Genomic DNA, 121,896 nt, shown 5'->3' on the forward strand with positions numbered 1-121,896 from the left:
CAGCAAGCGATCCCACCCCTGTTGCCCATTCCCAGCCCTGATAGAGAGTAGAGAGGCCAATGCTGCCCATCCTGGCTAATTACCATTAATGAACCTATCCTCCGTTAATTTATCTAACTTTTAAACTCCTGACCTTTACAACATCTTCTAGAAAGGAATTCCACAGGTTGACTGTGCATAGTGTGAAGGAATATTGCCTTGTTTGTTTGTTTTAAGCCTTCGCCTATCAATTTCATTTTGTGACCCCCTAGTTCATGTATTACAGGAAGAAGTAAATAACTTTTCCTTATTTACTTTCCCCACACCAATCATGATTTTATAGACCTCTGTCATATCCCTCCTTAGTCGTCTTTCAAGCTGAAAAGCCCAATTTATTAATCTTTCCTCAGCTGGCAACCATTCCATACATCTAATTATTTTTGTTGCCCTTTTCTGAACCTTTTCCAAGGCCAATATGTCTTTTTTGAGATGAGGTGGCCACATCTGCACACAGTATTCAAGATGAGGGCATATTGTGGATTTAAACAAGGCAATATATATATTTTTTTGTCTTATTAGGTAAACCATTCTTAATGATTCCCAACATTCTGTTCATTGTCTTGATTGTCTCTGCACATGGAGTGGATGTTTTCAAAGAACTCTCCACAAAGATTCCAACATCTCTTTCTTGAGTGGTAACTGCTAATTTAGACCCCAACATTTTATGTATATAATTACAATTATGTTTTCTATCGAGCATTACTTTGCAATTACTGATATTAAATTTAATCTGCAATTTTGTTGCCCAATCACCCAGTTTTGAAAGATCCTTTTGTAGCTCTTCACAATCTGCCTGGGACTTAACTACCTTGAGTTGTTCTGTATCATCTCCAAATTTTGCCACCTCACTCTCTACTCCTTTTTCCAAATTTTTTATGACTGTTGAATAGGAGTGGTCCCTACAGACCTCCTGGGGACACCTCTCCCCATTCAGAAAACTGACCATTTATACGTCTCCTTTGTTTTCTATATTTTAACCAGTTACCAGTCCATGAGAGGACCTTCTCTCTAAGTCCATGGCAGCTTACTTTGCTTAAGAGCCTATGGTGAGAGATTCTTTTAGAAAGGCCTTTCACAAGGTCTTAATACACTGTAGCCACTGGATCCTCTTATCCACGTGTTTGTTGACTGCCTCAAAAAATTCTAGTCAATGGGGGAGGCATGATTTCTCTTTACGAAAACCATGCTGACTTTCCCCTGCCTCGCATCTTCACATATGACATTTCTGTTCTTTACTATAGTTTCAACCAATTTGCTGGTGAGTGAAGTCAGGATTATTGGCCTGTATTTGTTGGGATCACTTCTGGAGCCATTTTTAAAAATTGGCATTACATGACCTATCTTCCAGTCATTTACTATAGAAGTTGATTTAAATGATAGGTTACGGACTACAGTTAGCAGTTCTGCAACTTCATATTTGAGTTCCTTCAGAACTCTTGGCTAGATAGCATCTGGTCCTGGTAACTCATTACTGATTCATTTATCAGATTGTTCCAAACCTCTTCTAACAACACCTCGATATGGGACAGTTCCTCATATTTGTAACCTAAAAAGAATGGCTCACGTTTGTCAATCTCCCTCACCTCCTCAGCCATGAAGAACAATGCAAAGATTTGGTTTAGTTTCTTTGCAATGGCTTGATTGTGGCCTTCAGTGCTTCTTAATCATGCCCGCCACCCTCACTCTTCATTGATTAGCAGGCTCCTGCTTGTGATGCACTTAAAAATTGCTATTACTTTTTGATTTTTGGCTAGTTGTTCTTTAAATTCCTTTTTGGCCTTCCTAATTATATTTTCACATGTTTAGTGCCAGAGTTTATGCTCCTTTCTATTTTTTATTATGATTTAACTTCTGCATTTTAAACAATGCCTTTTTGTCTGTCTCTGCATCTTTTAGTTTGATGTTTAGTCAGAGTGGCATTTTTTTGGCTCTCTTACTAATTTTTTTTTTTTAAAAACTTTGGAGTATACATGTAAGCTGAGCTTCGGTTATGGTATCTTTAAAAAGGTTCCCTGAAGCTGCCAAGGGTAAAAACCCTGAAAATGTGCCTTTTAATTTCTGTTTAAGAAGTTTCATTTTTTTAATCCCCCTTTCTGAAATTAAATGCTACAGCGTTGGGCTGCCATAGTGTTTTTGCCACTATAGACATGTGATGTTTTACATTATGGTCACTATTATAGGGGGTCAGCTACACCTCTGGGACCAGATCCTGTGCTCCACTTGGGAGATGAGGTACAAGGAAGCTCAGTTACTTGCCCAAGGTGACCCACTAAATTTGTGGAAGAGCTAGGAATAGACTCAAGGATTCAGTATTCTCAGTTATGCAGATGAAACAATTGTTCTTCCAGAATTCCCCCTAAACAGGTGACATGAAAAAAAACTCTCATGACAAGAAGAAGAACACAGTATCAGTCATGACTCCCTCCACCCCTGTACCTGGTCTGAAAAGAGGAATGAATGGTCAGATGAACAGTCAGAGAGCAGGCACTTTACACAATAGGATGTGAAGAATTTGGCAACAGGGAAGTTGGTTTGTGGATTCTCATCCCTGGGGGACTATGGGAATTCTCTTTTTACATCTTTAATCAAGGAAGTGAAATGTAAATAAGGCTCCTTACTAATACAGCTGGCATTTCTAAAATCGAGAGCTTAAGAAATTCAACAGCAAGATTCCCACAGTCACTCTAACTTCTCCATATTGCAAACAAATACAAAACCATAAAGACTAAACAATCCATTCAGGAATACACAAATAAATATTAAATTGTATTTGTGCAATGTGACTGAGTGGTTATTGCTGTACAAACCACACCTTTGAACTTCCTGATTTGTGTGTGTTTTAAACAGTCATATTGCGGAATTAAAAACCGGGATGGGGAGAGAAAATCATTTAATTTTCTCTTAACTTGAGCAAAAAAAATTGTGGGGCAAAATCCTGCAGGTTCCATCCAGCTTTGCCCTCCAATTTTTTCCATTTATGTGGAGAATAAATTTTGTGGTGCACACCAAGGGATGTGTGGAAGTGCACCACCAATACAAACACACGCTGCCCACTGTGGGTGACTGTGGGCACTCTGTTAATCAGCTGGGCACCCTGACTCTCTTCTTGGCTGCTGCCCAAGTGCTCCACTTAGAGGGAACACTGACTCCCTCCCACCCCCAACACACACCCCGTCCTTGGCCACAGAACTCCATGGAAGTACCACTGCAGTTCCACCATACAGAATGTGCGTTGCAAAATTTGGAGTGGGAGACAACACATACAGATTGTGGACTTTCTACAAGGATTCCACATAGGCCCCTGTGCAGCAGCGCACTGGAGGCAGAGAATCCATCACTGACAACTCAGCTGTCCTCTAGCATTGTTGAGAAGCTAAGGGTTGCAGAGTGTTACCACCTCAGTGGACTGAAGGGGCTTCAGTGTGGGATTTGTGTAACCACTCTGAAATCTGAGGGAGAAAACTCCTCTCCATTTTTGTGCATGGACACAGCACTCAGTCCAGTTACTCAGACTGGAAGCTAGGACACTTTGTTACCTGTTCATAGACACACTTTTTAAAATTTGCACCCATGGTTTACTTAGTGAGCACACATTTAAAAAACAAAAAACATCTGCACAGTTTATGGTGCAGGACATAACATCAGCTGCTCCTTTGCCTCTGTGGTGACTTCAGCGATCCTGAAAATTGAGTGTGAGGTAAGCCCTAAACCGGAGCTGGAATGAGTGATCCTTTGGGCATGGTGAAGCAGTCAATCCATGAGCAAAGATGGGGTCACATGAGCCCTAGGGACAGCCTTTTAATTTTTTTTTTGTTTGTTCTTAATCCAGTTGCCCTTTCCAAAGCATGCCCACCACCTTTTCTCCTCTTCTCCTTTTACGTCTCCTGCCCAGGTTGAACTGCTGACTACTGGCACTGTCCTTTCCCTTTTTTCATTAAAATCACGGAAAATAGGCGCCCAGTCTTAGCCAATCATCAATCTGTGATTACATTCTAAACAAAACAATGAGCAGCCTAGTGATTAAGGTGCTAACATAGGCTTGAAAGAGATGGGGTGCAACTCCCTGCTCTGCCTCCAACTTCCTTTGTGATCTTAGGCAGGTCACTTTGCCTTTTCCTGGGGCATGTCCCTATCTGTAGAATGGGGATAATAATACAGGTGGAACCTCTCTAATCTGGAGATCTCTCATCCAGTAACATCCATAATCTGGCATGATTTTAGTTAGCCAGATGACCACAGATTATCATGGGTGTGGTCAAGTTTCCGTGGTCCCATGAAGTTTGTTTACAGCCACCAGCCCTGGCTCTCAGTGGTCTGTGCTGTTATTTAGCTGTGACTTACCCCATATGTCTTCTAAGAGCCCAGTAAGCAGTGGAAGTATTGGTAATCTACGAGACAATATTGACTTCCTGTGGTGAGGCAAATTCTCTCATTTGGCACCAGTAAGGTCGTGAGGGGGCTGGATTAGAGAGGTTCTACCTGCACTGCCCTACCTCACAGAGGTGTTGGGAGGATAAACACACTTCAGATTGTGAAGCACTTTGAGCTCTATGAATTAATAGCAGTAAATAAGAGATAGGTATTATTAATAAGGCTTGGCACCTTCATTCTGGCCCTGGGCATCTTCGCTAATCAGGTAACAGGAGGAGTTTGTAAAGCAGAGAGAAGCTAGTAGAGACTGTCTGGGAGCAAGTGAAAGGAGTAAGTTACAGGACACCCTTGCTTCATCCAGTATTTCGGCAGATCTGGTTTTGGCTCAGAGCACTGCCCATAACTAATAGTTATGTGGGGGGAACAGCAGAAGGAAAATATTATATATTTTACACACATTTTGACCAACCATAATCAAATTGATTTAGAATAACCATCAAATGGCTGAGTGGTAATGAAATGATATGGAACACATTCACTGGAAATGTCCAGACAGCAACAAAACTCCGATACCAGGTTCTGTGAAAGGCTGCCCTTTCGAAGGGGAAATGAGGCAGTCTGAGAAACAAACTCCAGCCAGGAGCCAATCAAATGCGGATGATGAAATAAGTGGGAGGAAGAGGGGAAGTGAAAATGAGAATGTAACATAGCACTAGTACATCCAAGTGGTGACTGGAAGGTAGCAAAGGAGGGAATATGAACAAAGACGGAGGCTGGAGCAAGGAGAAAGAGCCGGTGGAGAAATATACATGAGTCTGGGGAAGAGCTTGAGTCTTGTAAAGAGAGGGTTTCAGCCTTCCCACAGAGGTGAGGAGGTCTATTGTGAAGACAGGACCTAGAGTAGAGAGGAGGTTTAAGACCTACAGGATTGAGGTATGTTCTCATGTAGGGAGAGGGGTCTGAGAGAAGAAAGAGAAGGACGCTGAAGGAGAAGAAGAAGTGGTGATGAGGGGAAACAGAAGGCCAGGAAACTTCTCCTTAGCCCTTGAGAGCCAACTGTCAGCTGGAGATGGAAAGGTTGGGGATGGACAGGCCATACACGTAGAGTACATTGATAAGCAGGTATGAATCAGAGCTCTTTTAATTAGAATTTTTACACTGTAATTCAGGAAAATTCTTAAGACTCTTCCAAATATGTTTAAGGTATGTAAAAGAAATGGCTGCCAGGCCAAGGTTTCAGGATCTTATCCATGCTCAAGGCCACCATTAGAAATGCACCCTTTTGGGGAGTGTTCTGGTTTGCGGCGAATCACTGAACACTCCTTATCACACTGGGTGGTGGGCAACTTTTTCAGCTCAGGCATGTTTCCTGCCTGGGATTGTTAACAAACGTGATCTGCTGTCCGTGCATTATCATAGAATCATAGGACACCAGAAGGGGCCTCAAAAAGTCATCAAGTCCAATACCCTGCCCTCACTGTCTAACCTGCTCTCAAATATCTCCAGTGGTGGAGATTCCACAGCTTCCCTAGACAATTTATTCCTGTGTTTATCCACCCTGACAAGAAGTTTTTCCTAATGACCAGTCTAAATCTCTCTTGCTGCAGTTTGAGCCCATTGCTCCTTGTCCTATCGTCAGCACCATCCAGAGCACGCTGTGCAGTGGCCAGCATACCAAGCCACCTTGAATCGCTGGGCCATGGGCAATTGCCCCTCCCACATCGGCATGCCTGACCCTTGGACATGAGTGCATGTGCTTGGTGGATTACTTTAAACCTAGTCCTAGAGAATCAGTGTCAATTAGAAGAGGTGACATGCAATTAAGAACTCCAGAGTTCTAAGCTGGCTCTGCCCATTGACTCACTGTGTGGCTTTGAGAAATTACTTAGACCGACATTTTTAAATAGGCTCAATTTGTGATGCCCAGCTTCAGATGTCTTGGGCCTCACTGCCCACACTCCGGCTGAACTAAATAAAAGATCCCAGTTATGCAAAATAACCTGGTGACCCCAAAGTGACCAGCCACACTTGGGCAAGTTAGGGTGAATTGCATGGGCACTTGAACAATGCGGTGAGGTACGTGGGATGCAGACAAGGTACAGAGACCCTTTTAAAATACTATAAAGAAATATGCCTCAGCACAAAATGGCTAAAACATTAACCCCAGGACAAGAATCGAGGAACCAAGTAAATTGGGCAAGTCTAAACCAGTTAGCACTGGAATTTACTGGACTGCATACAGCCTGCATTAATAGCAGTATGTAACTTCAGCAGTATCCACATCCTCTCAGCCTAAATTGAAAAACAGGAAAGACCACGGCCTCTGACCCATCAGCCCAGAGGAGCCAGCTGCATACTTTAACAAGGACAAAATAAGTATGAGATATATAGTTGTGTAAAATGGGGAAGGAGGCTGAGGGGGGCTGCAAGCAAAGAGAAGCAGAAGCAACGATGCTGTGATGTGTCAGGCCTCAGGTGGAGCCAGCAACAGCAGGATTAAAAAGAGGGGCTACAACGGAAGGAGGAAGAACTCCCGAATCCTGCAGAGACTGGACACTGTCTGCGACAAGGCCTGATCACCCTTTGCCGCTCCTCCCGCCTGCTCACGAGTTAGACAGAGTAGGGCACGAATACCTAACGGTACCACAAAAATCTGTTTTAGTAGTATGGCTAGCTGAAGTAACATGATGCAACGGTGCGTCTTTTTCCTGTATCTGCTTAATTATGTAAGTATATGTTCTCAGTAAATGTTCTCATTAACTCTATTTGTATTCTGTCTGTTTGTATCCCATCCTGTGGCAAGTCTGTCTATATGTTGATGTGTTTATGTTTTAGTTTCATGAGCCTGTAATGGTCACGTGTAAGGCTGAGGCAAAGACGCCCCAGAACTTCTGAAAGGGCTTTGACCCAATGACCGGGAAATTCTGAAAGCAAAGCTGCCTCAGCTGGGAAGCGTGATCCGCTGAGCCTCCGTGTTCTGCAGGACAGAGTGTCGTTTGTGTCTGTATGTCATACCCTTCTATTAACCCTTAAGTAGTCCCATCCCCTGAAACTCGAAACTCTCACTTCTTGGGGATAGGTAACAGCTCTTAGAAATTGGGATAGATAACAGCCAATGAATTCCACCAACCCGTGGGCTGTTTTAGATAACTACTGGGAGTTATAAAACCCCAGGGGGGCTTTTCTTTCTTTTGGGAGTAATCCTATTCCTCCTGTTAGTAGTGTAGTGTAAGCCACGGCTATAACTACACCAGTTTCATAATAGCAGAATCAATCTCAGTGGTGCAGGTCATCACCAAGAAGCAGCCCTCCTTTTTTCCCCAGTTCAACACTCCGCTCGCCTCCACCCTTATTTAGGATTTGGAGCACAGCTTATTTGCTCCTCACCAGTATGATAGAACTCAAAGTTACAAACACTAGAGTTATGAACTGACCAGTCAACTACATACCTCTTTTGGATCCAGAAGCTCACCATCAGCCAGCAGCAGAGACCAAGGCTTTGCTTACTCTGGAAATTGAGTGACAGAACTCTTGACCCTTGCGTCTATCTCCTGAGTGTGGACTCCAGCTCAGCCCTCAACTCTGGGGCACAGTTTTGGCCCTTGACTTTGGCTCCTGACAGCTGACTGCAGTGGTGACCCCTGACTTGAGGCCTGCTGCCTGTTCTGGCCACAAGACCAGACCACATTCTTCCTGGTCAGCTGACAGACTGACAGTTGACCATCTCTCATAAAGCAACCTACTGTTTATTCAGAACAAAAACATTCCAGAGAACTATATCTTCAAATAATAAACAGCTTATGTGCCTGTCTAACTTACCAGCTTTAAGGCCCAAGATTTGATCACACACACTCCCCAACCCCCACCCCCAACATCAAACCATTCTTCAGTGAAAAATCAGGAAGTTCACTACTAAAATATTTTTAAAAAGAATGTTCTACAACTCATAAAGCACCCCCAGCTCAGGAATGTCCCTAACAAGAGCTAACCATCACAGGTGTAAAACAGAAACACGAAGGAAGTGGCCTGTGTAGAAACGGCCTCAGGCACTGACAGATTAGGAAGGATACAGAAAGATGCTCAGTAAATGGTAAGATAAGTGCCAACCCGTGTATTCATGCCGACTATTTGCATAAATAGAAAAAGGTCATAACTAAGTTACAATTTGGTCATGAAAGACAAAATATATATAAAATATCTTGTCCAGGAAGGACACAGGTGGTAATAGGTAATCAGTTAAAATTTGAAGATGGTGTCTAGTTTTACCTATACAATGTAAATGAGAAAATGTTTTTTCAGAACCATTTCCAAGTCAGCATCAAGCTCCTGAAATGCTAAGCCCTCCGCACATCCATGATATGCAGAGGCATCATCAGGAAACCCCAGATGAATGGGTCCTGAGAGGCCATTAGGAGATGTTTGTCTGCATATTGGGTGTGGAGAATATAAGAGATTTGCTTGGTATGTAAATTCTCCCTGTGTTGCTAATAAATAGATGTTTAGAGCACAGCTATGTAAGGTTATTTCACTAGGAAAAGCTTCTTCTCTGGCCCATTGGGCAAGGGCGGGCACCTGAGCTGAACAGGTTTCTTTCTGAGCCCCATTGGTAAGGATAGGTGCCTTGTTCCATGAGCCCAGGGAAGGAAAAGGGTGGGGACCCCTAAACTGACAGAGTCTGACCTTAGGCCACAGATAGGGCATAGGCAGCATGCCCTAGATTTTTGTGGGTAGCAAGGTACACATGGTGACCCTAGCAGATTTAAAAAACTGATCCTCCGCAGGGTCAGCTCTTTGGTCATAGTATCAGGTCTGTCAGTTTTGGGACGGAGAATATACAAAACGTCAGCTTGTGACCTGGTGAGAAGGAAGACAGTTTTGAGTCCTTTGTCTCCGAAGGCTTTTCAACCAGGTCAAACTAGCCTGTGTGCATTTCCCCAGGGGGACGAAACTTTAAAGGACTTGTTACATGCCTTTGGTTCACCTCTGGGGATTTGCATTCATTATTCCTGTTCTGGATCTGGTTGGGCTGTCCCTGCTGACAACTCTGATGGGAGGGGATCCAGCCCTAGGCAATTCTTGGAGATCAGATCCTCTATCTAGCATCCTATCCTGAGACTAGATCCTAGGCCATGTTGTTTCCTGAATAACCCCACAATCAGAGCTGATTCCTCAGACTCCCCTATAGCTTGATCACGTGCTTCCCCAGCAAGCCTTCCAGTTTATTTCTTCAAGGGACCTTGTGGTAGGTGTAGCATATAGGCTGTGTCTACACTAGCAAATTCTTTCAAAAGAAGGGAGCTCTTTCAAAAGATTCCATGGAGTGTCTACACACATAAGAAAGTGTTCTTTTGAAAGTAAATTGAAAGAATGCAGCACCCCCTTCAAAATCACTCTTCCTTTCCTGTTTCAGGAAGAGCACCCCCTTTTGAAGAAAATGTGTGTAGATGCACTTTTTTTCCTGAAAGAGCAGTCTTCATAGGGCCTGGTTCTTCAATCCCTGGCCCACTCTTTCAAAAGAGCGGGGCTGTGTGGACGCTCTCTTTTGAAAGAGCGGATACTCTTTTAAACTGATTTTTTGTGTGCATGATGGTCTCTTTCAAAAGAAGCTCTTTTGAAAGGGCTTCCTTCGAAAGATCCCTGTAATGTAGATGTAGGCATAGAGACGCCTAGCACAGAAGTCTAACACATTACTGCTCTTTACTTAATCATGCAAGAAATATACAGAGCTATATGAAGTTAATACATGCTACATGGATTTCCTTGCCTCTGTTTCCTCACCACTCCTGGGCATTCTTTAGGCTGGGGTCCGAGTCCTCTGTGGGATCCAAGATCTCTCCTCTCCAGATGTATGACTTCTGAAACAGAGCACTCTCTCCCTATATCAGAGGAAAAAAGCTGACCTTAATCAGTCCATCATTTCCTATTCCCTTCCTTTCTCCTGTCCAAAATTTCTGTTGTGCTCCTCTGTAAGTCTTTTTATAACCTTTTGCTTTCGTCAGTTGTTTTAATCCTGTGTTGGTAACTTCCATTGTTCTCTACCTTCAGACAGAAGGAAAAAGTAACTTCTTCCACGTCAAGAAATTCCATGATATTTAGTCTTGAATATGCAACCATTGAGGTCTAATGTCTTACATTATCCCTGATAGGGCAGAGATGTAACGCCATGGGGCACTCTATATTCTGTGTTCATCACTTCTATATTGTGACAAATCCCTCATCAGTTCCTTAGGGGTTCTGCACTTCCAGGCAGCTCCTTGTATGCCTCAGAGACCCCTTTGTTACACTGGGTCTTCCCAAAGGCAAGGGTCTCTCTTTACCAAGCCATTTTCATCACAGGCAGTCCTAATAGGAGGTGGCATAGGTCCCTCTCCACCAGTCTCAAACTGCTCTGGTTTTGCCCTGGTTGGCCAGTACTCCAGGGGAAATGGTAGGGGAGGCTGGGAAGTCCAGTCCTGCCCACTGTCCTGGACTCCAGCCCAGGGACCCTAGGGAAGGAGGGAGCTGGTGGGGCTTTTGCCCCTGCTCCACAGCAGTGACCTTTCCCTCAGCCTCTTCACCCACCACTCCCCTTTGTATCTTGTTGCTGGTGTTGCCCTGCTTGGCTCTCAAAATTCCATCCTCCTTCTCTCTGGGTATTACTCCACACCCCCTTCTGCTGCTTGGAGAAGCCTTGTATTGGGAGCCTGGAGGCCTTAACTGGTCGCAGGTGCTTGATTACGGCCTGATGCTGGCTGACTCCTGACAAGCCCCAGCTACCTATCTGGCCTGCAGGACTGCACCCTCTGGGAACTTAGGAGGGGAACAGAAAGGAGTTCATCCTGCACTCAAACTGTTCACCCTCCATCAGGCACTTGTCTGCTGCAGTCTGTGATCTGTCACAATATGGTTAAAATATATTTTGTACAAAGTGTGCTTTGTGAGATAGCATTTGAAAACTCATAATCAGCTGAGCATTACTGTCATATTAATATGCACATAGCATAACTGCATGTAAAATTATAAGATTTTACTATACAGTTGTTACTGAAATATGTTGTAGTTCTGGGTAATGCCCACAAAGTAGTTTTTCAGAAATAAAGACACACTAGGTATCAACAAAATCACATAGTGACTTACTTAATCAGCCATTCCTCAGCAGTGGGAAAACAGAAAAAAAGAATTTACATTTCATCCCAGATACAGGGTGATTCTCCTGAATTTAGGTGATGGTTTTTCTACAGCCCAGCAGGGTGGGGGGAAGGGGAGTAATCCTCAAGGCAAGGAGATAAGGATAAAAATAAAGGGAAGTTACCTCTACAGGACTATCATTTTCCTCTCCACTTTATGCCTCTCTGTTCGTAACATCAATTAATGCCTGAAGAAGACTGAACTAAAAGAAAATCCAGATTATGCACTCTGAGCTCAGACTTACCTGCAGCATCTAGCATGGTGAGAATGATACTTGCTTCAAATCTTATTTAGCTTGGTAAAGTTGAGGAATTAGCTTGCAGTTTTAGCTTTCTAGTTCTGCTGAAAACAATTCTGACTTTCCGGCATCATCAGTTACAATCACTAAAAATCTTTCTACAGTTAATAAACTTGAACTGTTATTAGTGAGTTTAATTAAAGTTGTTGGGAAATTTTCACCTGAGACAACAAGGCTGGTACATATTCATTCACTACCTCATTGCTATTCCCTGATCTGGATCGTTTATGTGCCCCCTTTGAAAGAGGGGGGTAGCGTAGACAAGCCCAGAGTGTAGTATTATTTATGGCGGGAAATCTTTCTACATAGCCAAATTACAAAATAAAGTATGAAGAGTTTATATGCATCTGTTGACAGAAAGTAATAAAAAAAAAACTACTTGCCTTCATACCTGGCAATGATACTGTTAAAACAATTAATGTTCTAGATTCAAGATTTTAGAATTTTCTCTTGCTTGCTTTTCAAACACTCGTCTTTGTGTTTCTAAGCAAATGCTGTGCTAATTCACTGTAAGTAACTGGAACATTCTAAAAATTGAAATAATTAAATGCAAAATGTTGTTCTGAGGCTTAAAAAGGTCAACATGGCAATGTCCATGCTGAAGGATGAGGTGCTCAGATAGAATGGCGATATGAACACATAGGTAGGTATGAACACATAGGCAGAATGGGGAAGAAGATTCTTCAAAACAAAAACAGGTACTTTCCAGATTATCTGCTGCAACTTCTATTTCTTGTCACTGTTGTCTCACAACCCAGATTCTGAACCTCAGACACACCCTTTCAATTACATAGATCCCAGTGACTAGAGAAAGGAAGTGTGGCCCAGTGGTTGGGCTCTAGTTTGGGTCTACACAGACTCTTGTTTAATTTCCTGTTCCAGCACAGACTCTGCAACCTTGGGCAAATCACTGACCCTGAGTGTGTCGATCTTCCGGGGTAGTGTATTCACAGCCTATATCTCAGTTCACCATTGAAAAATGGGGATAATAGCACTGCCTTTTATTGTTCACAGTTGCTCAGCATCCCTTCCCCCCGTCCCTGTCTTGCTGCATGAATGACAAAGTTTTGCCAGGGCAAGTGAAAGTGTGAAGGCTGCTTTGTCTGCAGAAGTGCTCTGCTGCTGACAAAAGTGAAACCCTCATTGGGGAGGGAGGTACTTTGTTGACAAAAGTGCCAACCAACAGCATTCAGGCACAGCCTTGTCACCAAAAGCAGCATAGTGTAGACATGCCGTCAGATACTATGTTGATGGGCTCGAATAAGTACCTAGAGAGAGAGCTACAGTAGGGTTGCTTGGATACAGTGTACCTGGAGCAGCCCTAAACCTAATGAAGCAAAAAATTTCCTAAGACAAGCTTGAAAAGTGTTGGGACTGAGGAGTGGAGAAAAAGAGAAAACATTGAAAGGAAAATGCGAAACTGTCCTGATCAAAATCTGTAAGGCAGTAACTTTATCTTATTTTAAATCTCTTTTTAAAATTTACCTCTACTGTGATGGCTACAAATCACTATGGGCAAGCAAAGAGCTAAGACATATGTTTTCCTGCCAGACTTTCATCTTGTTACCTCATCTTTCACTGTATGACACACAGATTCCAAGCAATCTGGGACAGGGATTGTTCTCTTTACTATTTATCTCTGTTGTGCTGAACACAATGAGAACTGCTCCTTGATTGGTAGACACTACAGTATTACTACTAATAATAAGCTATATAAAAATTAAATGTATCCCATATTTAACACACAAGCGGCCAAAGCATGTCCAAAGTTCATATGTGTATTCTGAGATGATCTTCTAGAGATAGATAGATAGATAGATGATGCTGTGTAACATTGATACTCTGTCAAACATACCTGATGATATGCAGCTCAGAGGTACTGTGATGAACCTTGTACAAATGGCAGGCAAGTCACTATTGCATCCCTACTTTTTGGAACTCCTTACATCAAGGTCCTAAGCAGTGTTCCCTGCAAGCTGAGCACGTGGGTGGCTGCCCAGGAGAGATTCAGATGCTGCTCAGATGATTAGCAGAGCACCCACAGCCACCCACAGTCAGCAGCATGTTGGTAGACATAACAAAATGTATTCCATTCGGATGGAAAAGGTTAGAGGGACCACTGGTCCTGAGACTCAATGGTGATACATGACTCTCTGCTTTACTGATCAAGATTAAATTTTTCAGAATTATTTAAGTACGTAGGCTCGTAAGCCCAGTTGACTTTCAGTGGGACTTAAGCTCCTAAATTACTTTTGGAAAATGGCACTTGGGCACTTTTGAAAATTTTAGCTTCTCTGCATTCTGAACCTTATGTGTGTATTGGTAACATAAACTCTGCCGCTGCTATTAGGGCCACGTAGTTTAATTAGATGTTTTGGGATGCTGAGTGGAGTGGCGGTTGAAGGAAAGGGTCATCTGGCATAATAGCTAGGAGGCTGGATGGGAAGCTTGAGTGGAGCCAGATGAAGGATAAAAATAGTTGCTGCTAGTAAGGATAAAAGCATGAAGAAACAAATCTGAACAAAACAAACAGGAGCTTTGACAACGCCCCTTCTCCTTCTGCTCTCCTCCCAAATGACAACATCTATAGGAATCTCTCAAGAAATAACCACCTCTAACTCCCATACAGAACACATAACACTCTTACTTAATGGCTAGGTCTACGCTAGTCTTCGCCTTTCGAAAGCGGGATGCTAATGAGATACTTCAGGATATGCTAATGAGGCACTTCCATGAATATGCAGCATCTCATTAGCATAATGGTGGCTGCAGCGATTTGAAAGTGTCACTTTCAAATAGGAATAAGGGGCTTTGGAAGTCTGGCGGGGTGTCCTTTCAAAAGGCCCCTGTCTACACAGGTGGCATGCGATTCGAAAGCAGAACTTTAGAATCACTGCGGATGCTATTATGCTAATAAGGTGCTGCATATTCATGGTGGTGCCTCGTTAGCATATCCTGAAGTGTCTCATTAGCATCCCCATTTTGAAAGGTGGGGGCTAGTGTAGACATAACCAATATTTCCAGTGTTTCACAGTAAGACATTTTTCCACCACCTAGTTGTTGGTGTTGTTTCCAAAGAGATTTCTAATGATGTTCTCATGTAATTTCCATAAATAAAGTGTGCAGTTCTTCCTCCTTTTTCTTATGGTGATTTCATATTCACTAGAAGCCCAAAGCATATTTTTAAATCATGAAATAATAAAACTGGCATTTAGTTTGGGTTTTTCAATTTTTACGTTTGACAGAGAACCATATTGTTGAATCTTGTTTAAAATGAAAAAGTGACTAAATCCCTCAAAGCCCCAAAAAAGAATATAATTTATTGCAGTCTTCTAAACATCTTTATAAGCCTTGTGTATTATCTGGAAAGCTCCCTCAATAGAACAGCCACCAATTATTGTCTACCCACTCAGGCTAATGGTCTTATTTTTCCTTCCGTTAACTGCTGCAGGTCAAAAAACAGTTGGTTTTATGGCTAGTTATTCTTGGAATTCATTTACCTCCAGCTGTTCTACTACTGTATGTCAAACACTTCTGCTTTAAACTCAGTTGTATCCTTTTTAAGGGCTAAATCTAATTGCACCACTACTTTTAAATATTTGCATCATTTTTGTTAATATGCGCATGTTTTATATTTGTCCATTTTTTTTAAGCTCTGAAGAGGCTTCTGTACACAAGGTCTCAAATGTTATGCTGGCATCTTGTTTAAAAGGCACAAATAATATCCGTGTCAGCCCCTTAAGCTAACTTCTTTGTAACCTTAAAAATAGAATCTCACCTGAGATTTCAGCTGCCCAATGGATCTGTGAGAGGGGGTTCCGGATGGTGGGTAGCATGACAGTTGAAAAGAGGGGTCCTTGGGCGGAGCAGCCAGGAGGCAGGGTGGGAAGCCTGAGTGGGGCCAGGTGAAGTACAAAGCAGAAATTTTTGAGGCATGAGTGGATTGAAAGTTTGGGGTGGGAGGAAACGAAATGGCGTAAGAGGCTGATGATGTCAGAACCAGAGAGAAGAGCAAACCAAAGGAGAGGGTTGTGATGGCCAACAGACGTGTCTGCAGGGCACTAAGCTTTGGGAGGAGCTCTGAAGAGGAAGCATTGTGATATATGAGATAGCAGGAGCAAGCTGAACTGGATGGCATGGCGAGCTACCAGACAAAAGAGGCAAGATCAAAGGTTTACAAACCTGACAGGGGAACCCTAACAGAGAGGTAACTGTGTTAGTCTGTATTCGAACAAAACAAACCAGCAGTCATGTAGCACTCTAAGAACTAACAAAATAATTTATTAGGTGAAAGCTAGGGGCTAGGTTAGGGGGAACCCTGGCAATTAAGTGACTAATTAGTTTTTGTGATGCACCTGGTTACTCTCAGATGAAAGGCAGTCATATGGTACTGTACTATAAGGCACAAACCCTTGGGACTATGCCATTGTTCTTCTCTCTCAGACATCTCTCTTCCATTCAATGAGGTGCAATGGTAGATGTTATGCCCCTGTTGCAATAGCATTCTGTAACTGCATGTACTTGAGCAGAACAAACCAGCAGTCATGTAGCACTCTAAGGACTAACAAAATCATTTATTATGTGATGAGCTTTCATGGGGCAGACGCACTTCTTCAGATCTGGAGATATGCTATTTCCAGTACACCACTGACAGTTTTATAACACAGAGATCAAAAAAAAAATTTGAAATAAAAATCAGATCTATAGGACTGAAAGGGCTGGGGGGCAAAGGGTGGGGAGGACAGGAGCGAAATACTACATGTCTTGCCCAAGATCACTACGAATACCAAAGACAGGAAAGCTGTCTTTGTAATGCATGATCTAATTGCGATCTCTGTTAAGACCAAGCCCCAATGTATCGAATTTCAGCATCAACTGCAGTTCACACATTTCCCTTCATAATCTGCTGTTAAAGACTCTTTGGTGTAAGACACATATTCTCAGGTCTTTAACAGTATGGCCCACTCCACTGAAATACTCACTGACAGCTTTATGTGTACTAAAATTCCTAATGTCTGCTCTGTGTCCATTCATTCTTTGGCAAAGTAAGTGTCCAGTTTGTCCAATATACATGACAGAGGAGCATTGCTGGCACATGATGGCATATATAACGTTGGCTGAAGTACAGGATAATGAGTCCCTAATCCTGTAATTAATGTGGTTAGGTCCAGTGATGGTGTCTCCAGAATAAATATGTGGACAAAGCTGGCAACGGGGTTTGTTGCAAGGAAAAGTTCCAGGATTAGTATTACTGTGGTATGGCCTGTGGCTGCTAGTGAGAATTTTCCTGAGGTTAGGTGGTTGTCTCTAGGAGAGAACAGACCCCTCACCTCGGGCCTCTCAGAGTGTAGCATCCTGTTGCAGTATAGGTTGTGGGTTGTTGATGATGCGCTGCAGGGCTTTGAGCTGGGGGCAATAGGTAATGACAAGCAGTGCTCTGTTGTTGACCTTCCTGAGCCTATCATGACGTAGTTGGTTTCTGGGTATTCATCTGGCCCTGTCAATTTGTTTTTTTTACTTCTCCTGGTGGGCAATTCAGTTTTATGAATGCTCGGAAGAGATCTTGAAGTTTTTGGTCTCTGTCAGTAGGATTGGAGCAGATGAGATTGTACCTAAGGGCTTGACTATAAACTATGGACCGTGTGGTGCGTGCTGGATGGAAGCTGGAGGCATGTAGGTAAGTGTAGTAGTCAGTGTGTTACTGGCAGAGAGTAATGTTGATTTGGCCATCAGTGATTTGTACTGTGGTGTCCAGGAAATGGATCTCTTGTGTGGAATGGTCAAAGCTGAGATTGATGGTGGGGCGCAGGTTGTTAAAAATCTCTGTGGAATTCTTCCAGAGTTTCTTTATCATGGGTCCAAGTGATAAAGATGTCATCGATGTAGCGTAAGTAAAGGAGAGATAAAAGGGAACGAGAGCTGAGGAAACATTGTTCTAAGTCAGCCATAAAAATGTTTCAGCACACTGTGGGGCCATGAGGGTACACATAGCAGTCCTGCTGATCTGTAGGTAGAAATTGTCCCCAAACTGGAAATAATTGTGGATGAGAACAAAGTTACATATGTCAGCCACCAGATTGACTGTGCAACATCAGGGATAGTATTCCTAGGGATTTATTACCATGGCAAATCTGGTGGCTGGACATTTGCCTTGCATGTTTTTTCCAATAATATATTAATTGCTTGGTCTTCTTTGTAGACCACTGTACTGATTCTTGTTTTATTCTGTTTTTGCCCTTGTTTCATGTGTGGTGCATATCTTCCACTGTTTCTAATCCTTTCTATTTTTGTAATTGCTTCTTTGCTTGCTCACTGATGTTTGGCAACAACCTAATTAAGTTCCAACTGTGACTGTCACAGCATGTGCCCTGGCTTCAGTGGCTCAAGGAATAGCATCTCTACATTCAAACTGATGGCATTTCTCTGTTTGCCTGTGTCTGTCACAATGGATTTTAAAAACCCACATGCACACAAACACACCTACACATAAGGAGCCAAATCATATCCTTTGTATGTGATTATGCATCTCCCATTGATTTAAACAGGATCCACAAATATGCATCAAAGGAAGGAATTTGTCTTGTAGAATCTAAATATCTGTTTGTTCCGTATATAGAACCATTGTTACCAAAAGTGCTTTCCAACACCTTAGAAATACCAGGTCCCTGCCTGACATGCTGGTATTCTATCTTAAAGAGAGAGACAACCAAAACAATAAGGATCAGGCATGAGACTGAGAACAGGAAACTTCAGAATAGAGATCAGCATTGTAAAGTCAAGGGAGATGCATGTTGTTGGAAGGAGGAGGCAGCTTTGTAGTACCTAGCAAAAAAGCATGGGGTACAGAGAGAAGACAGGGAAAAGGAGAGGCAGGGATCAAACAGAGAGTATGGAAAGAGGGGAGCAGGGTAGGGTGTGGGTAAATCTTTCTTCTCTTCTTCTCCACTGAGATTATAGTTGAGTTTAGGACACTTTAGGGCATACTTCCACCATAGCTGCATACACACAGCTCATGTTCAAGTCAGTGAAGCTGCTGCTACACTACCATTGTCCCATTGGAGGGGGCATAGTAATGGGGCAATTCAAAGCAAGCTAATGAGGCACTGACATGCATATTCAGCACTTCATTAGCATAATGGCAGCCACGCGAACAGACTTCATATTTCAGATTGACAGTGAAGATGGGGGCAGCTTCGAATAAGCACCCCGCTTCGACATTCCCTTACTGGAATCTAGTTCTGTGGGAGTAAGGGAACGTCAAAGCAGAGCACTTATTTCAAAGCCGCCCCCATCTTCACTGTCAATCTGCATTCAAAGTTTGTTCACGTGGCTGACATTATGCTAATGAGGGGCTCTATATGCATGTCAGCGCCTTATTCGCCTGCTTCAAATTGCCTCATTACCATGCCCCCTCCAACGGGACAACGGTAGTGTAGCAGCAGCCTGAGTTCCACTTGCCCATGTATTCAAGAGGAAAATCAGACCTACAGCAGCATCAAAGTTTATATGGAGGGGGCAGGGAAGAAGACAAATGGAGAAATCATGGTGCTTGATTCAGCTTTAAGAGTTTTATAACCTACTTGGATCTGGAAAAACAAGTGGAAATTGCAGACATACATTTTGAATGAATTAAACCAAAAAACCAGCCCCACAGTTCTAAGGAGAAAATAATATTTGATTAAAAGACAAAACATGTATGGGGTACCTTTTTCATTTCCTGCTCATGATGAAGGTATTACTGACATTATTTAAGCTGGGTTAAGGACATATAACGAGAGGCTAAGCAGATATAAATGTTCATTTTGGAATGTTATTTATAGTTCTTAGGTACCTGATGCCAAACATGAATGAGGTTTATGAGAAGCCAGTGGAGACTGTAAATTGTTAGGCTTCTCATTTAAATCATGCTGTTGACTCCATTCATTTTACATGTTGAGCTGACATTCACAGATAAATCTAATAAAAAAAATCTCCAATTTGAAAGAAGGTTTGTTTTCTGTTAGTAGGAATCTATTAGAAAGACAAGGGGTGAAGAGGGAATAAAGTTATTGGAAACAAAGACACAGGTAGTAATATACTGTACTTGAATTAGTCCTTTTTATTTAAGTATTATAATAGTTGATAGATTGCTTATTCAGCCATTTCAATGACTCTTATGGAAAGTGTTTATTTGAAATCACCACTGTGTCAGAAGTGAAATGAACTGAGACTGAAATTTCATTAAGAAAGTCATATTTCACTGTTATAGCCCTGGCACTTACAACTCTGTATACATTAAATACATAAATTATTTCAGTAACATTAAATATGAGGCGCAAAATGGGTGCAAACCAGTCAGAAAATTCATTGTTAATGTGGAGACCCCACACTTTACTCATGCTGTTGTGGGAAGAATAGCAGAAAGATCATGTTGACCTTAACACTGACTTTGCTTTTGACCTGCCTATTTTAAATCACACCCTTAATGGTCTTTGAATGCAGGTAAAACTCTAATGTCCCTTCTTTTGGCCAGATTGTCCCATCCTGAAGTAAAACCTGAGTAAAGGGCTAATGAGGGAGGAAAATGCCTGAAGTTTTCCATCTAACGTTTCCTCCAAGTTCTTCCCTCAGGACAAAGGAACATTTGCTTCCCTTCGTGAACCACTGAAGAGGTGGGCTACAGCTACACGACAGCAAACTGTCTACAGAAGGGCCTGTTGGAAGGTATCTTCTGACAAAACTTCTGTCAACAGATCGCAGCCACACATGAAAGCAGATCACTCTGTCAATCCACTCTGTTGACAGAGAGCAGACAAACAGCCTGTCCGCTCTCTCGACAGAACGGCCAACTGGAAGCACAGCAAACAGGGCTGCCCGGTGACCTGGAAAGTCAATCCTGTGCAGAAAGTTGTGCCTCTGCAGTGGCTAAAAGGACCCACGTAGATCCATCACATTAGCAAGGAGTATTTGAAAAAGGATTCAAATGGACAGCAGGAGCCCAGGAAAAGAACACTGCAGAGCAAATGAAGGATGATCCAGTGGTTAATGTGCTAACCTAGGGTCTGGGAGACTTAGTTTAATTTCTTGGTTTTGGCATATCCATCCTGACCTTGAGTAAATCATGTAGTTTCTCCCTTCCTCACTTTCCCATCAGTAAAATGGGAATAACTATACTCTTACCTCAGATATCAGTGAAATGGAAGCCTTATAAATATTTCAAACACAGATATTATTTCAACAGAATTGCAGAGTTATGAACACCTTGGAACTGGAGATTATTCATAACTGAACTAAACAATAGGGTTGTCTTTCAGAACTTTACCAATGAATGTTGACAATGCATTTTTGAAACTTTACTATGCAGAAGAAAAGCCTGAGTTCTTTTTTTTTAGTAGTTTACATTGTGTGTGTGTGTGTGTGTGTGTGTGTAGCTACTTGTGGTTCCCAATGAGGTGTGCAGTTGACTGGTCAGTTCATTACTCTTGAGCTTCTACTGTAGCATTTTGGCAGAGTTGTTTCTGAGTGGGGGGTGTGAGAGGCTAGCTCAGCCCCCTCACGCTCAAAGTGCAGCATTCAAAACATTTTAGGAGGGAAGTTTGACAGCCACACAGGAGAGCTGATAAACAGAGCATGGAGGGGGCATTGCATTCATAGAATCAAGGAAATTATCCCCATAGCTCCTATTTTCCTTTTGTTGTTTGCTAGCACACTTTCAGCAAAAGCAAAGGGCGTGTTTCTCCGAATAAGGCTGGAATGAAAACTGTACGAGCCCTGTCAGTTGTGCCACTCCATGGTTTGGTTTCTCATTTTCTTTTCTTTTTACAATGATGTGGGCCACTGCCAAAGGCAGTGCCATATAGAATGAACTATAAGAAGCAAACAGGCAGCTTTCTATTCACTGGAATGTGCATTGTAAACCCCAATTACATCTAGCATAGTTTATTTTTTCCTGATTGTTGGTTCATTCTACTATCTCCTCTAAGCTGCCCAGGGAGAGGGAGTTCTAAGGTGGCCTTAAGCTACCATTGTGGATTACCGATCCTAGACTGCTCCATGAAATGGGATCTCAGAGGTGTAGCCATGCTAGTCTGTAACTTCAGAAATAACAAGCCATCCTGTGGCACCTTAGAGACTAACAAATTTATTAGGTCATGAGCATTTGTGGGTATCTAATACATTTGTTAGGTTTTAAGGTGCCAGAGGACTGCTTGTTGTCATAGAATGGAGTTTATCTCAATTACAAACAGATAGCTCTGGAAACCTGTCTGATTTCTGGTAGTATTCTTGAGTTTGCAAAACAATTCTCCCCCAGCTTGGCGCCAACACCCAGGTTTGAAAGCAGATCCTTAGAAGGTGACCTTAGGGTGGTAGTCTCAGTTCCTGTGCCTTTATGACACTGCAGCCCTTCACCCAGTATAAATTGTCGGCAGTGGGTGTGACCAGATCTGACTCTGATTTTCAGAAGTGGGTCCGTTAAGTTGTGCACAGGCACCTAAGCTTTCAAAAGGCATGAAACAGCCCCCCAGTGGAGTCAATGACTACTCAACAAAGCTGAAGCCTGGTCCACTTTCTTTTAGGTGTCTAAATAAGTATTTTGAAACCTAACTTTAAGGAAGTAACTTGTGAAAACCTTGGCTATTATTCATATGTATTAAGACAGCGCTAGCGACCTTAGTGGAAAATCAGGGCTTTTCCAAAATAGCACCTCTGCCTTGCAGCCTACGCTTTTTGACCCTTGAATTTTTTTTAAGCTGCACACATATATTCCTAAGAAACTCCCCTCCCAGTTCAGGATAAACTCATGCTTCCTTTGCTTGCCAGAGGAAAATGAAAAGTAAAGCCCCACCAATTTTATTGCTCATAATTGTGGATAAAATGCAATATATTTGGCTCATATAAATTTGCTAGCAAATTATATTCAATAAAACCCTGGTGTGCAATTTAAAGGCATAAATCCCTCCATGCTGAAAAAAGCTCATAAATTATACAAGAAAAAGGAGTGATTTCATCAAAGAGCCAAGCTCTGCCCATGGAATGTTTCAATTGTACTGAATTTATAGTTTTCTGAGGGACAATTTATGATCCCTAATTTTCTGCAATAAAAAGCTCAGCGGGGATTGTCTGCATGAAATATCTTTTGAAAAAGAAATAAATAAGAAATCCCCATGAGAGTGAATGCAGACAGTGCTATATTTGGAGAGCTACCCTTTGGTGTGACTGTTCCAAAATTAATCACGGAAGACCCTAATAAAGACTGCACAGTGAGAAAAGAAAGACCATTTCACTTGAAAATAAATGTACTGCCCAGGTGGAAAGAGCATTTGTAGTCATAGATTCATCTGTGATACTTCAAATTAAATTGGAATCTTTAAATTAGAATAATATAGTTAGACATATTTAAGGAAAAGTTAAACCTTTTAAAGAAAAAAAGGTGCATTCATATATTATACAAATATCTAGATGGACAGACTGTGTGTGAATCTATCCATGTATATCATTGAAGTATTCATTAGACTCCTATTACCATAATACGAATGTCTCACAAACATTAAATAATTCATCTTGGCCATAGACACTACTATAATACATATAATTAATAACAACAGCACTCCAATCTGGTAGGGAAGTATTATTCCCAATTTACAGAATGGAAAGTGAAGTACAAAAAGACCGAGTCACTTGGGTGAAATCACACAGGAAGATGGTAAAGGAACACTGTATCTTGTGCTCTAAGCCACTGCCTCATCTACAAGAGATGAGGTTTTTCCTCTCCATCATAGTATTTGCCCATCACAATAGCTTTTAGTAAATACAGAAATATGTGGTAATTGGATGTATGCTATGCAAATGCTTTTTTGTAAGTAATAAAATACTTAAATTTATACGTTAGTGACTTTTGCTCAAGAAACTCAAAGTAATGTCCTTGACAGGCAGGATATCAGTACATGTGATGATGCTTTAGAGGTTAGACTATGAATCTTCAAGTACTATTCAGTCAAGAATCTCTCAAAGAAGAGCTGGTAATGACTAGCTAGCAAAAAAGTTGGTGAAAGTGTGTAGTACATAAAACATTTCATTGGCCGTTGTCATTTCCATCAAGTCTCTGAAATGGAATGAGAAACACTAAGACACTTGAGTTAAAGTAGCTATTCTTATCCTTTTTATTGCACATCCGTCTCAGCCAGAGAAGCTTAAAGGAAAGGGGTGGAAATGTAAGACAACTGAGTGTGTGGCAAATGGTTTTTCAGAAGGTGAGTTCAAGCCTATGATGGAGCCCTAAAGATAGAAAAGTTGTGCTGTACCAAGGCGTAAATGCATGTGCCAGCTGGGTAAAAGGAAGGAATTTGTCCTGAGAAAGAAAATTTGCAAGTATTAATTTATGTTGGTTTTGCTGTTTAATATCTGACTTGGCTCCAAATATTCTATAAGTACCAGATGTATTATGAGTTTTGTAGACTAGGATAATATATTAACCCTGTCTCTTGGATCACTCATTTTACTCCTAAACGAAAAATAAATCTTTAGCCTGGTGATACTCAGACTGAGGCTCAGGAGCCACAAATGGCTCTTCAATTTGTCTCTTGCAGCTCTTTGCAGCACAGAATGATAAAACACTCTGGCTGGGTCTCCATGTTGCTCCCCCCAGCACCACTGCTGGCAGAGCTATGCAAAATGAGCTTCTTGGGATTGCAAATGGCCATTTGCATACTGCCGAAGCTCATTACCCTAGCCCCGTGAGAGTTTGGTGTCAGCAGAAGGGAATGCTGACACTGCAGAGGCCATGTGGACATGCCTCTGCCGGTTAAACCCTGCTCTGTCGCCAGTCCCTTAAGCCTTTGAGACACCCCCTTCTGCCGACGCTGAACTCTCACGGGGCTCTGGTAATGAGCTTTGTGAGCATGCAAATGGCGTGCCATTTGCAATCTCAAGAAGTTCATTTTGCATAGCTCTGCCGGCAGCAGCGCTGGGGGGAGCACCACGTAGACATAGCCTCTATGATTTAATTATTAATTAATGTAACTAATTAACCAATCAAGATGCCTTTCTTATGTTATTAACCAATTGCAGAATACTTGGTCAGTCATTTTGCTGTGACAATTTGAGATTGAGAGAGAGAGCGAGAGAGAGTGTGTGTTTACGCTACTGTAGCACTTTTGGATGATACCGATTACAAATTTGGCTCCTGAACCTCTGAGTTGTACTTTAGCCAAAAATTTCCTGAGCATTCATAAAAGGTGGCAACATGCTCACAGCCTTTTGCTGTGGTATGATCTGAAATGAATCAGAGGTGACAGTCCATCTCCACTCCTCCAGAGATTCTTGTTCATCGGCTGCCGCAGTCTCTTTGGGAGCACACTCTCCCTCCCATCAGGAAGCCAAATACATACCTGCATGTGTGTCCATATGTGAGTATTTCAGTAAACTATTGCCAGTTAAACTCTGTGTATCATTCAATGCGCACCCCACAATATAGGTTCCAGATGGAGTATTCACATCCAGCCGTATATTAACACATATATTTGGCATCTCAATGCCGCAGAGAGGTAGTGTTTTCGCATGCAGACAGTGGTAGCTGGCGTCAGTAATGAATAACAACATGTATCTGACATAATAAGTAAAAACATCCCTGTAGAACAAAAGCTCCCCACAAAATAAAGCCATACAAAACTGGAATGCTGCAGTCCTTTGAGTCATCTGGCTGGGTTGAATTCCAGAGAAGAAAATCTGTGTATGTGTATATATGTGATATCCCAATGCCCTATTTTCTGTTCTGCAGTATTCAAGTATAACCTCAGAGGGAATTATTCTTATGTAAGGTTGGGTTGAGGATGGGGATGGGAGGAGAAATAGAGACTTTTGAAAGATTCCATCTATGCTCCTGATTAGGACTTCGGAACAACCAAAGTAGCTTCTCCATCCCAGATATTAATGAAGCTTCAGTACATACAGGGCCCAGACTTCAGAAGTTTGAGACGATTCAGTGTAGAAACGCAGTAGATATCCTCAATAAACATAATTGTTATTTGCCTTGTAACTTTGCTTTATTATATAAATTCCAGGTTTCCCTATGATCTGAAACAATAACTGAAGAAGGATTTTGAAATCAATCTCTGAAAATTGGTATTCAGACTGCTACGCTGAGTAACTGAAATCAGATATATTTGTGGAAATAATGAGACTATTTACTGTTTTAAAATCCCTGTTTTGTCCTGATCACTCCAATACAAATATCTTGGCCTACTTGAAAGAGACTGAAAGTTTATTCCTGTACATAAAAGGTACATGAAAGAACATGAGTGGAAGAAAAACTACCAAAAAAAAAAAAAAGACTGTATGGCATATAATAGCAATTTAGAAGTGGTTGCATCTAAAGAATGTTTATAGAAACTGAAGACAAATACTAAGAACAAACTCCATGAAGGAAGATGTTGGATGTTCTGTCTTGATGTTTTCAGATCACAGGTGGTTGCCTTTCTAGAAGATATGTTTTAGCCAAACAAGTTATTGGGCTCATTCCAGAAGTACAGTAGGTCCTCAGATTATGTGAGGGTTGTGTTCCCACGCACCCTCGTGTAACTAGAATTTTGCGTAAGTTGGGGGGCCACTTTTTCCCTGGTGGAACACATGTTCTGCAGCCAGGGAAGCAGCAGGAGCACCTGCAGCTCCTTTTGAAAGGTAAGTCCTGGGTTAGGTCGCAGACAGTTGGGGAAGGTTAAGACTGGCAGTAGGTTGGGGCCATCGGAGGAGGGCAGGGTGGTTACCCTGGGTGGGTTAGGGTTGCAGGAGGGGTGGAGAGTGGAATTGATCCAGGTCTGCACGGCCCTGTGGTGAGCTGGAGCCGCATGGGGGGGGCGTGAGCCAAAGCCAGGTGCGGTGAAGGTGAGCTGGGGCTGTGGGGAGTGGGGGTTAACTGGGGCCACGGGGGGTTTAACTGGGGCTGTGCGAGCTGGTGAGCCAGAGATAGGTGCAGGGGGCAGTAAGCCGGGGCCATGCGTGGGGTGGTTAGTCGGGACCATGGGGGGATTGAACCAGGGCCACATGAGGAGGTTTTGAACTGGGGCCGTGAGGGGTAGGAGGAGCCAGGGCTGGGTGAGCGGGATTTTGAGTTGTGCTTAACTTGTGTTAATGCAATTTAAGCACAACTTGACATTCTGCATTTCAAGCGATTACTGTGACAGGTAAAATTTAATAGCCTGTGATGTACAACACATCAGACTAGAAAATCTAATGGTCCTTTCTGGCCTCATAGCTATGAATCTATAATACGCTAAGGTCGTGTCTACACTAGCCCCAAACTTCGAAATGGCCATGTAAATGGCCATTTCAAAGTTTACTAATGAAGCACTGAAACACATATTCAGCGCCTCATCAGCATGCGGGAGGCCGCGGCACTTTGAAATTGATGCGGCTCGCCGCTGCGCAGCTCGTCCCAACAGGGCTCCTTTTCGAAAGGACCCCGCCTACTTCAAAGTCCCCTTATTCCCATCTGCTCATAGGAATAAGGGGACTTCGAAGTAGCTGGGGTCCTTTCAAAAAGGAGCCCTGTCTGGACAAGCTGCGCGGCAGCAAGCCATGTCAATTTCGAAGTGCCGTGGCTGCCCGCATGCTGATGAGGCGCTGAATATGTATTTCAGAGCTTCATTAGTAAACTTTGAAATGGCCATTTACATGGCCATTTCCAAGTTTGGGGCTAGTGTAGACATGGCCTAAGTTCTGCACTCGACTACCCAAGTGGAAGAATGGGACTGCCAGCTGGAGCAACCCCAGTCCAAATCAACTGAGTTCAGCGGAATAGCATAAACATAACTCTCCCAAGTGTTTTTTTCTAATATGTGCTTTCCAACATGTTCTGTATGGAAAGACAGAATGACACATACGGAAATTAAAAGGAAAAAAGTACAGGTTCAAAACACGGTATGATTTGGAACAACATATCTCCTGCCTTAGTGATAGTCGCATCTCAGCTGATCTATTTGTGTCTGGAAGCCCACTTCAACTAATCAAAGAACTGCACCCTAAATGACAATTAAAATCAGAGACTTTCATTTTCTGGTTCACCTGGAGGCTCAACCCTGAACATTCCAAGGTTAAAGAGTTCCTTCATAGGGAATCTGGCGTTAGTTAGGCAGAAAGTGGGAGGTGACCTCTTGAAAAGAGCACACACAGAGCTGTGCACGTGAACAACTGAAATCTGCTAGGAACACAGGGACAAAACAATGAACTAGGCAAGTACATCCCAACAGCTTGGCAAGGAAGCAACTCAGAATTAAGGATCAGAGGACTGACCTTAGGGTTGCCAGATGTCCCACAATCTGTGGGACAGTTCCAAATTCCCCGCCCCCTAGGGTTCCTGCAGCTGGTGCTGCTCCAGCCAGCTCCCAGTCACAGGGCTGCAGCATCTTCCTTCCCTCCACCTCCCAGCCAGAGATCCTGCAGCTGGGGCAGCCGGCACGGCCCAGTGCCCCAGCTGGCTCCCGCCTCAGGGCTGCAGGGTCTCCTAACCCACAGCTGGGGATCCCATGGCTGAGGTTTCCTGTTCCACAGAGCTTTGCTAAAAATCTGGCAACACTACAGCAGTTATTCATGAGTGACGCTGCTACATTCGAAGCCAGGAAGTTGAGGTACCAGGAAATGTTAGAGCCAAGCAGTTAGCTTTAATCCAAAGGTTTTACTATTTTTGAAGACACAACATCATAGTAGGCCCTTCACAAAACAAGTATAGACATGACCCCTTCCTGGAACAGCCCACAATCTTAATTCATGAGAGTCATAGAGGGACAAAAAATGGGGCAGCAAAGAGGAACGGTTTGCTTGTCAATGAGATTGTATGGTTATTTAATAAGGCATAAACACATCTTGAGGGGTCTGTAACTTAGATGTCCTACAATTATTATATTCATTTCCCCATTTGTAGGCATGATGGTAGAAATGAGTTTCAAAGAGAGATTTGATTTGAAGGAGAGCAATGAACTCTTGGAAGCATGATAGATTTAGGGGGCAGCAACAAAGAAAGCATGGAGATGGGAGTGGGAGAATGGAGCTAACAACACATCAAGGTTGTCCCCCTAGTGGAATACAGGGATGTGTTTAGGGGCTAAAAGGAATATAAACGGAGACACAATCAAAGATTAAGGCTGAGTCTCTGGCACAGGCCCTGAGCTGTGAAGACAAAGCTGTAGCTTGACTCCCAGAGTGAGGAGGAGCCAGTGGAAGGTTTAAAGATGTGATCTGTTTTAGAAAGAGAAAAAAACAACCAAGTGAGAAAAAGGCTTTTAGCAGCAGCACTTTGAACCTATAGGACTGATCCAACCATGAGGAATTAAAGCTGAATATAGGGGAAAGTATTCCACAAGAGCAAGGTTGGAGAATTGTTTCCTCAAATGAAGTTCTGGAAGCCCCATTACCACAATAAAACAAAATTCCATAGTGATGAATATACTATAGGAAACAATCCTGCACAGCCAAAGGGAAGGGACTGTATCCCCTAAGTCTTCTTTGTAGGGTTCCCGTGTAAATGAATTCATAAGAAAAAGGAGAAAAAATACCTTGGTGCCACGCGCCCATCTGCCACATGCCTGTACATCCCCTGTGATGACCATGTATGTCTCTCATAGGTTCTGCATTATGATGAGACAAGTTGGCAGTAACGTGCAACAAACCCCAGATATCAGGCTCCTTGATTTGTTAGGAAATAATCCAGTGCCTTTCCAGCAAAACATTTCACTCTTACCATGCCCCTTCAATGAGTAATGTAACCTGCAACAGCCTGGAAAGTAATAGATTCCACTGTTCTCATGTGAGCCCTGGCAATCTGGAAACTCAGCCAAACCATCCAGCATGTCTGGTGATGAAAGTAAAATCCTATTAACATGTGCAGGAATTTTTATGCTTTTAATCTTGTAGCTGTTGCCTGTTCACAGGATCCAACTATAACCAATTTTACATATATGCAACCCCAATAACACAGAGCAGAATTTGCTCTAGTTGTAAGACCATTTGCCAGAGCTTTTCTAATTTTATTAATTTGGGGTGGGAGGGTGAAGATGTCAGGCTGGCAGCCTGGGGAAGCTGAAGTTCTCTGTTTAAACAGCCGAACAGCTACAAACAGGGCAGAAGCAAATGCCTCCATACTGTTAATGTACCTCCAACCTGGCCTGGGTGGAATACAGACAGAGGGGAAACAGCAGTTTATTCTCCATGCCCAATTTTTCCTTGGGCTCTCTACCAAAGCCCAGTCAGGGTGCCAAGTTTTTTTAGAAGGATGTGGAGAGGGAATTATGAAGTGGCTCTAGAACTTGTGTCCACTAGGAATTGCACAGAGAGTCTCAGCTAATTCCTCACAGTCCATTGAACAGATATTGGCAACATTCATTGGCAAAGGACTTGGACTGCTTTCATACCTTTTACAGGCTTCATGTTCATGAGTAATCCTCTGAGCTCATCAGTGCCACCTTCTACAGCATGGTTTCCCAAACTGGGGGACGTGAAGAAATTTCAGGGGTGGAGCACGAGGCAACCCAGCACCCCCCATCCTCCCCCCACCTGAAGAAAGAGCTGGCCTTTGCTTCTGGCTCTCAGCCCCTCTGTTTTACATGGGTGACCCAGCGCAGCTGCCATAAAAAGCAGACAGCTGGTAAAGACTCATGTGGAGCTAACTGCCTTCTGCAAAGGTAGGTGAGTGAGTGTGGGTTGGGTGGGGGAAGAGGAGGGGGATGGAGTTAAATGGGGGCTGGGGATGCCTGGCTCAGGTGAGGGGGATGGGGTACAAGCAGGGGGGCTGGGAGGGGCTCAGGCAAGCAGCTCGTGGGTCTCAGGTGGCATGGGCAGGAGGCTGGCCCCGGCAGTGTGGGGCTTGGGTGGCTTGGGATGGCAGGCAGGTGGCTGGCCCTGACCGTGGGGATTGGGAGTGCAGTTTGGGTGGCTGGCCCATGGCTGGGGTGGGTGGCTGGTCCTGGCAGCGTGGGGCAAAGGTGGCCAGCTGGCAGGCAGGCGGGTGGGCAGCTGGAACTCAGCGGCTAGCCAGCAGGCAGCTGGCCGCAGTGGCTAGCCAGCAGGCAGTGTGGGGCTCGGGCGGGCGGCTCTGGCAGCACAAGTCTCAGGTGGGTGGGCACTGGCACGGGCAGCTCTGGTGACTGGCACAGGCCTGAGGCAGCTGACCAGCTAGGGCTGCACCAGGCACCCGCAAGGGACCAGGAAAAACGATTTGCACTTATTTTTAATTTTAAATTACACGTTTATATCAAGTTTTTGTGTTTATTTTAAATTAGGAATTGAATTTTTTGTTAAAGGGGGGGTTGGATGATGGTAAAGAAGACGTGGAGGGAGCATGAGGGTTTCTCAAAAATCAAAAGAGTGGTGTAATGCCAAAAAGTTTGGGAACCAATGTTCTACAGGGTGTGCCAGGGTTAGGCCAGAAAGTTAGCTCCAAGAAAGAGAGGCGACACCTGGCAAAGGAACAGAGGGTTACCCCAGGACAATGAGGAACAGCTGAGCTGGGGAAGCAGTCAAGGAGGGGCTGCTACAAACCAAGTAGAGCCAGCTGAGCTCCCCTGAGGCTGCCCTATGACTGGTAAAAGGCCTCTCCTGCTGGGAACCAGGGGAGGAGGTTGGATTGGTGAGATCAGAGGCAGTGAGGGTGGGTTAGCAAGCAGAGAAAGAACTTCAGAAGTGCCAGAAGCAGGTACAGGAGGAAGAGTCCCCTAAAGGAAAATTTGCGACTCCCCTCTCCCCAGGCAATCAGGAGGGAAGGGGTCTTCCCCCTAGCTCTTCAGCACTCAGACATTGGGGCAGACTGCAGCTTGAGCCCATAGGGTCTGAGCTACCTGTAGGACGCTGAGCAGTGTGAGGGGTCTGGAGCCCAGGAGTGAGGCTAACTCTACCACATGGGCTTTAATCAGAGCTGAGTGAACTATATTCAGTTATTTACATGACACATATATTTGCTCTTCTGTTTATAAATTGTCGATAGTGTGTCCAAATGTGATCCCTATTTTAAATTATCCATTAAAGCCTTTTGTTTGAAGAACTTGCAGCCTGTGGATTGTTTATTCACAGTTTGTTTTGAGTGTGCTGTGCAGTGAGTATGGGTGTCTAAGTTTTTTCCAGTCCAATATAATTGTGACTGTCAAAAAATCTGAGTGCCAAAAAGCAAAGGACTCTCTGGTACCAGGTAATGAGTTTCAGCTGCTCTGATTAGTCCACGTACCCCAATTCACTTAAGTTGTACTCTGTATCTAATAGGTATCATGTAAAGTATCCCTGACAATCCTGCATAATACACTGATCATTAATATACCTTTATGGTGTATGTAAATCCCAAAGGACTGTACAGCAGTGAAGAAAATATGGGACTAAAATGTGTTGGAACCAGCTAAATCTAGGGAGTGGGTAACAGGCTATTTCCAGACAAAGAAAAGACTGATGTTTCACCTGGATGGAAACTCACAGACTAGGTTGTGTCTACGCTCGAGGATTTTGTCGAAAAAACTGGCATTTTGTTGACAAAACCCGGGGTGCATCCAGATTACCAAGATTATCACAGTAAATTGACAGAATGCAGCCCTTTTGCCGACAGCCGTACCCCACTCACCATGAGGAATAATACCTCAGCCGACGGAGACCCATCGACAAACAGCAGGTCTGGACATTCCGGGAGGGCCCTCTGTTGGCAGACAAGGCCTACAGGACACCCCGGAGGTGCCCTGGGGATACCCTGTCCACAGCAATCTGCCTCCAGCCCTTCTTAAAGCTGCAGGGAGCATGGGAAACCCTGTGGCAGGAAGCTGAGAGTGTGCGAGCAGCAGAGCAACATGCTGCTCATCCCCACGTCCTCAGAACCGCCGATGGCTGAAGGACAGACACCCCATGACACCTCCCCCTGGGCCCTCAAGGGACCAGCCCAAGGTGTCCCAGGAGCCACCCTAGGGCTTGAAGAGCCAGGCCCCTTAATTGGCCAGGGCCAAGGTCCAGGCCTTATTGGACCTGTGGGGTGAAGCGGATGTACTGCAGGACCCCCAGGCAAAGTACTGCAACACCCCTGCCTATGCCTGGATGGCCACAACCCTGGCAGAACAGGGCCCTCTGGGCTCCCCACTCCTCCCCGATCCATGGAGCAGGTCTGGGCTAAAGTAAAGGAGCACAGACCAGGCTATGTCCAGGCCCAGGTTGCTGCTGGATGCTCTGGGGCAGGATCCACCACCTGCCCCTGTTACAAGGAGCTTCATGATATCCCTGTTACTCCACAGCATAGACATGGTGCTAGAAGTGCCCCCATCACAACGGGAGTTCCCAGGGGAGGAGGAAAAGGAGGCCTCCTAGGCCCAACCCCCTCCGGAGCCGGCGCCAGAGCCAGAAACAGTGTCAGAGGACAGCAATAGCCTGTTCATTGTGCTGGAGTTGGTCCCTGCCAGCCAGGCCAGCTCCTAGGCTTTGTTGGTGCTGGGCGAGGGTCCCTCAGTTAAGCACCCTGCACATCACCCACCCCTGTGAGCATCACCTGGCTGTCTCAGGAGGGACGGCGTGCTGTGGTCCCAGCAAATGGAACCATGTGCAAGGTAGTGTGCGCCACCCGGACCCACCAGACAGCCCTTGGGCATGGTTGCCAGCCTCATGGAAGGCTGAACAAGCCCCAGGCCCCGGGGGGTGAGGGGGCGGAGCCTGCCAGAACCTGCCCTGGCTGGACTTGGGCTGGCCACAAGACTGCCAGCCTGGTCCCCAACACACCAAGGTGTGCAGCTCCCGGCACACAGGCATGCCCACAGGCAAGAGGCAGCACCTGCTCCTGAGGACAGCACTACAAGCCACAGGTGTGTGGGATGGTGCCAGAGAGGCCCAGACTGCTCCCACCTCACTCAACATCCATGAGGGAACCCCTCTGTGACCAAATACCCCCCTTGGCTGCTAGCCTGTCAAGTGGCGTGGGGCAGGGGGAGGCTACAGTCAGCCCGATCCTGGAGGTACTGTGAAGTCCCCATGCAGCAGGGCCTGTTGTGCAGGCCACGCATGGCTCTGCTCCCAGGATATTCCCCTCCCACTGCCGGTGGGGGGCGGGTGTTGGTTGCTGCTCATGGTGGGGGGCAGGGCCCTAGGGCCTGTGTCACATGCATGACTCACCATCTCCCCTCCTTGTCCTTATAGCTGGATCTGCACCATCCAAGGACCAGGCCAGCTTCACTTCACCACCAGGGTGAGCCTGCACCTGGCGGAGCCAATGCTGTGTGCAGGAGAACCTCCAGAGGTACCACAATTCCTCCCTCTGGAGGATGCCTGATCTCATGGAAAGGCAGCTGTGCAGTGACAGGGACTGGCAGTGATGGGCCTGGGACCAACTAATGCCCCACTTTGATGCTGCCACCAGGATCTGGCAGGACATGCTGTCCCAGCCACCCACAGCTGCCACCCCTCCTTTAAAAGTGTCCCTGTACAGGTGCCCAAATATTGACACACTCAATCACTTGTTATGGGTACATCCTCCCATAAGCCATACTTAGATCTTCACAACAGGAACCCAGTCTGCTCTTGGAAATGCTTGATTTCCTCACCTGAAGTAAATATATTAAGTAAGTTGCAGGATACATACATGAGTATGCCTACATGGTAATAATGATCTTAGCAGAACATTTATATGATTTACTGTGCTACTGAAATAAAGCAAGGCTAAACCTCTTCCCTCCAGGGGAAGAACCAACTCAGTAGAAAATGGAAACAAGGGAAAAATGAACCACCACCTTGGTCTGGTTCAAACATGCAAACTTTCTAATAAAAAATCAAAACCAGATGCTGCTGTTAAAGAAGAGTGATAATTAAAGAAGATAAATTAAAGAAATGTGTTCCGGAGAATGGCTCTGCTGCACACAAATTGTTTCTGCATGGGAAGAAATTAACAAATTGTTAGGGCTGTCTGTTTTCAAAAGTTTCCATTAATAAGCCAGGACAGGTCACCCGCTAATCCCCTGATATTCAAGCTCCCTCTTCTCCTCAAATATCGTATCTCAGCATGGCTTAGCAGAGCAAACCCAGGGCTGAGTCAGGATCTCAGCCCTAATACTAATCTATGCTATAGGTTTAGGTATGTCACTTAAAGGACAGTTCTGCCTTGAAAAGCAACCCTGTAAAAATGGCATCATGGGGCTCCACAATTACTGTGTCTTCCCAATTTGTGGCCAGTTTACAAGTAAATAGGTATTTTTCCTAATTATCAGACCAGACAACTCATCTTGGACTCTGACAGCCATGCTGGGTTGTTCCCATCTTGTGCCTCATTACCAGTAATGTGGATGGTGTGGGTCAAGCTATGCCCTTGCAGATACCTGTGCAAGCTCACACTCTGGGTGTGTTGCAAAATACATGGACTTTCTACAACTACTTTGAAGTGCTACACTCTAATGTATAGATTCAACTGTGACCATGTTTCTCTTACATTTCATTTTGATTAATAAATGGGGTGATGTTTAAGTCCGTCAAATGTTCTTTTATTTAGTTTATTTAGATTTATTGCACACAGAAGAATTCCTCTCCAGTTACCAGAGACACGTCCACAGCAATTACCAATATAACATTATACTGAAAAAAATCCCAGTAAAACAGAACTAGCTAATCAAATAAATAAATGCCCTTAATGCCTCTTAACTGCATGTACTCCAAGCCCTTAACCCCATGTAAAGGCCTCCAGAAACAGATGGGGTTGGTAGTATGACTTAAAGGTCACCAAATCAGGGTTATTTCAAACTGAGGAAAATGAATTCCAGAGCTGAAGGACCATTACAAAGAATATCGCACCAGCAGCACCCTCTCAGCTTCTTCACACAATGCAGTCAACCTATGGAACTCTTTGCCACAGGATGTTGTGAAGGCCTAATCGATAACAAAGTTCAAAAGAGGAAATAGATACATTCATGGAGGACAGGTCAATCAGTGGCTATTAGCCAGGATGGGCAGAGATGGTGTCCCTAGTTTCTGTTTGCCACAAGCTGGGGCTGAGTGACAGGGATGGATCATTTGATGAATTGCTGTTCTGTCTGACATTTTAAACTCTATTCAGACCACAAACAGTCCAAAACTGTAGATTGCAGAGCACTGGTCCTCTGTGTTTTCAGTACTATTTTCAACACAATATGTTGTCAACTGCATTTTGCACTAGCTCCAATTTCTAAATAAATTTAAGTCCCTTGTGCAGCACCTTGCAGTAGTTTAGTCTTAAGATAAGATGGCATTGATGATACTAGTTAGAGTCTCATCCAAAAAACCCGCCCCACAACCTACCAGCCAGAGATGCATGGAAAAAAGCAGTGCAAACCACACTGTGTTCTTGATCAGCTCGAGACAGCTGTGCACATAAGACCTCTCCACACATCATGAACTCAAAATTATGGGCACGTACGCTCTGACTGACTCTCTCTGCTTGTTTTTCTAGTTGGTTCCTTAACCTATCACTACCTCAGTCTCTTCTGACCTGATCCTGAGTCAAGTAGCTCTCATCCATCCAGTTTCAGCACTGGAATGAGTTTAAAAAAAAAAAAAAAGACATTGCTGCGGGTATGTAATTTATATATGAGGGAAAGCTGAAACCTAGTGTGAATGGCAAGACTGCAATGTTACTGAAAGCCACACACTAACTGATGAGTCATTGCAAATAAAGTCTCCCCATCGTGTGACTATGCCAGCTTTTTAATTTTCACCATTGCTTGAAAAAAACTCCTAAAATAAATCCAAACTAGTAATCCACGATGGGTGATTTCTTTAAATCCAGTTTTTACCAAATGTGGCACTCTTGAGAGGGCCCTGGAGTGGGCTGCTTTCATAGTATCCACAGACCTGTGCAAAATTACCTGGTGACCCTTAAGTGAATGGCCACGCTCGGGCATGTTAGGGTGAATTGCATGGGCACTTGAACAACGCGGTGAGGTGCGTGGGGTGGAGGCAGGGTCCAGAGACCCTTTTAAATTGTGGTAGGGAAATATGCCTTAGCACAAAAGGCTAAACCACAAACTCCAGACCAAGAACTGAGGAACCAAGTGAATTGGGGAAGTCTAAACCAGTTAGCAATATAATTTACTGAATTGCTTGCAGACTGCACTCTCTGCAGCCACCCCCTGGTCTAAAATTGACAAACAGGAAAACCCCATACAGAAAAGAGCCATGGCCTCTGACCTAGCACCCCAGAGGCGCCAGCTGTATACCTTCAAAGGGAAAAAGAAGTATGGGGTGTATGGTTGTGTAAAATGGGGGGGGGCTGAGAGGGACTGCAAGCAAAGAGAAGCAGAAGCAACCAGGATGTGATGTGTCAGGCCTCGGGTGGAGCCAGCAAACGGCAGATCATAAAAGGGGGCAACAAAGGAAGGAGGAAGAGGAACTCCTGAATCCTGGAGAGACTGGATGCTGTCTGCGACAAGGACTGATCACCCTTCGCCGCTCCTCCTGTCTGCTCATGCGTTAAATAGAGTAGTGTGTGAAAACCTATTGGTACCACGAAGAATTTGTAACAGTATAGCTTAGATAGCCAGATGCAGTGTTTTATTGTTTTGTTCCTGTACCTACTCAGTAACTACATAAGTAAAAGTTAGCAGTTGCATTTTATCTCTGGCTTTTCTTTTGATACCCTGCCATAGCTATGTGTATTGCCATGTGTATGTCTTTAGTTTTATGAGTCTGTAAGTGTCACATGTAAGGCTGAGGCAAAGACGCCCCAGGATCCCCAAGAGGGTTTTGACCCAATGACCAGGAAGTTCTGAGAGCAAGCTGCCACAGCTGGGAAGTGTGGTCTGCTGAACCTTCGTGTTCTACAGAACAGAGTGTTGTTTGTGTCTGTACGTCACTTTCTCCTATTAATCCTTAAGTCCTATCCCCTGAAACTCAAAACTCACACTTCTTGGGGATAGGTAACAGCTCTTAGAAATCAGGATAGATAGCCAATGGATTCCACCAACCCGTGGGCTATTTTAGAGAACTACTGGGAGTTAGAAAAACCCCAGGGGGGTGTTTCTTTTCCTTTTGGGTGTAATCCTATTCCTCCTGTTAGTAGTGTGGTGTAAGTCACAGCTATAACTACGTCAGTTTCGTAATATATAGCACAATCACTCTCAGGGGAGCAGGCCATCACTGAGAAGCCGCCCTCCCTTTTCCCCAGTTCAACACTTCACCCACCTCTCACCTCCACCCTTATTTAGGAGTTGGAGCACAGCATATTTGCTCCTCAAGAACAAGCACTGCAATCTTCCCCAATTCTGCCTTACTAACATACCTCTCCCTCCCTTAGCCTAGACCACACTCCCGTAGGGCAGATGACAGGTTAGTTCCCATGCCCATTCGAGGCCTATTGGCAGAGACTGCCAGTCAAGCAATTACTCTCCATCGTGATTTCTGCTGTGGGTTCATCTACATGAGTTAGGAACTGGGGCAATTAATTTGAGATAGGCCATTAACTTATTTAGATTGATTCTATCATTGCTGAAAATGGGACGGATTTGCACTAGTAGATTTAGATATCTATTGAAACTTTCCCGTTTTAAATCCAGTTGACACTATCAGTGCCTGAAAGTTATTTCTGTCTAACAGTTGCTGAAAGGCTTTTTTTGAAACTTGCTTGGTCAAGTTGTCAGTTCCAGTCTCCAATGGGCAAGTGTTCATATCACACTGTACCATTGCCATAAGCACTATCTGCAACCCTCACTGGGAGTCTCAGCATTGAAGCCAAGGTCCATATAGACAAGGAGACTGATGCACAAACTAGATAGAGCTGAGTGCCACATAATCAGGGTTACAGCATTTCCAAAGAATTATTGGTTGTACTTTGTATGTGTCTAAAACAGGGAACGTTCCACGAGCACTACAAAGGTCATATTTTTTTTAAATTGTCTCCCACATTTACGAGCTCTGTAAAACTGAACTAATAGTGTGTGATGGAGAATGGATCAGTAAAAGAACACAGTCCTTTCCACTTTCAAAGTATTGAAACAAACTTGTACAAGCAAAGAATAATGTTTATTTTGATAATGTAAAATAGCACTAAGGCTTAGCATGAAAATTAGATGCACAGACATACACCAAAGTCTCAACTCGTTGATTATAGTAACATAAAAGAGATGGAAAAAAACAACCACCACCATTAGCAAAGCTGGTTTGGACTAAATTGCACACAGAAAGTATAATTAAGCCAGTTATTATTATCCAGTATCTTAGCAGACGCTGACCACATTTATGGTGATTTGGATAAGAATTCAACTGAGGCTTGATTTCACAGCTGGGTCCATAATGTTTTGAACCTGTTAAGCTGCCTCAAAAATGCTTCCCAGCATGTCAGAACTGGCATGTAAATGTAGTGCTTACATTTTCATATCCTTCCTGCTCAGCTGATTGGGGAACTTTCCTTAGCTTCTTAGAAAACAGAAAATAAGTTTACTGATCTGACTGCCAAGTTTTACACTTGAAACCTGCATTTAATTATCTTTAAGGATTGTTAATATTCTGCTAGCACACAAGGGAGCAAAAAAACCTCTACCGTTGATGTATCAGTGTTTTTTGTATGTGTCTATGGTTATTAGTCAGTGAAAACAAATCATTGTGAAACTCTGAGCATTTCTAGTGTGAAAGAGAAGATACAAAGCTGCCAGAGACTCAGTAGCTTATTCATTGAAATAAGGACTCGGGAGGCGACATGAACATCAATGGCCCATGCAGTTTATGATTAAAACATGATGTCAACTTTTCATGATTTTATAGTTAATTAGCAAGATTTATAAGTATCCAAATGAGAAGACAAAGTTGCAGGCAGTGATTAATGATACTCATTTCCCACTTGCATTTTTAGGCAATGTTATGGGGTAGAAAGAAGCAAACTCTTGCAATGCTCCATTTTTTTCTTGTATTTTTGCCTAATCTTTTCAACTAATTCTTGAAAGAAAAAGGACTCTTTGGGCAGGGACTATGTCTTCCTCTGTGCATGGAAAGGGCTTTACACAGTTTGGAAGGCACTGCAATCTAATAACCACTAACAATGCATTGTCTAAATATATATAGCACTAGCAGATTTATCTGGCATAGCTCCAATCCTTAATTCAATTAAGAGGTGTTTTTGTTTGGAAAATAAAATGAAAATGTACGTGCTTTATGCAACTGGAAATGGAAATGACTGTATTTTCAAAAACAGTGTTATTTTTATTGTTAATTTTTATTTTGGACTTCTTAAAAAGGGATGGTTAAAATATGTCTAATTTTTTTAGTAAACTTTTAAATGGGAATTCCATCAAGTGTATTTTTTAATTTGTTCCTATAAATTCTTACCCTTCAACTATGTTTTAACAAAAAAGGGCTATAGTAAATTTGGTTTCCAATAACATTTTCTTCTAATTTTCAAACCTGAAGAATTGATGTTGTGGGGGCCAAAACAGAGCACTACTCCAAATTTCTCCATTTCATCACTTTTCTGTATGGGTTATTGAGAAGCAATCCTATTCTCGGTTCAGACTATATTTCTAGCTCGATTTGGTTCAGGTCTCTTCCAGCACTTGCTCAGTCACATCAGTTTTGAGCAGCGATTACTCTTTTCCGTTTGGTTTTATGGGAAGCAATCCCGTTTCCAGGCACATTTCATTTTCCTGGCACAACCGATCCCTTACCTGGCTTTGAGTTATGAAAAGAGGAAGGTGTAAACCAAATGTGGTGTTCCTAGCTCTTACTGTTTCAGAGAAGTTCTTGATCAGACAGACAGACAAACTCTCTAAAACATATAGTACACTCATCCCTCATTAAACGAGTATATACGAATAGTCGCTTAAACGAGGGACACATATACTTACCTTTCTTCACTAGACGAGTGAACTCCCGCCCGCTAATATGAACCTTATCCCCTCCCCGCAGCTCCAATCCACCGCAGCCTGACCCACTCCTGCAGGCCCCACACACCCACCCCACTGCACCCTGACCCCCCCACCAGCCCCACACACCCAACCCGCTGCAGCCTGACCCCCCTTCCCCCCCACACTGGCCCTGCACACCCAAGCCTCTGTAGTCTGATCCTCCCCACTGACCCGCACACCTAAACTGCTGCAGCTTGACCCTCCCCACACCCCGCCAGCTCCGCAGCCCCAACTTGCCACAGCCTGCTGCCCCCCATCCAGCCCGCAGACCCAACCCACTGCACCCTTAATGACCCCCCCGCATCTGCACCTCAGACCCAACCCGCCACCAGGTTTTAACTCTCCCTTCCGCGCATGGCCCCAAACTGCCCCCAGCCTTTAAACCTCTCCAACCCCTTCCCCTCCCCTAAAATCAATGTTCACTTACCTCTCAAAAGCAGCGCCATCTGCTGCCACTCCTTCCTGAGTTAGGAGCACTAGGAACCAACCAGAGATTTTTACATGTATTTTAATGGGAATTTAGTGTCCCTCTTGCGAGTTTTTGCCTACGAGCAGAAAGTTGGGAACCAATTATGCTCGTATAGTGAGGGATGAGTGTAGATTATAAATATTTAATAGTCACAACTGCAAACATCTGTATATCCTAACTCCACCTCTTTATTTTGGAGATAATGATGGTTCATTTTATAGACATACAGATATTGGTATCCTGTGGTTATTAGTATTCTTGTGTTTGTATTGCTTTTTAATGAGTGAATGTCATCACCTCTTCCTGTCATTTTTTTAATTCTTTCTTTGTTCCTCAAGAGCTCACTTAGTTCAAAGATAAATGGCATAATTGCCACTGCAGCAATGATTGGGCGTTCACACCAAGCGCTGCATAGCATTTGGTGTCATCCTGGTGCTTCAAATATGATGAAGTTGATGAGTAGGATCTATGCCATATTATCCTATTTTAACCAGCAAACTGTCCTGTTTGTCGGCAAGAATTAAAAAACAAAACTAAACAAAACCACTCAAGGTGAAACTATACAATGTTTTACTTTCAGTTCAATAGAAATATTTTCCACAGTGTCCTAGGTCTCATCATATGATGTATGAGATAGTTTAGCAAATAGTCCAGGTTTTGCAGTAATGGGGTAATTGGCACCCTGCTTCTCTCTGTCTCTGGTGGTTTCAAGTTTTTGGCACGCAGCCTATTTGTCTCTAAAAGACCTGAAATTAGAGCAAAAATGCAAAGGATTAATACCTCTCTGCACAACCCACTGTGAATAATCAGACCTGTGATAACATGAAGTATGGTAATGATATTACAGCTACGTTACAGAGAACCTGGAGACTCATTGGAGTGTTCTCTTGGCTCTCTGAATAACTAGGATGCCCAGAATTTTGAAGTGAAAAATCAGGAGAGCTATTACATGGAGAGAGGGAGAAGAAGGTGCCCAGAAGATGGTCTTAATGGGCATTGGAGAGGTATGTGAATGGGAGGGTGAGAAAGGAAGTGTTCAGACCCACTTCACCTCAGACTACTTCCCCAGCTCTCCCCCATACAGGCTTCTCTTTCCTCACCACTGCATTGCATGGTAGTGGATGTTTCATGATCCTCATCATGCAAGAGGAGGGGAGCTCGTTTGGAAGACCTGCGGATATGGGCAGAGTATTGACATGGGAAGGGCCTAGTGGGGAGAAGTGATCTGCTGCAGGTGGACAGCCTTCAGCAGCTTACCGATATCCAGAACTACATACAGGGACAAGCTCTGCAAACAAGGCCACAAATGGAAGGATCAACCAGTGCTCGAGAGAAGAAACTGGAACAGAGGCCCTGGTGAATGACCATCAGAAGATAGAGGCAGGCAGAATCCATCTGAGGTGCTGATGTCATACACTACAGAGTGGCAACTACTCCATCCTCCTGCAAGACTGCAGCATTCCCAGCTGCCATTGACCACGTGCAGCTATTAGTCAATGTGAAAGGAAGGGGAAAAGCAAAGCCTTTACAAAGGCCCACCCTGTATTAGGATACCTGGGTCAGCAAGCCATGCTAGCACTCCCCGCTCCAACTGGTACTCAAGGAGCTCTAAAACCAGGAGTCTACTGGGCCTCCTTTACAGATGTGGAAGATGTGGGTTTCTCCTCATCCATGTGCAATCCAGATGCCCCAGGAGATGGACTCTAGCCCACAGGGAGTATTATCTGTAATAATATTAATAACATAAGAACATCTGGTAGCATTTCTTTTCCATACACCATTGGGCAAAAACAATAGAGTTTTGGTGAGACTACAACGTTACTGTTTCCAATTCACCCTGGGTTCAGCTGCTGCTGACAGGACCTTCCAAGGCAACAATCCCAAGACTTGCCCCACCACATGTTACTGTGCACATGCAATGGAGCTGAAGCACAGAACGGAATAACTTAAAGGCACCCTAGTTGTACTTTTATTGTTATTTTAAACATTTTGTAAAATAAATAATAAAGTGGTTTTAAAACTTGTATTGCTCTTTCCTATTGTGCACTGTAAGAAAATCACCTGATTCAGATGAAGTACAATTTCCAGTTACCTCTGCGCAACAAACAAACAAATCAGCTATTCTGAAATAAAAAAAATATTACTGGGCCTTAAGTTTGGAAGTCTGTTGAAAATGAGTGTAATGAGGTTCATGCTGAGATCATTTTGGTATGGCTTTTATTTAAAATGTATATCATTTTATGATGTGTCCCATAAATCTAACAGCTACATTTAAAAGATTTCCATTTTACACACACAATTAATGCAGAATATAAAAGTAATTTCATCATACCCCCAAAATATCATGTTCACATTTTCCTTTTCGTTAATATATGGTAGAACTTAATCTTTCAAGATGTTAAAAATAAAGTCTTTGTACCAGGCGCATGTCATACTACCGAGCTGTATCCAGTTGTACTAAAAGCTCGTTCCCAGTAGTGCCCATGGTTAATTTATGTCCAGCAAGGTACTATGACATATCCTCATGCATGGCAAATCTCTTATTGCACAAAATCAATATGTGACTGTGATGAAAACAGATTATATACTGTTACCGGTATAAATTTATACAGATTGATGATAAATGGGCATTATTCATGAGCATGTAGTTTCAATAGAGGACATTTTGAATTTAAGTATTTGAGAGGTCTTTCTAATCCAGGTAAAGACTGCACTTTATGCACAGTAAATGCAAGAGCCCTACTTGTGCCTTTTGATGCACATAACTTTTGCACTGGACTCAAGTTCATGCAAAGCTGCACATACAGCCAAGAGTAAAATAAAATCCAGAATTTGTTGCATTAGCAAAATTGTGCATAAAAATACAAAAGTTGCAGATACACTGCAGCCCCACATCTCATACTTCTCACTTTTCTAATTGTTATGCTTTGCAGCAAATTTAATTTTAAATAAATCCATTCCTTCCGATAAAGTTGACGCCCCTAAAACTATATTCTGGGTCCCTTGTACTACATATTAAATTAGAACTAAATTACACAGAATGGTATCTTGTTTATGCATCAGAGCTGCACTGAACTATATGTCAGTGTTAATTAATTACAAATGATTCAACTGACTTTGATTTTTGTCAAGTAATTCTGAAAAGCACAAAGTAAAAATGTCTGTATTACAGCACTATTAAAAGTATCACTTATCTTGACAAAAGCCAGAAAAGCCAGCTAGCTCTTAAAATCTCCATCCTCATTCCAACCATCAGACCCTCTCCCAATTCCACAAAACTTCATTTGATTCTTTTCTTTGCAATAAATACTTTTTCTTTGCATTGCTGTCATCTGACAGAGCTCCATTGCTTTTGTAAATATGAAATATGGAATGTTAGGACCATGCACTACAATCTGATAGATTTTATGGCACTGATCATCAACCTATGCAAATCAGCAAAGCTCCTTTAATTTCAGCGGAGCTATGCTGATTTACACCGGCTGGGAATCTGGCACTGTATTTATTGGTCCTCCTAAGGAGCAGTAGATTTCTATCATACAAATCCCAGGCCAGCTGTTGATTTCACTTGCATCTCAGGAGAAACGCTATAGGATTACTCCTGATTTTCACTGCTGTTGTTGAGATTAGAATCCAACCAATATATTTTGGTACCCAGATTGTCCCATGCTACTAGATCACATAAAATTAATGTGGCAGGAGGGGAATTGTTAAAATAAATCTCATTTAAATATTACAGACACAAAGGGGAAACAGCTATTGCCATAGCAATCATCAACCAATAGTAGCTTGTGGAACTCATAACTGAACCTTGGAATAGCTGCCATGGAAAAGTTTCACAGTTGGCTGTTTGTCAGCACGTAACAGGAGAAGCAAGAGCTGAAGATCAAACTGGCAGCATTCGGTCAGTCACTGTAACAAGTAACTGCTGGCTACTGACAGACAAGCCATATTTCCCACCTTCACTTGTCATCATCATCTTTCTTCATCAGCCTCATCTCACTACAGTCAGCAATTCCAAGCCATGCTGTATCTGAGAAGGAACAGTGCAGCTGTACTTACCTTTTGTAGCAAATGCCACATTTGTTGAATCCTACCGGAGAGATTTACTTCATTCTAACTGAGGTTAACTTATGAATAATATCACTGTGCTACCCTTAAATATTGCAATGAAATCTGCTGCAACAACTACATGCAAGAGTCCACCTTGTATTAACTGCTTTAAAGCAACTCCATGTGGTTTTATCAGTTATTTGGCATGCAGTAAGAGATCAGATCTCCAACAAGAGACCTCTTCGAGGGTCTTGTCTACACAGAGTTAGTGCATGGCAAGCCAGTGTTTGACTTTCTAGTACACTAGTTTGCTGCACACTAAGAGTATGGGCTCAGCTACAGAACATGAAAAGTTCTTTAGTGTGAACTGATGTGCTTCTGTTTGACATGGGGGTATGCCAATGCCCACCACAGAACCTTCAGTGGTGCGTCCACGTAGCCAGTTAGTGAGTGTCAAGCCAGTATGCTCTCAATCACACTCTGATTTGCTGCACACTAACTGTCCATTTCATTAAAATGTTAAAATCTGTTACTGTTTTTATGTGCATGCATTCACATTTTTACCGATTAATAGTTATTTAAATTTTATTTGTAAATTATTTTATTTCTTTATTTTAATTTTATATCATTTTAATTTAATTTAAATTTTAATTTGTATAATTATATATGGATTAATAAAGTTTTTACATTCTACATACTTATTTTCTTACCTGTGCCAAAAGGTTTTTTTTATATGAACACAACATATCAAATTTCCATCCGTTTGGTTTACAATGAACAGGTTGCAGGGACCCTGCTAATTGCAAGGACAAAACGTAGGGCCTGACACAAAAAGTTTGTTCACCCCTGCTCTATGTACACATTTCATATGTTGTGTAACAGCACACTAGGAATTGGATGCGATGAGGAATGTGAATGTAATTGTTGATTTGCTGGAGAGATCAACAAGATACTAAAAATTACATGGAGTGGTAGTTGCACCTATATTATATCTGAGACCATATGGAACCATTATGGATTCACTAATTACAAGGGCACCAGAAACAGCTCCATAGTTAAGGTTGGATTTTGCACTTAAGTAGCCTGTGTACATTATGAAGAGTACAGTATGTCTGCTCCCAGTTAACTGCATTATGTTCAAGTTCTAAATGAGGCTACCTGTGGAATTGGGTATTTAGTGTCTATAACTCAACAAATATTCTTGACCCTGTATCAGTATCAGAACTTGGGCATGAAAACTTTTGGTTACTGGATACATATTTTACATTTTTGTTTTGTTTTATTTTATTTTATTATTTTACAGTGCATTCCTTCAGTCAAACGTCCTGCCTCCTCCAACTATATATGACAGAAAAAATGTCTTGTATCTAAAAAAATCATGGGTTCCAAACAACATTATTGGCAAAATCTTAAAACAAGAAATGGTTACATTTCCTTCTCCCTGGCCAGACAGAAAAAAAGGGGATGTAATATTTCCTGGTAAAATAAGATTTCCATGGAGTATTGATAATGTCTACTATTCTAACTCCATAGAGCAACAGCAGGCCAATAACCATTAGTAGGAGCGAAGCATGCACACAAAACACAAGCTGCTGTATTAGCCAACACAAGAAGCTATCCATATCCAGAAGTCAGTAATCTGATACTGCATCACCTCTTACCTTTAAGATAGAAAATATCCATCACCATAGAGTAGGAGTTAATTTCTAGAGGAAACAAAAAAACAAAAAAACAAAAAAAAAAAAGAGGGAAAAACTTTGAAAGTAATCTTCTGTGCATATGCTGGAGATACTCTATTGGTTGTTACAGCTGATGAGCTGTATCCTGTGAGGAAGGCTAAGACAGACACTCTGAAATGTTGTGATATGTTTATCTTCACCTTGTCACAGTTCTGCTGAGTGATGAAACAGGTTCTGAATGGCTAATTCTCTCTGCAGAAAATGAGTGTCAACACAGCTCTAGATTTCAGAGCTGGCAAAACTTGCCCAAATGTGATATGGAAGAGCAATAAGTCTCAAATGACATTTCAATTCACATGGCATGCTTTGAACAGGAGGACCACTAATACTATCATAGAAATAAAAACAAATTTAGGAGAGTGCTCAGAAAATTATTTTGGTTCAATCAGTGCAACAGGCTTGTAACAAGGTAAAAGAAGAACCCACTGCAGACATTCACTGTAGTAAGAACTATTTACCTACAAGTTCCAATGAAATGCCATTTGCCAGTTTTAGTTGCTGCTCAGAAGCAGCCTACCCTCACTAGATTAACTCATCTCTCTTGCCACTAGCACTCACAGACCATCGGTGTTTTCCTCAGAAAACCCTTTTGTGGTGAGGAGGATCTTGAAAAGAACTTTGAAGATAATGATTATAATAAAGATTAACTCTCCTAGTCTCCCGAGCATTGATCTGTTTGCTCTAGCTTACACAAAACATAAGAGTGTAAGGAGTGTCTCCCATACCAATCACAGGTGTGAATGACTGATAGTGGTGCAAATTACAGCTTTTCAACTCCTACCTGGAAACAGTGGTTACTCATTGGCCAGAAATATTAAGGTTATTTTCATCAGAAAATTAATTTGTGTGTTGCTTGTGGGACTCAGTTTACACGATTTAAGAATGTGCAGTATTCTGTGCATGTTTACATCTATTAAACACAGGTCAATCTTTCGTGCCTTTCACCTGTGCTTCATACAGCCACAAGGGACATAGCATCTAATAGCAATAGATATTTGGGTGAGTTTCTATAAAACCACTACACTTAATATACACGGGACTAAAAATGTGGTGGAAATTAACTATGTGAACATTAAAATACTGGCTGCTTCAATATAGCCAGTATAAAATGCTTGCTTCATTTTCTTTACAACTATGAAAGGTTTTGTTGCTCCAGTCTCTTGGCATAGAGAAAATTCTAATGGAAAATGTCACTATTGGATGGTTGTGGTCAGTCCCTGAGAGAATTATGTAGTGGTCTGGGCACTAGCCTGGGACTCGGAAGACATTCTACCCTCTGTTCCACCACAGATATCCTGCGTGACCTTGGACCAACACTTAGCGTCACTGTGCCCCAGTTCCCCAGCTCTTTAAATGGCGATACCTGCCTAACTCACAGGGCTATTGTGGGATTAAATACATTAAAAAGTGTGAGATATGCAGCTACTGTGGTAAGAGGTGCTATGTAAGTATCTAAGATACATAGATAAGTTACCTGAAGTTCTAGAGGCTAAGGAGCTCTCCACCACCATCTACTGGGGAAAGTAACAGAGAGAAAGCCATGCTAGTCTATATACTATCAAAACAAAAAAGCAGTCAAGTATCACTTTAAAGACTAACAAAGTAATTTATTAGCTGAGCTTTCATGGGACAGACCCACTTCTTCAGACCATAGCCATACCAGAACAGACTCAATATTTAAGGCACAGAGGGGGCTCGTTTGCATAGTTGGCTTAATCTAATTCTTGACTCCCCCCACCCCCCAACTTCTGCCCCTCTACTGTCTGATTTTCTCATATTGACAACTTTTTTTTTCTGATTTGTCCACCTTGATTACTGTTTTTGGTTTTCTGTGCCTTAAATATTGAGTCTTTTCTGGTATGGCTATGGTCTGAAGAAGTGGGTCTGTCCCACGAAAGCTCAGCTAATAAATTATTTTGTTTGTCTTTAAAGTGCTACTTGACTGCTTTTTCTACTGGGGAAAGTGTGGCTGTAGAGACAGCTACATTTGCAAAAGTTTTTTACACAGATTTGCTCCAGTTACACTTTAGGAGCAACGCTAACGGAACACAAACTCAGGATTGGTTATGCGAGATGCAGGGCATTAGGTACCACCTACTTATTTTTGATTTTCATTGGGAGTTAGGCATCAAACCCACTTAGGGAGTTATGCTCATCTGCATTTCAGGCACTTGAATGCCCTTGAAAACCTGCTCCTTTTAATTTTCACTTTAAAATTCTTCAAAACCACAGAATTTTGTATATGATTAAAAGAAAAACCCTGAAATTTAAGAAGAGTTGCTTAGGGAAACACAAACATACTAGATCCGCATAAACCAAAAGTGTATAAAGTATCATGGGAAATAATGCGCCATTGAAGTCCTGAAAGGTGACAGCATTTGTGAACTAAATGGACAGCTCCCTTTCATTAGGTATACATTTCAAAGGGACAAGTGATTCTCTTAGGTAGATGAAAGAAGAATCAAAGGGAGGATTAAAAATTCTTCCATCTGTTATTCTTGTAGTCAAATGAACTTAGGACTCTTTATAGTATTGCACTAAAATGATATTAGTAGTGAAGGACCAGACTTTTTTTTTTTTTTAAAAAAAAAAAGAAAATTCAGTGCTTTATAATGGAATTAGTTTCAAACCATCAGTACCATTACGTGTCATTTAGGATCTTATCTTGGACAACACTCAATATTCTTGTACCCTAATATGGAAATCTAGGTGGTAAAATTAGATTAAAATAGGTAAGGCTACATTTTATGTCCTATTTTTATATCAGAACTGATGGGTTTGATCCAAAGCAACATGTATTAATCATTGATTTTTCTAAGACTGTGAAACAATGTAACTTTTAAAAAATGCGTACAGATGGGAAAGTGTTATGAAGTATTCCTTGCCAAATAGACACTTCACTATAGCCTAATAACCTAAACATATGGGCTGTTACAGTGTAACCGAAGATACAATCTGGAGATAGTGGGGTTGCACAGGTGTCCTTGAGAGCACAATTTTGACTGAGAAGTTCTTACAGCTAGTGAAGAACTATGAGATGGAAAGAACCTAACTGAATATCAAACTGAGAGAATTTGCTGGGCAAAGAGTTGCAGGAGCCGGGGGAGGAAATTAAATTGCAAACTGAGCATATTTGATATGGAAATTGATGAGACAATGGCAACTAGGAGGCCCCACCATACTGAGTCTCTATTGAGTTTTTATCTCTCTCCTGAAGTCATGGATTGCCCTCAGCACTGGCATCCCCCTTTTTATCTGCACAGTGCGACTTCATCTCAAGCCACCAGGGGTGAGGGAGGAAGTTCACGCTCTCTATATGCCTCAGTCCTTTAAGAGGTGCTGGGCCTCGCAAGAAGTGGGGCATCTCAGGCATATTAACAGCAAGAGGAGAAAAGCAACCTCTAGCAGTGGCCAGGAGAGACTCCTCTTTACAAATATATGCCCAGCAGGAAGAGAATGTTCCAAGGAATTGGAAGAAGATATTCCAGGGAGCTGGAGAAGAATTGCAAAGAATCCATCCCCAGTTACAGGTTAGGCAGCTCTTTGGAGCAAGAATTGGAAGCCTGAAAACAAAGGATATAGCCTCCTATAAAATCCAACATGGAACACTGAGGATCTTTACACTGGGGACTATTTCCTTTGCAACTATCCAAACTTCTCAAGGGCCACATTTGTGAGCTGTTTTTAATTGTAATCCATGTTGCGCACACACAAAGAACTCCAGGAAGCTCAGGAATTCTGGTTGAGCAGCCCGAAGTTCCTGCTCACCTCTAAGGAGCTGCTCTCATGTCTTCCTGAACATGCTTCTGGGTGCAGATCAGCTGCAGAGCAGGGAATCCCCACACAGGAACCCAGAGCAGAAGCCTCTCCCTTCCAACCCCATTAAAGTGCAGTAAATGGGGGGGAGAGAGGAATCTGCCTGTGAAATGGCCAGGATGCTGTGCCATCCCATCCCATTGACAAAAAGGCACTATCTCTGATAGAAGAAGGGAGGGGATGGGTGTATATCACAGCCAGGACATGTTCGCCCAAAGAAGACACTGCGTGGATGAGCAATGACGAAGAGAAACAATGAACACAGGGTCCTAATAAGCTTCAAAACTTTCCTGAAAGCTCCTTTAGAAGGAAGAGGAAAGGTTGCCAGAGGCTGATCTGTCTAATTGAAAGAAATTAACTTAATTACTGGTAGCAGTAGGAGCACTTGCAGGAGCTCGCTCCAGAGCAGAAAACCCAGCCAGTAAGGGGAGGAGGCAACAAAGCATCAGCTACCCTGGGAATCGCTGATGGGAGCTCTGCACCTAGCAGCCACTAAATCACAAACACAAAAGCTCACAATTGCTACATCAAGAGACTCATTTTCAGAGTATAACCGTGCTTTAAAATGCAGCTTCCATGTTCATGCACACGGTAATCATCTGGCACAAGGTATTAAAACAACTTCCAGCATTCCAAAAGTTAAATCACCTCACCTTGCAAATTACAGGTACTGCCTGCTAAAGGGGGCTCAGCAGAAGATGAAAGCTGTGCACATTTTTGTAGTCTTGTGATTGCTCCACACACATTTAGAATTCCCAGGAGAGAGCTAACAATGGCATAATTACAAAATAATATTTTGCTTATTTATTTTCCCTCTGAAGATAAGAATAGATGAAGTTGATGTTGTGGGGCCTCAGCAGATCTACTGCCAGAATTTGCTGTTTGAGGCTTTCAACTATCCAGTTTAATCCAAATTAGTAGGAGCTTCAGAACAGTATTTTGGCAAAGTCACAGCTGGAAAGATTTTTGTCATTAATTCTGCCCAGTATATAAGAAAATACAAAAAAGGGGGTGGGAAGAATAAAGATTCTTGGCAGAGGTGTTTTCTTTTTTAAAAAATGAAAAATCCAGATTTAATTAAAAATGTTCCACATTTTTGCCTACCCCAAAATTATTATGAAACGACTCAAAATCCATTAGATGGTTACATAATTAACTTTTAAAAGGAGGACATTTTCTAAATTTTAATAGAAAGGAACAATAGTTGTTTTCCCCTCCGCCCCTCCTCCCATTTTCTTCCCCTTATAGCAATGAAGGCCTGGATCATTTCTGGCAGGCTATTTCCTGTTGCAAACAGTGCAATTTATCAAGTTCAGACTGTGGCCTATCAGGATTGCTTCACAGAACACCACTACCCTGAAAGAAAACCACCATCCAGAACTTCTAGAACGGATAAAAACCCCACCACCTCTGTGCAGAACTATCATTCAGGCAGATTCATCTGACCTACAAGTAGGATTGGCAGATTTTTATTTCCTTTTCTTAAGAATTTCAGTGGATGATAGCAACATTTAAGATAAGACCATAAGAATGGCCATATTGCATCAGACCCACGGCCCATCTAGTTCAGTAATCTGCCTTCCAATTGTGACCAATGCCAGGTGCTTCAGAGCGATCAGGTAATCATCAAGTGACCCACTCCCCGTCACCCATTCCCAGCTTCCAGCAGAGGACAGGGTCGCCCTCCCTGTACATCCTGGCTAATGGCAGTTAGGAATTTTTTTCTATTCTTATCAATTTAAATGTTTACAGTTGTGTAAAATTGAGGATTTTAAGGTTCTTTGCCGGTTTATACTATTTTCGCAGTTATGAAAAATTGTGGGGAAGAGCTCAGACAATGGGAGAGGGGTGAAACCGGAGCTGGGGAGTGAGGAGGGAACAGCTCTGCGCTCCTGGAAGGATTGTGACCTCAGGTGAAAGGGGCATGGCTAAAGGGCAAACAGCATCACCCAAAGCACACTGCAGTGCCCCACTCTGTGCCCAGCCCCAGGGCTGGCACACAGCATGGCACTCTATCTTCAATTTAAAGGGCCAGGGGCTCCGGCTGACACCACTCTTGTGATAGCAGTGATGGTGGCTGGGATCCTTGGGCCTTTTGGAAACACTGGGCCATAGGACAACTGGGGCACGTAGCATCCATGGAAATATTTCTTTCATCAGTGTAGTAACAGGGAGGAAGCCGTGCTAGTCTATACACACTATCAAAACAAAAAGCAGTCAAGTAGCACTTTAAAGACTAGCAAAATAGTTTATTAGGTGAGCTTTCGTGGGACAGACCCACTTCTTCAGACCATAGCCGTGTGTCTATGGCAAAAATGGATTCTTATCTACACTTACTGATAAAATCTTGTCTTTCCAAGTCTACCTGCAATCCACTGTCATTGTCAACTGCACTGAAGTGCCATGGCTGGCCAGATCCATTGTAAAGCAAAAGAGCAAAAGAAAGCAGTCCTGTAGCACTTTAAAGACTAACAATATAATCTATTAGATGATGAGCTTTTGTGGGACAGACCCACTTCTGCAGATCTGGAAAATCCTGACAAATGATAACTGAGATGAAAAGAATTTAACAGAAAGATAGAAAAAAAATAGAAACTGATGAATCAGCTAGATAAGACAGAATGGTGGGCAAGGGGGAAGAAAAACACTTTCTGCAAGTGTCTCTTAGGTTAAGAGGGCTTCCTGGGATCACTGTGAATATCAAAGGTGGGGAAATTGTCCTTATAATGTGTAAGGTAATTGATATCTTTGTTGAGTCCAAGGTGATAAGCAGATCCATTGTGTTAATAAACAAAAATCAACTTTCTAATGATTAACAGCAATTAACTTTAATGCATCACAGATTTCATCAGCAACTCTCCCTACTCCTGCCTTCCATCTGAGATCCATGAAGAGGAAAGACTTGAACGGTAACACAATGCTTCCGTACACATACACAAAGATTATTTTAACCTTGTGCCAAAAAACTGTCATCACTCAAATCAACCGCCCAGTTTATTCACTGTATTTCACAAATGTATCCAGTAGGAGATGCTGGGAGGGTAGGAAGTGCAGATGCCTTTTGGTACTAGTATCTAGAGGCTTAATCCTGCTCCCAATGAAGTGAATAGCTAGAACTCCACTCCCTTCAGGAGGGAGCAGCATCTAACCCCAGGTCTGCAATGAATCTCAAGGAGAATGATGAGAAATTTGCTAAGGACAGTTACCCCAGCACCAGGCAGCTGCCCTATTCATAAGAAAAAACAAGAAAAAAAGGATACTAAACTGAAGGGAAGATTATGATAGTTGTTCCTATTCATTTGTTCTCAGCTGAATCTTCCCACTGACATACCCCCACAGAAGGGAGGCATCAAAACCAATAAAAAGAACATACTCTTAATGAACACCAGAGAGATGTGCACGTAGCTAAGGCTGATACATATAGTAATAAAGATCAGTGTCTTGCTGTCTAAAGTGGCTCGTGACTGTGTGTGCCCACTTCAGAGCACTGTCAAAAACAGGGCAGACACACCAAACTGGTGTTATGTTCTATAGTTAGAATTCACCAGGCCAGTAACTAATGTGAACTCCCAGATGACTATGAAAGTCTTAACAGGGAGCGATAGACCAGAGATAGGGAACCTATGGCCTGTGAGCTGCCTTGATCCAGCCAGTGAGGTTTTATTTTGCTTCTCACTTGTGAGTGACCCCTGACTGATTTTTTTGTGGGTCAGTGGCCCTTGACCAAAAAGGTTCCCAACCGCACCATTGACAGTCCCATTAAACCAGTGGTGGGCAACCCGTGGCCCATGGACCACATGCAGCCCATTTGGGTTCTGTTTATGACGTACAAGATATTTTGTTTACTGTTGCCTAAATGAAAGATTCTGCTAGTTTCTGTCCCGAGCAGTTTGATTTTTAGTTTTCCCACCATTATTTCTAAAGAGACATGCAAATAAAGCAAGGGCGCATGAAGTGAGGTGTGTGCTGATTGCATGCAATGATATCTGCAAAGGGCTGTGATCTCTTTCTGCATCCGATTGAAGAGCTGCTACAGTTCAGTCGGCACACCCCACAAATTCTAGGTATGCAATGGCACTTAGCAAACCTGCCCCATCCTTGGAGGCCATCCTGGTTACAACAATCTTGCCGTCTGCTGAGATGAAGGAGGGCTCCTCTTGCGGCCCACTCACTAACCTTGCTTTATTGCTGCCTTAAACTCTCAAGTTTATGCTGCCAGCCTGCCAAACTGGAGTTAGTGATAAATGGTCAGTCACATCAAAAGTTACATCACATTCATGTTGCTTCCACTTACAAGACAACAGTCATAGAATCTTAGGGCTGGAAGGAACCTCAGGAAGTCACACCCAGCCCCCTGCCTAGGCAGGATCAACCCCAATTAAATCATCCCAGCCAGGACTTTGTCAAGCCAGGACTTAAAACCTCTAAGGATTGAGATTCCACCACCTCTCTAGGCAATGCATGCCAGTGCTTCACCACTCTCTTGGTGAAACAGTTTTTCCCAATATCCAACCTCCTACTCCCCTTCTGTAACTTCAGACCATTGCTCCTTGTTCTGCCGTCTGTCACTACTGAAAACAGCCTCTCTCCATCCTCTTTAGAGCCCCCTTTCAGGAAGTTCATAGAACACTAGAACTGGCAGGGACCTCAAGAGGTCATCAAGTCCAGTCTCCTGCCCTCTTGGCAGGACCAAGCACTGTCTAGACTATCCCTGATAGATGTCTGTTTAACCTGCTCTTAAATATCTCCAGTGATGGAGATTCCACAAATCCCTAAGCAATTTATTCCAGTGTTTAACCACCCTGACAGTTAGGAAGTTTTTCCTAATGTCCAACCAAAACCTCCTGTCCTGCATTTTAAGTCCATTGCTCCTTGTCCTATCCTTAGAGGCCAAGGAGAACAATTTTTCTCCCTCTTCCTTGTAAGCTTCTCTTAGGTGCTTGAAAACCGCTATCATGTCCCCTCTCAGTCTTCTCTTTTCTAAACTAAACAAGCCCAGTTCCTTCAGTCTTCCCTCCTAGCTCACGTTTTCTAGACCTTTAATCATTCTTGTTGCTCTTCTCTGGACCTTCTCCAATTTCTCCACATTTTCTGTCTTGAAATGTGGTACCCAGAAATGGACACAATACTTCAACTGAGGTCTAATGAGCACTGAGTAGAGTGGAAGAATGACTTCCCTTGTCTTGTTCTCAACACTTATATTTATGCATCCCAGAATCATCTTTGCTTTTTTTGCAACAGAATCATACTGTTGATTCACATTCTGCTTGTGGTCCACTGCGGCACTGAAATCGCTTTCTGCAGTACTCCTTCTTAGACAGTCACTTCCCATTTTGTATGTATGAAGCTGATTGTTCCTTCGTAAGTGGAGTACTTTGCATTTGTCCATTTGCAGTTGAAGGCTGCTATCAAATCACCTCTCACTCTCTTCTTGTACAAGCTAAATAGCCCAAATCCCTAAGCCACCTGTCACAGGTCATGTGCTCCAGTCCCCTAATCATTTTCGTTGCCCTCCGCTGGACCCACTCCAATGCATCCACATATTTCTGTATTGGAGGGCCCAGAACTGGACAATACTCCAGATGTGGACTCACTAGCGTTGAATAGAGGTGAATATCTAGATCTGTTGGAAATGCTCCTCCTAACCCACCCCAATATGCAATTAGATTTCTTGGCTACAAGGGCACACTGTTGATGCATATCCAGCCTCTCATGTACTGTAATCCCCAGGTCCTTTTCTGCTCCATTGTTACTTAGCCAGTCGGTCCCCAACCTGTAACAATGCTTGGGACCCTGCGCTTGCCTTTATGAGATTATTTTGACCCAATCCCCCAATTCATCTAGGTCACTCTGGCCCCTTTCCTACCCTCCAACATATCTACCTGTCCCCGCTAGCTTAGTGTCACCCACATATTTGCTCAGGATGCAATCCATTCCCCTATCCAGGTCATTAATAAAGATATTGAACAATACAAGCCCTAGAACTGATCCTTGGGGCAGTCCCCTTGAAACCAACTGCCAACCAGACATTGATCATTACCCACTGGGCCCGACTGTCTAGCCATCCTTCTATCCACATGACAGTCCATTTATCCAATCCTTAACTTATGGGCAGGAATATTGTGGGAGACTGTGTCAAAAGCTTTGCTAAAGTGAAAGTATATCACATCCATTGACCTCCCCATACCCACAGAGCTAATTACATCATCATAGAAACTAATCAGATTCGTCAGGCATGACCTGCCCTTGGTGACTCCATGTTGACTATTCCTGATCACTTTTCTCTCTTCCAAATGCTTCGAAATGGATTCCTTGAGGATCTCCTTCGTGATTTTTCTGGGGACTGAGGTAAGGCTGACCGGTCTATAGTTCCCTGGATTATTATCCTTTCCTTTTTTGAATATGGGCATTACATTTGCCTTTTTCCAATCATTCAGGACCTCTCCCAATCTCCAAGTGTTTTCAAAGATAATGGCCAAAGGCTCTGCAATGACATTTGGCAATTCCCTCAGTACCCTTGGATGCATTAAATCTGGACTCATGAATCTGTGTATGTATAGCTTTTCTAAACAGCCCTTAACTGGTTCTTTTCCCACCAAGGGCTGCCTACTTTCTTCCCATCGTGCATTGCCTAGTGCAGTAGTCTGGCAGCTGATCTTGTCCATAAAGACACTCACTCACCCCAGATCAACTGGTACCTTAGTTCAGGCGTCAGCAACTCCCCCGCACAGGTGCCAAGAGCCAGTTTTCATTGGCACATGAGGCAGGAGGCTCAGCCCTGACCCTCCTCCCCCATGCAGCAGGGAGCTTGCTCAAAGCTATAATGCCTGAGGATTAACAAAAGACCAGCTAATGCTACCAACCATGACCTAAACGGTAAAGCTCTGCATTTTCATTTGTGTGTTAATAAAGCTGTTTTAAGTAGGACTATTAGTGACTTTGAAAAGTATCACCAGCACTCGGACTGTACATAGGTCAAAAGGTCAAATTTCAGCACTCCACCTCAGAGAGGTTGCTGACCCCTGCCTTTGCTCATACAAAGACAATGCCTGTAGCTAATCCTGTAATATCTAACTAACTATCCAAAGGGTTATTTGCAAGGAAAAAAGAATAAGACTTATTTACAGGTTAAAGTAACAAACAAATTCGTTACCACCTAAATCCTAAGAGTGAAAGAATAGCAATCATCTGTTAATTCAAACTGTTTTTCAAGGAGGATCCACAAGTTAGCCCCAGGTATCTCTGGCTTCAGTGTGCAGTCCCTGGTGCTTCAGAGTTCAAAGAGCCAAAAAGATGGACAATTCTCCTGTGGTTTGCTTTATTTCCTTCATTCAGTTTCCAAGCCCCCAGGACAAATGTCCTTACACACAGCATTTCCCAGGTGCAATAGGGCCATTATCCAATCCTTTGTTTGGTAAAAGAAAGGAAGCTGTGCTAGTCTATACACTATCAAAGCAAAAAGCAGTCAAGTAGCACTTTAAAGACTAGCAAAATAGTTTATTAGGTGAGCTTTCATGGGACAGGCCCACTTCTTCAGACCATAGCCAGACCAGAACAGACTCAATATTTAAGGCACAGAGAACCAAAAACAGTAAGCAAGGAGGACAAATGAGAAAAAGATAATCAAGGTGAGCAAATCAGAGAGTGGAGGGGTGGTGGGGAAGGTCAAGAATTAGATTGAGCCAAATATGCAGACGAACCCCTATAGTGACTCAGAAAGTTCCCATCATGATTTAAACCATGTATTAATGTGCCGAATTTGAATATAAAAGCCAGCTTGGCTGTTTCTCGTTCCAGAATGGTGCGATGGGCACAATGGGCACAAAACAGACATTAAAACACTCCAGATCCACAAACCAGTCAGTCAACATTTTAATGGAATGGGGCATTCTGTCAATGACTTAAAGGTATGTGTGTTACTGAAAAGGAATTATCGTACCGTTCTGGAAAGAGAAACGGACGAGCTGGCTTTTATATTCAAATTTGGCACATTACCACATGGTTTAAATCATGATGGGAACTTTCTGAGTCACTATAGGGGCTCGTCTGCATACCTGGCTCAGTCTAATTCTTGACCTTCCCCACCACCCCTCCACTCTCTGATTTGCTCACCTTGATTATCTTTTTCTGATTTGTCCTCCTTGCTTACTGTTTTTGATTCTCTGTGCCTTAAATATTGAGTCTGTTCTGGTCTGGCTATGGTCTGAAGAAGTGGGTCTGTCCCACGAAAGCTCACCTAATAAACTATTTTGCTAGTCTTTAAAGTGCTACTTGACTGCTTTTTGTTTTGTTTGGTAAAGTTCCTTGATGGCCCATGTGACTGTGATCATTCTAGATGAGGGAAGGAAACAATCCCTATGACTGAGTTCACTAGTTCAGAGCAGTTTGAAAGTTGCAAAGCAAGCAACATATTTTCTTAAAACAGGGAATATAGACATTTAAGTGAGATTAAAGCCCATGAAATCTCATGAACTAATGAATTTGTTAGTCTCTAAGGTGCTATATGATTGCTTGTCATTTGTGGAGTTTGTCAGTTCTTTGCTAAGGGTAAATGTAGTGCCTTGCAATGCTAACTATGGCAGATGGACAATTCAGAGCTGAACACTTACAGTAGTGGAGGAGGTGGGGAGAAGTGATGCTCTCATTGCATATGCCCAGAGATGAAGTTAGCTCAGACCACAAGTTCTCTGTATACATGAAAGGCTCAGCCGAGCTGTGATTGGTCACAGTTGGGCTGAGAACCACTCCCTGAAGTTTAGTTCAAACCAAGGTGGATCCCCACCCCCCTCGCCCCAAGTTTCATTTAATTTGGGGCCAGTTTTGGATGTTTTCAACTATTTTCTGTATTTGCCTTCTACGTGCCCTATGTCTCTTTCTCACAGATTTGCTCCCATGACCTATCAAGTGTCTCCACATTCCCAAACTCCCCAGCATGCACCTACCCCTCCCTATAACGCCCACCTTACCTCTTTCCCAAAACAGCCACCCTCCAAGGACTTGTCAGGACCATGGCAGAAAAAGGAAGAGCTGCTCCCCAGGGTGTTCCTGGGCAGCAAGTCCATTCTGGTCCTGCTAGACGAAGCTCCTGCTCTTCAACAGCTGTGAGACACCCTGACCTTTCCAGAAAGTCGATGACAACACAGCCCTGAAGGGAACTAACTCAGCTGCAGTATGGCCCTGCAGACTTCTAACTGCCCAGCAAGAGGCCCAGCTGGAAGGACCAGCAGCTCCTCATTCATTGGCAGGGGCAGGAGTGTTTGCTGAGCACTACAGCATAAAGCAATAGCCTCAGACTGGACACTATTGCTTCCTGTCCTTTGTTCATGACACTCAATGGTAAGGGGAGGAATTACACAGAGTTTACTTTGTTCATGTGTAACACACATGTATATCCACCCTCCCCAGACTGCTCCAACTCATAATCAACGGATCACAGAAAAGCCCCGACCATATAGGAAATAACCAGTTGTTTCATTTCTGGGCAATTGCTCTTGTCCTTCCTCCTCAGTGGTCCATTAAGGGCACCTAATCTCAGGCTACTGGCTCCCCTGCCATTTCCTTTCTTGGGCTGAGTCCCTATCTCACACTGTCCTACCAACACGTTCCCAGACTGCATTGCTTCCTTCACTGTGTTCTTCTGAGTAAGACAGGCTGCCTAAGCACATCTTCACACTACCTCTTTAGAGATAGTGAATAGGTGTAACTACTATAGTTATAAGATGACATGTAGTTTTCTTTGCAAGGTCACTTTCAACTTACCAGACATGTTCCCAACTCTAACATGGCGCAATGGCAGAAGCACTTCTTGAACCCACAGGGTTTCCTTTTGTGGTAACAAGTTCATCATAGCTTCTGCTCAGAAGAGGCACCCAGTCTTAAGGGGGGCTCAGGACACCAGTGCCTGAAGCAAGGGGGAGGGTGGGTGATCAGGGGGCCACCTGCCACACTTTTTAATAAAAGAAATATAAGCACAGAATTTATGTGCCACACAGATGGTTTCCTTCCCCAGAATAAGGGTGCTGCTACACTACCGTTCTCCCATCCAAGGTGCCATGGTAATGAGGCAATTGGAAGCAAGCTAATGTGCATATTCAGAGTCTCATTAGCATGATGGCAGCCACACAAACAGATTTCAAAATGCAGATTGACAGTGAAGATGGGGGCAGCTTCAAAATAAGCACCCCTCTTTGACATTGCCTTACTCCCACAGAACTAGATCAGAGTAAGGGACCATAGAAGTGGGGCGCTTATTTCGAAGCTGCCCCCATCTTCACTGTCAATCTGCATTCAAAGACTGTTCGTGTGGCCACCATTATGCTAATGAGGTGCTGAATATGCACATTATCACCTTATCAGCCTGCTTCCAATTGCCTCATTACCATGGCACCTTGGACGGGAGAATGGTAATGTAGCAGCAGGTTTAGATTCTGTCAGACAGGGACTGCAATTACACCCTCCCCCACCAGGGGCTGTTGTGGCATCAGATAACTCAGAGTAGCCAGCCACAGATCAGGAGAGGGCAATCTGGCATCCCCTATAACCCCTCTCACAGTAGTTCCAGTGTCCTCGTCTGAGAAGGCCCAGTCCTTCCAACCCCACCCAAAGGACTAGGGCCCTCTGTGAACCAGTCTGTTTGCTGAATCAGGAAGAAGACCCTGAGCCAGCTTAAAACCAAGCTACTTATCCAAAAATCTTTTCTGTTCATACACCTGATCTGGGAACATCTATGGTATGGACCCTGAGAGAGAGGAGGAGGTGGCTTTGCATGCTGCTGCTTGCTGCCCCACACAGGTGGCTGAACGGCAGCACAGTAATGTGCTTCTCCAAAGGCTACCCCGCCCACCACTCACATAGTGGTGGTGGGCAGGGCCTGGGAGAGCACAGCCAGGTGTGCCTCCATAAGTAGGGGGCCAGGTGAGTGGCTCCCCCCCCATCAACCACATGCCCAGACACCACAGTGCCCTCCCTGGCCCAGCAAATTCTTTAATACATCAAGCCCTGATTCAAGCCTACCCTGAGAATTCAATCTGATTTAGTCTGACAACCTCTCCAAGTGAATGGCTCAAAGGGCTGATCGAAAAGTACACTAGCAACCCCCCTTCTACTAGAGAAGGCACATGCTATGCAATAGTTTGTACCACGCTTTTGCGTATGTGTTACAACATACCTCAGAAGGCATTAACCCACATTCAAAAAGGTTTGACTGACTAAAGTTTGCCCAGGTTATTAGTAGCCTGTCAGACGCTAAACAGATGTTAAGTGTTTTTCTTGACCAGTGCTACCTGGAATTTGAGTGCTTTTGCAGCCACTGTGGAGAGGTTCAAATGCTGCCCAGCAGATTAGCACAGCACCCACAGAGACGTTTTGTTTCTACTGGTGGGGATTAAAAAAAAGGGGGATATACCTATCTCATAGAGATGGAGAGGACTTTCAGAAGTCATTGAGTCCAGTCCCCTGCACTCACACAAGGGCCTATCACCATCCCTGACATATTTTTTTAAATCTATTTTGCCCCAGGCCCTTAAATGGCCCCCTCAAGGGCTGAGCTCACAACCCCAGGTTTAGCAGACCAGTGCTCAAACCACTGAGCCACTATCCCTTCTGCTTTTGCACCCTCACTCTCTTTTGCACATTCACACACCTCGCTGGACATTTAAAAAAATATTTTACACAAGCCTGGAAAAAATCCACACATAAATAGAAAAAAGATTGTTCCTGAAGTAGCAGCACTTTTGGACAAGTGGAAGAGACACTAAACCAAAGTGCTCTCTTACATGTTGGGCCTGATTTATCACTGCCTCATATCTTGTACAGCAATTTGGATCCTATCTGTATAGTAACAGCAGCGAAGGGTCCTGTGGCACCTTATAAGTGCCACAGGACCCTTCGCTGCTGTTACAGATCCAGACTAACACAGCTACTCCTCCGATATTATCTGTATAGTGTAACTTTCATCGTGAAGGCAACTGAAAATTATAAATTCACAGCAAATACATGAACACAATACCTAACCATGAAGAGGAAACAAGTTGTTAAATTATAAAATAAAGACTAAATGCGAAAATTTTATTGCTTAAAGCCATTTTAAACAACTCTTCAAAACAGTTTTTTTTTTTTTTTGCTACAATACTTTGAAATGGACAATTTACATTTAGTTTAAAAAAATCTTCTGGGCTAAAAGTTTGTTTTTTAATATTAGTTCAGCTGTTACGGCCCACTGAGACTTCAAAACACGGTTATTTATAAATGGAAAAAACTGAAAATACATCACTTTAGAAATAAATACCAACAATTATATCTAGAGGGTTAGGCAAAATTGACACTGAAAATTTGACCTCTCCCTGGTAGAACTTACGCTATCTTACACTACAGCTTATGTCAATAAGTCTATGTGGCGGTGTGAATAAATCGGCAGAAAAGGTACCACCACTCACAGGGTGCTAAAGTAATAAAGCCGACAAGATAGTGCTATTAGAGCTACATTAGACCATACACAGCCATGTAGCTGCAGCCACACTGCTGTGAACGCTCCAGGGTAACCATGACCTTAGTGTCATAAATACAAGGGCAGGTGAAATAAGTCAATGAATTGAAGAGATGCAGACTCCTGCCTCCCTAGGTATCACTGGCTTTCTCGGCATCACCATTGTACAGAGTATTATACAACCACAATAAACTACAATATATTAAATAATGGGGTCCTATCATGCTGGAACAATTTGACAATTAAACCCAAGTAAAGCCATTAATACCCTCAACTAATGGGTCTAATGGTTTCCAAGTGAAATATAATCATGATGAACCCACTATAAGTTTAGAAAAGTCCTCCCATTCAGAAATACACCTTCAATTTAAAAAATCTGATCCGGCTTAATACCATTAAGAAACCATTACCAATTTTGTTGTTGTTGTTACTGTTTTCACCATCAGTTAGCTTCTGAATCAAAAATTGCAGACACTTTGCTTGACCAGCAGTCAAAATTTAGGAATGTAACAACAAATCCAAGGTATTGATGAGCTTCAGATGTGGACAGACTTTAAGGGGTTTAGTAGCCTTTCCAAGTTTTGTCAGGTCCTTAGCTCCCAGAGGGGGGTCTGTGGTTTATTTTTTGATTTTAAAAACATAGCTGGCCCAGTATATGGCAGTAAGAATTCACATGAGAATCTGTTGCATGCAACACAATTTAAAAAACTTACAACAAGCTTTGTTGGTTTTTATTGTGTATCAGTTACAAAAAAACAAAACAAATGAAAGCAATCTTCCTAATAAGAAATCCTTGATCACTATTATGTGTTTCTAAAGTATCCAGATGTTCACAGTTTAAGAAGCCAAAGAATACTACTATTTCCTGTAAAAGTTAATGGTAAAAAAATAATAATAATGGTTTTAGTCAATCAACATTAGTACTTGAAAGTACAAATATAAATTAAATACGGCTCAGAAAACTTGTACAATAAATCTGCTATAAACAAAGCTAATTAAAAAGAACTGTTCTTAACCTATGTTGTGGTTTTCATGGTGAGTTTTTAAAATTAAAAACAGTATTTGTTTTCTGAAGCATCCAGATGTCTTTACAGTAATACAATCTTCATATTTTCCTCATTTTTAATCTGTTTATTTTTGTTGTTGTAGTTTTTACTTCTGGTTGTCTTTTTCTTCCTTGGCAATCCTCTTTGTCACACCACTGAAATACTTCTCACGAAAGGAATTGTGACCCTTGTATAGCAAATACTGATAATCCAAAAAGTGAGAATATCGGTCTTTGTCCTGTATGGCATTAAAATACAAAGGTTAGTTTTAAGTATGTATTGTCGTGATTTGTCCCAAAAGTCATTCCAAAAATGCAAATAAAAGTCAACAATCAACAAAGTAAAAGTCATTTTGAGTTTGTTTGTTTGTCTGCTAAATAGTCCAAGATTAACTCAAGTTTCAATCAGATTTACAGAAATGTTGATAATGTTCTCCAAAACTACAGAATTAAATAAAAATGAAAAATAATTTGCAATGAATAACTGATCTGAGTTACCTTTTCTGCTCCAAGAATATCTGCAAATACATCATTTCAAGTGCGTTCATTATTCTAATCTTCTTGCCCTTTTACACTCTGTACATCAATCTTGAACAGTTTGCTGCCAGTATTTGATCCAAATATTTGAAAAGCGAGCCATGCTGTTTAACTGAAATTTCTGAGCTCGAAACAATTAGACATGTGGACAAGCACGTCTACCATGAGAACTCAGACAGCAATTTAAAGTTTGGTTTCTGGAAATATTGCTATGAGTAACACTTAATCACACAAATATTTGTGGAAAGCAAACAAACGAAGCACAACACTGGCCAGAGTCAATACATATAAAAATTTCAGATACTGGTGGAAAGGATGTTGGGTTTTTTGTTTTGTTTTATGCGGTATTCACTCAGCTATAATGTTAACATTTTGACTGATAGCCTTATAAATTTTATATATATGTGTTAGCCAAGAACATAGTTTCTTAAACTGGCATACATATACACCCACATATATAAATTGAAATAAATCTCATTTTAGTCACTAACTGGCTGTTAAGACCATGAGATTTTGTTCAAAATACACATTCTTAAGTTTCCAAAAGTCAGTCAAATAGTACCTATGTACATGAAAACACATCAACTCTCCTTGTGAATAAACTTGCTGGCTACTTTACACTAATCATAAATGCTAGACTGCCATTCAATTGATCAAGCTTGTCATTAATGCTTCAATTAGTAAAAGAAACTTCAGCAGAACTACCAAATAATCCACGGAAGTGTTTCTTCTGTATATACACAAGAGGTCTGCTATTGTATTTAACTTTAAAACAAAGCAGCAAATTAAAAAATTCATTAAGATGATGAAAATAATTTAAGATAACATTTACACTCAGCTCATTGAAGTCTCCAATCCATCGTCAATACCATATGGTGACCATGACAAAGTGCACTTTGATTTTTATTAGTATTAAATACTCTGAAATTAATGTAGAACTTTTTTCAACCCCAGATTGTAAAAAGTGTAAAATAGCCACATTTAAAAGGACCTTCCCCCATCCTGCAACTCTTTTAAGCTGTCTGCTCTGGAGAGTTTTGCCAACAGAAGGGTCCTTCTGTCGACATAACGCACGGAGCGTCTACGCATATAAAGCCTTCTCTCAACAGAACTCTGCACTTGCCTCGACAATATTATCCCTCAAAAACTGAGGCATAACACTCTGTCAACAGAGAGGGCATCCAGTTACCAGGCAGCCCTGTTTGCAGAGCTGTCATTCCACTTTCTGTCATCAGAGTGCAGTGCAATCTGGCAGTTCTCTGTCAACAGAGCAAGTTGTACGTAGGAGCAATCCATAGACAGAGGTTCTGTTGTCGAGATTTCTCGGGCAACAGTAATATCTGTCGATAGATGCTTCTAGTGTAGACGTAGCCTTAGAGTCCAACTCTACAAGCAATTTGCACAATTAGAAATGTGTGATTGCAAGGATTCCCAATGGTTTCAGAGTGCATGACACTGAAAAAAAGCTTTGGTGGGCAGTTTAAAATGAAACTAAGATCTAAAATATTGGTCTGTGTGCGTGTACAACTACCATAGTCCACAAGATACAATTAGATATATTCCTGTATACATGTATGTAGTTGGTTTCTACCTGTAGACTCCATTTGCTCAAGCTGCCAAAACTGAAGTATCTAAGGAAATGTAATGTGTAAGCACAAATACAACAGCATTCAACGCCAGGTGCTAACAAGTCTATTTCAATACTGAGAAGACAGAGTGAGAGGCAGAAAGACAATGGGGTAAATCTATAACACATTAAAGGAAGTAGTCAACCCACTGATCAAACACTGGGCCTCCACTGATAAAACAAAAATTATGATATGCTCTCTTCTGACAGGAAAAAGTCAAACACTGAACTGTTCTGAGCATGGATGTAAGGTGGATCGGAAAGAATGCTTCCATTACAGTTCACTGAATGGGTGAGAAAACCTGGGTGTGTCTATGTAAATCAAGCTTGCTCCTGTTTTGCTAAATTTGTTAGCTATTCGGGAGATGGAATGATATTTTACTCATTGTAATCAACTTAATTGGTGCCAGCTGTTTCCCGGGAGCTGTGCAGAGCCTGCCTCCTTCCCCTGTAGCAGCCAATCAGACTAGTAGTGGCACCTCAAACCAGACACCCGGCAACCCTAAGCATGGTATTTGGTGATACTCTGAAGTACATATTGGCCTAGGGCGAGCATCTGGGTCATTCAAACTGGAAGAACTTAATATATATGATTTCTAATTTTAATTATAATTTATCACAGAAGTCTGGTTTGCCTGGGCGATGCATATGGGGCTAGAGGACCTGAAAGGGACTGTGGCTTCATAATAACTAGCATAGTCATTTGGAAGCATGTATTTGTTCCTGGCTTGATGAAGTTTTATGATAGAACAAACCACTCATTTGGGGTACATGCCCTGTCTTCTGGCAGTTGTGTCCCATACTAGGCAGCATGACAATCTATTACTCAATGACAAGCTATAAGGGTAGAATGCAAGATCTTCCGAAAATAATTTAGATATCTAATATTTTTGCCAGATGTTAGTCAATCATAATAAGCAGAATATAGTGGTTAACTAAAATATGCTTCTAAACAATAATTGAAGTCAGTGGGTCTCTACAAATTCTAATAATGAAAAAAGTATCTCTGCCAAATCTATAAGAGGCTCTCTTTTAATACCTTCTACAGAGGGTGCACTGGCCACACTAGTGAATGAAATCTGTAGACACAGCAGATTTCACACAATTAAAGAGCTGGTGTCAGCAGCAGTTTCCAAATACTGTATTACACCTTTTCTTACTGTAGCTCCCACTCTTTAAACAAAGCAATGGGTCAGGAATAAGAGTTGAACCGTGTCATTGGAACTATCACCTAAAAAAAAAATCTTCCTCTCCATCATTACCTAATTCCAGTGCAATGACATCTTCCACCCTACTTTTTCTGTTTTGTTCCCCACACTTGACGCTGAAGAGAAGGGGAAAGAATAGGAAGAATTTTAATATTTTGTTTCCTTTTGTTGCCACTGCTTAATAGTTGTATTAGAGGTAAAACATTTATCTGGTTACTTTGCACATGCAGGTGAAGCTTCTCTACAAGCCATCACTTTGGGTCAAGTACAAAGAGTGACCAACAATGAACTTTAAATATTAATGACTAAAATTTATCACTACTATGCTATCAGTTCAGGAAAGCGTGTAATTTCCTCCTTTGTAAAGGTCAGGTTTCCACCATTCTTTAGCTTACTATCATTCCCTGATAATCATTTCTGCCACACCACTGCTATGGACCATGATATGCTTACATTCTCCTCAATGGCACCAATTTTCAACTAAGTTACTGTTTTACATAAGTATTTACGGCTTATGATGTATCCTACAAGAAATGAAATCCAGCAAGGCTAATGTCAAAATGAAAGGCTCCTGAGTGCTTACCACTTACTTGACCATGCAACTTCACATTAGGTTTCCTTTTACAGAATAATGTAAAAAAGGTGCAATTTATTTCTAGCATAACAAAACAGGCAGGAGAGAAGGGAAAAGAAGTAGAGTTTACAAATAGAATTATGTTTAATTTAAAATCTGTACACATAGCCAGATGTAATGCACTAGCTTATGCTGAAATCTAGTGAGTCTCAGTTCAGCCTCCAGGTAATTACATGTCTGGTTTTTGTTTTAGAAGATCGTCCTTCCCTTATCACAGCTTGCCAGTGTTCTACATCTGGAGCTGGACAGTAGCTTTAGAAACCCCAGTACAAATTTTAGACAGCTATAAACATCAGCAAGTGGCTCAAACAAGACAAGATAATCAAGTCTAGCAACTGAGGCTGCATAATACAGTAGAAGAACTCAACACCAATAAGGACGCCTATAGTGACCTCACGCTGGAAAACTTCAGTTTTGCAGATCTGTTAATACTTTGCTCTCAAGTCTTTTCATGGACAGTCATTTGTTCAGAATGCACTTTTCAGTCTACTTCTTGTTCCCATCTTGACATGAAATTTATAGGCATGCTTCCTGGGTGTGGTCAGCAGTGGCTCACCTCCAGAACACTACAGATTTGCCAATATTTTATCACTACAAGTTAAAAGCTTCAGAATAAGAACAAACACTAGCAAAATAGATATGGATTATTCTGTAAAGACACCAGACACACAATAGTGAAAAAACAAAGTGGAAGTGAGTAGATAGGCATTAAAGTATTTTACGGGTGATTCAACAAGTCCACCAAAATTAGAAGTTAAAAAAAATGTGGAAGACTCTCCCTTCCCCCCTCCCCCACCAAACTAAATACAACAGGAGTTTAAAAAAACAAGACACGCTTTTAAATAGATACGGAGCATCAAGAATACTTCCTGTTACAATTCTGGTAATTGTTTTGTCCCATATACAGTTGTAGTCACCCCGTTTTCATCTGATTCCACTTGGAACTAGAAAAATATAAAGTAAGCAACATAAAACTAGCTGCTTGTTCCTTCCTCCTCAGCATCATGTAAACAGATTGATTATGAAACTTGGAAACTAACCTGGTGCAATATCAATTACACTTCAACTTGACTCGACCTATAACTAACCTAAAATAAAAGACTGAACCAATTTGACTGGATACCAACCAGACCGTACATCACAAGCTTCAGAGATTCTGCATCTGTTGAACACCTAGCGATTCATATGCCTCACTGTCAGACATGCTGTGATATTCCACATGGAGGCCAAATTCTAAACTCTGCCTCATCATCTGCCATGATGAAGACAGCTCATGGGGAAAAAAGCTTGCTCTAATAACACTTACTCTGTACAAAAAGCATGACTGACACATTAGAGAGATCCATAGGAAACCAAACTGCTCTGTCCCTGGTAGAAACGAGAAGACACATTCGTACTGTAAATGCCCTTTTATAATAATGGTTTTAGGCCCTTATCAAAGGCAGTGAAAATTCATCAAATCTCCCTCAAACTTCACTTCTTTCCCTTCTGTCACTTCCTTTTCCTTTTGTTCTTCCACCTTCTTGATGTATACTTATACAGATGCATAAGCCATCAACTAGCTATTATTAACTTACCACCAATAGGACCATAACATTTACATAGGGGAAGAAGTAAAGTAATTAACCACAGACATCCTGGTCCAAAAAAGCTTCAAAATGTTTCCTTTTAAAATCTCCCACACATTGCTCCCCATACCAAAGTATATTTTTGTATAGACTTTGTCCAATCTACTCTCTGTAAGGCTATGTCTAGATTAGAGTGATTTGTTGACAGAAGTTTCCAACCCCGCCACCCCGCAACACCATCCTCCTGGGGAGAGTCATCTGTATGGGAGATGTGGACACAGTTGTGGCTAGGTTTGCCACCCTGGGGGTTCCCAAACTGCATCAAGGCTATCAACAGGACCCACAACCTGATCTGTGCCCCGGACCATAGTGCGGGCAAGTATATAAACCAAAAGGGATATGAGTGCCTGCCCCCCGGCAATGTCACGCAGCTCTTTGTAACAGGGGCAGTTGGCGGGTCCTGTTGTGGAGAGTTGGCCACCGCCCCGGGCCTGGACATTGCCCTGGCCGGAGCTCCTTCACTTTTGCCCAGACCTGCCGCGTGCTGCAGATGGGTGGGGGGAGGAAGGAGGGGTGTTCCACCAGGGCAATGGCCATCCAGGTGTAGATGGGGGCATTACAGTGCTTCACCTTGGGGGTCTTGAAGTAGCTCCTCCCCTCCCCACAGGTCCAGGAGGGGGCCCACATCTTGGGATTCCAGGAGTCACCCCGAGGCACCACCAGCTGGTGGTAGGCCTGGTAGGCCCGGGGGCGGCGGAGTGGGGGGGCGGTGTCTCGGGCTCCCTGCTGGTGTGCCATGGAAAACGCTGTCTGGAAAGGAGTGGCTGTGACGGCATTTGCACAGCAGCTTGTAGCTCTGCTGTTTGCACACACCCAGCTTCCTACCACAGGGTTTCCCAGGCTCCCGGCAGCTTTAAGAAGGGCCAGAGGAAGGCATCATAAGAGACCTGATTGCTGTGGGCGGGGTGTCCCCTGGGGCACTTATGTAGCACCCTGGAGTCCTTTTCTGTCAACAGAAGGTCCCCCAGATCATCCAGACCAGCTTTCTGTTGACAGATCTCCTCATGGGGAGTAGGATATGGCTGTTAACAAAAGTGCTCCATTCTGTCGATTTACTGTTGACAGAACACCTTGGCAATCTAAACACTTACTGAGTTTTGCCAACAAAACCTTCTAGTGACAACATAGCTCAAGTGTACGTTACTGCAAGTTTACAAAAAAGAAATCTATTATGTCAGAAGAATTTCTGTTGAACTTAATGAGATAAAAACAATTCAAGGTGTTTATTACAAGGATGTTTTATGGTCTCTATGCTTATAACAAAATTAGGGTACATATCTACTTCAGTCTCTTAGACCACTAATTTCTTGAAATTATAAACATTTGGGCCATAACTATACGGGCAGCTTCTGTTGAAAAAACTCAGCTTTTGTCGACAAAACTTGCTGAGCATCTCCACAGTTAAAGCACTCTGTTGAGAGCTTGTTGACAAAACTAAACTGTTCATTCAGCAGCATTGCCCCTGTTCCCGATCGGGTATAATGCCTCCGTTGACAGTGCAGACACTCTGTCAACAGAGAGGACTTCCAGTTCCCCAGGCAGCCTTGTTTGCAGAACCTCCGGTCAGACATCCTCTCAAGAGAGGGCAGGGCAGTCCAGATGCTCTCTGTTGACAGAGCGGCTTGTTCTCTCCATCTGCTTTTGTGTGTAGACACCATCTGTTAACAGAGGTACTGCCGAGGTTTCTCTGTCGACAGAGACTGCCCATGCAGACACGCCTAGCAGTTTTCAACACCAGTTCAATGGGACCCATTACATAGGAGTGCTCTTAACAATAGGTCAATTTCATCAGTGGAGTAAGGGTTTTAGAGTGTTTATAGTGTACATAAATATATATCATGTATCTATTACTGCCAGTTCTAGCAACTCCTGGCAAAATTGCATGATGATTATGCAGTATAATCTAAAACTCACTGTCTTTATAAAAATGTTCACAGACAATGCACTGTGGCTGAACTGTGACAAACACTTGAAAACTAGGAGCTAATCTAATGAAATTATATTGAAAAATGCCTGAATAAGTACACAAGATGCTGGAATATTTAAAAAAAAATCACAATTTCACACACAACAGGAAGGCAAATGGGAAGACCTCCATTTCCACTGAACAATTTCTTTCCATGACACTTCTTTGCACTATAAGGTCCCTACAAAGCATTTGTTTGATATGAAACAGAGTAGGCAGACTGTTAAGAGATTTCTGTAAAAGGAACTAAACAGCGATGATCCCGAGCATACCCTATATCAAAACTCAACAGCAGGTACGCATTTGCTGAGGGAAGAAGGATTTAAACAATACAGAGCTTTACTTATTACTCAGACATGTGCTTTTTCACTAGGAACAGTATATTGCGTGTCATTGCCCTGAAGTTATATAAAAGGTCTCTGGACCCCTGGGCAGAGGCACCTTCTATTTTTAAATCAGTAATACATTTGCCAGCTAACATCAGGTGCTCAGAACTAAGCATTTCAACCACTGAACTGACAAGATACATACTGAAGAGTAAGTGATGTACATAACAAAATACAGGTTGCACCTCCCTTACCCTGCATGCTTGGGACCTGACTGGACCCGGACCAAGAGAATTTGCCGGATGAGAGGAAACGTAGGGCTCCTCCAGGCAGAAAGCCCTGTAATCAGGAGCCACTGCAGCCTCACCCTGCAGCCTCTCTCCCCAATCCAGGCTGCCATGGGGCTCTAGCCAGTCCCTGCCCCCTAGCTGCCATGGAGCAGAAGGGGGCTCCAGCTCCCAGCCCCTTGGCAGCTTCCTGCTGCCATGAGGCAGGCAGGAGCTCCTGGCTGCCCCCTACTGCTGTGGAACCAGCAGGGGCTCTGGCCCCAGGACCCCTGTTGCTGCAGGACTGGCAGGGGCTCCAGCCCTGGTCCTCATGCTGCTGTATGACCAACTAAGGCTCTGACCCTGGCAGGAGCTCCAGCCCCTTACCCCCACACTGCTATCAACCAGCAGGGCCTCTGTCCTGGCCCCCATGTGCTGCCACAGGGAGGCTGGGGCTCTGGCTCTGAGCCTGTAGGGGCTCCTGCACCAGCTGCTATGCTCTTATCTGGCAACATCCATGGCCATGCCAGACCACAGATGTTGCTGGATGAGAGAGTACTGTATTTCATATGTGCAAGCTGTAGTGCTAAATGACTGAAATCTATAAACAGAAGGGCGAAGAAGTGGTTTAAATTAGATCAGACAGTCCAAGAATATTAACAATGCCAAAAGTTGTCAAAATATAAAAAATAAAACTGGTGTTGGGGACGTGGGGAGAGATGTATGTCAAAATTTTAAATTATAAATGATGGTTTGTTATTGCCAACGTCACTAGCACCTGCTCAGAAGACCTAGCACAATTTGTTACGCTATGTAAGTGCCACTTGACAATTTAAGTCACCACTTTCATTATGAAAACCAGACTGGAAGCGTGCTTGATTCTTAGCACATCTCATCATGCTTCAAATCACCTCAATTGTTTAAAATAATAACTATCAGTTAAAAAAACCAAAACTAAGATAATATTGGAAGCACTTGCTCAGAACATTGCCCTAGTTATTAACCTCCCTCTGCTTTCCTATCATGTCTAAGTATCTTTCCAAATGTTATATTTCCAGACTGATTTTTTGGTTAGTCATATTTAATAGTTTAAGCAACTGAAGGGGAAAGGGAAGAGGAGATGAGGGATGAGGAGACCCATAGACACCAAAGTCTTCCCAAAAGGAAAACTACTAAGGAAGAGTATTTGACAAATATGTTATCTTTCCTGCACGGAGAGCTGCAAATTAAGTACCATTGTCAAGAGGCCCCAACATAACTGAACTAATGTACAGTATTAAAGTCAGACATACAACCCAAGTTTCAAAGATAAAGATTCTCAGTCCCCACTGAAGTCAATGGGAAATGCACAAAAGCCTCTGGAAAAAGGTATCTTGCCCTCAAAGATACTGCCCTCACCAGATTGCCCTGGATGAAAAATTTATTCAAAATTTTAAAACAACAACAAAACCTTAAATCATTGCAGACTAAGTGAGCAACAGAGCAAGCTTGATTTTGTCTTTAAAATGTGGCATTTTTCAAAGTCTCTAAGTCCAGTTAAAAACCTCTCAATTGCAGCAGAACTGACAATCAAATACCAGATCTGGTGGTGGCAATATAATAAAATCCCTTTTGCAGTTAAAAAAGTAGAGCAAAAGCTTTCATATATTTGACAGCTGCCATTTCGCACAACAATTTACCTCAAATTCTTTCACCTTTTCCATGGTTATCAAGCGCCTTGACGTGTGGCTGGAAAGCATCTGCTCACAGTTACTAATAAGTTTCAGGCAGGGGTGCTGAGGTATAATCTCCTCGGTATATCTGGAATAAATAAGAAATCAGAAAGCTGTAAGCCTATGAACTGTAACACATGCATCTGAAACACAGTTACACAGATCTATTCAACCTGGCTTACATGCTAAGCTTCCACACATTTTATAGCCATACTTAACTTTCCAGAAACAAGGTTTTCACTTATTTTCAGAAATCATGAACATACATTCCATCTTTTTTGGGGCACAAATAAAAGACATGGTACAGATGAACTAGCTCTGAACAAGAAAAATATTTCCCATAGGGCTCTCTACAAATGGGTAATTGACCTCTTGAGGTCCCAACTATGTATTTCTCTGTGTAGATGTCACATCAAGTATCCTGGAGCAGCAGGAGTCGTTAATACAGAACACTGTTGTATTTTTACATATGTAGTTCCACCTCCTTGCAGAAACAAACCAAACCAAAAGAGAACTAGAACAGTCTTACTAGGTCCATAGTCTATACTAGGAATTTACAAAATGGTCCATAATAGGAATAGTCCACAGTAAGAATTTACAAAACTTTACCTACGTCTCTCATGGGTAAGAAAAACCCTCTACTCAAAACCCACAACTTAGCTATATCAAGTTAATCCCCAGGGTAGCTGGCAGAAGGTCAACAGAAGATTTCTTTTGTTACCAAGCTACAGTTTTTTAGGAAGGTGAATTATCTATGCCAATGCGTGATGTGTGTCTGCAACTGCTGCAGTGTATCACATGTGGATATGAGTGATTATAATATTTCACAAAAAAGTAGAAAATGGAACATTGATGACAAACTCCATCTGCCTTAATTCTTGTACTAACACATCTCTTTAGTACAACTCAAAACAGCAATAAACTTCTTGCTTCTTTGGCTGAAGTTATTCTCCATTTTTTCTGTGCTGAGCACCAATACGATGCCCAAGAACTCCTAAACTGCTCAGGACCTTTTTACTAGTCTGCCCCTCTCCTCACTCTACTATCACACAAACCCCTTTGATTTATTAAAGAGTCGGGCTGGCAGCAGAGTGATCCATGAGAGGCTCTCAGTTCTGAAACAAGCCTCCCCCTGGTCCAGGATAGCTCTGATCCGATGAAAATCAAGACATGCTGAAAGACAAGTTTATTTGTGCAGGCTGCTCTAGAAGATGATGGTTTTATGCATGTGATGGAATAGAGATGTGGATGGATGCTGGGTTTAGATGCCAGGTCTCCCAGGACAGACTACAAATATACACTGCCTGTACATGGCCTGCAAGCCATGAGTTTGAGACCCCGGTTCTGTGGTGAAACAAGTAGTTCACAATTTTTTCTTGTTTGTGAGAATCAAATTATAGAGAATACCACCAGTTTGACCCTTGTTTTCTGACAGTCCACCCTGAGAAGGGAACCACCAGTTGTGAGTCACTCCAGACAGTATGGCAAGAGGAAAATAGCATTTTGATGCCCAGGAGCTCTGATTACAGGAGGCAATAAGTCTCGGGTAACTTTTAGTTTGAAGAATGTAAATGTTAAATCAGAGACTCATTTAGGTACATATCTTTGACAGGACACACTACCATTATTTGTAGTCCTGTCCTGGATCAGCATGCCTTGGCCCGACACAGATATTTAACAGGGATGGGACCTACCCCAAATAACTGATAGTTTAAATAAGACAACATTATTAGGGAGGTTTCTTTTTTAAAAAAGAGTTTAGAATTCAAACAAATATTACTACATTTCACTTAATGACTCTGGCAGAGAAAATGATGGGTACTCTTGGCTAACACTGGCACAAACATGCAAAATTAACATGTTACTCATTAATAAATTAATCTAGCTACGATGATTTATGGCCACAAGCACAGAAAACTAAAATTAAACTTAAATTAAATTAAACAAATTATATCTGGAAGAGGAGGTTCTACTATTGCTCTTTTTCCCACATTTCCACTTAGTTACCCAGCTGCTGAGGTCTTTGCTGCACATAATGTGATCTGAAACCCAAACAACTGAAAGTGCCCTGTATCTGTTACCCAGTTCTCAGCTGCAACAAATATTACTACCAGGTCTTCATTCAAAAGCACTATGATAATCTTTACTTTCCCCACTTTAAATTTCTTTACCCAATCAAACTGCAGTTCTATGTCCCAATAGACATCACCAGAGCTTTAGCTACATACTACCTGGGTGAAGCACTTTGTCACTGAACAAACCAGCCCACAAAATCTTGATAATAGAATGCTAAGAGCAGGCCTGAAGCATCTCCCACAACCAACTGTCATGTCAAATAGCCACTTGAAAAAGCAGAAAGGCCTAGGTGAGAAAGATGATCTTGAAATTTCTTAGTGGGGAATAAAAAAGCCCAGAAGTGAGCTTTTTTTTTTATTTTTTTGCAACCAAGTTGATACATCACAAGTCCTATCAAGTAAATGAACTGGTTCTGTGCATCATTCAGATGCACCAATTCACTACCTAAAACAACCCTTCCAATGCACCCACTGCTTGAAATGCAGTAGTGCCTTACAATGGGGGGAGAAAAAAGGAGGAACCATGAAATGCCTGACAGAAGAAGGCCAAAGAATTCTTCCCAACTTAAAATGGTAGACACACTGCCACCACTTCTTTTAGAAGTTTCTCCTCATAACTGTGTTAAAGCTTGACAGCAAAAGAATTAAAAGAATTCAGGCCTAACAATGATTTCAACGTCAGACTGAAACAACTAATTACTTTGGAGTGTAATGTTATCTTTCAGAATGAGAGGAGTTATCACTCTGCTAAAGCACCTTCGTGTCCTTTTAGCATTAATTTGGACAGTTCTTTCTACCAGTAATGATTGTCCATTAGGTAAATCTCAGAATGTTGCCAAATGAAGAATAGTAGCAATTGCTTTAACAAAAATTTGTTTTTCCTAGTATTGTTTTTAATTTAAAAGAAGAGGACATATGGTAACTATAACTTACAGATGAATAGAAGGGAGACATTGTTAGAGATACTGACAATGCAACAGATTAGTCCCTAGCTTCTCTTTCTTTGGCCTACAAATTTGCTAGCATTTTTTTTAAATCTCCAAGTAAGAATGTGCACAGAGGATTAGAACTGAAAACTGTGTGTGCTAATATAGCAATGCTTTGTATTGCCATAGTACAGTAATCTGAAATTTTCAAATTGCGCTACAAACAAAACATTCACAACAGTAGGTAGTCAGCATGACTATACACATGAGGAAACTGAAGAAGTGAGAGGTTGATTTACCTAAGACAAGTCGATGGCACCACTCCAACAGAACACAGAATTCATAACTCCTAGTCACCTGCTCTAACCAGTAAGAAGCCCTACTTTCATTGTTTTGGACAGCACTCTATTGTTCTTGCACAGCTTCAGGAAAAAATAGGAAAAAAGTGACGCCGTGACAAGAATGGACTTGACAATTCTAAGCAAACAACACATTAGCACAAGCAATATATTTTACCTATTCATTAATTCACAAGCACACACAATGCCACCAGAGATAAACAGTCCAAGGCATTCTGCACAGTGAATTAAAAACTTTCCAGAACTATTTAATAAGGAAGGAATACGCAGAAAAATATTTATTCCATCATCCAAAAAGAGCACCATGCAAGCTACATGACACAGGTTATGCCTATTCTTACCAAAAGATCAGCACATTGGAAGCCGGTCCTGTGGGGTTTGGTTTAACACACCTACAGGGGCTGTGCAAAATCGAACTATCAGGGAGCTGCCATTGACCCCAATACGCCTCATATCATGAGGACTAAGGGAAGTCAATAAGGAGAACAGCAAAAAAAATAGATATAAGATATATTGACACTGCCTTCTAGCAGGAGTTGTGTATCTTAAATTGATCTCATCCCTTTGTATAGAGCAGGCCACAGACCATAGAATCCCAGAACACTAGAGCTGGCAGGAACCTCGAGGTTATTGGGTCCAGTTCCCTACCCTCACGGAAGCACCAAATACCATTCTAGACCATCCCTGATAGATGTCTATCTAACCTGAACATAAGAACATAAGAACAGCCATACTGGGTCAGACCAAAGGTCCATCCAGCCCAGTATCCTGTCTGCTGACAGTGGCTAGTGCCAGATGCCCCAGAGGAGGTGAACTGAAGACAATGATAAAGCGATTTGTCTCCTGCCATCTGTCTCCAGCCTTTGACTAAAGGCTAGAGGCACCATACTTTACCCTTGGCTAATAGCCATTTATGGACCTAACCTCCAAAAATGTATCAAGCTCTTTTTAAACTCTGTTAGAGTGCTGGCCTTCACAGCCTCCTCCGGCAAGGAGTTCCACAGGTTGACTGTGCGCTGTGTGAAGAAAAGTTTTCTTTTATTAGTTTTGAACCTACTACCCATTAATTTCATTTGGTGTCCTCTAGTTCTTATATTATGGGAACAAGTAAATAACTTTCCAATATTCACATTCTCCACACCATTCATGATTTTATATACCTCTATCATATTGCCCCTCAGTCTCCTCTTTTCTAGACTGAAAAGTCCCAGTCTCTCTAGCCTCTCCTCATATGGGACCCTTTCCAAACCCTTAATCATTTTAGTTGCCCTTTTCTGAACTTTTTCTAATGCCAGTATATCTTTTTTGAGGTGAGGAGACCACATCTGCACGCAGTACTCAAGATGTGGGCGTACCATAGTTTTATATAGGGGAAGTATGATATTCTTTGTCTTATTCTCTATCCCTTTTTTAATAATTCCTAACGTCCTATTTGCTTTACTGACTGCCGCTGCGCACTGTGTGGATGTTTTCAGAGAACTATCCACTATAATTCCAAGATCCCTTTCCTGATCGGTTGTATCTAAATTTGCCCCCATCACGTTGTATGTATAATTGGGGTTATTTTGCCCAATGTGCATTACCTTACACTTACCCACATTAAATTTCATTTGCCATTTTGCTGCCCAATCACTCAGTTTGTTGAGATCTTTTTGAAGTTCTTCACAATCTACTTTGGTTTTGACTATCCTGAACAGCTTGGTATCACCTGCAAACTTTGCCACCTCACTGCTTACCCCTTTATCTAGATCATTGATGAACAAGTTGAACAGGATTGGTCCCAGGACTGACCCTTGGGGAACACCACTAGTTACCCCCCTCCATTGTGAAAATTTACCATTTATTCCAACCCTTTGTTTCCTGTCTTTTAACCAGTTTCCAATCTATGAAAGGATCTTTCCTCCTATCCCATGACCACCTAATTTACATAAGAGTCTTTGGAGAGGGACCTTGTCAAAGGCTTTCTGGAAATCTAAGTATATTATGTCCACTGGATCCCCCCGTCTGCATGTTTGTTAACCCCTTCAAAGAACTAATAGATTAGTAAGACACAACTTCCCGCTACAGAAACCATGCTGACTTTTGCCCAACAAATCATGTTCTTCTACATGTCTAACAATTTTATTTTTTACGATTGTTTCTACTAATTTGCCCGGTACTGACTTTAGACTTACCGGTCTGTAATTGCCAGGGTCTCCTCTAGAGCTCTTTTTAAATACTGGCGTTATATTAGCTGTCTTCCGGTCAGTGGGTACCGAAGCTGATTTAAAGGATAGGTTACAAACCATCATTAATAGCTCTGCACTTTCACATCTGATTTCTTTCAGAACCCTTGGGTGAATGCCATCTGGTCCTGGAGATTGTTACTGTTTACCTGCTCTTACATACCTCCAGTGATGGTGATTCCACGACCTCCCTAGGCAATACATTCCTGTATTTAAACACCCTGACAGTTAGGAAATTTTTCCTGAAGTCCAGCCTCAACCTCCCTTGCTGCATTGTGAGCACACTGCTCCTTGTCCTATCCTCAGAGGCTAAGAACAACAATTTTTCTCCCTCCTCCTGTTAACACTCTTTTAAGCACTTGTAAACCACTATCATGTCCCCTCTCAGTCTTCTCTTTTCTAAAACAAACAAGCACAATTCCTTCTGTCTTTCCTCATAGCTCATGTTCTCTAGACCCACAGCATCCAATGGGCTTTCTGTTCATCACATTTGGCAAACTGGACACCACCTTCTGGCAAAATGCAGCTCCTTAGAGCTGCACACGTGGAGTGCCCTCTGCCCGCTCCATAAACGAACCCCTCTACTTGGTAGGACAAGTACGTGGCAGAGGTGGTTCTTCCTGTGGCTGTGGCAGCTCTGGTGAGTCACCAGTAGTTTGCGTGGTAGGGGAGGGAAATTCCTGGCTCTGTGGGGGTGGGGAGCGGGGGTTAGCACCTGGCTGGGCAGGGATGGGGGAAGCTGTGGCAATCGTTAAATTTCTTCTGGACGCCACTGCTCTGGACCTTTAATAATTTTTGTTGCTGTTCTCTGGACCTTCTCCAATTTTTCCACATCCCTCTTGAAATGTGGTGCCCAAAACTGGATACAGTACTCTGAGGCCTAATCAATGGAAAGTAGAGTGGAAGAATGACTTTTCATGTCTTGCTCACCACACTCTTGTTAATGCATCCCCAAATCATGTTTGCTTTTTTTTTTTGCAACTTCATCACTCTGACTCATATTTAGCTTATGGTCCACTACGATCCACTACGTTCACCTTTGAAGTACTTTCTGCAGTAATTCCTCCATCATAAAACAACCAAAGAGAGGGCTGATGTTAGATTCTTTTTGTTAGCAAATGTTAAAATGATATTTCATTGGTAATAGCCACTTGATGCCCATTGTCAGTGTTCAAATAACAAACTGACAAGCCACAGGGTTTCCACAACTGTGGTGGACCCTTGGACAATTGTTGGGGGTTTCCAGTCCTACCACATGTGGTAAAATGGAACTGGGGTATCTGAAGAAGCTTGTGACAAGGTACAAGCTGTACTTAGATACAACATATATTGATGCTATCCTAAGATGGGTAAATATGGTGCATACTTCCCCCTTCTATATACCCAGGAGGAATACCTCTTACAGAATGACATGTTAGAATACATATTTGACATGTGAGGGTAATATCCAGAATTCCATGTATTCCATGGCTGCAAAAAACACACTGCTTGCCAAGTAAAAATCTAAGTTCTCATAATAATATACAAACATATCCCTTTTCCACTCCTAACTGCAAAGAAAGCTTTTTAAAATGTGAGCTAATGTATAATACAATATTGTTTCTTGAGTTTGCAGACAGCCTGAAACAATACCTCTGAGATACATATGAACCATTTCTTTCATCTTAATGATGACAGTTCAAATGTCTATTTTTCAAATTAGCCATGTCATTGCTCACCATTTCATCACAAACATTCACCCAGAGTGCTTTGCCCACAATTCCCAACTGCTTCCCATGTCCTTTGGGGTGCCAAAAGCTCAAATATCTTCTATCCAGGTGCCAAAAACATCCAGCTTCCACCTCCGCCTCCTAAAATTACATTTCCATGACACAATTATAAACTATTTTCACAAAAAACGAAAACAGCGTGGGGAAGCATAAAATGAATTCCACTTAGCATGGCCTATTGTACTGGCTGCATTTTTGTTCATATTCAATTAAATAAAATACTCAATTGTTTTTAATTTAAATAGGCTGTGCAAAATTTCCAGTATGCTGTACCAGAACGTCACAGAAACAAACAAACTTCCACAAAATTTAGTTTCAGTTTGTTGTGGAAGATCTGGGGCCTTGGCATTCAAAATGCAATTTCTGTTATCTTATTGACATAACAAGAAGTTTCCCAGACATGTTCTTACTCTAGATGCTCAGGTGTAACTCTGCATCTAAGGCACTGGACCAATACTTAAGAGACTCCTATTCAATTCTCACCTCTAACACAGACTTCCCGTATTACCTTTGGGCAAGTCGATCTCTGTCCCCCAGTTCCCACCTGAAAGTGAAGAAAACACTTCCTTTTTCCACACTTATCGTCTGTCCTATAGCCTGTAACTGAGTTCTTATTTCTCCTGGAATCTAGTCATATCTGTGACTGTTTCCTCCTCTTAAGCAGCTGGCCCACAGTCTTTCCCAGGCAAATGGTTAAGGTGGAATTTAAGCCTTGGTCATAATCCCCCTTCTGAGGATCACACAATAAGACCAAGCCAAACTAGATTCTCTAGCTCTTCCCAGGCCCTCTGCCTTGTTAGTGCAGGTTTGCTCTCCTCCAGCTACACAGTACCTTCCTGCTCCACATGGATGCATGACTGCCTTTCCATACCATTTGAGTCATATGCCCTCTCTCCAGGGCTAAATGATTCCTTGCCCTATTGTGAGAGGGTCCTTTATTCATCTCAGCCTTCTCCAACCGCTGAAACTCAACAATCTTTTTCCTCTCGCGGCAGTTGTGTCAGCACACCCTCTCTTGGTGGTGCAGTGGAGGGACAAAGGATACGAATTCTCTCTTCACTCTGGCCCAGAAACCATAAACTTCACTTTCAGAATAATCTAATGTTCGCCTGGACCTCTCTCAGGCCTCATTAGTCAAGCCCCTTTAGCAGGTTCCCACACAGTTCATCCTCTTCACAGTAAACCACCTGACCTCTGGCAAGCTTCCCCAGTCTACCACACATTTATAGTCCATACCTCTGCGGCTGATCAGCCAGCATTCCCAGCAAGTCTGTCTCCCCACTAACTGAGCCACAGGCAGCATCTTAGATAGCCGGGCAGCCATGATTCCTCTTGATCACCTGACCTCAGACCCTTTCTGGAGAATTTCATTGCCCAGAATCTCTCTCTAACAAGTCAATCCCCAATAAAAAGGCAAACTGATATTGCCTGCTCTTTAAGGGGTGTGGGTTTAGCTTTGCAATGTATCTGGATTCCAATATTCTGCTTTTCCAGTCACATAACATTCCTTTATCAGCAGCATGCAGTTTTTTGCAAAAATATAAGTTTTCATTTCTAACTGGCAGCACCTGGTTCTCTTTCCCTTCAAAAATTGTTCAAAAATCTGTTCTTATCCACTCAGTTTTGACATGTGGAAAGCATATGAATCCCTCTTAAACCCCAGTAGAAAGTTCTAGAGATATCTCACTCTACAAGAAATTATGACTAAGTTATACCGTTAATTTTTATCTATGACGCACTTGATTTCAAGGCATTTAGAAGAGTACGTACTCAGGTTTGTAAACTGGTAACCAGTACACCAATCTTCCTCCCATCACCAGGTACTCTGCCGCAAAGTTTAACAGGTCAAAAAAGATATCACTCAGATGATAGTTGGAGGAAACGGAGATGTGATTTTCTGTGCTAAACAACATTAAAAAAATTTATAAACATAATATCCACAATTGCATTTTATCCCTTGAACAACTGTCTGAGGATTTGCAAAGCCAGGTAAAAAGGTATTGGATGACCAAGTCCCACCAATACGAAAGAGAAACCTGTGCCCATACTTTAACAGTAGCTTTAAAAATGCCACACCTAATATTAAAAAAAGAGAACTATTCAACTAAAATTGCGCTTGAAATACAATTTGTACACTGTCTTGTTTCACAAATATTAGTGTAAGAATCACAGGAGGGTGAGATACTTTGATACGACAAATCTGAAAATAGTATAAAAACATAACCAAGCAGCAGAAGAGACTGTCATACCAACAGTGGAGAGAAGGACAGAGAACATTTATTGTAGGTAAGCACAAGGAGGTGGGGGAAATGGAAATTAGAAGACATGGTTTATGAAGATTTTTAAAACAAAGGTAAGACATTTTGGACTGGATGCTGGAGGATTCAGGGGATTATTAGAGCTGTCCAAAGACAGGAATGTTAAGGTGATGCAATTTTGTACATGTAAGAGAGGGAGTGTGGGACTGAGAAGATCGAAAACTTGCATGGCCAATACTAAGGGTAAGAAAAAGAAAAGGATTTTAGGGAGGCAGGCACAAACAGTGACTTTTGCAAGCTATACAGTGAAGGCAGTTCTTTCTAAAATTGTTTAATTAAAGGCTAGCAATGAAGTTTCTAAAAGTGTGGTTGACCTTCCATTAACACAGTGATATTTACAATGAGTAAAAGGCTTACCTACCCTCTTTCTGTTGTTATTTCTTTTGGTGAACCAGTTCTTCTAGTAGCTTCTCTTATGCCATACGGAGCTGCAGAGAGTAAGTACATAATGTAGAAAATCAGTTTGCCCTTTACACAAATAACTCTGTGCAATTCTACAATAATGTACATGTGGTGGCTGCTGGAAAGAGTTTATAAGATTAAGTTCTTCAAGATGTAGCTATTAAAAGTTTATCTTGATCCTAAGGCTGACTTTTTTCAAGCTATTTCCAAAAGAGCTCTTACCAGTAAGACAATACATAGTCAAATGCAGTAGTGCACTAATCACTTAAAAACTGTTTAATATGATGCTGAAGTGCTTTTTCTTTTATGATTTTATTGGCTAAAAGATTTTTTTCTTATATTTCCTACAACACATGACACTGTTAATTCCATATCCTTGTTTCATCGTGTTATGGGTTTTAATGACCTTTTTTAAGGTAGAAAGGACTAGACAATCCTATAGTAGGCTTCTGATTTGGAAAAGGCCCAGGAAATGGCCTGTCCCTCCAGAGGGGCTAGGGGCTGATGAGTGACTGACAGAGCTTCCTGGATGCTTCAGCTGTTGCTGTAGGGAGAGCTCAGAACAAGATGTCCTGGAATGAGAGTGAAAGTGAAAACCTCAGAAAAGTGGTGTGTTACTTTACTCGTTCTTGGAAGTAAGTCATTTAGAGAACTGAGAGCAGGATGCCTGCAAGGCCCCTTTGTGCCCTAGGATGGGATATTGCCACATTGATGTTGCAGGACAACACTGCAAACAGCAGCTTCAAAAAAAAAAGTAGCTTTATTGTATTCTAATCACATCTCAGAGTCCCAGTCGTAGACCACGACCTAGCATGCCAGGTGCTGGAAAAACAGAACAAAAGGGTGGTCTCTCCTCCAAAGACCCAAACATCTAAGCATAAAACAATGTATTGATGGTGAATGCCCAAATAGAACCTAAAAGTCCGATTACATTTTTCAGAAAAATAAGGGTTATCGCTAGTGCGCTGGCCAATAGCCTTCTCTCCCCATCTCAAGGCAGGTCTACACTACAGGGGAAGGTTGAATTAAGGCTGCATTTTCAGCAACAATAATTAATTATGCAGCTAAAGTCGACATACTTTAATTTAGATTTCCACGCCGCCTCCACTAAGGGACGGTGTGGTCAACAGGAACCTGTGCTACCATCAACATCCCTCACCCCTAACGTCGTGCAGGTGTACTGCAGTCCATGGAGGTGCCCTGTAAATTAGATTTGGCGCCTCCCCACTGGGTATGCTACATTGAACTCTGGAAGATTGACTGTGGCAGAGTCGATCTTCCCTGTAGTATAGATATACCTTCAGGGGAAAAGGCTGTTAATACCCAGTGTTATGTCTGAGCTCTTGCTATGGCTGTTAAGCTCACCTGCGTGGTTGTTTCCCCACCACTATATATTATTTGGTAAAATACTTGGAATATTTTGGGATCAGAAGCCCTGCAGTGTAGAGTGGGGCAGGGCTCCCTTCTCTTTTAGCCTATCGGGAGCTGTTCTCTGGAAGAGGGTAGTATAGACACTAGCTTTTCCTCTAAGACAAGGGGGAAAACTGATGAGAGAAGAAAGCAGAGCCACAGCTCCAGCCATAAATGTACAGAACCAGCAGATTTGCATACAGCAAAGTTTTGCGTCTGGCAGAAGAACCAGGACTGAATTGGAATGTGTGTCATCACTGAGAACTTTATTTTGGGGACTCTCTGATGATTGTTTGCTTGAACCATTTTTAAAGTAAGGACACCGAGAACTTTTTGTATCTTTTCTGTTATTAAATTAGTCCCAGATAGGGAGGCAACACAGAACTGCAAGGGTTAGAGGAGTGCTTAATGGGCTCAAAAGGCAGGGGATTAACAGGGGAAGGGTGCCTGCAAAGTGACCTCTGGCCACCGGGAGGCGGGGGTAGGGGTTACTCAGTAAGCAACTGCACTACTACAATTCCGAATGACAAACCTCTGGTAGCGCACCTTTAAAATCTGTAACAAATACTTCAAAACGGCTGTAATTGTCTACATTTTAAATTTTTTTTGCTGAAGTCTTTTCTTAAAGCTTTGCAAAGATGTATAAAAATAATACTGTACAAACATGAATTCACCTTCAACACTCTGTTGAGCTTTCCTGATGCTCCTACTGCCATCGCATCAGGGAAGGGTCATCTCAATTCCACAAACAGGGAAGCTGTAGCACAGAGATTAAAGGACTTGATTCTAGCACCCTTCCTCACATGGGGCATTATGTTGTTTGGACACCAATCCCAATGAAAACAATGGGCCTGCTCCTGGAGCAAAAAACACTCATCATGAACAAAGGCAACAGATCCTAACTGATTGCTCATGGTCACACAGCAAGTCAGGGCAGTATGCAGAAGATTCACTACTCTGTTTGACATCGTTTCAAGGAACGCTTTAGGGCCTTAACTGAAGGCATGACAAAAATCAATCGGATCCTTTCCATTGGACTTCAAAAGTGTTTGAATTTGGAACCAAAAGCTGCACAACACAACTTACAAACTGAACAGACACTTCTCCTAAAGCAAATGATGTCACTCGAGAAAGAAGTGAGACTCCAAAAAGGTACAGTAGACAAGATTGGTTCCTAATCAGAAATATAATTTACTTCCACTTAAATAGTATTAAAGCAAAACACAAAATGCTATAATTTCATTAAAAATAGCTCATATTATATTAGGTATTTAACATACTTCCATTAAATGTGGAAGTGGTCAAAACGCAGTCCCAATTTCAACAATGCTGCCCGTGATGTTAATCGTAGAATCACAGGGTTGGAAGAGACCTCCATAGGTCACCGAGCCCAACCCCCTTCTGAAAGTAGGGCCAATCCCAACTAAATCATCATAGCCGGGACTTTGTCAGTCTGAGACTTAAAAACCTCCAAGGTTAGAGAGTCCACCAGCTCCCTAAGTAACCCCTCCCAGAGCTTCACCACCCTACCAGCGAAACATTTTTTCCTAATATGTAATGTAGAGAATATAACTTGAGACCATTGCTCCCTGTTTTGTCATCTGTCACCGCTGAGAACAGCCTCCCTCAATCCTCTTTTAATCATTTCCGAAGTGGAAATCACAAGTTTCAGCACACACTATTAGCAGACTCATTATGCCAAGACAGTAGATGCAACGTTCTCCATTTACACAAACTAAGAGCCAAGTTCTAATGCTCTTATAATTACTAAATAGCACCTTACATAACAAATAGTCCTATGGAAGTCAATGGGACTGCTTGTGTAATAAGACTGCACTCAACATAAAAATATGACATTCTGGCTTTATGTGTCAACCTGTGTGCTCCTGGCACACTTCCTTCAGTTAGGAAAAGATTTGATGACCCTGTGTTGATGTCAGTCTCGGGTTTGTATGCCAAGCCAACACATATAATATATTTTGGATACCACAGTTAAGCCGTGTCTACACGTGCACGCTACTTCGAAGTGGCGGCACTAACTTCGAAATAGCGCCCGTCACGGCTACACGCGTCGGGCGCTATTTCGAAGTTAACTTCGACGTTAGGCGGCAAGACGTCGAAGTCACTATCCTCATCAGGAGACGGGGATAGTGCCCTACTTCGACGTTCAACGTCTAAGTAGGGACCGTGTAGTCATTGTGCGTCCCGCAACTTCGAAATAGCGGGGTCTGCCATGGCGGCCATCAGCTGAGGGGTTGAGAGACGCTCTCTCTCGAGCCCCTGCGGGGCTCTATGATCACCGTGGGCAGCAGCCCTTAGCCCAGGGCTTCTGGCTGCTGCTGCAGCAGCTGGGGATCCATGCTGCAGGCACAGGGTCTGCAACCAGTTGTCGGCTCTGTGCATCTTGTGTTGTTTAGTGCAACTGTGTCTGGGAGGGGCCCTTTAAGGGAGCGGCTTGCTGTTGAGTCCGCCCTGTGACCCTGTCTGCAGCTGTGCCTGGCACCCTTATTTCGATGTGTGCTACTTTGGCATGTAGACGTTCCCTCGCAGCGCCTATTTCGATGTGGTGCTACGCAACGTCGAAGTTGAACATCGACATTGCCAGCCCTGGAGGACGTGTAGACGTTATCTATTTCGATGTTGGCTTCACGTGTGGACGTAGCCTTAGACTGTTACAAATCATATATATTTAGGACATTAATCAACTTACGGTCTGTAATAACTGTATCAAAAAGCATTCCTTTCCGCCATATAGGTTTTGATGCATCAGAAACTAATGTATCAAGGTAGTACTTCTCTAAACCATACTGCCGAAGGTTAGCTCTGATATTCTCATCTGGTCCCCTCCACTTCTGGTTCTTCCTGCTAGCTTTGCCTGTAAGAAAATTAAAAAGGCATAATCTAAAGAAGTGGTTTTCAACCTGTGGTCTGCAGATCCTCGGAGGTCCACAGACTACGTCTGAAATATCCAAAGGAGCCCGCAAATAAACAAGCAAAAAAGCTAGTTAGATTTTCCAAACTGTCCTGATTTTCCATTATTTATTTTAGAGACTAATAATACCACTTAGCACTGATATAATGCTTTTCAACTGTAGATCTCACAGCATGTCATAGGATTCATAACTAGTAATTGTCTCAAATAAAAATCTCTTGTCACCAGGCTGTAGAAGTGGAAAGTGGCTGTATGGATTCTCTGAAGTATCAGAAGATATTCTATTCAAGCGTTTCATGTCAGAACTATATTATTATCTAAATACAAATGAGAATACCTCTCCTACTCCACAGAGATATTGTGAGGAAAGTTTACTAATGTTTACAAGGCACTTGTGTTAGACTAACATACATTATATAAAACTCTATTCATACATCTCATTTAATCTACATAAAAATCTTCCAGACTAGCAAGAACATTGTTAGAATTTTGGGTTTTGAAAGCTATTATGAAAATAGCTACTGTATGACAAAATAGGATGGTGGCATCAGTACTAAGAACGACCTATTGGCTTTAATGTCTGGTAAACTACCAGTGACAACTTTTCATCCTTATTTAATATAGAAAACAAAGATTAAATAAAATCTGAGATTCACAGACAATAGGCATTTCTCACCAAGAAAGTACTTCCTCAGGTTTTAACAGGAAGAGAAAGCACATCCACATCTAACTTTAATATGAAGAAAACTTTCCCTCATCGTGAATATCTGCAGGTTACAAAATACCCACCTGTGGCAGAAGGCTCCAATGAATGTACTTGTAATACTGAATTCCACTACGTTAAACTGCACTATCAGTATAACTAGGCATCTCACAATAAAACTTTAGGACCCTCAAAAGAGTTCAAAAAAGTTAAAATAGTTCTTAGCAACAAAAAGAGCCAACAACAACTGGTATTGTAGCCAATACTTAAAACTGAACTTTAGTGAGTTCAAGTCCTCATTTAGATTGTGTCAGATTTGCAGTTAAACTAGCTGCAGTATTAGAAAACTTTAAAATTAAAAAATTCCCATATTTATATTTTAGTGACCTTTAATATTCAGAATACACTCATCCCTCATTTAACGAGTACTTTATTAATGAGTACTCGCTAAAACGAGGAACATAGTATACCTATCTTTATTCACTATATGAGTGAACTTCCCCCACTTATATGAGCGGGCTCCCTGGCTGGGGGTGGGGAGACCCACAGCCCCGTGACCGGTTCAGCTCCAACCATGGGGTGTGTGGCCAGGGGCAGGGAGACCCACAGCCAGAGCCTTCTCCTTCCCTTCCCTCAGACATGCAGCTGTCTGACAGCCTGGTTCCCTCCCCTGCAATGGCAGGAACATGAAACTTACCAGCCATGAGCTGATCAGTTTCCCAGTCCTGCAAGCTATGGGGAGACTAGAACCAGCCTGTCCTTGGTTCCCAGCTCCTGCCACTCTGGGAACCAGAAAACTGACCAGCCCTGGTGGTTCCTGGCTCCCCTCCCCTTGCAGGAAAATTTGAGCTATGCAGGGGTTGTAGGAACAACCCCTGGGCAACTCAAGGGTTTATGGTATTGGGACCCCTGCCCCTCTCACCCTCCGCAGACCTCACCCTCGGTCAGGTTTTAACTGCCCCCCAACCCCACAGTCCTAAACTGCCTCCAGCCTTAAACCCCACCAGCAGCGGCCAGCATTAAACTCTCGGTAGCCCCAACTTCCCCCAGTCTTAGACCCCCCCTTGCATCCCTCAACAGCCCCAGCCTTAGACACTCCTCGTCCTCCCGCAGCCTCTTCACCGGGGCTGCTAGGTTGGGTGGCTCCGCCAGCCCTCCTGCTCCCAGCAATTAACTCAAGTGTTAATGTTTCAGCACCTAGGCATGTCATTGCTATCCCTAGTGACAGAGATAGCTGCGGGAAGTGGCATCTATCTCTACTGATAGATATCTGCCTGAGACAGCAGTGTTAAGAAACTGCAAATGGCTTCTTTAACAGCCACATGCAGCTAGGAACTGCCCAGCTGGCGACCTTTAACAAATCTAATGGGACCCATAGGTTGGGAATCTCTCCTCTACATGCATACACTATATCCTATTCTAGTGCCAAACTATTCAAGTACATTAGAAAAGTACCTAAACTCAACTGGTTTATGGCAAGTTACAAGCACTTGGAATGAACTGGAGACTTTTACATTTATTTTAATGGGAATTTAGTGTTGCTCTTATGAGTTTTTGCCTATGAGCAGAAATCTGGGAGACAATTGTGCTTGTATAGCAAGGGATGAGTGTACTGCAAGACAGAATATATCTGTAAATGAATTAGTACACATCACAGATGTTTCACAAAACAAACATTGTGAAGGGGAAAACTCCCTTCATCACTGGATCTACTAGTACCTGCTAGCAAAGATAAATTCTAACTCTTCCGTATTTAAGTAAGTTGTTCAGAAAGAAAATACACAACATACCTAATCCATGGACAGTGTTATAATCTATATCAGTACCACACACATATGCTCCAAAATGTGCTGAGGATAGAAGAAGGCCACCTGCAAAGAAAATATAAAATATACTCAATGCTGTTGTGGATACTGCTCCATAAGGGTTTGTTTTGAGGAACAGGAGAAATCTGAAAATGTATGTACTACTCTGGGTTACAATCAGATGGCACTTGTCCCTTTCTGGTTATAGTTAGATATATTACCAGGAGGTCCCCTCCACACCAATGCTATTTTTCCATTTATTCTCTTCACTCAGACTTAGTTTAACTTAGGAGGCTGATCGTATGGTCTGCTCTTACGGGTGCCCATTTCTGCAAGGGAGGCATCCACTCTCATACTCAAGTATATTGCCTTCAAACGTGATGGAATAAAAATCATCATATGTGGCCCAGCTTCACAAGATAGACACTGCGAAGTAGCCAAGATATTGACTTGGATAAGGGAATGGAAGATATGCTTATAAAATTTGTAGATGACACCAAGATGGGAGGGATTGGAAGCATTTTGGAGGACTGGATTAAAAATACAAATGACATTGACGAACTGGAGAACTGGCCTGAAATCAACAAGATGAAGTGCAATAGATGTACAAATTACTTCACACAGAAAGGGAAGAATCAAAGAACAATCACAAAATGGGACTAACTGAATTGGTAGTATTACTGAAAAGGATCTGGGGGTTCTAATGAATCACAAACTAAATGAGACTACAGTGTAACACAGCTGTGGAAGAGGGCCAATATCATTCTGGGATTTATTAACACAAGTGCCGTGGAAGACATGGGAGGAGCTTGTTCCACTCTGGCACTGAAGAGCCCCCAGATGAATTACAAAGTCCAATTCTAGAAACTGACCTCTAAGAAAGATATAGACAAATCTGTGAGAATACAGAGGAAAGCAAAAAAAAAAGACAGAAGATTTAGACAATCTGACCAATAAGGAAAAGCAAAAAACCTGGGCACGTTTAGTCTTTAAAACGATGACTGAAAGGGGGTCTAATAACAGTCTTCTGATATGTTAAGAGGACTGTAATCAATACTTCCTTATGTCTATTGAATGTAGGACAAGAAATAATGGGCATAATTTACAGTAAGGGAGATTGAAATTAGTCATTAGCAAAATTTTTAAGTAAAGCACTGGAACAGGCTTCCAAGGGAGGTTGTGGATTCCTTCCTCCTCTCCCGCAGCCTCTAGAGGTTTTAAAAAGTGGGTTGGATAACCTTCCATCAGGGACGGTCTACATTTGTTTGCTCCTGCTACAGTACATGGTGCTTCACTTGATGACTTAAAGTCCCTTCCAGTCCTGTATTTCTGATTTGACAACCAAGCAAAACAAACATCTGGGGTTCAATGGAGGATTTAAATTCACAGCGAGGTAACAGACAATCTAGGGTAACTGTTTGCCTGCAACTCCAGAGATACATCTGAAGGTGTGGAAAAACAGTTTCTAAAAAAAGATGGAGTTCTAATGTTGATCACCCCTGTAAACACCCAGAGGATTGGCTCCACACCAAAGGAGTTGTTTTATTTAGCACTGACACTCCCCTCTCATCACCATGAAAAAATTACTTGGGTATCAGTTCAAAAATCACTTCTGATAGATTTTTTTTATTGTTACTACTTATCCCTCAGGATACCCACAGCAAAATTTTAAAACAGTAAAAATATTCTCAGTTTTTTGTAGTTTTCTTTGTCTATTTCACAGAGGCCTTACACTGCAACTACAGGTCAGATTCTAAACCTGCAAGAGTGATGAGTGGTTAGGCATACAGATGATCCCATTTTAGTGAGTGTAACTGTACCATGAGAGTCAACAGATCCATGTCAGTAAGGGACTGACAATCTGAGTCGTTGTGCTTATAACATTTTCTCTTCAGCCATACATTCAGCTACATTCATGATGCTACCCACCACCATCTACGCATTCTTAACACACATTTAATATGTATGCCAAACATACTATTTTAGAGCTTTTTTTTAAAAAAAATCTTATTTATAAACAAATTCCATTTAAATAAAAATGAGGAAAAAATAATTGTTCTCCACTTTTCCTTGTTAATTGGATTCGGGAAAAACAAAATTACTCACCCTAGGAGTCACCTGTTTTCCTTCTTGACTGTAATGCCTTGAATAGACAGGCACGCCTTCAGAGAGTCAAAACAAATTTAGCTAGCCTTTCCCTAAATATGATATACCACCCAGTATTATAAAGAGTGCATATAAGACTATGGTGCTCACCTAATACATTTTTTCTTGATTAAATAAAAGTGTTAGGGAACATGAACTGAACTCAATAAGTCTCTTGTTTTACTTCATGCCTATATCAAACAGTCACATTTTACAACTAAATCACAGGGAGTACAAACTTGATGATAGTGTTGTATGTTCTGCATTGTCTTCAATTTCTCTACTTCCACCATTATTACACGAATTCTTCCCATTCTGTCTGACCTTACATGCCTTGCCTACATCCCTCTTCAAGTCTGACTTCCTAAGAGGATTAATTCTTCTACAATGCTGCTTTAGTTTTTATTTAAACACATATATTGTGATTAAATGAATCTGACAAGTGCAGCAGAACACAAACCTAAACAAATTTCCTTGACTTTCTAAAAAGCATTAGAAATCTATGAAAATGGGGGCAGGGAGAAAAACGGACAAGTTTCTGAAGAGATTACAATGTGGACTGAAGAAAACCTACTTGCACATTAACTACAAAACCCTGAACTAAAATATGTCTGAAAACAATGACGTCTTACAGTCCCAGAACTGTGGGACCTGCTTCTGCCCATGCCCAATCTCTTGAAGAGGACTTGCTGCACATCCTGAAACATAGGTTTCTCCATTTCAAAATCAAACAAGGTGCAGGAAAAGTGATCCAATACATGGAATAAAAGCTCCCCCTACTGACTTGCCAGGGAGGAGAAGGAAAAAAAAAAAGTAGTAAAGTAGTACACAAGTTTGTCACCACATTTCCCTAAGACACAAGGAAGACCTCATTATTTCCAACCTTGAAGATCATATAACATTCTTAAAAGTTCTTACAGTAACTTAGGAGTATAACTTTAAATTCATACAATTTACTGAAAGTTATTGTGACTTTGGCTACTAAGCAGTTAAATAACTTCAGAAAATGAGACTAAGGGACTTTTCAAAATGTTACCCAAGGTAAATAAAGACTTGAAAAGATACTGAAGTTACATCTATCCTCCTGAAGTTGCATCTAATTCTGTTACAGGACTTTGGGAACTAACCAAGCAGTTGATTTTATAATTATTCTTACTGCGGCAGCATCTAGTGATGGACAGAAGTCTCAGTCATGAACCAGGACCTCACTGTGCTAAGCACTGTACAAACAAAGAAAAAGCCTCTCCCCAAAGATTTTAGTTTTTACACAAATAACATACATAGAGCAAGCACTAGTCAATTTTCCATTTTTTTTTTCCAACAACAGAAAAAGAAATACCTGTTCCAACAAATGGATCAAACACGACATCATTCGCTTTTACTCTCCCATGGTTTGCCATGATGAAAGACAAGCAAGCATCCATGCTTGTATTCCCAATAAAATGCCTCCTCTTTACACTGTATGATTCAATAAGCTCCCTTTGCCCATCTGCAATCTGTAGAAACATTCAGAAAGAGTCAATGGGATGTCCTTGCATGTAACTGATAAGTAGACTAATATACAGCCTTAATTATACTACATCACAACCAGAAAAATCAGGCATTCTTCATTGAAATTATGCCACCTGAGTTGAATCCACTGAAAAAATAGAAATCAGAGACTTTTCTGTTGCAGAGTTAGCCTATTAGTAAAATTCCCAGAGAAATAATAAATCAAGATAGATTTCAGAGTTGAGGCTATCAATTAGAGGGACATGGTAGACCCCCGACTTATGTGGACGTTGCGTTGCTCTGGTCAGTTTCCCAGCTCCTGTCAGTGGCAGCAACCAAGAGTCAGGCTGCCGGTCCTGTCAGGGATGTCGAGAGTCAGGCTGCTGCTCCTGACAGCTCCTGTCAGTGGCGACAGCTGAGAGTCAGGCTCTTGGCTGCTGCCACTCACAGGACCGGGGAAACTGTCCAGTGCAGCAGTGTTGGTCAGTTTCCCCACTCCTGAGAGTGGTGGGGAGCTGGGGCCTGGCTCTGGGCTGCCTGTCACTTACAGGAGTAGGGAAACTGACCAGTGCTTCTGCGCTGGTCAGTTTCCCAGCTCCCCTGAGCTGCGGGCAGCCTGGAGCCAGGCACCAGTTCTCCGCCACTCAGAGTCATGTTAACCTGAGATTTGCACAACTGCAGTTAACGTAATCTTGGGGTTCTACTGTATTGCAATTAGCAACTGTTAAGAGTGTCAGCTGCCTTGAGGGCACCCCATGTGGCAGATGTTCACTCCACAGGCTGCCCCCACCTTCAATCTTCCTCCTTCCTGTTCAGGGCTCCCCAACCAAACTCAAAACCCATCAATCCTGCAGGCCCTTCTGACAGGTCTTTCCCTCCCTGTCAAAACCAAAAATAAAATTAACAAAAACATTAAGCAGTTACTCTGCTGGCTCTAGTCTCTGCCCCGAGGTATCTCCAAAGGCCATTTCTAAGCCTGCTTTCTCTGGCAGTCCTTTGAAATTCTCTCATCCTGCCTCCTTCCATTTTCTGTTACTTTTCACAGGGGAATCAGCTGATCTCTGTTCAAATGTGCCCAATTAGGAAGAAGAGTCAGCTGACAAAACATCTTTCAGGGATGATCTAGATGGTGCTTAATCCTGTGGTGAGGGCAGGGGAATGGACTTGACGACCTCTCAAGGTTCCTTACAGTTCTAGTATTCTATGAGTCTATGACCCAGGCTTCCGACCCATAGGGATCTGTCTGCACTACATCTGGGAATGAGCCTGGAGAGGACATGAGAAGCCATACTCCAGCCTCAGCTGCAATGTTTACACAGTTAATTTTAACGCATTGCATGAGCACCACTAACAAAAGTCCATAGATATGGGGTGGGAAACTTGCTCTCAGATGCAATGTAGACATACCCTATAGACGCAAAGCATCCTGTTACTCCCATAAAATTCAGAATTAGAGTTAAACTTAAAAATATTCAAATACATTAATGTAAGAAACTGCATGGATACACACACAAACCATTTTAGCTCTGTCTTAAGGTCCCATATACACTTGTTTTCCAGCCACATATGCTACATTTAAATGCTGTTAAAAGCAAACCGTCTTCAAACAAGAACTTGTTGAAAAGTAGCCAACCTTTTAAATGAGACTTTCAACTTTCCTATTTCTAATACAATTTGGACAGAACTAACAAAGGCAGGGTCAAACCACTGTGGAACACTTTCTGCCACCATGGGTCAACACAGTTACATAACCTGGTTTTGATTCTCCTATGTTTAAATATTGTGTAAAAAAAATTACAGATGGGACAACAATGACTTTAGGCCTTTCACAAAGTTACAGAAATTCAAGGACCTTCCTACATTGCTGACAGAAGTAGACAATACTCTTAGTAACTGCCAGCAAATCAGGTATCACTTTTACTAGCAATCCTAGGTGTCAAAATTGCCTTTTGGTAAATAGATCTTAATATTTGGTTAAGGGTCTTGACCAGACATCAAAGTTTATGTAAACGGGTTGGCTGGTCTTCCTTCATTCTAGTTACCTTTGCACTCAGACATCCAAAAGTTAATTTCTCCATGTACTGCTGGTCCTACCTGTGAACTTGACCTTTGAACACTGTATTTGCAGAAGCAGTACAAGAGATTAGTTCAGATTTTCCCAAGATGCACTGACAGAAATACGGTTAGGTTGGTAGTGTGGCAGAATATCAATATGCCAATGTGACTGAAACATAGCCATGCTGTGAAAAAGACAGCTATATGAACACAAGTTAGTCATGTTTATTATACATGGCTCAGATAACACGTCCCATCCAATTTAAAAAACATAGCAGTACTTCCTAAACAGTATAGATGGGGTCAAAGTCCAGCACTTTCAATGTTCTGCTCTACAAACATCACCTTCTCATTTATGCTGAGTCAATAGCTTCTGAGGTGCCAAGTTGCAGGTATAGGACCCATGTGAAACAGGCTGTGGGAAAATTTTACCTTTCTTTGTATCACACCTATGTAGATGTCATCTAGGGTAATTCTGAGTCCTTAGGACGGGTTAGAACAGTCCCAGGGATACCCTAATTTGGATCCAGAAAAGTTTCGGGAAGTTCTTCAGAGAGCTTGGAATAGTTTCAGCCACACATGTCCCACTGCACTCCTTTAGGCGCACACTGACTTTACACTGGGACCACAGAGAGGCACGGCAGTACTAGTGTACCACTACTGTGTCTTACAGAAACTTGCCCCTATGTTGGAGAACTCCTCAATGGTCAGGTGTACAGCTCCTCTGTTCATTGGGCCCCTCATGGCTAATCTCTTCCATAGACACCTTAACATTTTCACTTTTGTTTGGACTGGTGAATTAATCCACCTTTTCTTACTCACAAAAACAGATTCCCAGAATTCCGCACTATCACTGCACTACCCTGGATATTGGGTGGACAAAATATGACTCCCAGGCCAGATGTGGTCCACCAAACATTTTCCTCTGCCCCAGACAAGAGGGTCATGGCAGGAGAGAGGAAATATCTGATGATCCAGCACACTCCCGGCCTGCTGCAGCCCTGACCATGCCGCTCCGGGAGCACCATGGCCGGCTCTTGAGGCAAGTGTGTCTCTGACCACGCCGGTGGGGATGGGAACAGGCTACCACCACCCCCAGCACTATCCTGACTAGGGATGTTAAAGAGCGAGTAATCTGGACTGAGTAACCACCGAAATGTCTGTTGCTCGGTTAATGACCCCTGCCCCCGCTGCTCTGCATCTGAAAGGTGGAGCCAGCATACAGACTGTCCCAGATTCTATCCCACCCCTGAAACTCTGCACAAATGTAACCAAGTAACTAGTTAAATACAGGGCTGCAGGGGGGGCGAGGGGCTAGAGCCTGATCCCCGTGCCAGGGGCAGAAGCTGAGCCAGCCTGCACACCTGCACGCTGGCTCAGCCTCTTAAATGCAGAGTGGCAGTGAAGGACACTGCTGAGCCCAGCGCAAGCAAGGACAGAGTCTGAGCCATCCCCTCCCGATTTACTTGGCAGAGTGGGTCCTGCAGGTAACCAGTGGCACTAACAGAGAAGCAGATGCTTATTGCTTAGTTGTGCAAACAGATACTCTATTGTAGGGGTGAGCAAGCTTCACACTTCAGGCTCCACCGGCAGGGATGCAGAGAGGGTGCTCAGGAAGGGGATGGGATGCTCAAGAAGATGGTGCTGGGGCCTCTGTGGGGTGCCCTGAAGGGTGGGGGAGGAAGGGTGCTCAGCAGGATGTCACAAACAGAGGACCCTGGGGGCTTAGGTGCCTTAGAACCTCCACCTTGTAGGCATCACTCTAGCTGTCCTGGTGATCATGGAATTTGGTGCTACTGTAGAGAAGGGAGGTAGTGACCCTGAGCTGTACCATGCTGGACAGGAGGTGATGGCACCAGGCTGGCAGTGGCCCTGCAACCCCACAGGCAGCAAGCTGCACTCGGGCGACACCGGCATCCCAGGGGGGTGGGGTGTCTTGGGCACCAGTGTGACACAGGCTGTGTGAACCAACGTGGCTGCCTTATCGTGCTTGGAACTCGCTGCCTGCCCCTGTCACCTGGCTCAGGGCCTCTGCATATTCTGATTGGACCAGGAGGCACTGTGGCAGTGGGGACACCATTCCGATTGGTCACCATGCTTGCTTGGCAACAGCAGTCGCAGAGGCCACGGGAGAGGAAGCAGAGGGCTGGGGAGGCAGCGGAAACCACAGGGGTGGGAGAGAAGGGAGGCCAATCACACTACACTTCCCCATTACAAAATGTCATCCCTCCCCCTGCCCCCTCGGCTCTATTACATACCTAATCCTCACAGCTCCCATTTGCCAGAAACCAGCCAATGGGTGCCGTTGGGAAGGTGCGTGCAGGCACAGACAACAGCCACTGGCCTATGCACACCCTGCTCCAAGGGGCATAAAGAGAACTTTGCCACAGCAGCCAGCAGGTTAAACAATGTGGGGCCACCATGGTCTGTCAGAGTGCCCCACTGTGCCACTGGCTGGGAGCCGCCTATGGGCCTCTAGGCCAGGGCCAGAGTAGGCAAATCACACCTCTTTCCGCTCCCCAACCCCCTGCCCCTGGGCACAACCCATTCCTGGACCCAAACTCACTCCTATACCCTGCGTCCCCTCACACACCCAGGCGTCAACTCAGAACCCCCTCCTGCACCCAAACTCCATCACAGAACCCACCCTCCCACCACTACAGCACAGCCCATGCCTACTTACCTAAATTCTTGGAGCGTATCCCCTGCAAAAATTATTATACACCATACTGTACATCATAGTTCCCTGTAAGCTGTGCAGCTAAATGGCAACCGGCGCCCGGCCCCAGCTCCCACTGCTGAGGCCAGAGTGGCCTGGCCCCAGACCATCCCCCATGTGCCATAATCAAGCAGTCTGGCCAGCTCGGGTAGCCTGGACCCTCACTTGTCACAGCCAGAGCAGTTTCACATGACTGGGGCAGCCCAGTCCCAACCTCACACCTTGGCCCTTCCTTGGAGATCCTAGGCCCCCTTTCACCCGCACCAACTCCTGAACCCCTGCTTGAACCGCAACTGAGAGCCCATGCACCCCTCCCCAAACTCCAACCTTGAATGGAGCCCTTGCACCCAAACCCTTAGTTTCTGCCCTGAGCCCCTCTGTAGAGTCCTTACCCCCAGACAGAGCCTTGCACCCTAACCCTTAGATCCTGTCCCGAGTCTCTCATCCGCAGCCCCACCCCAAGAGCTTACATCCCCCAACAGAGCCCTCACACTCCTGCACCCAACCCTCTGCCCCAAGCCTGAGCCACCTTCTGCACTCCAAACTACTTGGCTCATCCCCCAACACAAGTTTTGTTATGTGCACTGATATGAGAGTGATGTGATGTACATTACATCCATCTTGGTGCACACAACAAAATTCATTCCCCTTAGAGGTGGGAAGAGTCAGAAGAAACTGTTACCCACTCCTGCTGCATAAGCTGGTATAAACAACTAGCACATCTTTAAAAAAAAAAAAGAAAAAAAAAAACAGAGAATTTATCATACTTCAATATTTTAAGCTTTAAATTTCCCTAATTTTTTAAATAAATTAAACATAAGTTTAAATAAGGATTCTAGAATCTCTCTCTTCTGATTATGCTAATTAGTAAGACAATGTAGTTTGCCACTTACCCATCTACCAACATATGAATTAAGAGGTTCTTCTGGAATGTTGTTAGGGTCTGTTCCATAATCTTCCAGAATCCAGAAGACATGTTCTGGGTTTTTTAAATTCACTTTCCCTTCAAATGGCAGAAATTCCAGAGCCTGTACAAACAGGAAAAACAAATTCTAGACTTCCTGGGGCAAATTTTTAAATAGTCAGGATAGTAAAAACAAAATTTATCTGTCAATAAGACATTAAAAGATACCAAAAAAATGGGAAGGGGACAAAAAAAGATTGAAATTGCACTCTACCCTCTGTCTGATGTATAAAGAAAGTATGAATGGTTTGGTATAGCGCATGCCTCAGGAGCCATATGTTTATTATTACGTGAGCATCGCTTACGTCTAGAGACCTACTGTGAGTACAAAATACGGAATTTTCCAATTAAAAAAACTCTTTTTTTCATGTCAAGCCAAAACATATGAGCTCTCAGCAGGGGCTATGGATACACCAAGTGCCTAATTTCAAAATTAAGACTTTTTTTCTTGTAGTCACTTAAAAAATAATCTAGCCACAATAAGAGGAGAGCTAGGATCCCCCCTACCGAACTCCCTTGTAAGTGAGAAGCAGCTGAAAGAGTTTTGACCAAAATTTCCTCACTGCAACCCAACACTACAAAATGACAATCATCATCAATAGTGAAAATTTCAGCAAGATGTATAAAGCATGCGGTTATAAAGACTAGAAAATGTATTGCATAAGTACAGTAGTCACTATTTCTCCACAAGACCATGGGAATATACAAATATAAACCTTAATTTACCAACTCTTCTTCTTGACTAAAACACTATTCTATTTACATCTAGACAGCATGGTCCAGCAGAGCAGGCACAGGGCCAGGAATCTGAAGATTATTTCCAGCTCTGCAGCTAACTCATTGTATTACACTAGGAAAGCCACTTCAGTCGAAGTTTTCCAAACACAAATGCCTAAAGTGAAAGCACCTGAAGGAAGTCAGATTTCCCAATGTGCTTTGTCCAGAAATACATTGCCCAATTTTAGCCTTCCAAGTCTGCACATTTTTGGCCTTACCACCTCTGTGCCTCAGTTTCCTCATCTGTAAAGTAGGTACAGTCATATGTAGGGTTTTTTCTCTTCATAAAAAGATGTGAAGTGAAAATCTACTAGGAAAAGTACTAATGGTAGATTTTCAAAAAGTTTTAAGTGAGTTAGACCCAAAGCTCCAATTCAATTTCAGAGGAGATCAGAGAGATGAAGGGCAGGTCCACACTAAGCGAGAAAGTTGACCTAAGATATGCAACTCCAGCTATGAAAAAAGCGCAGCTGGAGTCAATGTACCTTAGGTCAACTTTCCCTGCTACCCACAGCAGACGGATGACATGAAAAACTTTCCTGTCATCTTCTCTTACTGGATTGACAGAGAAACCCTGAACATTTGACTTAGTGCAGCCCCACTATATGTGTTAAACCATACTCTACAAGATTGACCTCGGGAGCATTGATTTTCCTGTAATTATAGATGTGCCCTAACTCCCTTAAGTCCTTTTGAAAATCCCAGCCCAAGGGTAAATGCATTAGCCCTATAGTACCTGTATGAGTACACAAAGTTGAAAATAAGATTTTTTTGTAAATATACTTACATCTATCCTTTTAATTTTCTCCTCTTGCGTCAGTGTTTTGTTAAATGTATGAATATGTATTTTATATGTAGAGTTTGACTGTAGATATGGAACCTAAAATAAAGAAAACAACCCTTAGGTCAAATTACAATGTTATCCTGGGTGACTGTGAAATTAACCACCTAGATGTTTATACACGTACCATCTTCTCTATGGGGTAGCTCTTCAGAGATGAGTACAACTCCTCTGCAGATTGTCCCTGACCCCACAGTTCAAATACTGACCTGCAAATTCCATGATTAATAAATTGCCATTAGTGAAGAAAATGATGCTTTATGAAACACTCTATTTCACAATGAATTTTCTTGCTGAGTATATACTGAGGTCACAATTCAAGAAAGCACTTAAGCACATGGGGAGGATCTTTTGTTTTTTAATTGGGGGTCTTAGTGATGCTTTCTTTCTCTTGCATCTCGTGCTGGAGATGCAAACTTTACTGCCTATGATATGGGAGGCTTAAAAAATAAAATCTTTCTGTGAGCAACTTCAGGATTGATTACTACCATGTTACCAGGCACAATTCACCAAACAAAATTCGCTCATGTTTAAGAAGTCAAGAAAGTGTGTTAAAGCTGAAGTTCTATTCTTTATCTATTTCAAAGCATTATTTCCCTGTCCTTAAGTATTACCGTACTGAACTGTAATGCCCAAAGTATAATGTGACCAGCTACCCTCTCATTTTTAAGATGCTGCCTCATGCTATTTTGGGAAACATCACTAGCATTACCATTAATAACTTTATGGATTTCCTTTGCTGCCAATTTTAAGGAAAAAGTGCTCCTGGAAGCTATGAGAGCTGACACGTTATCCTAACTCTTCCTTTAAAACAGTTGAGTAATATACCATATTTTGTCATTTCTCCCATTCAGATTACAGGAGTGCCTCAATTTACGTGAGGGTTGTGTTCCCGTGCACCCTCTTGTAACTCGAATTTTGTGTAATTTGGAGGCAGCTTTTCTTCCCAGCAGAATGCACATTCCGCAGCCAGGGAAGCAGCAGGAGCACCTGGAGCTTCTTTTGAAAGGTAAGTCATGGAGATGGGCAGTTGAGGAGAGTTAAGCCTGTCGGTGGGCTGGAGCAGTGGGACAGGGATGGGGGGAGTTAAGCTTGGGGTGGATTAGGGCTGCAGTGGGTGGAGCTAGAGCCATGCGTGGGGGTGGTGAGCCAGAGCTCTGCTCTGGTGGTGAGCCAAGCTGTGGGGGGTTTGAACCGGGGCTGCAGGAGTTTGAATCAGAGCCATGCAAGGGGGTAATAAGCCAGGGCAGGAGGATGTGAACCAGAGCTGCGCATGGGTGGGGGGTTGAACTGGGGAAGGGGGGAGGGGCATGAGCTGGAGCCACATGCCTGGGGTGGGAGGAGCAGGGGTGTTGAACCAGGGCGAGGGGTTCAAAGCTATGCATCTAACATCTTAAGGAAATTCTTCGTAAGTACAAAAGTTCTAGTTTGCTGAAACAGACAAGCAAATGAGCAATATTTTATTAAACTACAACAAAGGTCACTCTGAATAAGTTATTTTATTAATATATTCAGTTACTGAAAGTGTTGTTTAAAACTACATTTGTATTTTGCTTTTACAGGGAAAACAGAACACTTTAACAGTCTGCTATTTCTTCTCATAGCATCTGTGTTTCTGTTTGCTGTGAGATTTTAAATTATTAAGAGCAAAAGGTACAGAAATGCTGTCGGTATAAACTACATTAAGCAGAACTCAATATTAAATTTTGTATTTTGATTTAATGTTAGAGGGATATTTATAAAAAAATCGTTAGGTCCACATCTTACTTATTTAGTTATTTGTTGGAAATGTTTGTTTTTATTGTAGATGTCATTTTGCCTTAAAAGTGTTTCAGAATAAACACCTTCAATTGCCAGCAACCTGGAAAACCATCAGCAAGTTTATATTAAAACTAATGTGCAGGCACAATGAGCGAGAAAAGAAAACACAATGAGCAGGTATATCAGGTTCATTCTAAGAATATCCTCAATTATTCTTTTTTCTTTAATATTAGAAATACAATTGTTGAAAGCACCCTTTATAAAAAAAAGAAATCACAGCCACTTAGGTGAATTTCAAAAGACTATTTTGCTGAAAATCTCATACCTTTCAGTTTCCTTTCTTACTGTTTGAAGTAGAGCACAATTTATCCGCAGGAAAGACAATTATAATTTTTCCATATAAAGACTCATTTGCACGAGTAGATTCACAGCACAGTATAGGTGAAACTGCATATATGATGCATCAACAGTCAACAAGACATATGGCTTCTTTTTCATTTTCCTTTCCATTGAGCATGGTCTGAAATGTTCAATATAATGGACACAGCCTTTTGCAACTTGGAAAGTATACAGGGCTGCATCCTCCCCTCCAGGGCTGTCCATACCCTTACGAGGGACAGGCAGTAGTGTAAGGCATCTGAAAATTTGAGGCATCACTGGGTTTTAATGTCCAGTGACCCACCTCTTCTGATCTCTGTTCTGTGGCTCTGTTTCCTTTGGGAAGCATCTAGTTAACTTAGCAGAGCATGGAACCTGTGACAGAGCCATTCAAGTGACAATGAAGCCATTTAACAGGCACTTCCCAACCCCAGGTACATATTGTTAGTTTTTGAATGTACTGTGTTAGTTTGTTTAAAATTTGGTTAAAAATTTCATTAATGTGTTGCTGAAGATTATAAAAATCACATCAGTAAAACATTGTCCCTCATCACCGGGCAGCCGTGGGGCTTAGGGACACCAGTTTAATAGTAGTGCATGGGGCTCCAAAACTAAGTACATGTCTGCTCCCTTCTGCTAGGGGAACACTAGGTCCCTGGAACACTTTCCTCTCCTTAAGGCCACTGGAAGGCTCTTGGAAACAGCTCTACAAACTGAGGACTCAACATACAGGAGTGGACGAGTGATGCCAGGGAGCAGCTACTTTTTACTCACTTCTTTTTTAAAAAGTCAGTTTTACCTTTTATCCATCACTGCAGTATGTACTGTCACTTATCACAGATGTAAAAACAATACACCCAACAGATTAAACACCTCTCTCCCCTTCAAAAAACATGATGAGTCAACCACAGCGTCCGAACAACTCTGCCAGGAGGTTAATGTAAAGAAATAAGCTCTACAATGAAGAACACAGAAGAAGGCTGCTAAAGAAACTTACAACTAAAAAATGACGATGGATTCTTTTTACTCAATCATATTTCATTTCAAAAAATGTACACGTGTTTTTTAAGTTTCAACAGTGGAAAAAGTCTCCATGCAATTTACCACAAAATAGCTTAACATGTTGCCCTGCTGCACATTATGGCTTGTAACTCTTACTTTGCACATACAGTCCTTTTCATTAACCCTCTTGCCATCTCTTCAGAAGGAAGATTGAGAATCCAAAATGGAGACTGAAATAAAAAGACAGTAAGAAGAATCTCAGAGATAAGAGGAAGATGTCACAACATCTTATGGGTGTGTCTACACTAACATTCCTCTTTCAAAAGAGGTATGCCAATGAGGCAAATCAAAAATGCAAATGAGGCACAAATTTGCATACCTGACACTCATTTGTATATTCTTATTTCAAAATATCTTCTTTCGAAAGAAGCTGTTTTGAAATAATATGAAAATGAGTGGTCATATATGCAAATTTGTATCTTATTTGCATTTTGATTTACCTCATTTGCGTGCCTCTTTTGAAAGATGAATGCAAGTGTAGATGCACCCCATGTGATTAAGCCAGTATGCAAAGATACAAGAGCACCCTTTTTCTGGTTCTGATGTTAACTGCTGTATAAATAGGAGGACACAATATTCAATTTAAGGTCAAACAGAAGTAGCTGGATTTCACGCACATGCTGTTTTGCTAGTGGCAAAATACAGGTTGCACCTCTCTGGTTCAGCACTCTCAGGATCTGAGCAGTCCCAGACACGGGATTTTGCTGGACCAGAGGAGGTCAATGCCCTCAGGGCTCCCACCCTGGCCACCAGCCCCAGCCACTATCCAGACTTCCTGCCGGCTCCCCAACTCCGCTGCTCTTTGTCTGCTCCCGCCTCGCGGCTCCCCAGCTGGCTCACCAGTGGCTCCCTGGCCGGTGGCTTCCCATCCCCACAGCTCCCAGAAGGCTCCCTGGCTCCTCCTCTCCCTGCCCGGCCCTGAAGCTCCTCAGCTGACTCTGCAGAGGCTCCCTGGCCTGTGGCTTCTTAACCACGCACATCCCCGGCTGGCTCCCAGCCTGCGGTTCCCTGGCCAGCTTCCTGGCCCTGCTGCTCCCCAACCAGCTTCCCAGACACCAAAGCTCACGGTGCTCACTGCTGGCTTGCCACTCACTGGGCCCCACTGGCTTCTCCTCTCTCCTTGTGCAGGGGCTTCGCAGGGCTGACCCCAGCCCAGTGCTTGAGCGTAGGTTCTACCCCCCCGCACCCTCCCATGCTGCAGAAGGGCTGGTAGGGGCTCCAGCTCTGGCCCAGGCCAGGCTGCAGGTCATTGTTATGGCCCCGGGACTCTCTGGTCCTGCAACATGTGTGGTCATGCTGGACCACGGATGTTGCCAAATGAGAGAATACTGGATTTAAGAGGTTGAACATGTAGTAGACTGTCCACTTGTTTATTCATCCTTCTTCAAAGCATCCAATAGAAGCATTACCTGAAATGTGTGCTTATATTTACCTATTCTTGACTTCCACTTCTAAGGGTTGATTTCTTTTAAGTGCTAAGACTAAAATTTATCACCTTCACTTTTCTACACAATCACATATTGGATTTAATGACATAACCGCCAGGACTCCAGCTGTTCCAAAGGCTAGAAGTTCTCTTGGCTCAACTGCTTTAAAAAGAAGCAGACTTCCAGTAGATGGCACTACTCATTTAAGGTTGTAGTCACCAGATTGTAGTCACCCCTTCTTGCAATTCTATCATGAGACATCACACAAAGATGTGAAAAGCAGACTTTATAGAAGCATTAGGGTTCATCTTTGAATGTCAGAATGTACTAAGGAGCTTCCCATTTAATAATTTGTGTATACCACCAGCAGCTCCTTCCATCCATCCATTCCACACTACAAGCTCCCCATGTGCTACCTTCTCAGTCCCCTCTGTTCCAGGGATGCCCTCCAACTCCACTTTGCCAGGTGGTTGTGCACCCCCTCCCTGAGATGCTAGCAGACCAGGTGTCAGCTCACACCAAGGCCCTCACTGAACACTGACATATGCACAGCTGGAATCTAGTTTCACTTACTTGCAGACTAGCACAGTTAAAACTACGGATGTTAACAATTAACTGGTAGGGGCTGGAGCAGCACACCCCTATGACCACCACCTGCCACAGGCAGGTGGCTTTCTTGAGCTCAGTGGGGCCACTGCACAAGGAGGGTGCTCCATCTTGGCTGGAGCAGCCCCCATCCTCGGCAGCCCCAGAGGCCGGGGGATGCAGGAGGCACTGGAGAAACCCTTCCAGCCCACTCAGGCTGGAGCACCCTTGCCCACAGTGCACATGGGACACCAGGACGGCTCAGACCCAACCAAAGCAGCCCCTGTCCAGTCCCCAGGCTCCCCCACCCCACACACACCCATTTAATCAGTTAACCAGTTAAACCAAGCGCTTAACCAGTTAACTCCTTAAATGGGACATTACATCCCCAACTAAAACAGAAATTAGCATTACAAGAACATGCTTAGATGTATGGAATGCATGTGGTACGCTGCATGTATTAATCCTATTTATATCTCTAGCCTATCGTACAAAACAAAGAAAGGAGTCCTTTAGCACCTTAAAGACTAACAATATTATTTATTAGGTGATGAGCCTTTGTGGGAAAGACCCGCTTCTGCAGTCTGGAGTATTACTGAGAGAAAAAAACTGAAAGCTCATTACAGGACTCTCTGAAAATACATCCCCTGAGAGCCAGGCCCCCAGTCCACACAGACTTAGTTCATGAGGACTAAAGAACAAGACAATCATTTCCAGGGACATCTTTATAGCCTTGCTATATGGAGGGAAAAACCCTTTCTTCTTCATGCAGGCAATGGAGGATCACCTGATCAGGTTGTCTGTTGTGGCATTCTGCCATTGGCCGCATGCCAGATGACAAGTGTCAATCAATTTCCCTAAAATGTGGAATCCACATCTGATCTGCTCTTTTGTTCAGCCCATCTCACCTGACTGGGGAGGTGATGACACCTTCCATTGTGAATCCTTAGCTCTAAAGCATTTCCAATACAGTTATAGAGCCAACAGCTATAACTTTACATACAGTGATGGTACAGATATACAAGTGGCATAAACAGATTCAGTCAATCATCACTTTTCATTAGACACCTCTCTTGGCCCACCTGGCACAAGACTCAGTGCAAACTTCATACAGTGGTTACAGAAATGGCTTTCATATTTAATTTAAAATCCAGTAACATCACACCAGGATTCTTTTATTTTCATACATCTGAGGAAATGGGTTTTACTCACGCAAGCTCATGACCTAATAAATGTTAGGCTCTAATGTGCCACAGAACCGCATGTTGTTTTTGAAGTTACAGACTGACATGGCTACCCCTGTGAAGCACACACAGCAATGCTATGAAACTGAATGCCAGGCCACCACAAATTCCAACAACAGTTGTTGGAAAACTCTCTCTTCTCTGAAGTACCTTTCAAATGTTATCAATTACTCAAAATGAGTAAAGATAATATAAAGAAAATACATACATCAAGGCAATTTATTGCAAGAAACCCATACATATATTTGCAGGTAGAACATTTTGATTCAACTTACATTTTTACGAATTTCTGGCTGAGTGCTGAATTGTCCACCGCAAAGTGAGAGCAAGGACTCTATTTCCTAAAATGCAAAGAGACACTATTGATAGATTGGTGATGTTTCCTGATAATGTTAAAAGGAGAGTTTTTAATTTGTTTCCAATACCACCCATAGTGTGCTAGCTGTTTCCCAAACATAATTAAAAACTTCAGAGTGGCCTTAATCATCTCTGAAATTCCTAGCTGGTACAGAAGTTTGGAGAGATAAGACACTGTGCCCTGAAACAGTCAATGAGGATACACTCAGCAGAACTAAAAATGTTTTTTCTTCCCACTCTCTTTATATGTGTCTATAGGTGTGTCTACATAGGGATAAAAGACCCATGCCATGGCTACTAGTAGCCTGGATCAGCTGACTTAGGCTCAAGGGGCTAAAAATCATTCTACAGATGTCCAAGCGTGGGCTGGAGCCCTTGCTCTGGGCCCCTCCACCTTCCAGCCCAAGCCTGAATATCTACACAACGATTTTTCAGCCCCAGAATCTCAGCCCCATAGGCCTGAATCTGCTGACCCAGAACACTGACAGATTTTTTTTATTCCTGTGTAGTTACACCCTACTCTATAACACAACTGGGTTTCTTCTGGTGTTGTTCCATTGCCTATTTAGTGAATCTAAATTTGACTTTATAAATCTTATCCCTTTCTCCCCTGCACAACACTAAAATACAGAATTCAACTCCATCATTGTTACTGGGCCTTCCTCACAGTCTCTCAGCTCAAGAACTTTAACAACAATACATGGCTCTAACTGGGGGTGGGGAGGAGATAGATACACAAAACCTTTAGAAACTCAAACCTAGGGAACTGACATCTAACATCATAGTGAAACACTCTAGCAAAAATAGCAAGGAAACCCTTCTAAGTTATTATTTTTATGCTTCCAATTTGAGCCCCTCTTCAAGATCTAGCCAGGTATACTAGGTAGCCCAACATGAACAAGTAGAGATGCTGTCAACCTTACAAAGTGCACTACAAAGATCTTTGCAATGGCAATAACATTACCAAATTATCCTCTAGCGTCCTTAATAAAAATACAGATATAAAAAAGAAGAAAAAAAACATAATCCAGAATTAAGCTGGATCCCCATGAAATCTGATATGCACTAACCAGAATTTTACTTATAGACACTTGTTAATAAACATGTACAAAAGCAAGTAAGTTTGTATCATCTATTTAAAAGAGCTTTTGACTTAACTGGGTAGCCTAGATTGAAGATTAAATTCTTAAAAAAAGGTATCAATATTTCAGTTCCATCACATGCCGGGGAAAAATGAACATCCAAACAGAAACTTTATGAAAGGAAGGGAAACAAATAAGAGATGTAACCTTAACACAACCATTTTCATAGCTGCATCAATAATTTACCAACTGTACTGAAATAGTCCTGAAACGCGAGACTTCCATTAAACTAGGTATGTTATATGTTAACTGGTAAGCCTTATCCTAAACAGATGAGGCTTACTGGCTCTGGTTAACCAGTAGGGGCTGCAGCATTGCTCCAGTCCCACAGAAATATCACAAGTGGGGGGGATGCTTCAGTGCTCCTCCAGAGGAATCGCCATCTGTGGCAGCCTGGGGGTGCACAAGAGAGGCTGCCCCAGCCCAGCTGCAATGCAGTCATAGGTGCCAAGTTATGTCAGCCTATGGTGCCTGAGCACCAGGAACATTGGACAAAGTCAGGAAAGTTTGGGGACAAGTCTCTCCCCCAGCTCTGCCAGCAACCCCCTCCCCCATCCTTGTGCATTCCCTAGACCCATCTGCTACCCCCAGGCAATTTAAAACACCTTGAAGGCCCTCATCACCACAACCAGCTGTGCAGTGGGACAAGAGTGGCTTGCAGCTGCTGGCTCTGTACTGCTGCTGACAAGTGCATCCCTGCTGCCCCTGGGAGCAATGCACAAAGATAGCTCTCTCTCCATGAGACTACAGGGGCACACATGGCCACTGTGTTTCAGAGCTAGAGGCTGGAAGCCACTGCTGCCCTGCCCTGCCCTGCCCTGCCCTGCTACCAAAGGTGGTGGTGAGGCCCTCCAGGGCATTTTACATTGCCCAAGGGCTGCAGGCAGGGGTGGGGAACGGATGTAGGAGCCCATGGCAGGGGACGGGTTGCAGGGGAGAGTGTGTGGGGACCCCCACTTTGCCCAAAGCTGTTGCCAGAGGAAGGTGATCTGGGTAATGCAGCACCCCCGCGCTCCTTTGCGCACTCCACTTCTCCTATAGCCTACCACTCCCCCCACTCCTTTATGCCTCCAAGCCCCTGTACCCCCTCCAGCCACCAGACGCCCTCCCAGACGCTGAGTGCTCACCGTTTCCCGCAAACAAACTCCCAGTCTTCATCCCAACCAGAGCTTGCGCCAAACTCTCTCCTGCACCTATGACCCCTCCCAAAGCCTGTACCCAGACCCCATCCTGCACCCAAACTCCCCCCTACAGCCCAAACCCTAACCGCCCTGCACCCAACTGCCCCCCAAAGCCTCTACCCTCTCCTGCATCCCAACGTCCCACCACAACCCACTGCCTGCACCCAGCCCCCGCGGCCGCCCCGAAGGCGGCACGTGCCCAACAGAGCAGGGCCCGCCCCGCGCTCTCACCGGCAGCCGGAACTCCAGGTGCTCCTGCGCCAGCAGCAGCAGATAGCGCGACAGCGGCCCGCGCGCCATGACCCTGCCTGACAGCATTCCGCCGCTCACCCCGCATGCGCCGCCGGAGGGTGGGGGTGGGGGTGGGGGTGGGGCGCGGCGCGGCGCGGCGCGGCGCGGCGCGGCCCGGGGGAAGCCGGAAGTGCCGCAAGGGAAATCTGGCGGGAGGGGCGCGCGGAGGCGGGGAAGGAGGTGGGTGGTAGGAGTAGGTGCGGGAGGTCCTGGAAGGGGAATGACGCGGGGACGCAGGGGGATATTTCAGGAGGACTTACCAGGTGGCAGTCCCAGGGAAGGGGCGTTACCTGCCGCGCTCCTGCCCGCGAGCGGCCACTGAAGGCAGGGCGCCCGGAGGGCCCAGCTGCGCCATGCCGAGGTGTGCCGGGGGCTGGGACTTGCCGCCCTGGTGCTGCAAAGCCACACTGAGAAAGGGAGCTTCGGGAAAGGGGCGGTGGTTGTCGTGTCCACGGGCCGCGCGTGCTCGGCCTTGTGCAGAGAGAAGGAATAGAGGCGCTGTGTGCTCGCGCGGGGGTGGGCAGGGCCTTGTGGTGGTGACGGGGGGCGGGTTCCAAGAATTTGGCAAGTGGTCAGGGGCCGCACTCTTCCACGGTATTAATGGAGGCGGTGCAGAGTCTGGAATAGAAGTTGGGTGCAGAAGGGAGCTGGGTGTAAGGGACTGGGTTGACGGAGAGAGTGTGTGGTCTGGGAGGGAATTTCGGTGAAGGAAGCAGTTGTGATCTGGGCCAGGGGTTTGGGTTGTAACCTCGGACAGGAGGGGCCTGTGACCCAGGGTGGGGGACTGGGGTCCAGGGGTTTCGGGTGTTATCTAAGGCAGGAGGGGGTTATGACCTGGCATGCAGCAGAGAACCAAAAATCAGCCAGTAGGAGCTGAGATATTTTTCAAAGAGGCAAGAGCAGCACACAAAACATCCCCCCGTCCCTCCCAGCCTGCAGAGAGCTACAGGGAGCTGGAAGCTGCTTAAAGGGGCAGCTGGCTGCCCTGTGCCTGAGATAACCCCCAGGCTTGATCTGGGCCTCTGGTCTTATTTTGCCTGCCCCTGTCCTGGAAAGACTGTGTGCTAAGTACAAGGAAAAGTACGTAACTAACCCCTGTTTTTATTGCTGGTTGGATGTCCAAATAGACCTTAAAGATCTATTTGCAGTTTTCAAAAAGATATGTCTAGTGCGCTGGCCAACAACCTTCCCTCCCCATCTCAGGGAAGCAGCTGTAATATCCAAACTTATATTTGAATTTTGCCGTTACACTTATCACTGTAGTTGTTTCACAACCACTGTCTTGTTTGGTAAATTACTCACTAATATGTTGAGTATAGAAGATGATATATGCATGTGTATTATTCTCCATTACAGTTCTGCCCTACCAAGGGAAAATAAATTGGAAATCGTTTAGAAGCAAGATCATATGGGCAGCATCCTATGTAGGCAGAAAACCTGCCTTCCACTTTTGGCCTCATTTTCCTATCCTTTGAAGTCATGTCTATCTTATTCTTTGTGTGTCTAGAGCATTGTTATGAAAACTCCACCATTTATATAGCATTCTGAGTTGTGCAGCTGTTTTCAGCACTAGATTCATTAGATTTGTAGCATTCAGCTTCAGTTGGTGCTCTGCTGGTAACAGCTGTTAGGACTAGCAAAAATCTGTTATGGTTCCCATCATTGCTAAAAACAATGTCCTCAAACAAGTGTTACAAGCAACTGTGCGAAATTTTTTATACTAGAATATTTTTATAACTAAGCTTAATCTTTCATTATGGAAGGGACCATATTCAAACGCTTTGTAGAGCATGACCAACTTTGTTAATGTGACATACAAATGTTACAAAACAGTACTACCTTAGAGGTTGGAAATGCTCTTGAGGGCTGGGCTTCCCTGCTGAAGGGCAAGAGTACCTTGTTGCTCACCACTGATCCCTCCAGCTAATTAAGGAGTGGTGCAATGTAGATTCTATCTAGGACATGGTTCCCCAAACTGGGGGGCATAAAGAAATTCCTGGGGGGGCACAAGGCAAACCAGTCCCTCCATCATTCACCCTACCCAAAGAAAGAGCTGGCCTTTGCTTCTGGCTCTCAGTCCCTGCCATTTTATTGAAGCAGCTGCTATAAAAAGCAGGCAGCTGGCGAAGACCCACGTGCAAAGGTGAATGAGTGTGGGTTGGGGGGGAGGATGGGGTTAGATGTGGGGCTGGGGGTGCCTGGCTCTGGTAAGGGGGTTGGGGATGGGGGTAAGAGTGGGGGGCTGGTGGTGTCTGGCTTTGTGGGAGGGGAGGGGCTCAGGTGGGCAGTCACGGGGCTTGGGCAGCTGGACAGTTTGCAGGATTCATGGGGCTTGGGCAGCTGGCCCCAGCTTCACAGGGCTCAGGTGGCTTGGGCTGGTGAGCGGGCAGCTGGGTCTGGTAGCATGGGGCTTGGGTCGGTGGGTGGGTGAGTGGCTGGCTGGCCCTGGTGGCTTGGGCAGGCGGGCAGGTGGCTGTCCCCAATGGTGTGGGGCTTGAGCAGGTGGCTCTGACAGGGCAGGTCTCAGGCAGCTGACCAGCTGGGGCTGCACCAGACACTCACAAAGGGCTAAGGAAAACTATTTGTTCTTATTTTTTAATTTTAAATAACATTTTTATAGCAAGTTTTGTGTTTATTGTAAATTACAAATGGAATTCTTTGTTAAAAGGGGGAGTGGATGATGGTAAAGAGGAGGTGGGGGGCATGAAGTTTTCTCAGAAATCAAAAGGGGGGGGGGCATGATGCCAAAAAGTTTGGGAACCAATGATCTAGGAGATGGGCTAGACCATTGTTTCTTAAACTATGTTCCATGGGACTCTGGTGTTCTGTCAATAACTTGCAGGTGTGCTACGGGCATCTGACTTTTTTTTATCATACACTGATGGTGTATATTTTTTGTTATTAAAACCAGATATATCATTACTTCTTCACTGCTATGATACCTGATTAAATTACTTTTTTGTTTTTGCTGTACATGTCACTGTTTGGGGTTTTTTTGTGTGTGTGTGACTTTTTTTGAAGAAAATTTTCATTGACATTCCACATAACTATTATTGTTTGGTGTTCTGTGGTCTCAAAAAGTTTAAGAAACAGTGGACGAAAGTAGGATCAACAGTTTCTGAAGGAAGTTGCACCTGTTTTTCAACACAAATGAGGGCAGTAGATATTACATAGAGTTGTGAGGCTGGGAGTGACAGGAGATGGAAGAATGGAGAGACTCAGAATAGTGACAGGTGTGAAGACCCTTGGACAAAAAAAGGCATACTTGCGTTCTGTATTTTTTCTTCAAGATTTGCTTTCCTTGGTTCTGGGTTCCCCCTTCCAACATCTATGTGTAATTAATCTCTGGGGTCTGTTTTGCTGACAGAAGGTTTTAGCTTTTCCAGATTTCACTAAGCCTTTTATTAGCACTTGGCCAACTCCTGTTTTTGCAGCTATTTTGGCCATATGATAGCTTTTTCTTGCAGATTTGAAGATCTTGCTCATCACTTGTAAGTACTTCATGGACTGTACTCTTTATATATTTGTGGTCAGGAGTTGGAAAGAGCTGTTTGCCAATACTCTAAACTAAATCTTCTCTGGTTACTTCATTTTCTGCAGTATTTAAACTTTCACTTTAAAAATATCTATCCCTTCTAAACTCAAAATATTTCAAACTTGAATTGAATCAGTAGTGTCTGTCTGATCTACAGACAGGACAGCTTTGAGAGATGTCAGCAATCTCTTTTTCTCCATATCTTAATGCTGAAACTTAATTTTGACATTGTTTATCAATGTTATTAACTGTTTCATTGCTAATGATTTAAGCAGAAATATCCAGCTAGTGGAGGGTTGTTGACAAAAATTTGGGGTTGCAGGAGGAGACTGAGCATAAGGTAAACACTTATTTTTCCACTCTGACCCATTTAAGATTTCGCAGCCATTTAGTTTCTGTCCTGGCATCTTGTAAGTAGGAGTTATCAGATCCATTGTTTAAAATTAAGCTTTTTGGAGAGATTATATTCTCTTCATCTGTGTATTACTTTCTTTTGTCAGGAACTGTGAATACTGTATTCCAGTCATACTGTTGGCTAAACAGGGAATGGGAACATTAATCGAGCTTGTATTTCGGGGAGATTTAAACTTTTAAGCACCTCAAACAGTGCTGGATAAGCTTTTATATTTGTTTTTAAAACATGAATGAACTGCATGTGAATACAGATACATGTCATGCTAGTGTTCACTCATAAAACATTTACACATTTTCACTGCTGATGCCACATAGAAGTACAAAATGTCTTTGTAATGAGGACGCTTGTGAGTGCACATCTAGTTGCTGTGAGTTATATGGAATGTTTGATCCTGAAAGAATCCAAACAATTTTCCAGATTGCACACGTTTTTATATACAAACCATTTCCCTACGCTACTGAAAAGTACAGTAAACCCCCAGTTTTACAGACCCCAATTTAGCAGACTTTGGGAACAACAGACATCTGCCAGTGTCCCCCGCGTCCATTGTTCCCAGTCTGTGTAATTGGGGTCCCTAAAATCCTGAAGCCCATCTCTCACCCCAAAAAAGTAAGGGACTTACAGGGTCCACTGTGGGCGAACCCTCCATGGCCGCCTGGACTGCTGCTGGACCCACCACGTGCTCCTCTCGCCAGGGTGGTGTGCATACGTGGGCAGATGGCACTCGCGTATGTGCCCCACCCCTGGTGAAAGGAGCGCCTGGTGGCTGCAGTGGTGGCGGCAGCTCTTTCAGCTCACACGGCAGGGTTCCCTCAGCTGTGCCACAGGGTGCTGGCCAAAGCAGGAAAGCGGCAGCCACACGGCGGGTTTGGCAGCTCCAGCCATGGTAGTGGGCTCTGGCGTCTCCTCTAGTGGTTGCATCTCCTTCGGTGAGTCATGGGCATTTTGCAGGGGGAGTGGTTGAGGGAGCCTGGCAGGGGTGGGCGGCAGTAAAACCTCAATTTAACAGACTTGCAGCTTTAATGGACACCCCTCCCCCAATTAGTTCGTTATATCGAGAGTTTACTGTAGTCACTTTGAGGATGGAATATGGCAGTCATATTAGACCAGCAACATTAAGTAATTGATTTTAGGAGGGGAAATTAACAATCCCTTTTGTTTTAGCCTCGAGGGGTAATTTAGGTAAGCAGTATGTAATTAACCAAGTTCAAATTTTACTGGTACATTGGAGTACTCTCCTGTAGCAAGAGTTATGTGATGTTATAATGATCATGAGTTTGAATGGGCGTGTGAGAAATCCTCAGAACACTTCTGATGAACAATGATTGAACTCATGAAATATAATTTATAAAAACGTGTTCTTTTAAAAAGAAATACCTTTGCATAATTTTAAAACCATTTATAGGTAAAACATTTTAGTGAAGTCTTTTTCCACCTAGAAACCTTCATTATGAGCATAAATTCATTAGAATTGGTATTGAAGTTTGCACATTACAATGCACTAGAGCAATTCAGGAATGTGATAGCTAATATTAATGGAATATTCTATGTCAAGTTCACTAGAAGCAGCATTGCAGTCTGCTCATAGACAACAGCCATGAAATTTTAAGTTGTAGGAGAACACAAAACATCCTCCCATGAATTAAGTTATAAAACTGATTGTTTGTGTTACTGTAAATTAAAATCAGTAATCAATCCAGCCACCTCAACGCCATTAACAGCTCTACTATTGTATGGACCTGATAGGTTAATATTAACAGCTAAAGTACAAAGGCAGTAAAAAGAAGAGACTAATACTAACAAATCCATTGCTCTAAAGTCAATTACATATGACTTTTCTGTATTTCAAATAATTAGAGCTGCACATGAGCTCATTCCATGTATCTTGTCCTATTTTAAATGAAATCTAGGATAGCCCATCTGTATCATTTCCCACATTCAAAACCTTTTTTGCTGCAGTGCACATTTTTCTTAGCGAGTATCTGAGGCTTTGCTCTATAGCACAAGCTTATTTAGGGAGTACCATCTAGTCTTTCAGTGTTTGCTGAAGTGCAGAGTTGTAGATCACTATTTGTTTGGATTCTATTTCCTTATCAGACTACTGAAACCCCTCCTATTACACTGTACATTAGTATATGGTATGGCATATTCCTGATCTGCAATTTTTTCCATGAAGAGTAACATCAGCTTGGGAATTTTCAAAGCATGGTTGGTTTGTCCACCTTAACATGTAGAAATAGAAAAGATAATATCCCCACCCCTTAGCACTGATTGGTGGGCTGTTGCTTGATGACTGGTTTGTTTTGTCGTCTGTCAGCAGGTTGCCGCATTGATCAGGTTTGCAAGTGAAGAACAGATTATTTGGATGTGGTCTGTGCTGCAAAAGACAAGGCACTTTATAAAAGATGTGATTTTATTAAAAAGTGAGTAAATATTATAATGCATTTTTATTTCACAAAGGCTATAATGTATTGGTATACTATAGTGTATATCCTGCTAACATATATGGTATGTTTGTCTGCAGTCTGAAGATGTATGTCCTCAAACAGACTCAATGTTTAAGTTGTTTAACTTATTGACCTGCATTATTTGAGCTTTCAATTATTTAACTAGTTTTTTATCTTGATTGCTGAGTTAATAGTAGACAATGAAATGCTTAGATTTTTACTGAATTCTTTGGCCTAAACCTCCCCAAGAAATCATCAGGACTTTTGCCTGAATAAGGATTACTATTTTCAGTTCATACAAGTAAAAGAAACCAGAGTATGGGGCTTTGGTTGAATGGATTTGTAAGAAAATGCAAACACCTAGAAACAGTTTTTTTTTTATTATAGTTCATAAGCATTTCCGATTTTTAGATAAGAGCTATATGAATGTAATGTGCTATTTTCTCCACAGCTGTGTGTAAAAGAGAAGCAGCTGTTCCAGCAGTGCCTTACTTTGACTCCTGCTTGGATGCCATAACATGTTCTTGAGAGATGGAGGAAAAAAAGGGGCAGAGTGCTGGAGCCACGAGAACCCAACTGACTACTGTAGGTGACCTAAGGCGAAGCTGGCAGACCTGGGCAGAAGATCATGTTGATTATCAGAGACGGAATCCATTCAGCAATCATAGCAGGCCTGTGACTAAGTCTGTGCATCCCCAGAAAGGAGATCCTATCTATGGGAGACCCCCGGAAGGGTCTAAAACCGAACAAAGAGGGAAAGATGCTCACATACATGTGGGAAAGGAAGTGGAAGAGTTATGCTTGATCATGAGAAATATTGGGGAGAAAGGAGAAGATGGAAACGTGAGAGTGACGTTCCAACAGTTGTTCCAAGCATATGTGACTATTTCCAATAAAGTAGTGGGAATCCTGTTGAGGGCAAGAAAATATGGGCTCGTTCAGTTTGAAGGTGAAATGCTTTGGCAAGGAAAAGATGACAAGGTTATCATCACCTTACTTGAATAATACTGATGATTTATTTTCCTAAATGGAAATATTCATCTAAATGTCAGCTTAAAGATTTTTATAAAGTAGAGGGTGGAATGGAAAACCAATGAACAGCATCAAAAATGCTTCCACAGAATTCTAGAAGTTGGAGATAGATTTGACCCATTACATGATTTCTGTTCCTGTGCCCTTTTCCTCCACTGCTTTGTCTTGTCTGCTCCAAGTAGTCTGAAGTGGTAGGGCTTCTCCTTCTTGGGTTGCATACTGAAGTCAAAAATACTGGGTTGCGTATCAGTGAATTTAGAAATAACAGTAAAATTAATCACTGAATATAGTATTTTGCTAATGAACCATAGTTGAATGCTTGGAAATGAATTAATAAACTTTGGTTTCATTAAAAACAGTTGTACCTATAGTTTCACATATTGGTATTATAATAAAATACATGCAAACTAACTAACTTCACAAGATATTTGAAACAATTCAAAATATACCAAATTGGTGAAATACCTGTGATTTAAATATTCTCTAGTTCTAACAAAAGCATTGGTGAATTCAAAAGTTGTGTTCCATTTATTTGTTTTTCGAAGATAGAAAAATATCTTGCTCTCTTTCCCACTGTTTTGTGTTTGTCCTGCTCTTCCCCATCTCTCTGCTTGTTAGTTTGTTCTGTCCTTTTCGTGCTTGCTTCTCTCCCAAGTTTACATGGCAGTCTATGCAATGGCTTTTCCAGGAAAGCTGTAAGAACACTTGCTGGGATAGAAGGTGATTGTATCTAGCCCACCTCAGAAGGAAGGGTTTTGGATGACTGAAAATAAGGTAATGTTCACGCACAATGTTGTGCAGCTTTTAGAAGGAAGTGGCCCCAGGGCGGAAAAAATAACGGTGTGCCAAATAGCTAATCATGCAACATTTAATCATATACCTCATGTGGCAGATGCAGAAAGAGTGATTTAAACTATATGCACACTCAAAACTCTTCCTAATATGGAGAAAATGGGGCTTCTGGTTAAAGAATGGGAGTTAATGGACATAAATTCTACCTCTGGTTCTGTTAGGGAGTTCCTGGATTTTTCTACACTAGAAAAATTAGAATCTGTGATTCACAGTGTCTCATCAGTACCACTGGAACCTGTAATAGACTCTGTAGCCTTGTTTTCACTGGTTTCCACTAACGTATTTGCATCCAGTGGGAAAAATATATTCCATTTTTGACAGCAGAGTCAACTCCTTGTATAATGTTGACCCGAGTGACTTAAGGAAGCTGAGGAAGTAGACCTGTTATCTGTTAGTTAAATGAAAACTATTCCCCTGCTTTCAAAAGGATATGGAGAGTTAATTGTTTAATAAAAAGAACTTGTTACATTCAAACCATTTTAAATTTGGCTTTCAGTTTTCATCTCCCTTGCTCTCCTCTCTCCTTTTACCACTTAAACAGGAGAAAGAGGCAAAAAGAAAATTGAAAACATTTCAGTTTGAGTTGAAACATTTTGATGACAAACTACAAAAAGCTTAAAAAAAATTCATATTCAAAACTGCCTCTGGTCAAAACTTGTGCTTCTCGTTAGCTATAATAGTGCACGTTTATTGTACGAAGATGGATGTACAATAGAATTGAGTTTAAAAGACATGTACAGCCACTTTTTAAAACACTGAGTTTTAAATGCTATCACTCCATTGATTTCTCATTATAGTAGTGGACCATTCCTTGTAGACAGGCCTTTTTAGGTATACCAGGCCTTGATGGGTGACCCATGAGACAGATCAGCGTTGCTGTGGCAAAGCAAGCAAAAGCCTGCCTTTCTTAGAACTGGTATCCCAGTGCTCCACCTCCATTAGAATAGCATGAGAGGCTAGTTAACTCCCAGTGAAATGAATGAGGAAAGGCTACTCTTAAGAGTATAAGTGGATGGTCCCATCCTACATATGTAGGTTGCTAGACAAACCCCAGTGAGGAGGGTACTGGGGATTTTAATGGCAGTAAAATATTTCTTATGCATAGTGGATAATTAAGCATATATGAATCATTATACTGGATCAGATCATACCTCTGAATTCATTCACCTGTAGGGTGTGTGCACAAGGGCAGAGGGGCAAGTAGAAGTAGGCCCTCCCCCCTATATCAGCAGAGAGCTCCTTGAGCTCAAGTGGCAAGAGCCAGCTCCTCTAACCTTGGGACAGAACAAGCTCCTCCCATCCATGGGGCACAAAAAGTGACCCTCAGAGAGTGGACAATTTTTATTCCCATGCATATCCCTGCTAGCCTGCTTTCAGCAACAGCTATTATCTTAAAAGAAGCTTGAAAGAAGGCGGTGGGCCAATTTGTTCTCTAATGTAAGGGGATAAACAAAATCCTGAGCTTGTCTAGGTTGTCAGGAAAGCATTAAGTAATGTGGGTGTAACATGAGAATGGTCTACAAATCTGACTACGGTAAACTCTTGAGTTAACGGACCTGGCTATAACAGACTTTGGAAATAATGGACAGTGTTTGCCAGCTGTGCCCCCCACAACCCCCAAAATAAATGCTGAAGACTTCCAGAGTCACTACTGGGGCTGGAAGAGCTCCTGGGGTGGCTGGGGCCACCAGGGCTGGAAAGGCCACTGCAAGGCTAGGGCAGGGCCAGACTAGCAGGTGGCAGGGGGTCTGCAGCAGGGTGCAGGCCCTGGAGCTCCCCCAGCCCCATGTGCATGGAACATGCCAGCACCTGGATGCAGCTGCCTGCAAATGGTACGGAGCAGCAGCCATGGCATTGGAGGCTGCTGTCCACTGGCAGGCTGGGGGCAGCCACACTCTACTTTCTCACAGGTGGCTCAGAGCTAGGGACTGGACAAGCCACAGCACTGGCAGCTGCAGGAGGCAGAAGGAGCCAGGCCAGCATTCAGCTCCTTTCCTCATAGGTGGGAGAGGGAGCTGGACGTGTGAGGGGGAAAATGGGGCATAAGTAGGGGA

At 42.9% G+C, this 121,896-nt stretch overlaps 1 protein-coding gene and 1 long non-coding RNA gene across 7 annotated transcripts; one reads left to right on the plus strand and one right to left on the minus strand.

Annotated features, from left to right (window-relative positions):
* Positions 1-62,859: 62,859 nt before the first annotated feature.
* On the minus strand, positions 62,860-111,858 carry TRMT11 (tRNA methyltransferase 11). Of its 4 annotated transcripts, none has more exons than XM_074990606.1 (13): positions 111,822-111,858; positions 108,866-108,931; positions 105,431-105,504; positions 102,261-102,342; positions 102,080-102,172; positions 100,445-100,579; positions 94,626-94,782; positions 91,127-91,207; positions 88,412-88,576; positions 84,251-84,317; positions 83,342-83,473; positions 74,185-74,305; positions 62,860-64,552 (listed from the first exon to the last, which is right to left on the minus strand). In XM_074990606.1, exons 3-13 carry the CDS (start codon positions 105,466-105,468, stop codon positions 64,421-64,423), a joined length of 1,203 nt encoding a protein of 400 aa, XP_074846707.1. In that variant the 5' UTR covers positions 105,469-105,504; positions 108,866-108,931; positions 111,822-111,858; the 3' UTR covers positions 62,860-64,420. The 4 variants fall into 4 exon arrangements, 3 of the variants coding, with proteins under 3 accessions (XP_074846707.1, XP_074846705.1, XP_074846706.1); XM_074990604.1 differs by lacking the exon at positions 111,822-111,858 and adding an exon at positions 111,502-111,606; XM_074990605.1 differs by lacking the exons at positions 62,860-64,552; positions 111,822-111,858 and adding exons at positions 69,120-69,263; positions 111,502-111,606.
* Positions 111,761-121,256, plus strand: LOC142011331 (uncharacterized). 3 transcript variants are annotated; one of them, XR_012645048.1, is made up of 3 exons: positions 111,761-111,922; positions 117,829-117,934; positions 118,410-121,255. It is a non-coding gene; the product is annotated as an uncharacterized LOC142011331 (long non-coding RNA). The 3 variants fall into 3 exon arrangements; XR_012645047.1 differs by having other exon boundaries at positions 111,762-111,922; positions 117,832-117,934; XR_012645049.1 differs by lacking the exon at positions 111,761-111,922 and adding an exon at positions 112,144-112,641 and having other exon boundaries at positions 118,410-121,256.
* The last annotated feature ends 640 nt before the right edge of the window (positions 121,257-121,896 follow it).

This window comes from Carettochelys insculpta, chromosome 3 (genome assembly GCF_033958435.1).
Source record: "Carettochelys insculpta isolate YL-2023 chromosome 3, ASM3395843v1, whole genome shotgun sequence".
Classification (NCBI taxonomy): Eukaryota; Metazoa; Chordata; order Testudines; family Carettochelyidae; genus Carettochelys; species Carettochelys insculpta.

Coding starts and splice junctions, on each gene's coding strand:
- TRMT11 (XM_074990604.1), bottom strand. CDS start 111,588: ATGCTGTCAGGCAGGGTCATGGCGCGCGGGCCGCTGTCGCGCTATCTG. Junction 105,505..108,865: donor AGCCAGAAATTCGTAAAAAT/GTAAGTTGAATC, acceptor TTTTTATTTCAG/TCTCCATTTTGGATTCTCAA. Junction 100,580..102,079: donor AGAAAATTAAAAGGATAGAT/GTAAGTATATTT, acceptor CTGTTTGTACAG/GCTCTGGAATTTCTGCCATT.